Source organism: Callorhinchus milii, unplaced genomic scaffold, assembly GCF_018977255.1.
Source record: "Callorhinchus milii isolate IMCB2004 unplaced genomic scaffold, IMCB_Cmil_1.0 Scaffold16, whole genome shotgun sequence".
Lineage (NCBI taxonomy): Eukaryota > Metazoa > Chordata > Chondrichthyes > Chimaeriformes > Callorhinchidae > Callorhinchus > Callorhinchus milii.
The window spans coordinates 10,186,384-10,305,603 of record NW_024704757.1 but is presented as its reverse complement, the minus strand read 5'-3'; the positions used below and the strand labels follow the sequence as shown (position 1 = coordinate 10,305,603).

At 42.1% G+C, this 119,220-nt stretch overlaps 3 protein-coding genes, 1 long non-coding RNA gene and 1 pseudogene across 6 annotated transcripts; 3 read left to right on the top strand and 2 right to left on the bottom strand.

The window, feature by feature from the left end:
* Positions 1-857: 857 nt before the first annotated feature.
* On the top strand, positions 858-12,369 carry trap1 (TNF receptor-associated protein 1). 2 transcript variants are annotated; one of them, XM_007893610.2, is made up of 18 exons: positions 858-1,051; positions 1,802-1,966; positions 2,654-2,736; positions 3,206-3,346; positions 4,491-4,562; positions 4,984-5,144; positions 5,700-5,809; positions 7,074-7,147; positions 7,280-7,435; positions 7,930-8,050; positions 8,433-8,502; positions 8,668-8,815; positions 9,222-9,407; positions 10,019-10,157; positions 10,395-10,480; positions 11,029-11,174; positions 11,793-11,865; positions 12,094-12,369. In XM_007893610.2, exons 1-18 carry the CDS (start codon positions 895-897, stop codon positions 12,193-12,195), a joined length of 2,190 nt encoding a protein of 729 aa, XP_007891801.2. In that variant the 5' UTR covers positions 858-894; the 3' UTR covers positions 12,196-12,369. The 2 variants fall into 2 exon arrangements, with proteins under 2 accessions (XP_007891801.2, XP_007891800.2); XM_007893609.2 differs by having other exon boundaries at positions 1,799-1,966.
* A 5,575-nt stretch (positions 12,370-17,944) lies between these two features.
* atp6v0cb (ATPase H+ transporting V0 subunit cb) lies at positions 17,945-27,312 on the bottom strand. The gene is given in 3 exon segments (NM_001292941.1): positions 17,945-18,730; positions 22,686-22,869; positions 27,039-27,312. Coding segments are annotated over 3 exon segments (465 nt in total). The 5' UTR covers positions 27,115-27,312; the 3' UTR covers positions 17,945-18,525.
* Positions 27,313-48,146: 20,834 nt separating this feature from the next.
* tbc1d24 (TBC1 domain family, member 24) lies at positions 48,147-67,036 on the bottom strand. Of its 2 annotated transcripts, XM_007893605.2 has the most exons (7): positions 65,948-67,036; positions 63,579-63,581; positions 59,640-59,798; positions 57,868-57,931; positions 56,850-56,945; positions 54,615-54,840; positions 48,147-54,443 (listed from the first exon to the last, which is right to left on the bottom strand). In XM_007893605.2, the coding sequence occupies exons 1-7, from the start codon at positions 67,021-67,023 to the stop codon at positions 54,289-54,291; spliced, it is 1,779 nt and encodes a 592-aa protein (XP_007891796.2). In that variant the 5' UTR covers positions 67,024-67,036; the 3' UTR covers positions 48,147-54,288. The 2 variants fall into 2 exon arrangements, with proteins under 2 accessions (XP_007891796.2, XP_007891797.2); XM_007893606.2 differs by lacking the exon at positions 63,579-63,581.
* A 26,743-nt stretch (positions 67,037-93,779) lies between these two features.
* Positions 93,780-98,649, top strand: LOC103178721. Its single transcript, XR_487897.2, has 6 exons — positions 93,780-93,816; positions 94,016-94,127; positions 94,218-94,339; positions 94,920-95,037; positions 96,562-96,626; positions 98,456-98,649. It is a non-coding gene; the product is annotated as an uncharacterized LOC103178721 (long non-coding RNA).
* A 117-nt stretch (positions 98,650-98,766) lies between these two features.
* Positions 98,767-113,085, top strand: LOC103178854 (annotated as a pseudogene).
* The last annotated feature ends 6,135 nt before the right edge of the window (positions 113,086-119,220 follow it).

The following is a 119,220-nucleotide window of genomic DNA, read 5'->3' as shown; positions in this document are numbered from 1 at the left end:
AACGAGTCTCCCCCTCCTCCCCACCCCCCACCTCTCTCACTTCGTAGCTGTTCGTGTTAACGATGCTGTGCTCCAATGGGCTGCTGCTTATATTAGGGCTATGAACAACAAGTCATCCCACTTGGACGGCACAAACCCTTGAGGCCTTTTTTTATTTGAGATGACTTTCCTGGCGCGAAAGGCGCTAATTACCCCCCCCCCCACCCCCCCCCGCAAAAAAACAGTGCACGGACCATCAAACGGTGCCCAGCGGCTACATTCTCAAGAGGAGAGCAGCGCGTCAACAGTTTGGGGCGTAGGAGGCGCCGGGACACGCAACCGGTGGCGCTGTTGCCCATTACGCGGCACTTCGGCTGAAATGAGTCGAGAAAGGGCGGTTTTTTTAATATAGATTTATCTATTCTCCTGATTGACCTTCAATGTTTTCCCCGCGGAAGGGAGGTCATTGCCCACAGGGCTGGGGGGGGGGGCCTTACTGGTGGCCATCCCTTCCCCCCAACACAGCGAATAACTTTATAAAAGAAACTTATTCCAAATAACATGAAAATGTGACGTGTTTTTATATATATATATATAATATATAATATATATATATAATATATATCCGGCTGACTCTGGTACCGTCCCGGCCGTTTGATTGATTTGAGAGGCTCCGATCCGATGAAAATCAAAATTATTGTTAATGGTCATTATTAAATAAAATTATTTCTTTCGCGACTTTTATGAGCATTGTAGTTTGAGGCAGGCGCTGCGCGGGCCGCCTCCCCCCGGGGTGGGAGAGGTTAGTGCGCGCCGCCGGGGTGTGAAGGCCCCCCCGCTCCCCCGCCCCCCGCGCCGCGTCGCGCTGCGGTGATGTCACAGCGCCGCCGCGGGCGGGGAGACCAGACCGAGAACATGGCGCAGAACAGCCTGAGCCGCGGCCTCTCCCTCCTCCCGGGACCGGCTCGAGGCGGCCTGAGCCGCGGCCTCTCCCTCCTCCGTCACCGGTCTGTGGCTCTGCGCCCGGCGGCCGCCCGCGCTCAGGAGTCCGGGCAACTGAGAGCGGCTCCGGGTAAGTGCGTTGCATCGGATTTAATAATCATTTGCTCAGGTTCACTGCCCCCGAGTGTATCGGGGGTGTGTTTCATCTTCATCCGATTAACCCCCACCTTCATCCCACCGTCCAAGGCGTCCTCATCATCATCATCATCATAAAAATCGTGCCTTTGGTTTTGCTCCTCACCACGTTGTCAGTGTCTTGAAACGCTCCGCAGGTACTGCTGCGAAGTGTGATTGTGAGCCGCAGCTGAGGAGAGGCGGTGTACATTGGGGCTAAGATGCCTTTTGTAATAATGCCTCATATCGATGAAGCGCCTTGGGACGTCCTCCTGAGGTGGACGGCGCTTATGCGAATGTAATTTGTTTGTGTTGTTGTTGTTGAAGTGTCTCAAGGCGCCGTTTAGGCAAAACAGTAGGATACAGCGAGAAACTCTACTTGGGATAGCGTCGTTGGACCTTTTTTGTTCAGCTGAAGACCAGAGAGGCTTCATTAACATCTTATCAGAAGTAATGATCCCTCTGGCGGTGAGGGATCATTACGGTGCTGCCTGAACTACGTATCTGAGTCCCGACATAGGTCTTGAGTCCATAAACTTCTGACCTAGAGGCAAAAGCGCTACTGACGGCGACAATTGAGTTGAGGGAATGGAGGGAAACTGGATTTGAATGTAATCTAAAGATCAGACAAGCTGGGGCATTTCTGGTAGATGAAAATGCTTTATCATAAGTTCCTGAAATTCGGTGCTTTGCCCTCCCATAGCAGGAGCCATGATCGATCTCAGAAGATCTGCAGCTCTGTTTTCCATCCACCAGAGATGTATTCCAGCGATCGTCTCATTCACCCTGCGCTCGTACAGCACACAAACAGCAGAGAGCCAAGAGGAGGAGGCGTTGCATACCATCATCACCGACAGCGAGAGCGTACAAGGTAAACTTTCTTCATGTCCAAGTTTGACTACGCCAATGCCCTGCTCCCTGGACTCCCCAACCTTTTCTCTATACAGGCTGCAATCAATTGGAAACTCTGCAACTCTTGCCCTCACCCGTACTATACATCATGAGCCTATCCCATCCTTGCTTGGTTCCACTGGCTCCCTTCAACCAGCGGATTAAATTCAAGATCCGGCACGACGCAATAAACCGAATGGCCTTCTGTTCCATAAATTTCTACCTTCAAATCCCTCCACGGACTTGTCCCACTCAACCGCAGTGTACTCGTTCAACCCTACCGAAGATGCACTCCCTTCACTCAGCAAACACTGGCTTACTTCATGTTCCCCATCCAATGTTCCCATCCAATCCACCCCATCATCTCAGTAGGCAGACTCGCAGCCACTCAGCCCTGCTCTCTGGGACTCCATCCCACAGTCCCTCAGACTCACTCCCTCCCCTCATTCAAAGCCTGCCTCAAAATATATCTGTTTGATTGAGGTCATCTTTTCCTGTCCTCACCTTTGGTTCTCACTCCCTTCGTTCCCACTTCAGGTTTGGGTGCCTAACTAGCAGTGTCAGTGCTTTGAAACAGAATGAACCGAACATTGTGCTGCTGTATTATGTTGCTGCAGATGTGCTTTTGGGAGCTCTGGCTTTGTGATAACCATCTCCTCTTCTGTAGGATCTTCTTCAAGTCATGAATTTCAGGCAGAAACGAAAAAGCTTTTGAATATTGTGGCAAAGTCCCTGTACTCTGAAAAGGAGGTAAGTTGTTATGACAGCTTATTCCCATTTACCCCCCGCCCCAATAAAAGGCAAATGGGAAAAGCCTCGTCAGTACCGTGACTCCAAATTCTATGTCCTGCTCCTCTGAATGTTTGGACACTGCCTCTCACTCTCACTATGTTTTGGGGCCAACAGGATCTGGAAATGAATCCTGGTGAGACCACTCTGCCCTTTGCCTTTAGAAGTTGATAAAATGAGCAGGAGGTGATATTTTCGTGTGGTCTGAGGAGGGGAACCAAGTAGTAATGCAAGCCCCAGTTGTTGGTTGGATGGCTGATCAATTAGATTTGGATGTGAAAATGTCAAAATATTGACCTTAACACTGTGAGCCAAAGCCTTAACACATCATCAGATGGTTGGGATAAGTGCCATACTGCATCGTACCCATACAAGTGAAGGTTTGTTTTTCAGGAGCGTTTCACTGTACCTGCTCATTCATGTTTCCTAGGTGTTTATCCGTGAGCTCATATCCAATGGAAGTGATGCTCTCGAAAAGCTACGTCACAAACTGGTGACCGATGCCCGGGAGCAGCCTCCTCTGGAGTTTCACCTCAGGACCGATGCTGAGAAAGGAACCATAACCTTCCAGGTATGGCAAACCCTTTCACTGTAGCTGTTCACAGTAGCCCCTCAGCCTGGTCTGCCCTGCTTTGTGGTTGGTTATTTGTAGGTTATTTTCCTCGTTATGATGATGTGTGACATTAAAATGATGACATTAAATTCCTTAGGAATTCACAGGCAAATTTAAAGCAAGCTTCCAAAGACAATAGCTATCCTTATAACCAGCACAGCTTTGCAATTGTCAGTGCTCTTGGGGTTAGGATTCCCGCTCTTGATTGCTATCCTGTGACCTCTACTGAAAATGCTTGTGTGGCCACTTCAGGTAAGGACAGATTTTTGGCTGCATTCTGCTGCTCTGATCACGTTGAATACAGTGAGATCCTAACACTTCCCATTTGGTTGAGGTACTAGGGAACCTGGTGTCAGTGGATCCATATCTCTTAGCACTGCCTTAAAAGGGAATTAACGCGAGAAAGAAAAGAACGGTTACATTTAGCCATTTTATGGTCCAACTGCTGCAGCCAGAAGATGGTGCTGTAGATGGAGAATGAAACACTTAATTCTACTGCAATTCAACATGGCTCCATAGCAAGAGCTTTGGCATCTGCTGGCCACTCGGTATATCACACCTCAAAAAAACCATTTCGTCAATATCAACTGCAGTTTCAAAAGTTTGAAATTCCTAGAAACTGTAGAACGGGATCAGCTATGTTTGCTGTTTTTTTTTGAGTGGTAAATGTACACTTTCTTGTCTGTGCATTGCTCACGGAGATCTGTTTGGCTGGTTCAAGTTATATGAATAAAATACACCCAAATGATCCCGACTCCTCCATCTCCCATATCCCTGGACCAATTTTTATTATGCACATTAGTTATGTAATTTCCTCTTGAGTTTGCTGTTACAATCTGCCTCCATTGTCTTTCAGGATAGTCTATTCCACACATTCAAGTTACTGTATATAGTGTTCTGAGACCCTATCCCACCTGAAGAATGCTACATAAATGGTAGCTATTTTTGTACATCCTACACTTACACTGCTCTGTTTAAATCTGAACTGAATGTTCTCTTGTTGAAAAAATTGAAGTATACAAAGCAGCACAAGGGTTAGTTTCTAACTAACACTTCAGTCCAATTGAGGGATAGTTTCTAACTGTTGTTTCCTCCTTCGCAGGACACGGGGATAGGAATGAGTAAAGAGGAACTCATTCAGAATCTGGGGACAATCGCACACTCTGGCTCGAAGGTGGGAAAATCCTGGTTCATTTCTCTTTTTAAATTTTTTTTTCTCTCTTCCTGAAACTGCTAATTTGGGATAGAGTACATTTCCACAGATGATGGGACTTCCTCCCGACATAAAGGACGCTTTATAAATGCAATTTGTTGTTGTGGCTTTGTTTCAATGTGTGAACCTAGATAGTGAGTGTGGGACATTTATTCAGCTGTGTAGAGGGATAATCGGCATTTACACACAAACACTTTCCCACAGAGGTCACTGTGTGGTGATTAGTAGCAGGAACCCAGAGAGCTGAGGCCAACTGCTCCTGTTGAGGTGAGCTACCTCAGCATGGATTCGACCTTCCTGTATGTCTTGCTTTGTCAAGTGAATTCACTCAATGAGTATTCGGGAGAGCTTTTGCTGAAACTTTTTTTGTATTTTTGACCAGGCTTTCCTGGAGGCTTTGCAGAACCAGGTGGAGGCAGGCGGGAAGATCATCGGGCAGTTTGGGGTTGGATTTTACTCTGCATTTACAGTGGCTGATAAAGTGGAAGTGTTCACACAGGCTGCGGAGTCGGGCAGCACCGGTTACCGATGGGCCTCTGACGGGTGAGTCCAGAATTTGTGCAATAGGTACAATCTGATCAGGAGATGAGCAAGAGGCTGGGTAAATATAGGCGATATTCCCAACACCAAGGAGGTTAAGAGGTGACTGAGGTTTATGACATAATAGAAACAGTTGACAAGATAAATAAGGGACGATTCTTCCCTCTGGTGGGGGAATCGGGCAATCTGAAAATTACAGTTAAGCAGATTAAAAGTGAAAACAGGAAACATTCCTTCACACAAAGGACTGTGACAATGTGGAATAAAATGCATTGTCCCAGAAGTAATGTAGGCTCAAAATCAATTGACATGGTTGATTAGATAGTTACTTGGGAAGTGAGGGATTAGAAGAAAAACCGGGGGAAGTGGAATGGAAGATTGAGTTACCTTACAGTAAAGAATTGTGGAATGTGGACAGGGGAAATATAGTGATATGATGTACATCAGTATCCTTACTGAGGAATCCTGTTGGAAATGTTCATATTTTGGAACTGCATTGTTAGTTGAGCACTGTCTGTAGATCTGGGGGTTCCCAGTAACTCTCTTCCATGCTTCCAGCTCAGGGACATTTGAAATCACTGAAGCCACTGGTGTGAGACCGGGCACCAAGATTGTTGTCCATCTGAAGGATGATTGCAAAGAGTTTGCCAATGAGGATCGGGTTAAAGGTGAGAGGTCAGATCATAGCATAGAATCATAGAAATATACAGCATAGGAGGCCATTCGGCCCATCGTATCTGTGTCAGCTCTTTGAAAAGAGCTATCTAAATCAATCCCACTCCCCCGCGCTCTCCCCATAGCTTTGCAAACTTGTCCTCCCCAAATAATTATCTACTTCTCTCTTAATAGTTGTTATCAAATCGGTTTCCACCACCCTTTCAGGCAATGCGTTCCAGATCCGAACAATTTGCTTTCGGAAAAAAATTATTCTCACCTCCCCTCTGTTTCTTTTAACAACTATTTTAAGTCAGTGTCTTGGGTTACCAACCCACCCGACAGTGGAAATTCTTGTTGAACCTATCAATTCCCCTCATAATTTTGAAAACTTCTGTTAAGTCTCCTCTTAACCTTCTCTGCTCCAAGGAGAATAATCCTGGCTTCACCAGCCTCTCCTCATAACTGAAGTCCCTCATTCCTGGTACCATCCTGGTAAATCTCCTTTGCACCCTCTTCAATGCCTTGACATCCTTCCTAAAGTGGTGACCAGAACTGAACACAGTACTCCAGCTGAGGCCTAACTGGTGTTTTATAAAGGTTCATCATAACTTCCTGACTTTTGTATTCTATGCCCCTATTTATAAAGCCTAGTATCCCGTATGCTTTTTAATAGCTTTATCTACCTGTCCTGCCAACTTCAAAGATTTACTTATATGTACCCCCAGGTCTCTCTGTTCCTTCACTCCCTTTAAGATTGTACCATCAGCTTATATCGCCTCTCCTCATTCTTCCTCACAAAATGCATCACTTTGCATTTCTCCACTTTTAACTTCATCTGCCCCGTGTCTGCCCATGTTACCAGTCTGTCTATGTCCCCTTGCAGTCTGCTACTATCCTCCTCACTGTTTACTACCTTTCCTAGAAAGTCGAGAGATTTGCTGTTACTGATTTTATTAAAATTGTTTTAATTTTCTTTACACACATTGATAATTAACAGTGTCTCTTGGAGCTAATAAGGCTGTGACTGACCCCTCAGAGCCATTGCTGTTTTCACTGTGAAAGAACTTGAGAACAGTTTGTTTTTAAAATTCCCTCCTGAAGGTGATGACTCGTGCTGTCATTATGGTGGCTCAATATGGGGGGGGGGGGAGGAGTTGATGGAGCCAGGTCGTGGGAACTTGTTTAATGGGCAGGGTTTGGGGGAGGTGACTGCTCAACAGTTGCTTCAGTCTTTCTGTAAGAGACAATTACACTCAGCACTGGTCTGTGTTTCAGAGGTGGTGACCAAGTACAGCAACTTTGTCAGCTACCCCATCTATATGAACGGCCGTCGACTTAACACACTGCAGGTGAGTGGTTTCCTGTCCTGAGAACAGCAGCGGTGATGGAATAGCAGCCAGGCTGTTACACATAGATATGCATACATGTGTCAAAAAGATGTGCAGCACACGTCCCATTCAACATGCACTGTGACTTCTCAGGCTCTCTGGATGATGGATCCAAAGGAGATCAGCGAGTGGCAGCATGAGGAGTTTTACCGCTATGTAGCAAAGGCTTATGATAAACCACGCTACATCCTCCATTACAAGACCGATGCTCCCTTGAACATCCGCAGTATATTCTACGTTCCAGAAATGGTGAGTAGCACAATGCCAGAGTTGCGGCTTTATGCTGATCCTCTCAGTATTCTGCCACGGGACCACACGATTCGTCACTCGTGTCATGTAGAATCCAATCTTCCTCACACAACATTCACACGAGAGAATCTGGATGCTGATCTGATTCGGGATCCTGGCTGTTTTGTTTGTCCCCTTTCCCTCGCCTGTTGTTTCCTGAGGAGCTGAGACTAATTATAGCACCTCTATTCGCCACCTTAACTATTTCAGCAATGACTAAGGTCAGGAACACAAGACATCTCTGGTCTGTAAGTAAATTTAACAACTGATCCATTAGGGGAGCCCTTCCTCACTTGGTGAGAATGGATTACAGACATTATAGTTGGCAGAGAATTGATGGGGCTAATTTAAATTCAGGGATTCTAGTGAGTTTATAAACATTTGGTTTGGGAGAGCAGGCTTCAGTATGTATATTGTGCTACTGAATGGAATTTCTCTCTCTTGTGGCTGTGCAGAAGCCGAGTATGTTTGATGTGAGCCGAGAAATGGGGTCCAGCGTGGCCCTGTATAGCCGTAAAGTGCTGATCCAAACCAAGTCCAGCGATATCCTGCCCAAGTGGCTGCGATTCTTGCGGGGTGAGTACAGAGCTGTTACCTGTTCTTTGGAGCCAAGTAGGAATAGGTATGATTGTCTTTTTACCTTTATCCTCTTTCCTTCCCCCCGAGGCAGCTAGTTGAGCCCAGACCAGAAATGAAACCTGTGACCCTCCTGCTCTGTATGGTTCATATGCACTTGCAACAATCATAAAGCAAATAACAACTTGTATTTATGTAGAGGGGCAGCATCTCAGAGCAATTAACAGTGGCGGAGCCTCATGCCAAGCCGGGGAGGTGACCCTAAACATCACTTTATATAGTGGTATGTCCCACGGGGCTGTTGCAAGTGGTCTAAACTGTGGTGTGTGAAGATGCCGTTGTGTTCAGACAGAAAGACTGAATGACTCTGTCTTTGTTGCAGGTGTGGTTGACAGTGAAGACATACCTCTAAACCTCAGCAGAGAACTGCTTCAGGAGAGTTCGCTCATCAGGTATTCAATCTGGATACAGCTCATCAAGAGATGCCCGAATGGGAGAGTTGTAGAACAGAACTGTTGATTTCCCAGTTATTTTGTGTAAAACCCAGCAGAGCTCCTGGCTCAGATTCTGGTGGCTCCTGGGATGGAAGCTCACCCTCTGCTCTCTCTCTTTTTCAGGAAGCTTCAAGCTGTTCTCCAGCAGCGATTGATCAAATTTTTCCTTGAACAGAGTAAAAAAGAGCCTGAGAAATACAGCCAGTTCTACGAGGACTTTGGACTGTTCATCCGTGAAGGCATTGTAACCACGGTTGAGCAGGATGTCAAGGTGAGCCCCGGTGATGTACTATCTTATGCAGTATTCTGGCCTCGATAGGATTTAGAACCAGGCAGTGACTTTTAGGATTTCCTAATGTGATTTTATACCCAGAAGAATACTATATCATTGTTATTTGATAGTAATGTGCAGTGGAGAAGAGTTCTCTGTTCCCTGCACTGCTCGATGTCAATTACCGAGCTCCACATTCCATCCCCTGGCAGATGCTGACTTGAGCCAGGCAGTGGTAGAGGAGGTACAGATCAGTTGGTGCTGTCATGAGTGAGCCCGGGACTGAGAAATCTAACAAAATTTATTTGCAACGCTGGAGTTATTAGCAGTATATTGTGATTGGCAGATGCCCCTGGAACACCCTGGAAGTCCTGGGGTAACTAACAGTATGTATCTGGGTGTTCAGGAGGACATTGGTAAGCTGCTGAGGTTCGAGTCGTCCGAGATGCCCCAAGGCCAGGTGACAAGTTTAATGGAGTACGGCAGCCGGATGAAAGCAGGGACACGGAACATATACTACCTGTGTGCCCCAAACCGCCGCCTGGCAGAACACTCACCGTACTTCGAGGCAATGAAGAAAAAGGACATGGAGGTAAGAACGACCAATGAGATGCATCAAATAGACTGGGATGACATAGTGATTGCTTTCCACAAGGGGTCAGTGTTAGGGCTGCTCTGATTTGATGTATTCACAAATGATCTGGATTTAGGAATTGAGGGACCAATATTGTAATTTGCTGATGACACCGAATTCGAGGCGTCACAGATTGTGCTGAGAAATATGAAAGAAGAGAACATAGATTGACTAGTGTTTGCACATTGCTGACATGAGCTGTACAGTGCTGAAAAATATTGAAGTAGAAAGCATAGGGAAAGGATATGGATCTTAAATGATAATATTTAAAATGTAATAGAGAAGCAGAGGGACCTACCTCGGTGTGAAGGTATATGGGTCATCAAAGATGTCAGTGCAAATACATTTTAAAAAAAAGATTAAAAACAGTAAATTGAATCCTTGGGCTTATACCCAGAGGCATAGAATATACAAGGAGGTAATGTTGAAGATATTGGTTTTAGCTGCTATTGGAGTATTGCGTACCTCATTTTAAGAAGGATATAGAACCAATCACCAGTATTGTTATGAAGATGAGACTGGTAATACTCTGTTTCTTTGTTACTGGATTACGCTTTGTCTCTGTTTAGGTGCTGTTTTGCTTTGATCAGTTTGATGAACTGACATTGCTACACTTGCGGGAGTTTGACAAGAAGAAGCTGATCTCTGTGGAGACTGACATCGTGGTGGATCATTACAAGGAGGAGAAATACGAGGACAGCAAGCCAGGTATGGAGTGACAATCGGGGGCTTTTCTTTCTGGGCAGTTTAGTAGGTGCCGACAGCAAGGGGTTCTGTGACTGGCTCTTCCCCAAAGATCACTACCTGGTGCTGTGTGAGTGGAAAGAGGCAATAAATATGGGTGTTTTATTTAGATAAAGTTATAATTGGAGTTAGACTCGGCTCCATTAAGGCCAGTTTTTGGTACTTGCTCTGATTTTTGCCATATCCCATCTACTTTTGCAGCTTCTGAGCGGCTCTCTGAAGCAGACGCAGAGGGTCTCCTGGCTTGGATGAAGAATGCACTTGGGACACGAGTAACCAACATTAAGGTACGAGCCCTTGCAGTGTTCAATAATGCTGGCATGTACAAGCGACCACATCAGATATGAAGACATTCACTGTGAGAGCTGTTTAAAGAGAAATAGCTGCTGTGTCAGTGATCAGGAATCATGGTTGTTGGTTCGCCTTCTCACTTTTCGCCACTCCCACCCCCTCCATTGAGCCAGCTGTTGCCTTGTTGTCCATCCCCCCCACCCCTGCCACCATCTCTGCACAGCCGTTGTCCCAACCTAGTCTCATTATCGCTGAACAGTGTGTCTCAGGTTAAATGATGAGCAGGGTGAGGGGTTAATGTGTGACTTCTGGGTTCCTGTTGTCTTAGTCTTAATTGTAATTTTTTTATGAGTGTTTATAGTTGTATGGTTGGGAGGGGGTCAGAAAGCTTCTAAGGGCAAAGACTGGAATTGAGCCCTGATGCTTTACCGTCTCCTGGATCTCTGGTGGCTGCTCTGGACAGCAGCTGCTCTGTCTCAACCATTGTGTGTAGGACTCTTCTCACTGGATCCATTATTGAAAGGATCTCTCTCTTTTGTCTCAGTTGACACCACGACTGGACACACACCCAGCAATGATCACTGTGCTGGAAATGGGCGCTGCCCGGCACTTCCTACGCACCCAGCAACTGGCCAGGACCAGCGAGGAACGTGCTCAGATTCTGCAACCCACGCTGGAGATTAATGGCAGGTAAGCAGCTACCATCAGGCCAGGTGTCACAGCAAAGACCTAAGGATGAAAATAGATGGTTTCATAGAGGAGTAAACACTGACACAAAGATATGAACTGAATGGCTTCCTCCACAGTGTTATACATTTCTATAGAGCAGATGGGTGTGGGCTGTGAGAGAGCTGTCCACTAGCAATTTTAGTTTGGTACCAAAGCAAGATTGTGTTAAACTAATACATCAGCAACCCGTAACTAGCCTGACAATGTGACATCAAGTACATGATAGCTCACTATTCAGTACGTAATCAAAGCTGAAACAATACAACTGAATAATGTCATTTAGATATTTTGATTGTAGGGCCTATTTAATGAGGTTTTCATTCAATTTTCCATCTAAATTTTTACATTGATCTAATTAATATTAAATTGATTTCTTAAATCGCACAATTAACCAGACTGATCTATAGTGAATGCACAATCACAATTGAAGAAGACGGTCCCCAGGATAAGTCAGTGCCTTCAGTACACTGTGTCTTAAACAGTGTTGAATGTGTTGCAGGCTGTGGGACTGAGAGTTTTGACCGCGCACACATTTCGGGTGTGTTCATTGACCCTCCCCACTCTCTTGTGCTGTTTCAGTCACGCTCTGGTTAAGAAATTGAATGAATTACGTGACAAGAACCCAGAACTGGCTCAGCTGCTGCTCGATCAGGTGAGTGTAAAGATTGTCACATTAACTCCCCACTCCTTTTTGGAGCGTTGTATTATTACCATCCTGGCATCTTCCCTGCAGCCCCACAACCCACTTGATAAAATCACATTAAGAATGTGTGGGCACGCACATACCCAGACAGTGTACACTACTTGCTGTACTGCACAATTCCCCTTTAAGCGTTGCTCAGCAGGACAAGGTTGCAACAGATTTCTCTGTCACTTTCAGATCTACGATAATGCCATGATAGCCGCCGGCCTAAACGACGACCCAAGACCCATGGTGAGCCGACTGAATGACCTCCTGACCAGAGCCCTGGAAAACCATTAGCCGTCGGCAGAGGGTGCGACTTGTAATGTGGAGACCTGACAATGGACAGAGTGTGAGACTAAAACAAATCATACCCATCATTTGGAACTGTTCCTCCAGAATTGACCTGAATATTTGGAACTCCAGGCAACAGTACCACCAAAATAAATGTTATAAATCTATTTCCAACTAAAATTTCCCCAAATGTACCTTTGTTTACTGAGTTTAGTGATGCTAAGACTTGTGTCTCTGGCACCTGTTGGCAGTGATTGGGGAAGAGGTCTGCTCTTTGAGGCTTCAATCCCTTTAATTAATTTATAGTTTGACATTATTAAGTACATCAATTTAAATGCAAACCATTTGGGAGAAGGGAAATGAGTCCTGAATTCATCTATCAAATGAATGGAGTCGATATCCTAAACAGGCTTGTGCGAGTTTGTTGGATCGATGTATCCCATGGGCTTCAATCTTATTAACTGTACAAACACCTGGGTGAATCGAGGCATTCTTGGTGGCTGCAGTTACGGTGTTTAGTTTGATAGGAGTAAAGATGCATCTATTTATCAGTGGGTTTGACAGGAGAATCTACAATTTGGTTCAAAAGCAAGCAACAAATTAAACTAAATTGTCCTAATTTAACTGTTCTGCATATTGAAGCTACAATACAATCAATGCAATACAAATTTATATGGTGCTTTTCATGTTGGGAAGGTGTCACAAGGTGCTTAACTAACCTTGAGGTGACTCCTTCCTGCATTGCTGGGTTTGGTAACACCTTCCTGCGACATTCTGTAATTGTCCAGCAAACCCATGAGAGTTATGACATCATTGAGATAGATTAAGTGAGCATTTTTCGTCATTGTGTTCTATCTCAGCACTGGGGGGAACGACATCACAAGCATGGCTCGTCCCATCAATGCTTTTATGTTTTTCCACTGCCTGCCATGCTGTAATATGCATGTGCTGTGGCAATGCAGTATTGGTGGCACAGGAATTAGGTGAATTATTTCATTCACTGGTTTCCCTTGGTTACAGCTCAGGTGTTAGTCTGTTTTACCTTTTTCGAAAATTTGAAATGAGGTCCCCATTCCTGATTATTCAGTGCTGCGTGTCTGCCCGAAACGTGCTTGTGTGAGATAGGATTAGAGTTTCCTTGAGATTGCGCCCCTCTTCTCCCTCTTGTGCTACTCATGGGGACACACACGAAGACCAGGCAATCTGTTAAGGTAGCAACGGATCGCTGATGTTGGTGTCTTCAGGATGCAATGTGAGAACATTGGGGGAACTATAATCAGACCAAACAAATTATGTTGATGCACATACCTTTGACTGTATGAGACACAATTTCCACTATTGTAGTTAGTCCTTGAGCCGCTGTGAGTGAGAGACGATCTCAGGATGGGTCATCTTCTAGTTGACACATCTGAACTGATGTGAAGATTTAAACGAGGAGGACAGAATGCAAAGTGAGGAGGGGGAGAAACTGGTTAATTAAATGTTTTTCACATTTCACTATTTAGCTATTAGAAAGTCTGCCACATTCAGAAGGAAGCACTGGGCAAGTTCAGGCTGCCTCATAGTGTTAAGGATTTGCCTTGACCTCCATGTCTACCTTGGGTTAATAAGGGAGTTTCCTGGTTTTGCCAGACATGTCTCCTCAAGAATCGTGAACTGCTGCCATCCTACATACTCGGTGCCCGAAATTGGAAAAGTTTGCATTGCCAGCACTGACATCCATTTCCCACACAAACGCATTTCCCAAAGGAAAACCATGGATAACTGCTAAACCTGTGGAAAAGTGGATCTCAAGGGTGAGTTACAGGCTGAAATCCAAGATGAACTTGGGTGGTGTATCCTGAGTGGAGTCTGGAGTGGTTTCACTGTCTGCTGTTTATTTAGCATTTCAGCCTGTTCTCCCTTGTGCAAAGCTGATTGACCATTTCCTGCCTGCTTGACATGTACATTGAATTAAGTGCAAAGTAATCAATGCAAGGTTTGGCAATCACTTGTTTTCATCAAGGAAACAGGATGTCATTACTGGGAAACAGCATGCTTCCCATTTCAGGCATTATAATTAGTCAGCAAGCAGATATTGGCATGTGATTTCTTATTTCTTGAGACTTTGAAATGCTAAGACTAGTCAATTCAGTAATCTGCAATTTTAACTTTTTGCTCTACCTCAAACTGTTCTAATCTTAAACAGAAATAACCCCAATTTTCTCTGATTATTGCAGTATGTCAGGTGATAAGTTCCTGTACCTGACTATGCATTTGTAGAATGAGTGATGGACTAACATGTTGCTCTTTCAATATCCGGTTTACACAACACTGAAGATCTGGTGGACGGTAATTCAATTAACAAGATTGCAATGAATCTAATACACTGAAATATTAATGTGCTGCACCAGGTATTGTCATGGCAACATCAGCAGTGGGTTCGTATGTACTGTCACAATCAGACAGAAGGTGGTAGGAACTAGGCCAGCAAACTGTGAAAATGATTCGGCACAACTCGTCAGAAATGTTTTTGCTTGAGCACAGGTGGTAATAGACTTCCAGAACCTCAAAAGGCTGAACGTCCGGCTTCTGTTCTATGGGGAGAATCAGCAGCGTAACATGTGGGTATTCCAACTGAGCCCTATCCTATCGCACTGCTTTCCAGCAACGGGTTGGATAGTCACGAAGAGCTGAACCCTGTGCGATTTTTTTTCCCCTCCATTGGCAAAGGCCCTGAGGGCATTTGTAATCTGAACAACTGCCCCTGCTGATATCAAATAATTCAATCAGGGTATCGTGGAGTCCTGTAGCTCAGTGGTTAGAGCACTCACTTCACAAGCGAGAGACCTGGGCTCAATTCCAGGCAGGGCGAAATGTTGGGCACGTTTCCTTACTCCACATGCCTCGGTTTACCTAGCAGTAAGTAGGAACCCGGTTGTTAGTCGATCAGCAGATCGCTTTTCTAAGGATAATAATTCTTTCACAAAAATATTATAATCCTTGCATTTGATATAGCGCTTTTCACGTCATATCGACGTCTCAAAGTGCTTCATAGAATAGACTTTAAAGTGAATTGACCGTATATTTGTGGGCGAAACGCAGCAGCCACTTGCGCACAGCAGCGTCCCACAAACAGTCGTGGATTGAAAATGACCAATTTATTACTGTTTTGGAGGGATTATTATTAGGCGTGTGGAGTAAGGAAACTAGCCAAAGGTTTCGCCCTCTGCCTGGAATTGAATCCAGGTGTCTCGCTTGCAAGGCGAGTGCTCTTACCACTGAGCTTCAGGACTCCACGAATAATAATGTGGTCACTAAATCCATGACTGTTTGTCAGACACTGCTGTTCGTAATGGCTGCTGCATTTCACCCACAAATTTACAGTCAATTCCCTTTTTGAAGTATATTCTGTGAAGCGCTTTGAGACATCTAGAAGATGTGAAAAGCACTATATCAAATGCAAGGATTATTATATTGCAAAGCACAGAAATGGGCGATTTTGTCCATCATGTTGGCGGTGTTGGAGCCGTGACCTTCACTCCTGCCTGACACGGTTTCAGGGCCAGCTGGATGACCAAACTATCAATCTGGACCATAACAATCACCATAATGTTTCTAATTCCAGCTGGAAATTTGATTTTGAGCCAAATCACTTCTCAGTGATTGTGGAGAAGAATATTAGCATGAGGTGTGAAAATATCAGACAGACAAGACTTCTACATTCAGCAGGTAGCTGCAGACATCAAACCTCAGAATTTGGCAATGCATTGCAAAGCCACTTCCTCATAGTGAATTGATTAACAGTGTTGTGTTGACACCTACTCATGACTTTCCCTATGAGAACACTGCAGCACAGCAGTGACTCAGTATTGCAGAGCAGCAGTGACTCAGTCAGGTACCATAAAGGGTACCAAGGCCCTGGAGATAGTAAAGCTATGGCCTGCATCATATTCTCTTTGCTGTGTGTTATTCTAAATGTACATTTTTTTCCCCCCCAGTTATATTTCTAATTAGTTTCAGAGAGTGTACTGTTTAGCTTGTGCAGCATTTGAACATGTAGCTCAGTGGATAGAGCACTTGCCTTGCAAGCGAGAGACCTAGGTTGTTCCCAGCAGGGCAAATTTCCTTATTCCACATGCCTCTGTTTACCTAGCAGTAAGGAGGAACCCGGTTGTTAGTCGATTGGTGGATTGCTTTTCCAGGGTAATAAATCATTCCCCCAAAAAATATTTGGTTACTCAATCCACAACTGTCTGCAGCACCCTGCTGTGCACAATTGGCTGCTGCATTTCACCCCCAAAATATAGTCAATTCACTTTACAGCACTTTGAGACACCTCAAAGACATAAGGCACTATATCAAATGCAAGTATTATGTGCAGTGTGCCATCTAATATGCGTGTGTGTGTTCAGCCGGGGGTGGGGTAGCAGGAGAAAAAGACTGGTCTTGGGGGTAGTAATTCTTCCCACTAGTCTCCAGTTAACCCTGCAAACCAAGGTTGTAACATGTTGGTTGATCCTAGCTGAATCAACAGCAGGAAGCTTACCACACAATGTTTACAATGACAAGCTAAGTGGTTTTAACAGGTTAAGTTCCACCAATATCCCCAAAGCACACACTGGGGTTCCTGAACTCTTGCAAATATTTTCCTGGGATTAGGTAGGCAGAGTATGTTCCATGGGGTGGGGGGGGGGAAGAGAGTATGAACTCCATTCCAGACAAGGGAAAATTTCCATGCATTACGTAGAACTCTCAGTAGTTTGGTTTGGATATCTGAAGCATGGTGATGGTTTTCTGAGCAGCTGATCAAATAAAAATCTTAATGTGTGACATACCTGACATGACATAAAAATCTTCATGTGTGACAGGTGGGTGAAAACTGACAATTTGCAGCTGTTTATTTATTGATACGGTTTATTGTTCAGCACCAGTCTTAGATGACTTGTATTGAGGACAAAAAAACATGAAAAATAGGCAAGGAAGCATTTTTCCAAGTAAGAATTTGGTTGCATCTCAAGCATAAAAAGAGAGACTGGCAAGGAGGACACTGGAATAATCAAGCTGGTTGGGTGGGAAAGAAAAAAACAAAAGCATGGTTAAAGAGATCTGTATAGCTAAAGTGATAGATGCTTTGATTGTAAAACTCATGTCAGGGCATCTAAAAAACAGATTTTACTGTAACGTGACAACTATTTTTAGGCAAATGCTGCAGCCAATGTGCACCCAGCAATGCCCCACAAACAGCGATGAACCAAACGATTTTTTGTTCTATTGTTGGCTAGAGCACCAAGAAATTCCCTTACTTTTTCAAGCAGTATCATGGAATCAATGTCCACTTGACCAGACAGACAGGAGCTCAGTTTAATTCTCATCCAATTGACAGCACAAGTACATTGTCCTGACAAACGGCTTCAACCCACAACCTTTGATGCAAAGTCAAGACCTCTACCAGGGGACGCAACACATTCTATTCAGCAAGAAACTTGAGGGGCATTCTAGAATAGTGGAGGAACATTTTTCAGGGCCAGATGGATATCAGTGTTTGCTTCTTGTCAGATAATTCCTTGTTTAAGGATTCTTACAGTTGAAGTGATTTAAATGGCATTTAAGAATGCTAGACTTTCAGGTGAGGAAGAAGGGAATAGGAGGGTGGAGACTCACATGGAGTATAAACACAGCACAGACTGGTTGGGCCAATTGGCCCCTTTCAATGCTGTACATTTGCAAGTCAATTGAATGTTCTTGCGTACAAAAGTAGGCCACTCCAAAAAGTAAGTTGAGGAAATTTTATTTGGAAACATCAGAAATGTGAAACCCAACAGGGTGCACACTTATCCATACATTTGTACTACTGGAAACATTTACATGTGCCTCAAGATGTTAAAAACACAAATAGAATTCACTCCAATACCAGGACACAAGGACTATGATCAGATCCAATCTTTCACCAATTATTACATCCAAGGAGATCTGAGCAAATACAATTACTGACAGTGCAATAGTCTACTTAGATCATGGGGACTCCAGAAAGTTTGCTCCATTATAACAATGTATGAACATTTTAAATCTTTATAAATAAAATATCCAGTGAAAAGAAATGAACATTACAATTTCTAAATTTATATAGAGTGCTCCTCAATGGTAAAATGGATTGGAAATTGCACACAAGTTATTAGGAGCCACTGAACCACCTGGCTCTTAAAACCAGTACAATTGAATATCTAAACACAGGACAGACAATCACTAACATACATTGCGCATTTACAAGAGATTCACTACCAAAGTGATGCAACTGTACACATTCTGGAGTTAAGACCATTAGCATGACAGAGCTAAATTCTATATTTGCAAGATTTATTTTGTGGACAGTATCAGAGCAACAATCAGGCCATACAGCCCCAACACTTCAGCAAAAATGAGGATGAGGATCATCCCAACAAATAACCTTGGCTGCTGTGCTGTTCCTCGTACACCAGCATCACCCACAATTCCAATAGCAAAGCCAGCAGCGAGACCACTCAGACCCACACTCAAACCAGCACCCAGCTGAAGAAAACTCCTGAAATTTGAACAAAAAAACAAAAAAGATTACTTTCTCCAACATACAATATACAATAGAATTTACAAGACAGTATTCTCTGAAGTCCATTGGTGTTCAGGCTCAGGCATATGCTTCATATAATGCAGTTGTCCCCGAGATTACCAAAATGCAGTACAATTCTGGCATAGAGAGGCTGGCTTTTTATTCAAGCAACATCAGCGGCAACCTCAACCTGCAAATGGGATCAGCAATCTTTTTCACAAACCCATTAAACAGTGCAATTAGAAAGGTTACTCTGTACATCTCAATTTCACCCAAATTTGAATATTCTTTTGCTAGTGGCAGAAAGTAAGATAACTCAGCCATCTTAGGAGCATATGAACAGTGTAACTCTGCTATAGACATCTTCCTCATTTTCATTTCCATCTCTACATGCAAGTAGCAAAGGCATGAAATATTTAGACCCCATGGTTAGGTACTCCTGCTTCAAGAATCTTTAGCCTAGTCTACAGGATAAAGCACCAAGACTAAGTAGTAAGTAGCAAAAGGCAATTTTGTACGTGGTTCACCTCAGTTCAGAATTGAGGAACAGACATAGGTAATGCAAAATCACCATTAAAGAGAATGTGAGAAATGGCTTAATGTTATGATCAACTTTTGGCACAGTTAAATACTAAGCTGTTTGTAGCCTTGAAATAAGATCATTCAGAAAGCAAATGTAATTTTGGTGTTAAACTATTACCTGGTGCAGCGCCAACAGCCATGCACATTAGGAGGTCAAACATTGAGTTGGTATCTCACAATGGACTTGGTGCATCCAATCCCTCTCAAGTTGCTTATGCAAGGATTAAGATGGGCTACTCTTTACAGAAGAACACATTTATAAAGGGTTTATTATAATGCAGATTCACCTATAGCACCTTGGGATGTGGTCTGACATTTACTTTGCAAAAACGTCTAATGTGCGTGGCTCATTGTCACAAGCAAAAATGGCCAGGTCAGACACTGCTGCTATTTCCTGTACGCCGCACACCAACCAATACCAACTTTGTGCGTAGTGAATGCAGAAGAGTACTGATTGGTGATAGTGGTTAATATAGCATCACAACTTAAAACCCAATGAATTGGCCGGAAACAAATTGATGCTATTCCAAAACAAGTACTTATTACAGCAGTTCAATTCAGAATTATCGAAAGAGTTGGGAAAATTAGAAACATCTGAACTGCCAACCAGGATACAAAGGACAATTGCTTTGTGACTTGAGAAATCTTTCTCCGCTTCTGAAGGGTGTTCAAACAAACCAGCGGCTGATCCAGTTATAAAACTGGCGGCTTGCATCAGCAGCACACGTTTTTTTTAAAAAAAAGGTCACCAATTCACACTTCAGGTCATTGCTCGTGTGGTGCCTGTGTAAAGCCAAACTTGTACCATACTTTCAGTATACCACAGGTCTACGGTGCAACTGCATTATACCAAAACAAGTTAAGAGGTTGTCTGTTGGGCAAGGCCAGAATCATATTCATCAGATGGCTCTGTGGTAGACAGTAATGCACGTGTATTGAAATTGTAAAAAGAACCTTCAGGTGAACAAAGGCGCAGCCACTCCACAACATGCAATAGGGCCGCCAAGAGTTGTACTCAATGACAGCCAACATCTTGGAAACTTGTACAAGATACCAGAGTGGGTACTGACACCCACAAATCCGAAAGCTTGAGTCAGATCAGAATTGTATTAATAATGCTCATATGAGGGTGCTCAAGATCAAAAAAGACCGCCCTTCAGTGATCCCAAAAATATTTGGGGGTGGGGGAAGATTTACTGCAGGAAGGAGTTGAAAGCATCCAAGTAACCACTCCCCCCCCCCCCCCAATCCAAATAGTAGCAAACCACCACTCTTTAGGCAAGTGAAAAGCTGTCTAATCCCTTGAAACATGCTCTTTTCCAGCCAGGTGGCTCTGCCAGCATACATCACTTTAAACTCAAATCAGAGCTTGAAAAATGCCCATTAATTTGTTAAAATACAACCGCCCTGCTGTAAGGAAGCAGCAATCACTAATTAAAGTTAATTTTTCATCCTAGACTATTTTGGGGGAATGGAGGAAGAAAAGTAGCAAAATTTGCCATTTTCCAGCGAACTGCTCAGGGAATAGGTTGAACAGAATATTCACAAACCTGCAGCTATAATGTAGCTAGTCATATCATACCCACTTCCAGGCCATTGATCGGATTTTGCTTATTCAAGCAGTAGCTTAGCTTTCACAATTTCAGTAAGACAGCATTTTTTTCTTACTGGCAAATTGAACTAATCTAGTTTAATTTACACCTCATAAAACATAAGATACAAGAATTAAATGCTTCACCTCAACATCAGTTGAAGTATTTTTTTAAGAGAACCATCACATGGATAACTGCAACACTGACTCATCCAACACTTCATTCAAATAGGTTTCACATAGATATGTATAGCAATGGAGTTACAGCATTCATTCAACATTTGCATATCAGCATACTGCAATAAAATTAGAGATGGTGGAAGCAAAACACATTGCCCGAAGGACTCATCTGGTGGACTTTAATACCTAGAAAGCTAAAGTTTAAGTGAGCCACTTATAGTGAAGCAAAAACTGTAGAGGAAAAGCAGCCAAATGACTGTTTTCCCAGGAACAATATAAAAAAGGCAGGTACCCATTTACACCCAAGTTTATCAATAAACTGGTTGTGCACGTTTTCAATTCACATGCTTAAACGGCTATCATACTTTACCTTAAGTCCTAATTTTAATTTGTTTTAAGAATATAATCACTTGCCCTTCTGCATTCCTATGCAGTCGTAAGAGCTCACTTGTGTGGGTGGAGCTTAAATATAGAAAAACTCATTTTAAGTGGCGGTTGAATTAGATAGTAGATGCATTCAAGAGGAAACTAGACCTTTGTAATAAACACCTCCAAAAGGATTAGGGGAGATAATTCAAAGGAAACTTTGAATTCCATGGCTTTTGCTCATGTACTAGCCATATTTATAAATGGTGTTATGACTGCAAAGAATATCCAGCACTCAAAGAAAACCAGCACCAAGCAACAAACTTTCAAAAATATCCCAGTTAATGTGAGAATTAAATCAGTTAACACTGATTTAACTCAAATTCAAAATTGACACCAATAATTAAATTGCAGCAAGTTTATATTATTATATTTTGGATAATGGAATAGCCCAAACTCCCAGTTGAATACCTTAACAAAATGGGATATGAACATTCTCAGGAATGCTGTAGCTTTATAGTTCTATAGATTTAGACCAGCATTTTGACATCTCTTAGTACTAGGAAACATCTTAATTCTAGATACCAGCCAACCTGAACCCAAAAAAGCTGTAACCAGCTACTACTAATGTCTCCCATTCCTGTTTTATTTGGAAAGAAAGTTGGTCCATCCTGTATACACCCTATTCCTCGCTTCCCAACTGACACTATACAGGAAGAAAAGGCTTCAGTGCTAGGGAGCGAGGAAAAGAAACCCATGTGGTGACAGGCTGGATTAGATAGTAGTGTTCCCTTAAAGGGAAAATAGCACCTGCTGCATGGTATCTTGGTGAATAAATGCAAGACAGTGCAAATTACCGGAGCTACCTGTGGAATTGAACATCAGCACAAGTCAATGGTTTAAAGGAAAAAACATGGCAAATACCCCAAGTTAATAATCCTTGTATTTGATGTAATGTTTTATCGCGTTAAGAGGTTTCAAAGCACTTGACAGGATATACTGTAAAGCATATTGCCTATTTTGTGGGTGAAACATAGCAGCAAGTTGCACATAGCAATGTCCCACAAACAGCCATTCCTAGTCAGTTGCACATTTTTATAAAGCAAAAATCCTAACTAGTAACTGAGACAAAAAAATTAATTAGCATTGCTGATCATCAGTGCACACCATGCCCAAACTATATATCCAAAATTGTCTGTTAAAATTACTTACTTGAATAATGATATCTTGTCTGTGAGTGAATTGGCAATTAGTACTGCCACCACCAGTCCATAAATAGCAATGATACCTGCCATGACCACAGGAATAATTGACTTCATGATGAGCTCAGGCCTCATGACAGACATGGCAGCAATTCCTGTGCCACTCTTAGCAGTTCCATATGCAGCTCCCAGAGCTGAGGAGAAAGCATTCAAACATCAGAAATTCAATCACAACATCTTTATGTACACTATTCTGGAGCATTAGTATTCTTATAAAAGGTTCTTTTATCCAGAATAATTCAGTTACACATACGAAACATGAAACTGAGCAGCAAATTAAGTAATGGTTACACAATTTAAAACATAAGATTTCTTAGCGAATCTTATAGGTTATGTTTCTGGAAGGGAAATACAAAATGTTGCTTATTAGGCCTGCAGACATTTCTCAAATCTGACATCCAGCTCTCAGGAGCCAAAAGGTTTGACCACCCTGACAAGAGTAATGGGGAGGTTGCGGTTTGCAGGCCATGGTCTGTGACAGAGCACACAACATGCGCTAAATGTCTACTTCATATTCTGAATTTCTAAGATGCAGTTATCCAAAATTCACACCCAACTGTCAGTTTTACTATTGACCTGCTAAAAACTAAAGACGCACAAGTTCCTCAATTACACAATCTGTTACACTGAAAGAAAGCTATGATTTAATTATACAATATGTAACCAAGGCAAACCAGACTAAAGATTAGATTTCCCCATTACTATACTTGACTTGCATTATTAGTCTGGCTCAGGTAGCAGCACTCACACCATTGAATCATAAGATTGCAATATCCATATGAAAAGATCTGTCCTCGCCCATTCTCCAGTGAGGTACTGGTGCGCTGCATTGTCAGAAGTGTCATCTTTCAGATAAGACTATCTTCATGTGGACATAATAAAATGTCATGTCAGTTTAGTTTCTTCAGAACTCTGCAGCTCGTGTACTGTCCCGCACCAGGCTTCGCGACCACATCACTCCCATCCTCGCTCGCCTCCACTGGCTTCCCATCCCCAAGAGGATCGAATTTAAGATCCTCATCCTCGCCTACAAGGCCATTCACGGCCTCGCTCCCTCCTACCTATCCCCTTATTTACCTGCCAGTACCCTCCGTTCCTCTGGCTCCGGTCTGCTCCACATCCCCCGCCCCAACCATTGGTGGCCGGGCTTTCAGCCTCTCAGCCCCGAGGCTCTGGAACTCCATCCCCCAGTGCCTTCGCCGCCTCCTCCCTTTCCTCCTTCAAGGCCGGTCTCAAGATCTTTCTCTTCGACTGTGCCTTCAGCTCCCCTCTCAACTCTACCTCCCTCATCGCTCCCTCCCTTCCCTCCCCTCACCCTGACCATTTCCCCCCTGCTCGGGTCCTGACCCAACTATCCAGCGCCTTGGGACATCCTCCCAAGGTGAAAGGCGCTCTATAAATGAAAAATAAAATAAATGAAATCTTGTTGTTCTACTGTACTGCCCAACAATCAACCATTTTTACTTCATGCTGTAGTGTGGATCCTTGCAGCGGAACAAAATAGCAATTTCCTGTGAAACTCTGCGAGACATTTTGACAGTGCTACAAAAATGCAAGTTTGACAAACCTTGCAGTGTACATTTAATAATTGATCAGGGCTATTCATTTTCATAGCTACAAATTCTAGTATTCAAACACTGAACTTCATTTTTCTTTTTTCAGAATCTAGCTGACAGTAGGCAAGCAATCTGGGTACATACTAAGCAAGTGTGCTTCCCATCGAATAAGATGTGCCTGGCTGACAAGATTCAATCGCCATTTGGGGAGACAATGCATTAATCTATATTCTACCATTCCATGTCAACTGTTAATTCATTACACCATCTATAAATCAGATACCTACAATTTTAGGAGGAAGAAGTCAGCTAACCCCAGCACACATGCAGTTGGAGCGGAAAGTTCCAAGAATCTTAAATCATGTAAATATTCCCAGCATCCTGATTAAAATGGAAGACATGTAGGTAAAAATTGCAAAAACCTCACTCATCAGAATTACAAGCTTTATTTGTTGTACTTCTCTCTGCTTCATTTTTGTTTATTAAGTCAATCTCAATGAATTTCTTGCCTTTTCATATACACGTAAGACAACACCTGTTATCCAGCAAACATCAAGCCAAACTATTTGGGAATTAAAAAGGAAAACACTGATATTGATCAAGTTGACAGAATAATTTAGTCATATGAGTCACCAGTGATACCAAGAATGGAATATCAAGTTGAGTCAGGTCAGTGGCCTCCCAGGATAACCTAAAATGCTTGCCAGTTGTTTCAATTTATTTTATCTCATTTATTTTGGCTCATTTATCAGCCAAAGATCATTGGGTAATAATATCCACTCATCTACACTACATTAGATGAAGTGCATTAAACAGTGCACAATTATGATCTGCTTCCACAAATGTACATCTGCCAATTTATGCCATTTAGGCTGTTTAACATACCGTAATTAACTTCAGAAAGACAGGAAACCAGTAGCAACCAGCTGAATAAGGTCACAGGATAGANTTTTTTTTAACAATTTGGTCTTCACCATAAGAATTTGGCGTAAGTAACCTAAAATATTGTTCAATGCTTGTGAAAAGAACAGTATTTCATCGTAACCAGACTTTAAAAGCAGGCAAATACCATTACTATTAAATGCAAATTAATTTCTCAAACTACTTGCGTCACCCACTTTTATTGTAACATACAAATGGCATTCTGCAATTATTATCCCAACTCAAAAATGAAATAGTTTATATTGCAACATGGGACTTATTCTATTGGCTCAATAATTATCAAATTTACTAAAGAGGATTCTATATAAATCAGCTGCATTAAAACAAAACTAGGTCAGAATATTCTGACAGAATACTGCAGAATGACAGCCAGCTGGGGGTGAGGGGGTAAAAAAAAAAATCACAGGTTGAAAAGAAAAATGATCAATGCTTCATTTGGAAAAATACCAAATCTTAACCCAATTCCTTTATATAATAATTTAGACCTCCCTTGGAATTTACGCCATCTTAAGAAGAAAGCACCATTTCAAAATACACTACAAAAATTGATATGCCGCTGGTTCCACGGTTACCCTAAAGTATGGCTTTCGTCAAATCATTAAGCCTGGGGAGGGGGAAATGGGTGTGTGGAGGAGCGATTAAAACGTCCGGCTGCCGCATTCGATTTCCAAACGGTGAAGGAAATCTGATAAATCCGAATCAACGGTCAGTCGCATTCTCTCCATTTTGAGGGACTCGAATGAGATGTGGCTGCGTTGTGGAAAGCAAAGACTACCTTTGAAAAATCCGTTCTTGAAAATAAAGGCAGTCCACGCATTCGGGGGTGGGGGGGGGGGGGGGGGGGGGTGGGGGGAGGGGAACAGGGGGAGAAAGGGGAGAGGAGGGGGTTGGGGGGGGGGGGAGAGGGAACCTGATCGGCCGAGAACCCATTCTATTGCCTTACTAAATAAATGAACAAATGCCTGCACTACACCAGAGACGGTCAATTTTAGATCACACAACGTCATCCCCATCATATGATCAGCTCGAGACTGCCAGCCCGAAACTTGCCGAACTGCACACACACACACACACAGCCCTCCCCACCCCCTCCCTCCTCCAATATTCCGATCGCCTCTGCGCCACGAAACAGTGTCGGGAGATTCCCAGCTCAAGCCGAAGGCAAAGACGAATCGGATTCGGGGCCGATTGACGGAAACACCCGAAGCGGTATCTCATTCCTCTCACCCCCCCCCACTCCCCCACCCATCACCAACACCACCACCCGCGCGCGCAGCTCTCCAACCCGTCGCGTCGCAGTGGCTGTCCACCTCCGCAGAGGCCGCCATCCACCCGCTGCGGGACAAGTGAGCGATGCCTCGGGCTCTCTCGGGCGGGGGGACGCGGGGAGGAGAGAGAGGGAGGAGGAGGGGGGGGCGGGGGGGAGAGAGAGAGAGAGAAAAAGGGAAGACATCGAAATAAATTATACCCCCACAAAAAAAAAGCCAATCACCTTCACTCGCGGCCATTTTGCCTCATTAAATGTCAAACGTCCTTATAAACGAAAATTGAACCCCCCGCCGCCCGATTAAATGCTTTCGGTTTCTTACCCTGTCGACCCCGGAGGGAAGAGAGGGCGATAGCGAGAGAGAAAGAGACAGTGGTGGCGGGCGGGCGGGTGGGGGTGAGTAAGGGTGAGACATGTCAAGAGCAAACCCCACGGCCAGTCAGGAATTTTTTTTATTATTTTTTTTTAAAAATATATTATTTACCGGCTTCCGTGGCAAAGACAATTCGTTAACCAGAGAGACTTAGAAGAGACTCACCGCTGAAAACCATGGCAGCCGAGGCGCCCATCACCGCGAAAAAGGGCGAGTACTCGGGAGTCTCCGAAGTCGACATCTTGCCCGAGCTGTGAGCTCTGCTTAGGACACGCGTCTAAATAACTACCGGGAACGAACGGCTACGTGCGAAGTGTGCAATGTCGCTCGGTTCCCCTTTTTTTTCCTCTCTCCTTCCTCTCTCTCTATCTCTCTATCTCTTCCCCCCGCTGCTGCTGTCGCTGCTACTGCTGCTGCTTCTACCCGTTTTCCTACTGACGAAATTCACGCCGAGCGGGAGAGGGAGGGAGTGAGGGAGTGAGGGAGGGGCAGTCGGCAACGGCTGCACTCCAGCTGGATCCTGCACACAACTACACACAAAATGGCGGCTCGGAGCGGAGCACGTGACCGCACCCAGTGGCTGGAGGAGGGGGGAAGACTCTACCACCAGCAGCAGCGGCGGCGGTGGACACCGCTCAACCAATTGTCCTTTATTCCCTGTTTCCCCCCCACACCCCCCAACCAACCCCCGTATATTCGCAGCGATGTTGCGTGGATCTCGATCGCCTCTCGACCCCCGGCAGTGGCAGTCGGCTGAGCGTTTGGTGCAGTGGTAAACCCTCCTCGTCCTTGCCCCCTCCCCCCCTACCAACTTGGACTCCGCTGTGGCGGGCGGTCCCCGGGCATCAGCTGCGTCGTCATCAGAGGGAGGAGGAGAGGAGCGGTGGAGGGCGGAGACGCGGGTCCGCCGATGGGCGTTGCAACTCCTGTTAAATGTCAAGCCGCAGAGCTCCAGCCTTTACTGCCTTTTAAAATCTCTCTCTATATCTATATGTATATCTATATCATGTATATGTTGGGCTCAGTCTGCATTTGCTTGAATCCCTTTAAGCTGTCACACTCTCTGTCCGATGGTGCCCCCCACTCCCCCCCCCCCCCACCACCAGGAACCGTGGCAGTTCATTCACATATTTGCCATCTACACGCACGGTATAGGGTTATATAAAATGCACGATTTTGCATTTTATATGATGGGGGATACACACACCCTCGATGCAAGTCGCAGGCGTGACGGGGCGCCTTACAGTGCCCGAAGGCTAAAGGGTGTCATTCAATGCTAAGCTCATTTTTTTATATATAAATATATATATATATAACTCAGTGGACAATCAATCATTAACCTTATGACCTACAAACTACCACTGTGTTGATGGTTTTTTTTTTGGGGGGTGGGGGGTGGTAACTGGGCCTTGGAAATTGATCCTTCAGTGTTTCAAACCTGCAGGCGATTCAATGGTGCGTACACCGTGTCACGGATTGTTAGACCGCAGGGGAACGCTCGTGAATTCCTCTGTATTAGCTGTTTGCAATTAGCAGCTCGGTGTGTAGAGGTAGTCCAACTGAATAATAATAATAATAATAATAATGGCAGTGATGTGCTTCCTGACAAGGAGGGAAGTCAAGAGTGGGGGGAGGGTACCGTGAGGTGCTCTTCTTTGCTTAATTACCAGTTGCAGACGTAGAGGCTTCAGAGTCATAAGGTTGTGAGTTCAAGTGCAATGTCAGAACTTGAACGGACAGTCCAGACTGACATTCAAAGACTGAGTGCTGCATTGTCTAAAGTGTCTTTTTTGGATGAGATGTCAAAGCAAGGTCTCGCCTGCCTGTTCTTCAGGTGGATGCTAGAGATCCGATGGCTACAGTATATTGAAAAATGGTAGTTTCTCCCAATGTCCTGGTCAATAGCCTTCCTTTTTTGACATTGGGAATACTAGAGATGAGGTGACAAAGGAGTGTTTAGGCTGCATTTGGGTGAGGTCGTGATAATGATAGTAATAGAGACGGGCATGTTGTGGAGAAGGAGTAACACAGATTTGGTCAGAGCCCAGATGGAAGGCTTGAAGAAGAATTTGGGGTTGAACAAAACACCAAAGAGATGTTGCCTGCTGCGGTTTACTTGTTATATCTGTTTACATAACTGTCACTATATTTCAAAGTAATTCTTGATTAATTTGAGACGTCTCAACACATTGCAACAACAACAAAATTACACTTGTATAGCGCCTTTCACGGTGGGAGGACTTCCCAAGGCACTGAACAGACAGAGTTACGACCCGAGCTTGGGGTTGAAGTGGGGAGTCCTGCCTGAACACTTTCCTCTTTGACTGTGCTTATGGCCCCCCTCCCACTTCAAATGTAAATATTCTCATGCCAGCAATTTCCATAGTTTGTATATGTAAGTAACTGTCTGTTCAGGTATCCTATGACATTATTCAAAACGAAAATTGTGTTTCTCCAGATGTCCTGGCCAAATCCTCCAGATAAATTCACTTCAAGATTGTTTGCTATATGCAAATTGGCTGCCATGATTTTGCCTGTGAATATACAGTTGGTGTACACTTGACATCAATGTGAAGCTCTTTGAGAAGTTTCAATGTTATAGCAGCTATATCAATTGCAAGGATTCCTATATTATTATCATCCTCTAAGTACTATTTTATTCCATTTCAGCCACCAGTATTACATGTGTCAACCTGGCTCAATTGGCAGCAGTCTTACCTTTTGAGTCAGAAGGTTGTGGGTACAAGTCCTATGTCGGGACTTAGAACCCATATGCTGTTCACAGCCATTCACTCCTTGGCACCTTCCGACATCTTCAACCTCCTCACACCCCAATCCACCACTTGGCGCCTCCACTTGACTGGCACCGGCCTCCTGCTCATCCCTCGCACCCACCGCCCCACCATCGGAGATCGCGCTTTCAGCCACTACGTCCCAAAACTCTGGAACAGAGTCCCTCAATCTCTCTGCCTTGCCCCCTCTCTTTCCTCTTTCAAGTCCCGCCTGAAAACTTTTCACTTTGACCGTGCTTGTGGCCACCGCCCACTTCCCCCGGCTCGGAATCAAGCTCCGTCACTATTAAGCGCTCTAAGATGCTACCCTGCGTGGAGAGCGCTATATAAGTGCAAGTTGTTGTTGCTGATACTACAATGCAGTGCTCGAGTGTGCTGCATTGTCAGACATGCCTTCAGGTGAGACATTAAACCAAGGTCCTGTTCACTTGGGTGTTAAAAATCCCAAAGGTCTTTTTATTCGAAAAGAGAGGGAGTTTCTCCTGATGTCCTGGCCAACAATAAAATAAAATTGGTCATTCACTCCTTGGTTGTTTGTGGGACATTGCTGTATACAAATTCACTGCCACAGTCACACCACTTTACAATATATTTTGTGAAGTGCTTTGAGATAACAACAAAATAACATTTATAGAGCGCCTTTCACTTCGGGAGGACATCCCAAGACGCTGGACAGTCAGGGGCATCTCAAAGACGTGATAAGGCGTTATATCAATTGCAAGGAATATTTATTGTTTATATTATATTATTGTGATCAGCTTGAGTGGGAATGTGACTTGGTGGTTCTTACAAATTCCCAATAAATTTATTCCAGCAATATTCTGGTTGGTCTCTCATCCTCCGATTATGATTGACAAGTTGATTGAATAATAAAACATAAGACAGAAGATTGATCCTCACTGTAGCTTGCAAAATGCTTGGGCATATTCATTGTGAAGAAATCAAGTGAATTCTCTGAGAATGAGATATGAGACTGGAGATTGACAAGGATGTATTGTGAGATCATGGGGAATTCGACTCCCTCAGCCTTCCACTGTAGTTAAATAACAGAAGTTTAAACTACATCTTTAAGTCCCACAATCTTGACACTTTAACACCCTCGAGGACCAAAATTCGTATTGATTTAGCTTTAAGAACGTGATCTTAAAATTTATAATTATGCAGCGTTTTGGAAAATTCTTTTGAATTATTAGAAATCTTGTTTGCTTGTTAATAATCTTTGCATTTGTATCTTTACATCAAAATGTCAACACCTCCACAAGTACGTAACTGCTGTTAAGTGTGGCTAAAACAGCAGTCAATTTGTGCGTTGTGGGTTTCCCAAAGAGCCATAAAGTGGATTTAATTGGAAGATTGAAGAGAAACTACTTTCTCTAGTGCTATAGAGCAGAGTAAGCCTCATGGTTAAAACTAATTAACTTTTCCTTAATTCCATATAGCGAACACACCAAATGGAGCATCAATGGCTTTAGGGTCAGCATTTGGAGGGTGACAGTAATTTCATGGGTTTATTGATTTGGGATGAATTTGCCTTCCAGCTCCAACATAGAGCTGCAGCTCTAATCCAGACCAGGCTGATGCTGATACTGATGCTCGGATACCCTGAATGTTCAGCAGAGACTAAATTAGTGTCAGAAAGACCTTCAAATTGGTGGTGAGCAGAAACCCTTGGCTCATACTTCCTCCACCACATCCAATTTTCTCACTGATTCTCCTGAAGCCACTGCTCCACGGAATCATTAATGTCAGCAGTCTGTGTCACAAAAAACTCAGCTGGTTGAATGTTTTCAAGGCAACCAGGCCAGATGGTGAAAGGGAGACTGTTGAAGTTATGCTTCCGGTTGTGAGGCAGCACTGAGGGATGTTCACAGAGATTTCTATATTCCAGGAACATAGTAACATGAGTAGGCCATTCAGCCCTCTCAAGCCTGTTCTATCATTCAATTCCAATAAACCGCCTTTGCCCCATATCCCGATACCCTTACCTAACAAAAATCTATCTATCTCAGTCTTGAATGGATCCAGCATCCACAGCCTTTTGGGGGAGATAATTCCGGATTTCCACTACCTTTTGCGAGAACAAATGCTTCCTGATTTCATTCCTAAATGGCCTCGTCTAATTTTAAGATTATGCTCCGTTGTTCTGGATTCCCCCAACCCTACCTCTGCTGCTCTCCAGTCAGTGTTACGGTTACATCTTTCTGGGGCAACGCTTTCCCAAGTTTTACAACTGCAGTTCCAGCCTGGATGGCAGTTTTACTTAGTGAACTATTGTCGAAAGGAATTTATAAAACAATATCCCTAGGAATTAGTTCAAGTTCCTCCCATAGCTGTCAACATGATTTGCGAGACAACTGAATTTGCCAATATCTGTTTCCACTATGTCAAAGCCGAATTGCAAAACTTCGGAAAGCCCAGAGATAGACCTATTACAATTATGATTGCAGAAATTCCATTGAAAATGGAAAAGATTTTGAGCTGGTATCAATTACCCATGTACTAAAACATTCTTATCAGCTATTGAAACAATTACTGGGATATTCTATTCTGTTACAAAGTAGAGAAGGGAACACATTGTAGGTGAAATGTGTTCAGTGTCTCACTGGTGTTACCCTTGAAGCTAATGGTTCATTAATTGCCCATGGTGATGGTGACTTACATAAAAAAGATAAAGGGAGTAATAATCCCTCAATCCATGATTGTTTGTGGGGATACTGCTGTGCACAATAAGCCCCCGCGTTTCGCCCACAAAATATACAGCAAATTCACATTACAATGTATTCTGTGAAGCGCTTTGAGACATCTCGAAAACATGATAAGGCTCTATATCAAATGCAAGGATTATTATTATTATTATGAGTTTGGACCTATGAGCTTGTTCCTACAAGGAACAAGGCTCGATGCCAACTCTCAAGGGTTGGGGCTAGAACTGGTCCTCGTACCCGGGGATAGGAAGCAAAAATCAGATATGATAGGATAGTATTCCACATCCCAAGCACCCTTTGCGAATATTATTTGCCAGTCACGCAGACAGTGGTTTTATAAATATTAGTTCTCGTGAGTCTTTAATTGGTGATCTGTGCGTGATGGACTGTCGTGAGTGGATCACAAGATATCTCACTCCGAATGCTGCTTTTGTTTTTCCTCTCAATTTTCTCCCATCCGCCACCTCTCGTAAAGATGCTGACTCATGCTGGATACTCTTCCAGTGCCTCACCTCAGTGGCCATTCTTCATGTGTGAGTTTAGACACTGATTGCCAGCCAGGGTATGTATGGGGGAAAGATCGAGAAAGGGGGGAGGAGAGAGCAGGTTGTGAAATTCGAAGATAAATCTAATCCTGATTCAACGTGGCCTGATTTACTAATAGCCTTGTGCTGAACATATTTACTCTTCCAAAGATTGTTCTTGAAACTATCACTTAAACACTCTCTTGCTGGTAATGTTGAAGACTCTTAATGTAGTTGTTTCACTTTGTGGTTGTAGTACAATGTTTATTTGGCAGTCTTAGAGCTGCCTTCAGCCACTACGCCCCGAGGCTCTGAAACTGCCTTCCTCACTCCCTTCGTCTCGCTCCCTCCCTTCCCATTTTCAGGTCTCTGCTGAAGACCTTTCTTTTCGACCGCGCCTTTGGTCACCTGCCTCCCCCTCCCCCTGGCTCGGTCCCGGGATCCATTACTATAAAGCGCTCTGAGATGCCGTCCGGCGTGGAGGGCGCTATGTAAATCCAAGTTGTGGTTGTTGTTGCAAGTGTCAACCTGCCTCAGTTTGATAGCGCTCTAGCATTTCTATCAGAAAGTTGTGGGATCATGTCAGGATTCAAACTCACAGTCCAGGCTCACATTTTGATGCAGTATTGAGGGAACTCTGCAGTATATCAGAGGTGCTGCCTTTTTACTGAGATGGTAAACTGAGGTTACATCTCTGCCCGTTCAAAAATGGACACTAAAAATCTCATGGCACTATTTGAAAAGAGAAAGAGATTTACTGCCAACAATCCTCCAGATTAATTTCCTTTCACCTAATGGCTATCTGGGGGACCTACAAAAATAATATGAATCGTGTTGAGACATTTAAACATTAAAAATATTTATAAAATTACAAGTTACTCCTATTTCCTTCATTTACCTACAGCTCAAGGTTGAGTGATCAGAACTATTGACCTCCCCTTTAACTCTTTTTTTCAAATGATCAAATGAGCTAAAGGGCCTTTTATTCATTCATATCTCTTGTCATCTCCTGTGATCACTGAAGGAATCAGCAAAGGATATAAAAGCAGCAAAGGATATAAAAGCTAGATAGAAATATAATAGCCAGCACATTGGCTCTTTTTTTTAAGCTTGAAGAATCTGAATTGTCGTGTGCTTTCTACGTTGCTATGCACAGAAGCATTAGAGGGTAATGTGTGAGGAATGTAAACCAGCCCTTCTATACAGTGCAAGCTGACATTTTCCTATTTGAAGCTGCAGCTGATTGTGTCAGAGCTGCTGAGTGAGGTGTGTTGTCAGCAAGCCAACTCGATGCAGCATTGCAGTGCTCCTGCCCAGCCATCCTCACCATACTTCGCTCGGGATCTCTGCACCTCCCCGGGTAAGGGTTGCTTACGCATTATGTCTTGACACCCTGGGTCTTCGTGCTGCCCCCTTGCCCTGGATATTGTCACAATCAGGGCAGAGGAGTATGTCTTTCCTCCCAGTGCCTGTGATGGATTTGCTGTGCTGAATCAGTGTGACGTCTGCCTGCCTGCCACTCTCACTCCTCCTCCACAGATGTCCTTTCAGGTCAGAGTGACAGCAAAGAAACTTGTGCTGTTTTACAATGTGAGCCAAGCAGGCCCTGAAATGCTTTTATTAATACCGATCTGAAAGGAATCATGTCCAAGAAATGTTAAAGAGCAATGATTCAGAATGAGCTGTGCAGCATATAGCAGCAATCATTAGCCTTTTGATCAGCTAATATGATGCAGGATATTTTTAATAGTGTTTAATCCTTTTAGATTTCATGGTTATTTATTCCATGTTCCACGGTACTAGAAGCGCTTGGGGAGTCTGAATAAACAAGTAATTTATCAAGGAACTGACTGCACTCAGGTGTTCAGGCTTTGTCTGAGCTTGGAAGCACGGGAATCGTTTAGTGACGTGTTTTGTTTAATAAATGTAATTTTTCAGTCACAAGAACAGAACCATACAAACTGGGAGAGGAGGCCCCTGTTTCGATATATGGTCTGTGGATTAGAATAGAGAAACACAGTCAGTTAGGTTTCTCCCTAATCCCTATCTGATGACCCTCCTGCTAGAAGATGCACGGGTGTACGTCAGATAAGGGCAGAACCATACTTAGCTGAGAATGCCTCCACGGTCAGATAATCTGCCAACACCCACTGCCAAGACTTACAGATAAAGATTGACCACTTGGGATAGGTTCTGTGGAAGTCCCCAAGTGGAACATAGAGAGGAGTCAAATGCAATTCCCCGCAAAGCGCTTTGAGACATTTTGACGTTATAAAATGCAAGAATTATTATTTTGTTGTGTTGTTGGCTATAATAATATATTATACAATCATCAATTGGGCTGAGTTAATTATATTAATAGGTTGCTGGAGAATTGATCAAACATTAATTGGCCATGTTCTGCTTTAAGTAATGGAGCCAAAGAGGCTTTGTGAAAACAATCACTGACTATTGACAAATCTCAAGTAGGGTAGACAATAAATATCTTGAAAATGTTTTATTGCCAGTCCTCTGGGGGAGTGCAGATTCCAGGGCCTGGAAGGCCACAGAGGCAGATTGATTAGGATTTTTAAAAGAGCGATAGATGCTTGGGAAATAAGGGTATTAAATTATAGCAAATGGGGAAAAAAGTGGAGAAAAATTAACATTTGTAATAAAATGGCTAAATGGGCTCTTTTTGACAGTAATTACAGTGAAGCTCCTTGAGACTTTCGACATATAACAAAGAATTATAAAAATGCAATTTTTTTCTTTCTGCTATTCCTAAGTTCCTTTTGCCTGTGTGAATCTTTGTTAACAACAACAACTTGTATTTATATAGCGCCCTTCATGCCGGATGGCATCTCGGAGTACTTTGGGGGCAATGTAGAGGAAGCATTTGTCACAGGCAGAAGAAGTATGTTTTACAGTGAGAGAGGGACGTTTGGCCTCTTAGATAGTAGTTAGCTTCTCAGGTTGAAGATGTTTCTTGGCTTCCCACTCAGTTAGTCAATGGAGTGTCATTGGGCAGTGAAAGCAAGAAAAATAAATCAAATGTGGATAAGAAGGAAGCACAGAAATTTACAAAAAAAAGTAACCTTGCGCCCAATCCTAACTGGATATACGATTGCAATCCCAATACCGTGCCTAAACTCTAATCCTACTATAGTGCTCTGTGGATAAAGCATCACATGATGAGGTATACAATCAGACAGGTCAGCTCCGAGGTTTGATCAATGCTGCCTGAGTTAGCTGATCGCAGATGAGGCAGCAGCAAGGGAACAAAAGAAAATCAGTCATGGATCCTGCTACTGATCGCTGTGCTGAGACCACCGACGTCCGCTTCCCCTGCAGTAAAATGTAATGTGGAGTCCAATAAGAACAGGGCCTCTGTGGTTGACACCGCTTGTCGATGTGCATGTCAAAGCTCAAGCATAAAGAAAGGCTGCACGGGATGGGTATTGGAGGATGCAACCCAAAAAGCAGCCAACCCGCACCCCAAACAGTGGTCAATGTCTTTAAGGAGAGGAAGAGTGAAAATTAGTGGAGAAAAATTAGCAAGATAAAATGGATGTGAAATTGTTAACAGTTGCTGCTGAGCTGTGCCGAACAAATGATTGTGTGAAACTACAACTGCAAATGGCTGGGTGAAATTATTTCTGATGTCAGCAGTCAACCTCAGGAGCACAGTTTCAGAAGGAAGCAACAGATCCAGTTTATGAAGACCCCCTTCCCCTCCCTGCTATCCCAGCAACAAAAGGAGCCCAGACATCACCACCTCACAACTAGGTCCCAGCACAGCTACACTCACCACAGTTGATGTAGCGTTGGATGAGGGGTGTGGATGGGGGTAGGAGAGGGGAAACGACAGATGGTGAGGGAGAGGGAATGAACAGCTTATCCAATGAAGTAGTTAATGGATGCAGCATTCACTGCTGTTCCACATAGTCACTGTTCTGTGGAGGTCGGGGAATCTAACCTCAAGTCCTGTAAATTTTACACCTATGCCCTCCATGTACATTCTTAGGACTTGATGTAAAATTGGTGCTCATAATGCGGAGTCCCATAGCTCAGTGGTTAGAGAAATCGCCTTGCAAGCGAGAGACCTGGGTTTGATTCCCAGCAGGGTGAAATGTTGGACAAATTTCCTTACTCTACACACCACTGTTTACCGAGCAGTAAGTAGGAACCTGGTTGTTAGTCGATTGGCGGATCACTTTTCCGAGGATAATAATCCCTCAAAAAACAATAATAATTTGTTCACTCAATCCACAACTGTTTGTGGGACACTGCTGGGTGCAATTGGTTGCCGCGTTCACCCACAAATATACAATCAATTCACTTTACAGTATATTCTGTAAGTGCTTTGAGACGTCTAGAAGATGTGACAGGCAAGGATTATTATTATTATTATCTACGCCTGAATGATATGGAGCAATAAGTAATGTTTTACCCTTCATGTAACTGGAGGATGCTTCACTGGTTTGAAAGAACAAATAATAGCTCTTCTGATAGTTATCTTGAGCCGTAACTGCTCTCTACAAATTTTATGTTTCACTTCGTGAAATTAGAGAAGCATATCACACTACTCCAGGGGTATTTTGCAGCCAACTCTTAACGGTAGTCGCTGTGCAGTTTCATGGTTTAGAAGCACTGAAGCCTGTATCTGTTTACGGGAAGTCAGGCTACCCACATTCATTTAAGATCATTGTGACTACAAAGCATAAGCTAGCATTAGCATCTTATTATCTCAAAAACACATTACAGTGGTTATCGCCAATTGTAGAGAACGTTGTCGTTGGCAAATGCAGCAGGTTTTTTGTGACAGCAAATTTCCACAAATAGCTGTGAAGTGAATGACCGATTAACCTGGAACATGGGGAGAAACAACCTTCTCTTTCCCATTTGTATCATGGGATCTTTGCCATCCACCCGAACAGAGAGGTGGGGCCCTGGTTAAATGTCTCATTTATATACGACGCCTCCCAACAAAGCAGCACTCCCCAATACAGCACAGGAGTGTCAGCCTGGACTATTCACCAATTGGGGGTTCAACCCACAACCTCTAGCTCAGATGAGAATGATGGTATAACAGTATATTGTTAGCTGTTCACATACTGGCGTTTGACCTGAATAAAATATGAGGGTAAAATATTCAACCTGTCATTGCTTTGTTCACAAGCAGTCTTTGTTTTTGATTTCTTTTCAGCTGTTACACCTTATTTGGGGAGGGAGTAGCTTCTCAGCTTTGTGTTCTGAATGGGGTAATTTGTCACCCTGTGCACTTGTAGCTCCAGCGAGATTTCAATCTGATCCATTAATATTAATGCAAAAGAACTGACTGTTGCCTTACGGTGCCCCCAGCACTGCCTGTAAATCAGGCCTCAGTGAATTCAATGGAGAATCAAAGGTCAAACTCACTTTACAGCACTTCCTAAAACAAAAAACAGAAGTCGCTGGGAACACCCAGCAGGTCAGGCAGCATCTATGGTGAAAGGAAATGAGTCAATGTTTCAGGTCCCTGACCCTTTGTCAAATCTGGGACATGTTGGGAGGGAGAGGCTTTTAACAAGAGCCTGGACAAGAGGAGCAAAAATGCAGTCCAGATATGAGGAGATAATCTATGCCCCGAGATGGAAATGGTGAAGTTGGGGAAGGGAAGAGTCGGAGATAGACCATGTCAATGTTATGGAAGGGTGGAAGGTGGAAGCCAAATTGGTGAATTTTTCCAACTCACTGCGAGAGCAAGAAGCAGCCCCAACACAGTCCTCAATGTATCTGAGGATCAGGTCAGGGAGCGGACCCGAGTAGGCCCGGAACAAAGAGGGGAGTGGAGAAACGGACACAGCCGATGTCACAATGGCAGTTCTCAATGAACAGGTCCAGGGGGCGTAGGGGGCCTGGTGGCAGGGTCCAAGAGGAATGGGATTCCTGAAGACAGGAGAAGGGGTCCGATGTGTGGGGGGAGGCCTCCTGGCCAAAAAAGTGTGCAGGGAGGTGGAGAAGAGCTCAGCATCATAGCAGGATCAAAATTCATTGAGGTGGGGGCATAACGGGGATGAAGGTGAGGCCTTTACTGAGGACGGATCGTTTTGGATCAGAGAGTGGGAGGTCAGAGGAGATAGAGATAGATGCAAAGAGAGGGATTGGGGGAAAGGATGGGGTCAGAGGAAGGCAAAGGGGACGAGGGGTCAGGAGAGGGGTTGGCATCCACAAGTCATTGCAGTTTGTGATCCTTGCCATCTAAAAGGAAGAAAAACAGATTTTTGTTAAAGCGCCGAATGAGGCGAAAGATAAAATAGAATTGAGGATGAGGGCAGTTCTGAGATAAAGCGTGTTGGTTCTGCTGAAAGATTGAGAGTATGCATGTGTCGGTGCATGCTGGAGAAAGTAGATCTCATGAGGCGGCAAGAGCAGTGATCAGAAGAGAGCTGAATTTCACGGAGGTATCCGTGATCGTGGGTGGATTGATAGCAGGAAGGGTGGAACTTAAGACGGAAATCATATGGAATTAGTTGCAGTTTAAGACAGTTACTGAGCAAAGAGATGTGGCTGTGAAAATGGGTTTTAGTGAACACATCATCAAATACAAGTAGTGAAACAGATAGTGAAGATGGTGAGCAGGGTAAAAGGGAAGAACGAAAGTCATGTTGAAGGGAAGAGCAGAACTTCTTCAAGGTAGGCATTCCGAGAAGAGAAATGGCATTTCACGGGCATAGATTATCAACAGATATCTTTTCAAGACAACCAACACCCTCAATTACCTGGACTACACCTCCTCCCACCTCACCTCCTGTAAAGACTCCATTCCGTTCTCCCAGTTCCTTCAGCTCTGCAGCATCTGCTCTGACGATGCCACCTTTCACACCAGAGCAGCTGAAATGTCTTCCTTTTTCCTCGACCGAGGATTCCCATCCACTGTGGTAGGCAGGACCTACGCATCCGCCCTATTTCCCACACCTCTACCCTAACCCCTTCCCCCTCGTCCCAGAACCATGATAGGGTCCCCCTAGTCCTTACCTGCCACCCCACCAGTCTCAACATCCAACAAATAATTCTCCGCCTTTCCATCACCTCCAGCGTCATCCAATACTAAACATATCTTTCCCTCCCCTCTCAGCATTCCGAAGGGATTGTTCCTTCCCTGACTCCCTGGTTCATTCCTCCATCACCACTAACATTTGCTCTCCTCCCTCCGGCAACTTCCCATGCCAACGCAGGAGATGCAATACCTGTCCTTTCACCTCCTCCCATACCACTGTCCAGGGCCCCAAACACAGATTTCAAGTGAGACAGCGATTTAACCAATGTAGTTTACTGCATTTGCTGCTCACAATGTGGTCTCCTCTACATTGGGGAGACTAAATGCAGATTGGGTGACCGATTTGACGAACACCTCCGTTCTCTCCGCAATCACAACCCTTAGCTTCTGGTTTCTTGCCACTTCAGCTCTCCTTCACACGCTGACCTCTCCATCCATGCTCTCCTACGCTGTTCCAATGAGCCACAGCACAAGTTCGAGGAACAGCACCTCATCTATCTGCTAGGGACCTTGCAACCCTCTGGCCTCAATATTAATTTCAACAATTTCAGACCATTATCACATCATCTGTGTCCCAGACACACCTTTTCTCTCTCTGGTCTGCCTGTTTTGTTGCAATGTCCCCTCCCCCCCCATTTGTTTTGCATTATTAACACCTCTTTTCCCCTGTTTTGTTGCAAATCCCTTTCGTTTTGCATCATTAACACCTCTTTAACCCATAATCCCCTATCCTCTACCCCATTTTCTCCTTTGTCTTCCTTGCCCTGCCTCCTCCTTCTCTGTTAACCCTTAAAAGCCTCTCCCTCCCAATATGCCCCAGTTCTGACAAAGGGTCATGGACCCAAAACGTTGACTCACTTTCCTTTCTCCATAGATGCTGCCTGACCTGCTGAGTGTTGTTCCCAGCGACTTCTGTCTTTGTTTCAGATTTCCAGCATCAGCAGTATTTTGTGTTTTGGTTACAGCGCTTCCTGTTTTGAACGGACTCACTCTCTGCTTTGATTGTAAAAAAAACACAACAAAATGTCTTGCTATTAGTGGCCCAGAGGGTTGACTGCCACAGAGAGTTGACTTGATTTTGACATTCCATTGCCAAACCCATCACCTTGGAGTCAGCTCAGGTACAAGTAGCTCTCACTTACCTCCCCAAGGAGAACAGAAGAATATTCCCTCAGTTCTGTACTGGAGTGTCGGCTTAGATTGGAGATCATCTCATATGGGGTTCAAACCCACAACCTTCTAACTCAGAGGCGAGTAAGTCAAACTGATAAGATACAATTGATACAATTCTACAACAGTTTGATTGAAACTGACGTAGACATGTGCCATCAGCCGACATGCGTTATTTTTGGAATAGTTCCTGAAGAGCAATGGAGACATTCATTCATATAAATGTAAAATCACAACAAGCTGCTTGTTATTAATACGCAATATTCTCAAGCTCACTTCCCTTCCAATTGCTGCATTTCACCTACCCCACCCAAATACAGTCACTCCACTTTACAGTATATCCTATGAATTGCTTTGAAACAACTCAACAATTATTCTTAAATTTCTAATTGTTTTTCATAAGAGCACAGAGAGATTTGGATGAAGAATGCCCTTTGGCCCATTTGATCCTCCCAGGATACCATCTTTCCATTATGGGATCAAGCTCATTTTAAATGAGTCCAGAGTCCTGGTCTCAACCACCCTTCCTGGTAACCTGTTTCTGGCATTAATTACCCTCTGGATAATTAAATACTTCCATATGTCCTGAAATTACCCTCTGCAACTGATAGCATCACCATCCATGGATGCACCCTCCACCTTGCTAAGACAATCTGGAACCTTGGCGTCTTGTTTGACCCTCAATTATCCTTTCTACTCCACATCTGTGCTATGACCCTCTCTGCCTTCGCCCACCTCCCCAACATCGCCCGGCTCCGCCACTGTCTCACACCACAGGCTGCCAAAACCCTCATACATGCTTTCATTACCTCAAGGCTTGACTATGCAAATTCCCTGCTTGTCGGCCTTCCCAACTCCTCCCTCCATAGGCTGCAGATCATCCAGAACTCTGCAGCCCGTATCCTCTCCCGCCCTAGGCTCCGCGACCCTATCGCCCCCATCCTTGCCCAACTCCACTGGCTTCCCATCACACAGAGGATACAGTTCAAGATACTGGTCCTCACTTTCAAAGCCCTTCATGGCCTCACTCCTCCCTACCTCTGCAACCTCCTAACCCCCTGTCAACCTGCCCGCTCCCTCCGCCCAGCGTACTCCGGCCTGCTTCACGTCCCCCGCCTCGCTCACCCCACCATTGGCGGGTGGGCCTTCTGCCACTCTGTCCCCACCCTCTGGAACTCCATCTCGCAGTCCCTCCCCTCGCCCCCTCCCTTACCTCCTTCAAGACTCATCTCAAGACCCTCCTCTTCAACCGTGCTTTCGATCACCCTACTTCCCCCCCCCCCCCGCCCTCCCCGATCCCAACCCCCAGCTCGGGTCCGAAATTCTGTCTGTCCTTCCCAACTCTGGGACGTCTTCCCGACATGAAAGGTGCTATATAAATATAATTTTCTTGTTGTTACAGCTTCAGTAAGTTTTATTCTTTCCATGGAATACATGCGTTTCCTATTCTTCCTTACATCTGATGTAGTATCTTTTCATGTCAGGAACACATCTCAAAGCACTTCACAGAATATACTGTAAGATGGAGTGACTGTGTACTTTGTGAGGCAACTGTATGCAGTACATTTCATTTATCTAAGTTGAACTGTTTGTTAGTCATTTCTCCTGTAAAATACAGGGATCCCCATAATAGATTTTTCCCATCTGGTTGCATCATTTGCTATACACAGGCCGATTCCAAATGAAATGGGATCATTCCTCCCAGGTGCTACTCTGTTGGGGGAAGAGTTGACAGATTGGTAAATTGGATTCAATGGAATGTAATTAGGGTTAAGCACTGACACATTGTTCTGGATTAGCTGAGTCTAGTAATTAAAGTTGAGAGTGAGAGTGCTGTTTAGAAGTAGATATTACATGTTATGGGATGTGAATGACCTGATGCTGTGTGGATCTGCATGTCTAATTCAACTCTTTATGATCTTTTCAAATGTAATTTTGTTGTTGTATTCAATTCAGAAATAAATCTTTCACAACAAACTCTTCAGAAGAAATATTTCCAAATGCTGCAAAAGCACACTATGAAGAAATTTCAGGCCTTGTTCCCATAAGGAACAAGTTTAATGGTTCGGTTCCTCATTCTCCATGGCTGGGAGCTGAGGGTTCCTGGTTGAGTTTGGCAAGTTTGCTTGAAACACATTTCGTAATCGAAAATTCGGTTTCTGTTCCTCGATGTGGGACACAGTGTAGTGTGGACTGATTCGGACCCTGTCCTAAGCCGCCCACTTCAACAAAAATCAGTGACCAGGAACGGAAACCTTGGCTGATTTTTCCCTTCCTACGTGCAGAGTCACTGAGACCAATTTGGCGGGTGCGGGGGTTGAGGTGCAAACTATATGCATTGAAAAGCACTCAAAAGTGTCTGTCCTGGGCTGGGCGGGTAGCAGATATTCCTTCTCCTGCAAGTTGTGACGCAATGCACCAGGCACAGAGTGGTACCGCCCATTATGCACCTCTCCTCCCTTCTGTATTCCCTGCTTGCTTCCCATACAAACATCCACAGCATTTACTGTAAACTCATTTCAACATAATAACTTCACAATACTGCTTTGGTCAAAACAGAGAGAAATGTTCACACACTGTAAACAAGTCACACATCTCAGCTGAGGCACAGAGTCTGAAGCAAAATATTACAGCACTTCATTGGAGTATCAACCTGGACCGTGAGTTCAAAGAGAAAGAAAGGGAGAGAAAAATCAGTTAATATTTTCTTGATTTAAAAAGTTTACGATGAACTGATGGAAGCTGTTGCATATTCTTTCTCTTTAAATTTGCAGACATTGTGACTGAAATTTTTCAGACTTCTCTACCCAGAGTGAGAAACATTTAACCTATTGAAGCTGCTTGGAGTAGACTGTCGTGAAAATCTGAAACAGCTACAGGCCACGATGTCCTTTCATTTGCCTACATCTTGTGGAAATAGGAATCACCAAAGGAGGCCCGAAACTCTGTTCAGTCTAAACCAGTAAGACCATTTTATCTTAAAATTTAAGATTGTGCAGAATTGTTAAAAATTCTTAAATTGAGTCTGAATTTTGATATTGTTCGATACAGTCCACAAAGTCAATCAGTAACAAATTTAATCCTCCAGTTTTTTGTTAAACCTCTGGGACGCATATGTAATCCGAATGATAAGCAAATCACATGCTCACAGGCGATCTCTGAGCCCTGTGGCAATTCACAGATATATGGCCATGTGATATGTTTCTTTGTTCTTTGCACCAGAATCGCTTACATTTGTTGCTAGCAACCTGAGAGTGAAGGATCTATTTGCAGTTACGCTGCGTAAAATGTTGTGGACTTCTCTGATTGCCTTTCACATGGACAGAAAAATGCGAATATGACATATTTATATAAATTTTCACTGAATTCATCAGATTTTTTTGGCCTAACATTTTATCCCTCTCCCCCACCACCCCATTTTTCTGATGTAAAGAATAGTCCCAAATAATGCTCAGATTTTTAATTGTTAAATAAAAATGATTTGAATGGCCTATGCCTATTGGTGGTAGGTGGGTTAAGGTGCAATCATCGATGACCAGCTTGAGAGGCAACTGCTTAAGGTGCATCCCTGACCTGAGGTTCCTGTGAAAAGGAGATTTGCAACACTCGGCACTTTGCAGTCAGTTTTGCATGATGACTGATTGTCAACCCTGCCTGTGCCATGCCAGCAGCACTGGCTCTGTCTGGATGAAGTAGGAGCCTGAGGCAGCGCTGGACAGTTTGAGCAGGAGATTGTGTGCTGCGGATGAATCAAGGGCATTAAGGACAGAGACCAGAGCACACATCGCTGGAGGAAGTGATGGAGAAATCTCAAGGGACAGAAGAGCAGGGAGGGGGAGAAAACCATGGCTTTAGTGAGCAAATCCTGCTTTTGAGATAGGGATTTGAAAAGGCGATGGACCAATGGTTTCTGTAACACAGAGCTGTTATCTGGGCAATTAAGTCCCTCTGGTGCAGTAGCTTACGTCAGGCAATTGCAGGGGAACATACCTTAACGCTTTCGTTACTGCACTGTGATCATATCCGTCTAGTTAAGAACCAGAACAATTAGGACTATTCCTTCTGCTATACGTCTTACTGTCTCAAGCCGAGTGATAACCTGATAACCTTTAACAGACCTTTGTGGACAATTCATCTTAAGCATGGTGCTGGATTTCCATGTGTGTCAGACACTAGATTGAGCAAAAAAAAAACCCTGATGCAATAAACTATTTTTAAATCTCCCTGCTTTACCCAAATTTTTTTTTTTTTTCTCTTTCCGTTTGTCGGTCTGGCTGAGTTGGATTAGAAGATTGCGGGTTTGACAGCAACGTGGTGATAGGGTGCAGTGCTTGTTCCCTCTCTGAGATATTACAGCATCCAACAAAGCCCAATGCTCCCTCTCGTGAGCTATCTGGAAACTGCAGGCTTTTCGGACCTGTGGTTAAAATAATAATCAATATAATCCTTGCATTTGATATAGTGCTTTTCATGTTTTCTAGATGTCTCAAAGCCCAACATTTGACCCACCCTTACAAAGAGGAAGCGGATACTGGAATGCGGAGCTTGCTCGCACTTGGTCACTAAGCTCAGGCCGGGTTTGCCCAGCCAGAGAAGTGATCTGGTCGCCTGACTTGGCAACCGGCTGAGTTGGGATTTCCCTCCTCTGTCAATTAGGCTGCCCACGTTGAGTGTCTGAGTTCACAATGGCCAAGATACTGCAGGGCGGCTGACACCCCCAGCAGGCTGTGGGTGTTTAGACCCTGTCAGGGTAATTCTAACTCCTGGTGTCTGTGTGTTTATTCTGCACTGTCACCTGTCTTCACCGTGGTGATCTCCCTTCATAAAAGATCAGTTAGAATGGCTGAGGCAGTGTATAAGTATTCCCATACCTGGCAACACTGTCTTGAGTAAGAGTTTTGGGGTACATTGCATGTCAGTCAGAGTGACCTCCTCATCACATATGACATGATTTATCGAATTAGAAATGTTTTGGTTGAATTTATGCATTGTTTGGACAATAGTCTTGATTTCCTTGAATTCGCTGCAATATGGAGTCTTAGCCCCACAGTGCCTCTCTGTGCTGTTGCAAAAGCAGCTTGCCAATGTTTCTTTCCCCAAACTAAAATAAACATATTTTAATTTAGATTTATACTGCTCCTTTGTGCTAAAGCAAATGTCTTGAAGGGCTTCACAGTGTGAGATTATTTGCAATCATAGCCAGGTCTCCACTTTCCAGCAGAGGTCAATTATTCGCAACGAGGAGCAGGAGTCCTGGCTGAATTTCCCTCTCCTTAGCTCAGGAACTCTGGGAAAATATGATCCAGTTTTAAATCTAGTTCTTCTGAATCTTTAAAGTGCATTGGGTTATTTATTTTAAAACCTGGCTTTTATAAGTAGCTTTAGTGATTGAGACTGAATGAAAGACTATGAGCAGCTGCCTCTCTGACACAGCAATGAGCCTCAGGCAGTCAGCAATTATTTATGGATCTCTACCAGATACAGGCCTGCAATTCTCAAAGCGACTGCATCACACAGGACCCGCAAATACTGATCAATAAAGCGGAATGGATTACTAACTGAACATCTGCTCGTTCGTATCCTTTCGCAAGACACCCCAACTACAATCTGATACCCAGACTTTCAGAGTAATTTGTTCCATTTATATTATTGAGACTGATGCATGTCCTCCTCAGAGGACAAACCCTCCATCCTGTTCATTCTTCCAACAGTTGTCTTTTTCATGACCATCGACTGGAGAATATTACCCTCTGCAGGATAAAAGTGAAATTGCACTCAAGATTCGTTCTCATTTCCTCCAAGAGGCCTGAAATCTTACCCAGTCCCTGCCTGTGGGACCATTATGTTTTGGATTTTTACTCCAACCAAATCTCAAGATTCTGAATGCTTCCCACATATGAGGAGGGTTCTTTCACAACTAGTTTAAGACTTACGGTTTCTATTCGTGCTTAATTTCTGGTCTCTCTTGCCTATTATAAATTGCAACCTTATCCTATTAATAAGGACTCTGATCTATTTTGATAGAGTATCATGGAATCTTTAACATCCATCTGAACAGAACAGGCAATGACAACCAAGTTTAACATCTTATTCAAAAGAGAGTCCTCAATGGCAATACCCTGTTCCCCAGTACTGCACTGGAGTGTCAGCCAAGACTGTTTTCTTGATGCTATTTGTCATTGTTCCTTTGAATTTTCCATTCAAGCACCGAATACTTGGTCAAATGGCCTAATTTTATTCCCGTCGAGCTATTTTATTAGATGATGCTCCTCCTATCCCATTTCCCCAACTTTTTCTATACACATTAATACGCTTACATCCCCATTATCTATTGCCTTTTAAAAATCATTTCTGTATTTTATGATGTTCCACATTCTCATAATCCTGATAATGTTTGCTTGGTTCACTTTGTCTCAGCTCTAATTTTAAAATTGTGTCCCACATACTCTTCTCCTCCCCACTCACAGTGTTGGAAATCAACAACAACAAAATGACATTTGTAAAGCGCTTTTCACGTCGGGAGGACATCCCAAGGCGCTGGGTTCCTCGCATCACCTCCTACTCAACACATTCGTTCTTAGTTTCTCAAAATTGTGAAACTCCACATCTCTCCGTCTTCACGTCCTTCTAAAATCTAAAGACTTAAATCCAAGCTTGGCATCACCAAACCAGCACTTGCTTTGTCTCACCTCTTTCTATACAAATGTCATTTTGTTGTTGGTGTTGTTTCTCTGGTGTTTATACAGTTCCACTTTGAATGAATGTATTGATCCAGCCTCAATTGCCACTTATAATTATATTCTAACAACAACATTTCATTTATAGAGCGCTTTTCACGTCGAGAGGACGTCCCAAGGCGCTGGTGATCCCTAACAGATCCCTCAGTGAAGGAATTCCTTCTAACCCCGATTCTTTTAATGATAATCCTTGAATGATTTGCGACAGTAACCGCATAAGTCACTTTTTGAGAGAAGCAAGTCATACTGTAAAAGATGAAGGACAGGTTACATGGGATAATAATTTCAGTAAATTAGAAGACATGAAATCAGACCACAGCTATGTTTTTTTAATTAGCCATTTATTTATTTTTAAACAAGTTCTGAATTGCGCGCACTTTATTGCACTTTTAACAAGGTTATCAAACAGGTTTATTCATTTGCTTTATAGATATGAAACTGTATCTAACATACTTAAGTAGACTGTGGCCATTTGAGGCATCTGTCCATTTGTTCTAGTGCCTGAAATGCTCACTGGGTGGGTAGGTTAACAAAGTTGATCTGAGGAACACAACTAGAGTGGAGCAATAAGTCTGAGCATTAAATTGTTGCGCAAGATACAATCTAATACAGCAAGGTCACAAATATTTTATGATTTACTAAAACAATCTAATTTACGTAATGACTACTGAAAAACAACTTTTAACTTGGTAGCCAAGTGCAGCATGTGGCAGCCAAAAGTGGAGTTGCATTGAATCAAAGCCGCTCATGCTCTATTTATACACTCATTTGTGGATAGGAGAAATTCCAATTTCTGTCATGTTTTGTTAACCGACTACTTCTCCCAGACTTGCAGAGTACATGAAACTAGACCCACCCAGCTCCCCACCCACCACCCACCCACCAGAGTGTGGCACACACAGATAACAGCTGCTTTTGGATGCCTTTAGCCACTTAGCTACCTTGGGTGCAATAATATTTAAGATCAGATAATTGCACAGAGTTTGGACAGCTATGTTACCCGACTATACACTCAGATGGCAGACAATTTGGTTACTAAACTATTACCTTCTACTATCAATATAAACCAAGTAGGTCACTTAAACAAGAAAAATATGGCCTGAAATCCACAGAATTGCATCACAGAAAACTGAAATTATAACACTAACTGGTGAAGTGAAGAGCGCAGGTGTGGTGCACCAATTAAAAATGGAACATTCCAATAATACAAAGAAAAATCAAATCTGTTTCATATCTAACAAACCACACCTTTTAACCCCTAGTGAAGTCATGATATGGTAGCTCAATCACATAATCACTAAAGACTACTAAAGTTTCAATCTTTCACAAATACTAGAAGACAAAAATATCCAATGGTCTTAAATACTGCTCTGTTTCTACACAACATGTAATTAGCAAGTCCACACAAGACGAAAGGACTTTTGTACCAGCAAGATTACGCTCACAATAAATGGTGGTTTTGTACCTGAACACTTCAAATACACAAGGATCAATGATATTCGTGGAATCAATGATATGCTGTAGATATTAACAACATGGCTTGATAGCAAAACAATTTGATCAGCAGTCAATGCTCCAGCACTGTAACTGTTGTAAGATTCTGTTCCTGGGTTTGATGGCAGAGAGCCATTTGTAAATAATAATCCTTTCATTTAAATAGACTGTAATTGTCCCATCACCAATGCACAGTCACATAGGCTTATTTTTGACAGGAAGGTTTTGAAACAGTTTGTCAAAAAAAAATTGCACTCTTTTGTATATAATATATAAAACAAAGTTACTTGCAAAGGCAGACACTAGCTCCGTTTCCCTGGAGTTTCCTCTAAAAATCCAGAGGAAGCTCCAGGGCATCTTGGAATCATCTTAATTAATAAAACCCTGAGCAAAAAAAAACCCTGTCACTCTTTAACCCTGAAATTAGCTAAAACTTCAGACTACCCTTTATTGAATGGATTGTGCAAAAAAATATAGTTTACAAATCAATGTTGTGCACCAATAGGCCTTGCAATGGCAGTTTTAGACCGAAGATCTCTGGATTACTCTGTGCCTAATCGTGCTTGGAATTAGGTAAGCAGGATGAGTCTCTCCAGGGAGAGTGCACATTCCATTATAGACGAGGAAATTTCTATGTTTAAGTGTAATCCATACGTGGAACTCTCTCTGGTTTGAATACTCAATGTATCAGACACCCAACTGACCAAACACAAATTCACAATAATTCAACAGTAAACAGCTGTCCAAATATCACTTCAATCAGAGGAACTGGAAACATAGTAAACTGATACAATTCAGGTCTCAGAATTATTTTGAGAATGGGAGAATTGTATCCTTGAATTGCAATGAAAAAATAAAACTATTCTCATGCCTTAATGTATGTATAAAAGCCTGCAACACCCACAGGTCTTTAAGTTGTCAACTCATTTGTGCCATGTACATTTTGCAGAAAATACAGTTGTGAACTTAAATTAACATTTAGCATATTTTGGTATTTTTAAATAATAAGATTCTAAGTAAGGAAATGCTGCTGCATCAATATTTTGTAAACAACCCATTGGCTACTTGTCCCAGAATTTCATCAGTGACCTGAATGATATTTACTCCAATACTGTAATGGCTTTGTGAACCCCCGATATTTCTACAAAACTATGAAAGATATACCTTTTCTGAATGTTGAAGATGCCTCACTCTGAAAAGGGTTAAGTGAGCTGGTAGAGGGAAATGAATGATGCATTGAGTGAACATAATACCTTATAAAACACGCACTGAGGTATGCCTTACAAATCAAACTGGAACATTGCCAAGCTATTACTGAGATAACACCTTTCATTTTCTCTCTTCCCACCTGGATGGGATATGTTTAACTACCTGGCCTTCTTCACAAAGCCCAGATATAAAACAGTGAGTTTTACAGAAGATATACTGTAGAGGCTTATTTTGTTAAAGATGCATTCAATTTGAACAAAGCAATACTAAAAATGAAAGGTACAATGCATCATGTGGGAGGGATAATAAAGGCAATTCCACTCTCCTAATGCGGGAAGCCTAGTGCACCTGCTCAAAACATTATCATTGGAATTAAAATGTCTCCAAGATCATTACCCTCAAAAGTTGTGATTTTGTGCCTACAATTATGGAGTTATTTTAAAAAAACTAATTAACAAAAAGATCAAAGCTGTAAATTGCCTTTCTAGGAATTAAAGTAACAAAGTAAGATACCCTACCTGCTTCCTATAAATAAAGTGGAGCCGATTTCAAAAAATGGTCAGCTCTGAAGTAATTAGAATTGCCTTATTTGACAAATATTGAAAATAAAGGCCATGGTGGTGGAAGCTGAGGATGGACTTTTGACCAAACACTCTTGACAGAGGACATTTGATATTTACTCAGTAAATTTGCTTAACTCTGTGCTGAGGTCAGAAATCAACTGGGTTTTGCAGAAAGTCACAGGGGAATATGGGGAATTAGGTGGTTCCAGAATGTAGTGTGTACATGTCGTGAGAAACATTTAAGAGTGCATTTAGTTACTTTGGTGATTTTCATCTTATAGATTTGTTGATCACTTGGTGCTGAACTTTGTGATAACCATCTCCTTTTTAACTAGCTAAAACTAAATGGAAATGTGTTTTGGGAGGCTCCTTTCCCGAGATTGGGATTTGAATCATCAGGGGTGTGATTTTGAGGCTTGTGTAAATAAAAATGCTGTTTATTAGTACAAGCCTTCAACACTTGCTTTAGTCTTTTCAGTCCAACTCAAGGGCAATCATTTGATCTTTGCTGCTCTTGTTGGATGAATGTTTCTAAGGCCATGGAGTGCTACAACCGCAGAAGATCCTTTGATTGTAATTCTGATCTAGCTACATTACTATTTAAGAGAGCAGTACAATAACACGGTCAAAATATTCAGACTCAAGTGTGAAGGTACTCTCCTCTATATTTGTCCAACCTCTTCCACTAAAACTCTTAATCACCAAAGACTGCACAAAAGAAACCAGTGTCATGAAATTTGCTGCCTCTAATCTCTCTGCACCCACATTCAATTTAAAAATATGCTCAATGGCTAAATAGCTCAGGATCCCCCCCACTCTCCCCTCAATATTCAGAAATATGATCACAGTCAATAGGAAGGTTCCCCTCCGCATTTCTCAACCGTAAATTTTAAGCAATTCAGGATAGTGACTGAGCAAATATATTCAAGACTATTAACATCTCGTGAAAGTGAAAGCAGAAGTATGGAGTACAGTGTCCTTTGGGCATTTTTACCACAGTTTACCAATTGTATCTTTATTTTGTTTGCTTTCGAGCCCTCACAAAATAAAGCATTACAGCCACTTCCACAGCAGTGCTGGAATGTAGGCTGCACAGCACCTGGCTCTGAATTCCCAGCAATGACGGAGTATGGATCTGATTGAACCCGTCATCGAACTGGATACTGAAATCATACAAAAGACGCAAAGTAAGCTTGAAATTAAGTCCAAAGATTCCACACTGCCTGCACTTTGAAAGAACCAGTTTACATTTCTGCTCAGATGCTTTGTACTACAGGCTATGTTGTCTTTCATTTTTAAAGCAGTTTCCTTCCATCAGCCACGTAAACAATGTTGATTCTTTGGAGCTCAGACTAATCAACTTGGAAATGAAAGAAATTGATTTTTTTAAAAAAAAAACAAGCAGTGCATCTTCTATACAGTTTATACTTATCATGGATTCACTCACAATGAAAAAAAAGTGTCATCGGTGACATAAACCTAGAACGTTAACAAAGTAAACTTTAAGTGCAGTCTGCTTCTGAGTTAACCCGTAGGGACCTCTCCCCCATGCACAGCAAAAAGGTACAATCTGGTGGTCCAATAACTTAGTTTGAAATGGATACATTTAAAAAAAAGATCGTCAGGTTATACGATTCCAGATTAAGCATAAAACAGTGAAATTCAATCCCCAAAGTCCCTTGATTTAATGCTTTGACCGCGAACACGTTGTTTTCAGTTGTACGTTGTCTCGATCACATCCATAGCGAGTGTCAGTATTATTATGTGTCCATCATGCACAAAGTAGCTCCCTTGCAAGTAGTTCAAAAACACAAGTGCTTTACTTCTTTACGACACATAGGGTCTAAGATTGCACTTACAGTGGGAAGTGATATTTCTTGCCTCATTTGAATGAATTCCCTCAAAATGATGTTACTTTGTCACTTTCCTGCCATATTTGAACAAAGGAAACATGGGATTAAGCTTTGGGGGGGGTGGGGGGGAGGCTTTGCAGACCACCTACTCCTGGTATGCGCTAGGTATTGTAAACATAAGAGTAATCTCTTACACCACTGCTTCAAAACAAAGTGGAAAGTCTACCCCACCCCTTTTGAGATATGACAAGTACATTACCACAAAAAAATCCATAAATAATTTAATATTTTAGACTTGGTTGATCAAGATATTTTGTGCTGTAACCAAATCTCTCCATTGTTGTCACAGAAAGAATAGACACATTCAGAATGCAAAGAAAAGCATTCCAAGGCCCAAAACCAAGGTCTTAGCCTTAAAATGTGAGATTCTCCAAAATGTTGGAGAATTCCTCAATTCAGTTTTATTTTGGAAGCTGTTTATCTGCAGTTCTTTTTGAGTTAACAGTCTTAAGGTTAAGACAATGAGAAATATTGAGAGTTTGATGTCTTCTGAAGATGACTTGTCACCCCCAAATTGCGTACATCATTTAACTCTCACTCATTCTCAATACCCGTCTTAACAGGCTACTTTTGCTTTGAGGGCAGTTCAGGTCAAGTGCTTCAATATCTCACTAAATTGCGCTCCATGATCAACCAGCCAGCTAACAAAATCCAGATTGTGCTTGTAACTGGTCAAGAAACAATGTCCAGATAGTCCTCCCCACTGCTCCCCACTATACATCAAGTTCCCACAGCTATGGGAAGACATTAACAAACCCAATACACTGTTAAACAACCATGCTATTTGCACCCATGATCACTTACCTAAGAACAGGGATGACAAAACATAATTAATATTGTACAATATATTAACCCAGAACAATGCATTAATTTCTTTCTCTCACTGCTGTGATAATAAAAATACTTAAAAGCTCAATTCTGTTAGCTTTTGCCATCGGCAGTCTAGCTCCCAGTAATATAATACGGGGATCTTTGTGATAATTGGTTATGTTGTGACATCCATATTGATAGCTAGGGCTCTGTCTTTTAGAACAAAGGAGTGCATACAGGATCCATTACAATTGGTTATATGACCTGTGCATCTGGAAACTGAGCATACTCATGGCACATTCTTGTCAGATCCAGTTGTCACCTCCTCCTCCCAACCCCAGCATAATAGTAATGCAACAAAATCCAGATTGACAGGAATCCAAATAATGGCATACACCTCCAGATCGTGATCCAACCCGGGAAGGGAGGGAGCAGTTACTTGACTGTGACTTAACGGAAAGTAGCCCAAGTCTTTTGTCAATTATATGTGGTTTCCTGGAAACCCCACACTTCCAGAACAGCTATCTTGAATGTTTCCGAACACAAAGGAAGGTTGTCAAAGGTGCTGCAACGTGCCGTCCTGCCATGGTTCAGGTCTCCATCAATATACAATGCGTGGCCACCGCCTCCACCTGGCAGAAAGAGAGCAGCATTGTTAAGCTGGCAATATGCTCCAAAATCTGCACCTGCAAATAGTCTTGCCACTCCACCACATGCTCCTTGGCACACAAACACTCAAAAATACCTGAAAACATCTGTAAAAGCAAAATATAGAGCAGCAGGACTTGAAGGTCTTTGCTCACCAATTATAATAGATTCGTGATTCCCAGCCATGAACATCGAAGCACTCTTAGACGACAAGTTGAAGTGGCGTGTGGCGAGGAAGGGTGATAATCTGTCTGAAGGATCTTCGGATGAGGTCAGGAACCCAGGCTCTTGGGTTGACTCTATGTCAGGCACTCTTGAAGAAGATTCCAGCTCTGGATGCTTAATGATAACCCACTCATATCGTTCCATTTCAGGCTGCAGCTGCACAATTAGTCAAAGGTTCACTCTTTATACATCATCTTTTGGGTCAAAAATGTTCCTAGCACCATCAGACTGGCTGCTTTACATCATATTGGTGAGATTCTATCATCATTATTCCTGCTAACATAGCAGAGAAGGTGCATAAACAGATAGAGGTGTTTAAGATACTGAAAAGACCAACAAGGTTAAGTAGGGGAAAATATTTCCTTTGGTTGGGGAAAATTGGCAAAAATAGGGGATAGGCGAGGAGACATTTCTTCTCTCAGAAAGTTGTTAGGGTTTGGAATTCCTTCTAAGTCACTGGAGAAAGGATTCTTCTCACTTGACTCTTGTTAACCCTGAAAGCCAAAGCTGTAACAGGTAGAATGGTCCAAGTTGCACAATCAATATAATTTGCATTATATAGTGCCATTCACGTCAGGAGGACAAGCAATATGGTGTTAACTGGTTAAACTCCAGCAGTACCCCAACATACAGTTCGTGGTTCGTAAATTTTGGGTCTCATCAACCAAGGCCTAATACTTTTCGGAATTATATAAGCAGGGTACATCACTCCAGGGAGATAGTGTACATTCCAATCCGGGGACATTTCACCAATGCACTCAGATCCTGCATGTGTCAGACATGTGGCTAACAAAAAGTCCAGGAATTCATCAGTACAGAACTACCCAAATACAACGCCCATCAGTAGCAACTGAGGCTGGGTCAACAGAATCATTAAGATAAATACTCAAGCAGTAAAAATATTAAGGCATATGGGGATAGAGCTGAAAATGGAATTAATACATAAAACATTTTTTAAAATCCGGTTCTAGTGCCTGACATAATGGGAAAATGATTCCCTTTTGTGAAGAAACTTTCTATGTTTCTGTGTGGGTTTGCTGTTTCATGCATTTAAACTAGTCTTCAAAGACTAGATCCATATCTGAAAAGATCACTTTGAAAACCAGGTGTGTGTATGTTTGTGTGCGGTTTAACAATCTGAAAGGGGAAAGTGAAGTTAGTTACTCATTTTATATTTTGCTCTAACTGCAGAACAGTTAATATTTATTTATATGGACAGTATTACAGTGCTATATCTGGAGATAACCTGGTAACTGCACTGCTTTTCATAAATATGTGTTGCAGTTAGAAAAATAATGTTTTTAATATGGTCAATTTCTAGATTTTAGGTATATATTTATAGGTATAGTCCCTTACATATTGCTCTCTGATAAAACAGACAGGTTTGCACTGTATGGCCATATGGTTTCACAGCCCTCTCCACTAAAAGTTATTCAGTTCATAAAACAATATAATCAATTTGAGATCTTTTCATTAATCTTCAATTACATTTCCCTTAAAGTAGTTAACAATATAACTGTGAATTGTGGGAGCACTATAATTCACTTCCATGCTGTGGACAAGCAAGGCAGGGGGTAATATTTTAGTAATATTTAATCTGTAAAGGTGTGAGATCAACAAGAATCTTGAGGATCATTCAGACCAATCCATGGCTGTAGTATGGAAATGTTAAGCACATCTGCACCTTATGTCCTACGCAATGCCTGAGGTAGCAGATGTAATTTGTATTGGATTAAGAAAAATAAATGGGTGTACAAAATGTAGTGTGCCCATTAGGAGATGATGGAGAGGAAAAGGATTTGGGTATGATTACTGCTAAATCACTGAAGGTTTTAAAGTACAGTTTCTGCAAACCCAAGTTAATCAGAAAATAAGGGTTAAGCGAGGGAACATTAGTTTAAAATCCTACTATTGATCACTATCCCCAGTAGTAACTGCATCTAGATTCTGGGTGAAGGTAGGATTAGGTTTAATTGGAATGATTCTCAATGATCAATCAGTCCGCTGGCACCCGCTGTCTAAGATTGGGTGGGTAAGTGCTAGTTGTTGTAACATTCAGTGATTTGATACACAGTAAATAGCAAAATTTGATTTACCACAAATTCCTAGTTTTTTTAAAAATAAGTAATGGGTGCTTGGGGAAACATGAGATGAAGGATACCTACCCTGAATACAAAGCATTCTCCAGTGCCAAAGTAACTCAGCTGGTTTGTACCTCGTCTGCGCTCTTTCCAGTCTGTTGATAGGTAGGTACCACACACCTGTTACATTGACAACAAGGTGTTAACCTCAACAACATTAGATCAGAGCATTCAACAAATAACACTTCCAAACTTTTAAGTCTGGGTACCCATCCCAAACTGTAATATCTCGTTATATCACATGTTTAAAGCACCTTTACACACACTGAAATCTGCAGGACTTTAGATAATATTAGGTGCTATCAAGAAAGCAGAAAGTGCTTTATTATTTTTGGGGGTAATTAAAAGGTATCATCCAGTTCACTTGCCCCATCATGTGGTTTCAAAATGTTAGCACTTAAACCCAATTTCTAATAGATTTTTTTTCTTATAAATTTAAAACAAATTTTAAACTTTTAGAAGGCCCCTCTCCCCCTGCTAGACTGTTCTCAGCACATACTGCACAAAGTAGCTTGTGGGAAAGAACGCTCAAATTAATAGAAGCATCATGAGTAACTGGGCAATTTTATCAGGGCTATTTTAGAGCCTGGATTCTGTTGCTTTCTGTCAGTTACAGTTTGGGATATTTACATTAAGTTGTAAGAGTAATCACACATCCTTAAACAAGAGTTCGGGTTATATAAACTTTCTTGATCTCTTTTCCATCTAAGTGAAAACGACAGGGTACTTCTAGAGTGATGGATAATGCAATAGGATACTGAACTTTATTTAATTTGCTGTATCCTACTCATTACCAAGAGAATTTATTTTACAATGCGTCATGTACAATTTTTTTTACATACATTAAATAAACAAAACAAATATATGAATCATATACGACAATATTATTGGAACACAGTTCCAAGGCATATATATTCTATTGTGTATTTTGTATGCCTTACACAGAAAAATAAGAAATCTCATAAAGGGAGGATTTATTTTAAGATAAAAGGGGGATGAATTTATTACGCAATTTAAAAATACATCCAATTTAAAAACCTACCTCTCTTTCAGTAGTTTTGATAAGGATGATGGTTGGTTCATTGCCCTCACAGTGAGAATAAAACCTGGGAAAGTTAGATAGAACATTTCAATTTTAAAGGAAACATTTGCACCACACTTACGTTTAACAGTGAGTTATGCAATGATGGTTAACATTCCTCATTTTGTCCTCCCAGAGTTAACATTAAGCACATTGGATATATTGTAGCAGGGATGTCTCAACTTCCTGGCCTCCAAGAAAGACTTACAAAATAGCACCACATTACGGCCAATTTTGTATTCACACCTTGTACTCAGACTAGCGAAACAGGATTCAAAGTTGATTAATTCTGCTAAACTCAGTAGGTTTATTGTAGTTAAAAGGTGTAATAGCACACTATGGAAATACTAACAGTAAGGCAGCATACATGAGGGAGAAAGGAATAGGTGGGTAAAGGAGAGGGTAATAGGAGGAGTGGGGGTTCACGTAAAGTATGAAGACCGATTTCTGTTCCATAGCATTCTATATAACTCTGTATGTAACTATTAAAGACATTTCTTCGTATATTGTAAAACTAAAAAAGGAACAGTATGAAATACTATAAAAAGGAAACTTAGTTGAGACATTGGAGGCTTGTTTTTACTGGTTTTGTCTGCTTCTTTTTAAAAAAAAGTCATTCACTTGTGTCAAGTCATTCATGGTGTTTGTGCAATTTGGCCGCTGTGTTTGCCGACAAACACAGAAACATCTAATTACACTTCACAGAAAACTGAAGTGCTTTGAGTAGTTTTGAAGTAATAAGGTGCAATAGACTTGGAAAGATTATGAATTATGTTTAAGGATGTTAAACTATGAAGGAAGAGTGTAAGTATATATGGGAAGGATATATTTAGATCTACAGAACCTCTTTTCTTTAACCAGCTATAACTTAGTGCCAAGCACCAGCAGGTGGCAGCTGTAATACAACAACCTGAAAACTGTGCTGCTTCAGAGGGACTTACTGTATTCTGTCTCTGTAAGGGACCACCAAACTCATTACTAAAATGTTTCTTAATTCAACTGAAGACATTTGATATGACAAAAATTGTTGAATGATTCTGTCCACCGGGGATAGTTTTTGAATCATACATGTTGGAATACCACATTCAACAATTTTCTATGAGTATCCTCAAACTGTACTGCGTCGTATGAACACTGCAACACATGAGAAAGAAAGTGCTATGCAGTTAAATTAGTTCGTTCAGTGGTTCGGTTGTTAAAAGGTAATGGCTTTTGTAAATCTGTAGCCTAAAGACCAGGAAGATCCCACACTCAGTCCTTCAACTGTGCAGAGTTAGAAAATCTAATCCAGGGAAGTAGTAAGAGCACAGCAATTTATTTCAGCATCAAGGGAGAAAGGAAAAAGAGCCAAGGTCCCTGCTCCTGATCACTATCCAGTGACTTTTGATAAAACGTGACCACCTTTGGACTTGACTGTGATGCTCTATTGTCAAAGAGTGTTGGCTATTTCAGTTGAGGAACTGCCACTTGAGTTAAGGTACTGACGGAACATATGGAACTCTATCCTGTGAGTCAATGGCTTGAAGAGAGGAAATTGAAGGCTGTTAAAATTACCAATTGTCATAAAACATTATTTGCACCAAACAACAGAATAAGTATATATAGGTTTACAGTTGCAAGGGTAATATCAGGACAGATACCAGGAAGTGTTTCTTTATGCAGAGGGCAATTAATGATTGGAATAGACTGCCAAGAAGGGTAGTTGAGGCCAGAATGCTGGATTCACACTCTACCTGGCCAGACTACAGCCATGCTCTGAAGTGGTGAAAAGCAATATTGGTTGACAAAGAGCAAATCGTTCTGGGATCCAGGACCAAATCTCTCTCATCTCCTTTGCGCTGACGATGTCTGATTTGAAGTTTTCCGCATCAATTGCAAGATGGACATTTTGCCTGTGAGAAATACACAAAGGGTTGTTTAGAAAACAAACCATATTAGGATTGGATCTGAATCTTCTGTTAATCTTTACAAGAAAATCTCTACAACAAGAGACTTATTACAATTTGGCTGATGACTGTGCCCTGCTTGCCCACAACTCTTTTGATAGCTTAAGTGGAATAATGCAATGGACATTCCAACAGGAACAATATATGGGCAATCCCCATTGGTACACTTGTATTGTTTTGCTTATTTGAGCCCTAAGTTTACTCATATGGTTATTTCAGACATTCTGCAAACAGCTTGGCAGTCCAAATTTAACTCCTTAGTTTGAACTTTTTTTTTTGGAATAAGGCTTCTGCAATACTGGTCATGATGCAGGTCATGTAAATGAAACGTAAGGAATAAGCCAATTCCTCAAACCTATAATCTGTATACGTCAGCAACTTGAGCAGATACTTTTTCATTCAGCCTCAAGTCCACGGTATCTACATATTTCGAGAAAAGTGTGAAGAAAGGAGGTAGTGGTTTATTGGAAAATAACTCCACTCAGATCCTCAAGCCAGGTTACCTGGTCAGTGTGTCAAGTTGATTTGATGTTTAATTCTAATTGAATTATATTTATATGACATGTTTTGTTTCAGTCTATTGAGTTTGAAAGTGCCATATTCTTGTAACCATATTACATAATTATCCTATCTTTGTATGAACGTGTTGAGACAGGTGGCTGGAGTTAGTGGAATAGCATCAGCACATAAGAAGACTGTAGAAATATCTTCTTTGGAAATGGGAAAAGGCGGAAATTACAGGCAGCAAAATGTATCAGAACCTCAGAAGAAAGTGGAACATAAAGGAGGAAGAATATGTAAGATAAAAAAGAGATATAATAATAATCCTTGCATTTGATATAGCCCCTTATCATGTCTTCAAGATGTCTCAAAGTGCTTCACAGAATATACTTTAAAGTGAATTGACTGTATATTTTGTGGGTGAAATGTGGCAGCCAAATGCGCACAAACAGTCCCACAAATAGTCGTGGATTGAGTGACCAATTTATTATTATTTTATAAGGATATGGCTGGTAGTTTATTTTTTTTTGGCGGAAGGCAGAACGAAAAAGTGGATATAAATTAAGAGAGTACTGACAAGATCATAAAAGGAATGAAAACAAACAATGTACACCAACAGCTGTTTTAGTCCCACCAGACATGAAGCCCAAGAGTCTTAGCTTTCACAAATTTAAAATAAGAGATTGATACGTAGGATATATTTATTTTAAATAAGTAAAATGCAGCTCGATATGTGGTGCTGTATTAAACGCATACAAGTTTGTTGCACTCTGGAGCCTAAAATCTTAATGCTGAGCAACCCACTTGTTTTTGGGTGAATCGGTGTTCAACTGTACAAAAGGAGGATAAGCCAGAGGTTTAACTCAACTTGCTTACCAATAGTCAAGTACTCCAAGAAAGTATAGTCATAACTTTACTTTATTTTGTGTCTTCTCTGGACCGAAAGCTGCATTACTACGTTTTAAAAATAAATACCAATTTTCTCCTTGTTATCAGGAGGAACTTTGGTGCTGGGGAATTAAACATCCTTTTACTTAAGGCACCTAATGCCAACATCGACTGCATTCATCTAGGTGTGCAGAGTGCTGTGCCCCAACAAGAAGTAAAACACATTCATAGGTTTAAGAAGGACTTTCAGCCCAAAGTCAATAATTCTGCCAATAAAATATTGAGCCATTGATACTGCAAAAGATTATACTAATAATATTATTAGTTTTCATTTTATATTGTAAGTAAACTTAATAGATTTATTCCATGTGTGTGGTAAAATCCATCTTTCAAAGAGAATTTAATAGAATGGCACATGACCAGTATGCAGGATAAATAATGCAGGGTTATTGTTAATGTTTTTGGCACCCTCTCAGCAAAGGGCTGATAACTAAAATTAGGTTTCAATTTCACAGAGAATAAGAATCTTACTGGCACGAACTGTTGCTAGGCCAAGACGACCCAACTGAAATATACAAATATTCATCAGAATATTCATCAGAATCAGAAAATCCCTTCATCAGAACCGTTCTGATGAGGGGAACATTGCTTTATTCTTATAATAATTCAAATTTTGATAAGACTTTTGTGTATTTCTTTTTATTAAGAATTTATTGTTATGTGATCAATGAGCTCAACGGGTTTAGAGTTTTATCCATAATACTTTTCATTTTAATTTAGGTGATCTTATCAGATTGTGGTTGTGACCGAGAGTAGTGCAATGAGTAAAATGCAGTAGCATGACGTGCTCTCCACACAATGGTCACGTGGGTCTAGTTCAAACACCTTGGCCCAGCAGCCATGGCATCTTACCAAGCCACAAGACGTGTGTTGGCTTTTATAGCGCTTGTTTGGGGAGGGGAGAAAGGATGGTTGAGCAAATTTGTTCAATGGTCTTGGTCACAATAATTTATTCTCATGTTGGAACTGTTGCATTGAGCCCACAGAAATGCCTCAGTTAATATTCTGAAAACAGTGTAAAATTTGTCTCTGTTAGTCTAGAGTCTTGAGTCATTGGCACTGTACAAATTTACCCGTGACAAATAGCTTGGAAAGCGTCTCTGTGACTGTGAGTTAATGGCAGCATTGTGCACTTTTTTTATTTGCCAATAATCAATGAGATGGAAATGTAACCTTTGACAAATTGCCAACACAGTGGTTGGAGCTGTAATGTATCACAATCAAATTTAAACAATAAGAGTTTGAAGGTGATGCAGAAATTCTTATGAAGAAATTTGATTACTATATTCAAAAAGAGATGTAGTTTAAGAATGCTCCATATTCTAGTAGTCCAAATCAAACAAAAATGATACAAAGAGTCGAGACTAAATTGTGTAGATTAAAAGCACTTGCATTTTTATCACATAGAAACGTCTCAAGTGCTTGACCGACCGTTAAATGCAATGACAGTGTTTGTAAGCAAACACAGCATCTATTTTGAACACAACCATGATACTAGTGCATCTGCTAGCCCCTTCTATCTACGTACACACTTATTTGTTTGTAGATTTCAAGCTGAATATCACACCATCTGTGGATTTGCATCAAGCTCAACAAGCGCTCCCACCAAACTGCAATAATCAGGCAACCTGCGGTGCACGGACAGATACAGCAGTGAGACTGTTGCACTTAGGGCTTCAGCTGATCTGCAAACCCAATTGAAATTCTTTGTGATCTTCGTCTTAAGACCACGGTTTTAAAATGTAAGATTGATCAGAGTTTGGGATTTTTTAAAAAAAACATGGAAAACTAGAATTTTGTTCAAGGTTTTGCACAATCTTAAATTTTAAGACAATGTTCGTAAGGTTACGAACGAGAATACTAATGAGAAATTTGGGGCATCATACCAGTTGATTTAGGGATGCAGCATCTTATTATCTTTTTAACATCATTGGGGAAGATTTTTTTTAATATAAAAGTGTCACTGTTAGCAAAACCACCACCAACTCCAACTGGAAGGACCCCCAAAAAGGAGTGACTAACACGTAATAAAGAACTTAAATTGGAAAGCAAGATGCTTGTTGGCCAAAATGTTGTTTCACATTTCCAATTTTGTTTCATTATTGCTGTGATACTTACTTTTAAAAAATGTGTACAAGTAAGAAACTGGTTGTGGATGTATATCAGGGTGGCTGAGGGAGGGGAGGATGCAAGTGAGCCATACTCCCAAGATAAAGCTATGGTTCAACCCACACGGATACACCGAGGTTTGTGAAAAAAATTCTTTCTGTAGCCTACCTTCTGTAAATCGGACGTGGAGGACGCAGTTAACACAGGAGCAAAGTTGGATGTCACAAAGAACACATATAGAAGAAAAAGAAAGTAGTCAGTGTAGCTCCCACATCCCAGAGAAAAAGAGCAGTTTTCTACTGAGAAAATACAAGAATGTTAGTCACGGTATTTTATAAGAACCTAGAAACAAAATCATTGGTAACAGACGGCACCTGCACAACCAAACTTCTGAAAATGTATCACCTCAAATTTATAGCCATCGTTAAACCTCTTAAATTCTGACAAGTAATGATTTTGTGTTAAATTCAACAGCATTAAAGGGACTGGTTAGTGCAGTGAGTTAGAAAATTGCCTTTTATCTTTGGAATGCAGTCCGAGTTTCGAATCCCAGCCTGAGGGGATGAAGGACTTTGCCTGCCTGCTGTTGGCTGGATGGCTTTTATAAGAATTAGTCAAAACATTTTTAATTCAGTCAGTTTCCAGTAAGTTTAATCCATAATAGAAAACTACTCACAAATGAGCACTAATTCCCAGTTTATTACTCTGAAAGGAAGGAGGACTAGTACAGAAGTGGGTGCTCCACACATAAATAATAATAATCCTTATATTTGGTATTACACCTTTCATATTGGAAATACATCCCAAAGCATTTCACAGATATACTGTAAAGTGGAATGAGTGTTTTGTAGGTGAATGTGGCAGCCAATTTTCACAATGCAATATCCCACGAACAGCTATGAACTGAATGACCAATTTTATTTGGGGGATTGTTAGCCAGGACATTGGTAGAAACTCCCTTCTCTTTTTGAATAATGGCAAGGGATCTTTAAACATACACCGAACAGGCAGATGGGGCCTCAGTTTAACGTCTCATTCAAAGGACTGATAGAAGGATTAAGGCACCTTTTTTTACTCTTCAGATTGCTTTGTCTTCGGAGTGCTCAATTCTGTACAAACTGAATATGTGTACTGCTCCCCAGCAGACATTACCAAAAGAACAATCATTAAAAAAGGCATTCAAGCAGCTTTATAATCTTATTTAATTTGACAGTTTTTCAAGGAAACAACCCTGTCAAGTCAAGTGCATGTTCCTTGGTCCCTGTTGGTCAGGTTATCTCTCTTACCCCACTCCTAATGTTAGGGTCTTAGTCCAGTCTCTCCTAGTCCTTCTCCCAATTTCAGTGCCAGATTGATTTCCCCATTTTGATCCATGATTTCAAACGTGTTTCCTCTCCCCACCGTTTGCCATCTGTTCAGTTTTGGATGAACAGTTCAGTAATTTCTTAAAGGCAAACTAGAAATCACAATTTCATAATAGAAGTGGATTTGTTCACTCATCAATACCCGTTTGTTTTTAAGGCTGTGTCTACAGGCATTTGAAGTCTTAAAGCAGGAAAGACTGGAACTAATCTTAGTCCGCTTATGTCTTTTTAATGTCTCAAAACATATCTCTTTGCCCGAGCCCACCCTCTTGGCTGCCACCCCCAGCTCAAGTGCCCATCCAGCACTGTGAAACACTTTGAGACTTCGCTGTGATATGAAAGGTGCTGTATAAATGTAAATTGGATTGTACTGTAAGAATATGTACAGAGCTGCTCAGCATGAACTGGAATTGGTAACTCCTAGCGAATTAGCTGCACACAGAACCAGTGTTAGTGGAAACTAAGAGAAACATATCTATGATGATTAGCAGACACGTGCGCGCGCACACACACACACACACCACGCACGCACACACAGGGTTACTAGTCAATCATTCAAACACAAAGTACATCAACATATTCATAGTCCGATGCTCCTTTTTTTAAATAGGAGTCTCATCCCATACTGAAACCCATTGAACCATGGACACTTAACATAAACAGAAGTCAAGAGTGCCATTGGGTAGAAAGTCACCTCAGAATAAAAAAGCAATTCACAATCCTGATAACTCCAGGGAGAGAAGGGAAAATAAAGTAGAAAACAATCAGGATGGCAAACTCCAGTGGAGATCACTTGGTGGACGCTTTACTTGTGAATGAAACTACAACTTCTGGATCAAGCAAAGGCATTGAGGCATTGGAAATTGAAATAAATCAGAATGGACCATTTTCCAAAATAAAAAGGAAAGCTGATGTTTACAGACAACATCAAGGAAAATACAGTATTTATTCACATTTACAGGGCATACCCCATTATAAATATTAGGTTATCAGGATTCCAAGTACAGTATTGCATTAAATAGCTGAGATATTAGTCTGAGATTCCCCCTCCCGATGCAAGTACACTGGGAGAAAATTGTCTGAAAGGTGTTGAGATAATACAACATTTACAAAGAACTGAATTAGAAAAATATGATAAAATATTCTAGTGCCACAATAAGCCAGGGAAAATACCTCTTTTGTTTTACTGTGATGCCTTTCTGCTGAAGGGCTTTTTCATTGGCACCTTGGAGTAGGCGAATCTCTTTCCTGGAGAGCAGGCGGATAGAAAACGCTTTCTCCAGTAGTTTCTCGACTGGGATGTGTGTAGCAATGCTCTGAACGAAACTCCGGATATCAGCTTGAACATTATGGGATAGCTCTGGCTGCCCCATTCTGATTTTCCTGAAGAACTTGAGAATAGCCAGTGCCACTCTGTAGAGCACTTTATATCCTTCAACAAAAAAGATATCCAAGACACGAGCAGCATATTCAAATGGCAAGTCCCCAAAAATCCATTGCAGCCAATCAGAATAAACTTCCAGGACATCCCCGGAAATGCTCACTATTAGTTTGTGAGCACCTTGGCAGTATTTGTTAGCAAGATCTCCGAATGTCATGCAGGAAGATTCGTAAGCCAGAAAGGTTTGGTCTATGAAATGTTTTGTAGGATCGTTACAGGCTAAGATCCGACATATCTTCTCAAAACAGTCGGCTTCATCCTCACTATAGTGCAGGAGCAGTGCCACGCTTGCTGGCAGCACAGGACAGAAAGAGATGTCCGGGAACTGGTTGGAAATGCATACCATAATTTTCCCAACAGCACCAATTCCATTTGAATTCAGACAATAAGTTGGGATAGGGCTGCCATCAACAAATTCTGGTAGAGACAATGTAGAAATATTCCTCTGCCCAATAAGTTTGCCAACAATATCCTTGTACACCTCTGCATCAGGGGTCACAGTTCTGCATGGAATTGATTTAATGAGCTGCTTGTAAACATTTGCTCTCAGAGAATGATTCTTTGCCCAGTAGCCCTGTCTGGCATACTGCTTCAAAACACTAAAGTCCGTGCAAGAAAACACCTTAGGGGCTTCATCACCCAGGTGAACCATCTTGTCCCAATCTACAAATTGTCCAAACTCTGGATCAGACATGTTGATAGGGACTGGGAATCCTATACTGAAACACTTTGTCTTCAAGGGCCACACATGTTTCACTGCTGTTGACGAAAAAAAAACATCAATTAGCTGGTACCTTATACACATCATAGCTTTAATTGCCATGGGAAGACATTACTGTAGCAGGAATACAGATTCAGTATTCAAATACGAGTGGACAAAATTCCTATTCAAGAGGGGAGCAGCAAACAGATACGTGCTCAACCCAAGGTTCCTATCTCCCATTTAGACTTAAAAGTCCATCCAGATATACAATGCAATCCAGTGTATAATGCAATTATTTTGTTGTAATTAGAAGCCAGGTCAGGTTGCGTTTTATATTGAAAACAATAATGGTACATCTCAGTGACAGTCAAACTGCACACAAATCTAATTTTGTAGTTCAGATTACAAATGAATTGATCTTTGTTATCATGCTTTATACAATACTGGAACAACCTTACAAAGCTGTCTTGAAAAAAAATGGAAGGGAAGAGAAACAAAAAGAACTATTCTGTTGAAAAGCTGAAACCACAAAAAATACTGTGTTAGTCTACTAATACACAATCACATCACCTCAAAATAAATCTTGTATGCTAAATACAAAAGTATTTTGGAAAAGATGGTGAATTTTTTTTAAAAAATGGTTTGCCCTACTGCATATGCTGAGAACCCACCCAGTAGCTGTTTTCTCTTTAGTTAAAGGAAACTATAATCAAAATGGTTCTCTTAGTTCTTGCACTATAGGAGAGCCTTATTAAAACACATTTGAACATGCGCACTTAGTATAGCCAGACACATGAGTTGAGGACCCAAGATGAACAAATTATGGTCTAACTTAATTGAACACGCTGTACCTGTCCCGAAAGAAAGCTATGCTGTTCTAATGTAGGTCAACCCTTCTCAGTCATATATTAAAAAAGCAAACTAATTTGCCGGGAATACGGCCTTCTGAAAGGTATACAATGGAGTGCAGACCCAGGCGGATATTATCTGCAATTTATTGGGTAACACTGTGAAATAAAAAACAAAGATGCCAAAGCATAGTACAATGTTCGCATCAAAAAATAATTTGATTGACAATCAAATGACTCCTTTGTGTTAAGCTTTTATTTGTAATTGCTAATGCATGCCGACCTCCCACTTTCAAAATATCAATCCTGGATAAACATTCTAGAGTATCTGGAAACCAACATGTGACGGGGCAGATTGTCATGGCAATCATTTGGTATATATTTACAGCACTATTATGTCACAAGGTCCTGGAACGAGTTGTTGCTTCTCAGCTTCGCTCCTTCCTCTCTCGCCACTCCCTTCACGAATCCCTCCAATCGGGTTTCCGTGCCGCCCACAGCACGGAAACAGCCCTGGTCAAAGTGACAAATGATATTCCGTCCATTTGCGACCAGGGCTCCCTCTGCCTCCTCATCCTCTTAGACCTCTCTGCTGCCTTTGACACTGTCCACCACTCTATCCTCATCCACCGCCTCTCCTCCCGCCTCAGCTTTCACAGCTCTGTCCTTGACTGGTTCAGATCGTACCTCTCACACCGCCTCCACTTCATCTCCGCAAATAGCTTCTCCTCCAGGCCCCGCACTGTCTGGTGCGCTGTTCCTCGGGGCTCTGTCCTTGGTCCCCTCCTCTTCAATATCTATATGCACCCTCTTGGTGACATCATCCACAGACATGGGGTCAACTTCCACATGTATGCGGATGACACCCAACCCTATCTCTCTGCCTCCACCCTTGACTCCACGACCACTGCTGTCCAATGTCTGTCGGACATCAAGTCCTGAATGAGAGCTAATTTTCATCAGTTGGAGTCAACAAGACCGAGGCTCTCCTGATTGTCTCCCGTCAGCGCCTCCTCACCTCAGGTGCTGACAGCATCACCATCCATGGATGCACCCTCCACCTTGCTAAGACAATCTGGAACCTTGGCGTCTTGTTTGACCCTCAATTATCCTTTCTACCCCACACTCGCATCATGACCCGCTCTGCCTTCCCTCACCTCCGCAATGTCGCCCAGCTCCGACACTGTCTCACACTGTAGGCCACTGAAACCCTCATATATGCTTTCATTACATCGAGGCTTGACTATGCAAACTCATTGCTTGTCGGCCTCCCCAACTCCTCCCTCCATAGGCTGCAGATCATTCAGAACTCTGCAGCCCGTGTCCTCTCCCTCACTAGGTTCCGCGACCATATCACTCCCATCTTTGCCCGACTCCACTGGCTTCCCATCACACAAAGCATACTGTTCAAGATCCTGGTCCTCACCTTCAAAGCCCTCCATGGTTTTGCTCCTCCTTACCTCTGCGATCTCCTAACCCCCTAGCATCCTGCTCATCCTCTCCGCTCAGTGGACTCCGGCCTGCTTCACATCCCCCGCCTTGCTCACCCCACTATTGGATGGCAGGCCTTCTGCCACTCTGCCCTAACCCTCTGGAACTCCATCCCACAGTCCCTCCGCCTCGCCCCCTCCCTTGCCACCTTCAAGACCCATCTTAAGACCCTCCTCTTCGACCGCGCTTTTGATTTCCCTGCCTCCCCCCTGCCCTCCACCCTCCCCGACCCCAGCTCGCGTACAAAACTCTGTCCAACACCTTGGTATGTTCTCCCGACCTGAAAGGGCTATACAAATGTAATTTTGTTGTTGTTTTTGTCGTCATTGAGAATTGAACTGTAAGCAGACATTATGCTTTGATACAGGGCAATCTTTGTATAACATGGTCCCCTGGATCCAATATCTCAGAGGCTGCATTGTAAGTGAAGCACGAATTACAGTTGACTTTCTGAGAGTCAGGTCACTGCTGACATTACTTCTTGCGTGCTGCACATGTGCAATATGCAGAGGAAGTGCTGCTTAATCACTTCTTTCATGAAGCAGTCAGTCACGCTGAAACCAGATAATATAATTGTGACATTTTTAATTGTAAGTCATATCAGTCTGCAACGTTACTGCAGAGACTGTCTAAATTAAGATTATCCCACTTGTAAAGTGGAAGAAACCAGAAATACTTAGGTGCTCCCAACTGATGTCCAGATAATAGTGTCAAACAAAATGGAATAAATAAATTCAAGTGACAGTCAAAGCCAAGATGATTCTGATTGCAAACTAAAAACTAGCTACATTCTTCACCCTGAATTTCCAAGCTAAGTGACATTTGTTGCGGTTGACTTTTGAGGAAATCAAATAGCCTGTTATTTGACTGATTTTCAAGTACCCGATAACTAAAACTTAAACCGCACTTTCTGGATTCAAACTGTGAATCAAGCAACACACCCGTGTCTGGACTCTCGTTTTAAACCTTAGGATTGCTCATTTTCAATATACCTTCTTGCTGCCTGGTACTCTGAAAGGCGAAATCACTCACACCTGTAGCACGAGACTAAATGAGCTGAATAACTTGAATGTAGCACTGCTCATCATATCATAATACAAATACGTTATTGCATGGTTTGGAAATTCTGACCTTATACTACAACCTGCCACACAGCTAATCTAGCTCATAAAACCAATTACAGTGCAATATGTCACTGTTAAACCACAAATGTTCATACTATACCTCCTTGAAAGGTCAGGCTGAAAAGCCAAAGAATGATTTACAAAAGGTTAAAATAGCAACACGAAACAATTGGATGCATAGAGTGCAACAATAAAATAGCAACTCAGTCATGTGTAACCAGACTTGATTAAGTGACTGAATAAGAACACTGGTTGATTAATTCCTGGTGTAGTGCCAGGCAGAACCCACAGAACAAAACCTGTACACATAGGTAGTAAATGTCTAGTTAAGGTACAGTATTGTATGATTAAATTACAAGATTGGAATTCTTCTTACAGATGAAAGCAAATTATTACACCATTAATATTCATTTGGGACATGGAATTAAAAGAACAAAGCAGAAACAACAAAAAGGCAATGCTTCACTGAAATATTTGGTAATTACAAAACACCTGGTGCGGTTTCCATGGTGGTGAACTTATATAACAGAAACAAAGAAGTTAAGATAAATCACTAGTAAGGATCATCAAAATAGCAGTAACACACAAAGATGTATAGACCGGATTCCTTGTTATGAATCAAATTGCTGGTGAATCAAAAAACCACCAGAATAAGGAAGATTATGCCACCAATAATAACATTAACATACAACAGCAGTATATAGGAATACAGCCATAGAATCCTGTTTGGTCTCATAGAAACAATGGAGCCCATGGATCTTGTCGAGGGTGAGCATAATCAGTGTGTGCGGGACAGAAATTAAGGCGCACATTTCTAGAATATTTGATCCTTCAGGAGGATGAAGCTAAGAAATTGAAATATCCTTAGCACTAGAAAAAATTATTCTTGAGGTAACAAGAGCTCTTGTTATTATTATTCACTGAAATATTTTTATATTTATATTTGACATCAAGGCTTCAATTTTAAATGAACTTTGCTTATTGAATTAGAGCATTGCACAGCAGCACTGCAGCAGTGGGGGTGCGATTAAGCTATAAACAGTAATATTCCAGATGTGGCCCAAACCATTCTTGTTATTGAATCTGATATGGTTGAAACTCATTTCAAAACTGGTGAACCACTCGTTTGTAAAACGGTTATGACCGTCAACAAAATTTAAGGCACAAATTAAATGCGTACGCTCACATCTTGACACCTTACCACATGTGTCTGTGCTGAAAGACTCATAGCAGGCAGGAATATTTAAAAATGATTAGACAGCTAAATTTTAAACTCAGCCGTACAAGAGATATTTTTGTCTAATACAGGAATGTGCCAATTGTCTATTAAAATCTCGCAATGGAAAAATAGTTTTTGTCCTCAACTTAGACAGCCAGTAAAGGCTCAGTACACTCACAGTTTTGGGTCATTAAGATTCTCTATTACATCCAACCAAACTTTTAAAGAAATGCACGTTTGTTGAACAGTGCAGTGTAGCTAAAGTTCATTTAATGTGCCTTTAAATTACATTTAAGATATTGAATCCGTACTTAAATGTGTTCTTGATCCTAAATGGCTTATAATAGGAGATGAAGAAAAGAACAAATTGAATAAGAGCACAGACTGGACATGCATAGCAGACTGTTCAGCACGTAAAAGACAAATACATGGCTTTATCATTCAAATGCTGTTTCATCACCTCAACATTTCCATCATATTTTAGAATCCCAGCATTTGCAGTTTTATGAAAAACATGACTGTAAATGCTTCCGATATTACTAATTTTGATACAAATATAGGGAACGTAACATTTCCTCATCCCTCTCACCTAAGCGGATAGGTTAACCGTTTCTGCTTACTCAGCACAATCTCTGTGCCCAGCACGGCTCTTGTTAATAGTGGAAGGCCAAACACTTGTAGCACGTGACACTGGCAAACTATTATACCTGGACTCTAAAACGTGTCAGAAGAATACAATAGTGTAGCTCACCGCCAATTCTTTGAATAAATCGTCAGGGCACACTTTAAACCATCAGCTGGGACATGCCAGTGTAACAAACCATTTCCCTCATGAAGAGGTTTCTGCAAATACGCAACTAAATGTACATTTTAAAAACTGTGACCCCCCAATGGAATTTGCCAACATAAAAAATACAATAACTAAGTTATTTATCTTAAGGTTTTCCCAGCTGTGAATGCTCCTTCAGTCCTTTGAGCAGAAAAGAAACAATTGATTGGTAGCAGTGTTTTTTTTTAAAAACAATCAATGAACCATCAAGCAATCAGTTACAACCTGGACAAATAATTTCAATGTCACTGGGATTTAACCCAGCAACAGTTTTATGACCGCTCTTCGGTATGAGAAAGTTAAAGGTTATAGGGTCAACAAGGCAACAACAACAAAATTACATTTGTATTGGGCCTTTCACGTCGGGAGGATGTCCCAAGTTGTTGGACAGTCAGAGTTTTGGACCCGAGCTGGGTGTCGGGGTCGGGGAGGGTGGACGGCGGGGGGGAAGCAGGGTGATCGAAAGCATGGTCGAAGAGACGGATCATGAAGGAGGCAAGGGAGGGGGTGAGACGGAAGGACTGCGGGATGGAGTTCCAGAGGGTGGGGGAAGAGTGGCAGAAGGCCCGCCTGCCAATGGTGGGGCGGGTGAGGCGGGGGCGTGAAGCAGGCCAGAGCCCGTTGAGAGAAAAAAAAAAACCACAAGAAAAACCTCCAGAGTACTCCTGCCACTGCGTTTTATTTAAATTCCAGCTTGGGTAATACATCGTACTAAAGTTAATGTAGGAATATTTTACAATCAGTTATCCAAATTGCTACAAATAACACGGATCAATTTTCTGACACTTGAATCAATTGACCCTTCAAATTATGCCATCGACTAACTGAAGAAAGCCATATCAAGAAACCTGATATTCCAACCTTATTCTCATTTTTCTCTGCTCTTCACATTTGCTATCAAACAGTTTACACCACAATACAAAAGTTAGCTCAGTTATAATTCAAATCATCGGAATTGGACAACCTGCCACTAATACAGATTAACAATTAAAAAGCTAAATAGCGTAGTAAGAACCATTAGTAACAATATAATTCCACAAGATAGAATACTAGATATAGCGGTGGGCAGAGTATGACCTGATGTTGATTCTCAATTTACAACCTTCCTCATTTTTATTGATATGACTATATTCCTCTGAACTTTATGCTCTTATTTCACATACTGTCAAATCAATATCAAATCAACATTTAATGATCTTTATTTTTGCATTCTCAGAGTAATGAGATGAAGACTTTTCACTCATTCTTTTTTTTCGCCTGGAACTCCTTACCTCCTGTACTCTTCCATTCCTCCCAAACTTGGCATCACCTAACCACTACCTTTTGTATTCTCAGAACTTCTCTGCAGGATTATCAAAGAAAACACAGCCAGCTTGATTTGCACTTGGGATTTGAAGTATGTAACATGAGACTGAACAGATTCCTAACTTATTGATCTGAGATCAAAACAGGAATGAACAATTTATAGATCATCCTTACATTACTCATGGTCAGTACAGTAATTTAAAAGACTCAATCAGTAGAAAAATGATATCTGCTTATCAACTTTAAAAACAGGAATCTCTCCTAAACACATGAAGAGTATACCTGAAAAATATTGTGTCCTACCTGAACAAATATTGTGTTACGAAATATCATTCAAAGAGGCTATCCTGTTGGCAATATTATTTCCATGAAACTGTCAGGAAGAAAGTAGAGCAAGAAAAAAACAGGCCTGCCATTTTGTTTCTACGCCAGTTCAGAGCTACAACCGCATGATCCAACTTCCACACCACCTGACTACATTTGAATTTAATAGAATTGCAAACAGAATACAAACCCTTTACTGCATGACAGTGGCTCCCTGTTAACGTACAGGCAAAATCATTTAGAAAGAACTGATGGTGTGGCTCTAATTCAATAAGCAAAGTTCATTTAAGACAACAAATTGTGTAAGCAGCACAGGGCATCTCCAGTTTCCGAACATTATAATAATAATAATAATAATAATCCTTGCATTTGATATAGCGCTTTTCACGTCGGGAGGACGTCCCAAAGCGCTTCACAGAATAGACTGTAAAGTGAATTGACTGTATATTTGTGGGCGAACGCGGCAGCCAATTGCGCACAGCAATGTCCCACAAACAGTCGTAGATTGAAAATGACCAATTTATTATTGTTTTATTTTGGAGGGATCATTATTACCCAAACTGTCACAATAAAATCAATACAGCAAAGAAAACCATTAGACTTCAGAGGGTGGAGATACTGTCAAATCTGACCATCACAGATAAAAGTGTAAATAAATACCTCAAACCATTTCCTCAAAGCATAAGTCCATATAATTCTCAAGTACAGATATACTGCTTTCTCAGCAGAAAACAGTTTTGTTTGAAGGTTTTATTTCAGGTCATGGTGAAGTGAGAGTTGGAAGAAAAACATCCAGCACTCAGTCATCATATTCAACATGCCAACAGTGAATATATGAACCCACGATATGGAACCGACATTCATCAAATATAGAAAAGGGTAATCATTTACGAATTATTGCATGTTACAGATTCATGATTGCTATTTGGACATCATTGAGACTACCTTGTAAACAGACTACATCCCCTGCGATATTAAAGTTCGGTTCTTTTTTATCACCCATCAGCAGAATCAAGACATTAGATTAAATGCAACCCTACTGCATTGCATGGAAATAATTTTACTGTTGTTCAGTCAAGAAATCATGCCATTTGATAACTGAGGTGTCTGAATGATCACCTTCACATGAGCTCTCACAGAGCAGCCCCTATCATGCTCCACACCCATGACACATTATAATAATAATAATAATCCTTGCATTTGATATAGCGCTTTTCACGTCGGGAGGACGTCCCAAAGCGCTTCACAGAACTCACTGTAAAGTGAACTGACTGTATATTTGTTGGCGAACGCGGCAGCCAATTGTGCACAGCAATGTCCCACAAACAGTCGTGGATTGAAAACGACCAATTTATTATAGTTTTTGGTTTTAGAGGGATTAATATTAGGCTCTGTGTGGAGTAAGGAAACTTGCCCAAGGTTTCGCCCTCTGCCTGGAATTGAACTCAGGTCTCTCGCTTGCAAAGCGAGTGCTCGAACCACTGAGCTACAGGACTTACCCTCCCTCACCCACCCTACTCCTCCAACACAGGTGTGAGGCCTGGCTCGGTTGGTAGCACTCTCACCTTTTGATCGTGGGTTCGAACCCCATCACGTTTCTGAACTCACACTTTTTGAACTGACACTCCGACAGAGCGCTGGGAGAGCACTGCCGCGTCGGAGGTCCTGAACCTTGGAGGAGGTGTTCAATCAACGTCCTCTCTCTCTCTCCCTCTCTCTCTCTCTGCCTGTTCGGACCGTTGAAGCGACCGCGGACCACTTTGAAAAGGGAACGGGAGCTTTTCCCGGTGCTGGCCCCCCAAAAACCTCCCCCGGGTACAAACTGACCGGTGGGTGCTCGGGGTGCGTCGGCGCGGTGCGTCGGCGCCCGCGCTTTGCAGCGGACGCCACGGGAAAGCGCCTCGAGACGTCTCCCTGACTGACCGGGTGTCAGACGCGAGGATTGATTTGCAACGCCGTACGAAGGAGAAGAAGAAGAAGAAAAAAAAAATTAATAATTTTAAACAGCACAGTTTTTTTTGGGGGGGCAGTTACATTTTAAGATTCACCACACGGCGCCACAACAACAACAACAACAACAACAACGACGACAACGACGACTTGCATTTGCACAAGCGCCCCCGCGCTTCATGTGACCGGGGTGGGGGGTGCGGGGGGTTGCGGGGGGGGGGGGGGTCGTCGGTCACGGGCTACAGCACAGCACAGACCCCCTCGCCCTCCGCCGCCTCTCCCCTTCCTCCCTCGGACACTTCACACACCGGAGGAGCCGGTAACCCCCGGGGCCTGACGTCCCGCTCCTGTCACTCACCGCCGAGGCCGAGTGTCCCCTCCTGTCACTCGGGGCCCGGTGTCCTGTCACTCGGGGGCCCGGTGTCCCGTCACTCGGGGCCCGGTGTCCCGTCACTCGGGGCCCGGTGTCCTGTCACTCGGGGCCCGGTGTCCCGTCACTCGGGGTGCGGTGTCCTGTCACTCGGGGGCCCGGTGTCCTGTCACTCGGGGTGCGGTGTCCTGTCACTCGGGGCCCGGTGTCCTGTCACTCGGGGCCCGGTGTCCTGTCACTCGGGGCCCGGTGTCCTGTCACTCGGGGCTTTGTAACGGTTGTGGGCCGGGGGTGTGGGCCGGGGGGAGGGGGTGTGGGGAACGAAGCTACTCCGCATGCGCACTCGGGGGGGGGGGGGGGCGCGACTAGACTGCAGTGCGCAAGCGCAGAGGTCATTGATCGATTCAGTTGGAGATCCACAGACTTAACCCCCACATTCCCTCTGTACCCCCACATTCCCTATACCCCCACATTCCCTCTGTACCCCCACATTCCCTATACCCCCACATTCCCTCTGTACCCCCACATTCCCTATACCCCCCCACATTCCCTCTGTACCCCCACATTCCCTATACCCCCCACATTCCCTCTGTACCCCACATTCCCTATACACCCACATTCCCTCTGTACCCCACATTCCCTATACCCCCCCACATTCCCTCTGTACCCCACATTCCCTATACCCCCCCACATTCCCTATACCCCCCCACATTCCCTATACCCCCCACATTCCCTCTGTACCCCCCACATTCCCTATACCCCCCACATTCCCTCTGTACCCCCACATTCCCTATACCCCCCCACATTCCCTATACCCCCCACATTCCCTCTGTACCCCACATTCCCTATACCCCCACATTCCCTATACCCCCCACATTCCCTATACCCCCACATTCCCTCTGTACCCCCACATTCCCTATACCCCCACATTCCCTATACACCCACATTCCCTCTGTACCCCCACATTCCCTATACCCCCACATTCCCTATACACCCCACATTCCCTATACCCCACCACATTCCCTCTGTACCCCCACATTCCCTATACCCCCCACATTCCCTCTGTACCCCCACATTCCCTATACCCCCCCACATTCCCTATACCCCCCCACATTCCCTCTGTACCCCCACATTCCCTATACCCCCACATTCCCTATACCCCCCCACATTCGCTCTGTACCCCCACATTCCCTATACCCCCACATTCCCTCTGTACCCCCACATTCCCTATACCCCCCCACATTCCCTATACCCCCCACATTCCCTATACCCCCCCCACATTCCCTCTGTACCCCCACATTCCCTATACCCCCACATTCCCTCTGTACCCCCACATTCCCTATACCCCCCACATTCCCTCTGTACCCCCACATTCCCTATACCCCCACATTCCCTATACCCCCCCACATTCCCTCTGTACCCCCACATTCCCTATACCCCCCCACATTCCCTATACCCCCACATTCCCTATACCCCCCCACATTCCCTATACCCCCTCACATTCCCTATACCCCCCACATTCCCTAAAACCCCCCCACATTCCCACCCCCCCGACACACATTCCCTATATCCCCCCAACCCGCATTCCTTATATCCCCCACACACGCTTTTACACCCCACCCCCAACCACACACACTATTCACCTCCCCTACACACATAAATCGACACCCCCCCCTGCACACATACACTCTAACACAACCCCCCACCCCCCTCCCCCCCCCACACACACATTGTGAACACACACACTCTATACAATTAAGTATAGAATACTATTAAGTACTGTACTTCTAACTACAATCATTGTTTCACAAGTTTCCGTTGTTGGTCAGTGCACTGTATAAAAAAAATGGGGGTAACAGGACTTTCTAAACACCTTAATCTATTATCTCTATCTTGCAATATTATGTGCCACCCACCTACTCCCTACACACGCCAATTATCATCACCCCAACTTCCCCCCCACGCACAATACACCACTGTTTCCCTCCCTTTCCACAACACTCTATACACAAAACTTACTCAACAACTCCATCCAGTCCGACGTTTAGGTTTTTAAATTAGCTCAGTAATGTGGGAGGAGGAGGAGGAGGAGGCGGCGGCGGCGGTGGAGAAGATTGAAAGTGGTTGGAGTTTACAGATTGGAAGAGGTCCAGCTACTCAAAGCACCTTGTGGAGAATTTTAGCTCTTGTGTGTTTCCTCTTCTGAAGTGATACCTTCCACTTTTGTGGAATAGCACCACCCGGTCTTTTTTTTATACTCCAATGAGATCTTATTATATTCACACAGTCAGCAGTCAGTGTGCTTTGTCCTCACGGGAGCTAAGTAACGATTTACCCTCTTCATACAGCCTTTGAAATAGGTTTATTTCTTTTATAGTTTTACCCTCTTTGGTTCTCCCCCTTCTTCACTCCTCCGCAAAGACACATGCTTGGGAACTTTGGCATAATCCTCCTATGTCTTGCCTATGACCATTCCTCATGTATTATTCTGGACAGTGAAAAATGTTGGATTATTACCTTGTGGGGGTCATCACACGAGAGACCAACTCTGTCTTTATACACATGCATTCTTCAACAGTGCCTCACTTGATAGTGTATCAGGTGTACGTGACAAGTGCTGAATTTTGTAGAAATGTAATCTCAGCAAAGATTGTGGTAGGATTTTTTAAAAAAACAGCCGTTGCCCTTCTGGGCTATCGAGAGGATTTTAGGCCAGGATATTGGGAGAAACACCCTTCTCTTTTTGAATACTGCCATAAGATCTTTAATATTCACCCAAGAAGGTAAATAGGATTCAGGTTTAACATCTCATCTGAAGGATGGCATGCACCCCTGATAATCAACAGATAATGTTACTGACAGTTTTTAGTCAGGTCCCCAAATGATGTCATTAATACTCACCGTTCAAACCAAAATGTTCGAGAAACAAACAAAAGAATGAGAATGTGCATCACAATTCTATGTGTCAGTTCAGTGTTAATGGGGTGCACTGGAGGTAGTCATTGTTCCTTAATATGTCAAACTAAATAAGGTTAGAGAAAGAGTTGCTTTTCATTTGTAGAATTTCTGAAAACTTGTTTGTCATAAAAGATTGTAGTTTTAATTTATAATTAATTATAGATTACAATTAAAAGAATTATATTAGTATGTATAATAAATATATTAATTAAAAATGATTATACGGTATAATTATAATAATTCGGGAGAGTTAAGCAGGGTATCTTTGGGGCTCTTTGGATGTGCTTGGCAAGGAAATATCTGAATCAAGTTGATCCGCTCTGGGGGTTACAATAATAATAATCCTTTGTGCATTTCTTTTCGGAAGGATAGCTCAAAACTCTTCCCAGGATATACTGTAAAGTGTAGTGACTGTGTACTTCTAGGTGAATACGGTAGCCAATTTAGGCACAGTAGTGTGTTCAATTTTATCTGGAGGGTTTTTGGCTGGGTCAAGGTCCAATTCCTGAGCAAGAGAGTCCACAGTCCTCTACAGTGCCAGCCAGCCTGGCTCGCAGAATTTGGAGGAGCAGACTAGTAACTGGGGCCTGGGATTCTTCCCACTCAGCTCCTGTTAATCCAGAGCCCAAATGGTCCTAGTTGGAGAAGCAGTGGGAAGCTGTCTGGACAGTGTTCGCAATGACAAATTGCGTGTTGTTCGTTGGTTAAACTCCAGCAGTAACCCCAATGCACACTCTCTGGAGTCCCCCAAGCTTTGATCCTTGTCAAACTGTGATTAAACTTTCCAGGATTAGGTAATCAGGGGTCTCTCTGGGGGGAGTGGGGGGTGGTGGGGGTGGGGTGGGTGCATTCCATACCAGACAAATGAAAAACATTTACAAATGATACATTCAGAAGATTGGTTTGGAGATTCTTAAGCACTGTGATGGGTTTCCTTCTGTATCAGATACAGGGCTGACTGAACATGAGATTTATTTGGAATGAAGATAATAAGAACAATAATAATAACAACAGTTATTATTCTAAATAATTATTTTTTAGTTATTAAAAAAAAGCAAAAATGGTGTTAAATAATAATAAGCGTATAATAATCCTTGCATTTGATGAAGTGCCTAATCAAGTCATTGAGACATCGCAAAGGGCTTCACAGAATATATTGTAAAGCGAATTAACTGTATTTTGTGGGTGATTATACATACATATATATATATATAGAAAGGCTGCAGAATGCTGGAAATCTGAAATAAAAATAGAAAGGATTGGGAGCACACAGCAGGTCAGGCAGCATCTATGGAGAGAGGAAAGTGAGTTCAAGTTTCAGGTCTATGACCTTTCGTCATATACTATATATGTCTAATATATTTTGTGTGTGTTACTGAATGCATATTTCTAGCTGAATGTTTGGAATGAGTTAAACTACCTCAACCCACTCGCATGCGGTTGTGTTTGAACCGAGGATGAGCCTTGCTCGTGCTTTCACCAAGACTAACCATTGCACTGGGAGCGCAGGGGCTGAACACGCCGACCAACAGAGGCTGATCGGGTGGCAGCGCTCACCTGAAGCTGAGCAGCGAGGAGCAGGTAAGAATAAAGGCACCGCCACGTGCAACACAAACCCCCGCAAGTCTCTTAGTACTTTTCATTTAGTTTTATATAAATAAAGAGAGATATTTGCACATTTGCAGCAATGGTTATAGTGAAGTACAATGTCGGAGGGAGAGTATCTGTGGAATGAAATCAACTCACGATGCTTAAAAAGGGGCTGTCAGAAAATACCATGAAAAATACTGCAGTGTGTTTTGGTTCCCCAGCTGGAGGAAGGTGATGGTGTGTGAATTTAGCAGCCACTTTTGTTTCTTTTAAAACAAAGCAATACTTACACAGTGAAATGTGATTTGTAAACATCAGATAAAATAGCAGGTCAGCAACAGGCAATGCACGAAATGGTTTCATTTACCCGATCCCCTAAACGATAAGAATTGAGATTAAGCACAACGATTTACATTTATATAGTGCCCTTTGTGCAGGGTCATGTTTCTGAGCATTTCAAATTAATTTTAGAATTTAATTTAAAAATTGTCTTAAAATTATAGCTAATTGTTAAATGGTGAGTGTTTAGATATTCTGATAGAAATCATATTTTCAGCTAATTCACTTTAGGAAAAATCGTCCACATATATACAGTTATCACGTTGAAACGTGTCTCAAAACTGTTAATTATTGACAAGTGTAATGACTGTACTTGTTAATAAATATCAGCAACTGACTTTAGGACTGGCATATTGTACTTTGAGGAATTGCATTGATGGCTCACCGGAGTGATGTCAGATATGAAAGGATTTAATTATAATTCAATTATAATTCAATTATAACCATAATAAGGCGTTATATCAAATGAAAATATTATTATTAATGAGAGTATTAGTAAAGTTGGGTTATATTCCCTTGACTTGAGAAGTTTAAAGGGTTATCTGATTTAGTTGTTTAAAACAATTGCCTACAAAGCCACTACACTTTAGAATAAATCCTGTAAGCTGCTTTGAGATCTATTGGTGACTTGATAAGACGCTACATCAAATGCAAGGATTTAAATTGACAAGATAGATAGGGAATCCAGAACAAGGGAACATCATCTTAAAATTTGGAGCTAAGCTTTTGAAAGTGAAACCAGAAAACATATTTTACACAAAGGGTGGTAAAACTGCGGGATACACTACCCCATGAGGCTGTAGGTGCAGAATCAGTTAAGGTGTTTGAGAAGTAAATGTAAAGGAGAGATGGCAGGTTAAAATCACAAAGAGCTGTTATGAAGTAACGAAATGGCAGAGCATATATGCTGGTCCAAATAACTACTTCTGTCCCTATAAACTATTTATGTGATTTCGCTTACATTCTCCACATATGCTGTTTGTTGAGTCGGGAATCATACTGACACTATTAATTGATCCCAAAAGCTAGTGGGTCTCTGGATAAAGAAAAAGACAGCTGCTGCTATCTTACCTAGTGAAACTGGCCAATTATTCCACCATATTGTCAAGTCATCTAATTATATTGCGGAAATGTAGAATATTGGAATATTTTATTCCTATTGAATTGATGATTGTTATCATAGGCCTCACTTTTGTTACAATGTGCATCTTGTTTTGCCCACTGGCTTTCACTCCACTCAGGAAACAATTAACAAAGAAAATGACTATCTGCGTGTTTTGAATCGAGTTAATTCGGAGAGAAGCGTGAATGTAAGAGTTGGATTCATCACTAAGGAGACTGGAGGACATGCCAGCCAGTGCAGTAAACCAAGTGCTGGGGTGCTATTGTGTGGGATGATAAATATTTAGATCGTAGAACTATTTTCTTGAGAGTTTTTGAAAGTAGAGAAAGTTCACTTTGGTCATACATTTTGACCACTTGAGAATAATCTTTTGTTTTGTTTTGTTCTTTCTTTCCGTTCTTCTGTGCGAGAGCCATTTGTCGTGGGCATTGTGAAAATAAATTAAAATTCAGAGGAGAGCTGAAGGCCCCTCACGTAAAACAACAGGTTGCTAAGGGTTTCAGAGAGAAAGCTGGGCAGCTAACAAGAAAGCTATATGCTATTCCTGCCACCATGGTGTGTTTATAAGATAAAGTTGTGTTCTGTGGTTTGGGTTTTTCCCCTTTCTAAGTTTGTTTTAGCAGTGAGTTGGACTTCTCTGCATCTTCTATCCTCTGGAGTGTAATAGGACCAGGGTTGTTTTGTACAATTAATATTAATTTTTTCTTTCTCTCCTCTTTCCCTCCAACCCCGCCCCAACACCCCCCCGGAGAAGGTGGAATGATTCTTGATGGTTGACAGCAAAACTGAAGCTTTGTTGCAGTGAATTCCTCCTCCATTAGCATTTTCCGCATCAGGAGACACAGAGTATAGGTGAGAAATATTTCATCCTTTGTAAAGCATTTTGAATGTACCATTACCAAGAAAAGCATGGGTGAGTGGGGCTCATCCCCGCAAAAACAACTGACGCTGGGTTGATTTCGCGACTTTCAGAAGAACCAGCTAAGTATAAGCTTGAGGTCAGAACCAGAGGATAAAAGGGATAGGTGTAGACACAGCTGAAAAAATAAATTTGGGCCATCAAATCTTTAGCATTGTTTTTCTCTCCACAATGAATCACCTCACCTAATTCCAACAACAACAACAAAATTACATTTGTATAGTGCCTTTCACGTTGGGAGGACGTCCCAAGGTGCTGGACAGACAGAGTTTCGGACCCGAGATTGTGATCGCGGAGGGTGGAGGGCAGAGGGGGTAAGCAGGGAGATTGAAAGTGTGGTCAAAGAGGAAGGTCTTGAGATGGGTTTTGAAGGTAGCAAGGGAAGGGGCGAGGCGGAGGGACTGCGGGATGGAGTTCCTGAGGGTGGGGGCAGAGTGGCGGAAGGCCCACCTGCCAATAGTGGGGTGAGCAAGGCGGGAGACGTGAAGCAGGCTGGAGCTCACTGAGCGGAGGGAGCGAGCAGGATGGTAAGGGGTTAGGAGTCACAGAGGTAGGGGGAGCAAGACCATGGAGGGCTTTAAAGGTGAGGCCCAGGATCTCGAACTGCATCTGCTGTGTGTTGGGAAGCCAGTGCTCGCTCTCCATACCATTCAAACAATAAGTTCAAACATCTATCTAACTCCATTTAAAAAGAGTCTATAGACTCTGCTTCAACTATTTTTTATTGCGGAGAATTTCATATTCCAGCCATTCTCTGTGTGAAGACATTTTTTCTTCCTCCCACAAACCCCCTCATTCTATTTGTGATTATCTTAAATTTGTGCTGTCGTAAACCAGTGGAAATAATGAAACATTATCACAACCCTTCATAATCTTGAAGATCTACATCAGATCACCCCTTAATCTTCTCAGCTCTAGTGAAAAAGTCCCGAACTTCATGACCGAAACCATTCATCCCTGTTAGCATTCCAATGAATCAACGCTGCACCTTTTCCTTTGCTGTTATATACTTCCTGTAATCGGGTCTCCAAAACTATACGCAAATATGACTCACCCAAGATCTTCTTTAGGTTCAATGCAATCTCATTACTTTCATTTCTATTCCTCTGGATATTAAATCAAGGATTCAATTTGCCCTTTTATGACCTTATTTAACTGTACTATCACTGTTAATGACCTGTGTTGACTCTGCTCTTTTTACGCCATTTAAAACCTTACCATTTAAGATGTGTTTGCTTTCCCTGTTCATCATGATTTTGACCTAGAGCATTGTTGCAATGAATTCTTCTGGGTGGTCTGATAAAAGGATTGGGTATGTGTTGGGTATATACTTTTTAACTTGGCTCAGTTAGTTGTAGTCTCACCTCCAGGTTGAAAGGTTGTGGGTTAAGCCTTACATCGGGACTTTAGACTCCGTCTCGGCTGACATTCCAGTGTAGTTACTTATGAAATGTGTTTCAGTACAAAGTGCGATAGAAATGCAAGCTCTTTCTTCTTGACAGGGGTTTCGGGAAAAGAATTGGGGAGTAGGATTGGAAATGGCTCCAGCGCAGAAACACTGAGTGAATAATCTGGACATCATCGGCAAACTTTAGAATATTCTGTGACAAGTCTTCAATATTGCTGTTTACAGTGCCCCCCAGTGGCCAATCAGTAATTAGCTGAACCTATAATAATAATAATAATCCTTGCATTTGATATAGCGCTTTTCACGTCGGGAGGACGTCCCAAAGCGCTTCACAGAACACACTGTAAAGTGAATTCACTGTATATTTGTGGGCGAACGCGACAGCCAATTGCGCACAGCGATGTCCCACAAACAGTCGTAGATTGAAAATGACCAATTTATTATTGTTTTTTGTTTTTTGGAGGGATTATTATTAGGCTCTGTGTGGAGTAAGGAAACTTGCCCAAGGTTTCGCCCTCTGCCTGGAATTGAACTCAGGTCTCTCGCTTGCAAAGCGAGTGCTCTAACCACTGAGCTACAGGACTCCACAATGAACGTAGGCTTAATTTTGTATTTATTCTTTGTTTTGAGCTAGAACTTCCCATTTATAGGAAACTTCTTTCAATTTATTTGGGGCAAGAGAATTTTAAAAGAAGACCAGCTGGAGAGAATGAGGCGAGAGCTAAAGAGAAGGAAAGGATTGAACCAGTGTGCTTTAGAGGGCATAGGTTCAGAGCGAGGAGGGCAAATTTAGGATGGAAGCCAGGAAATATTTCTGTACACAGAGGAAAATGAGTAGCTGGAATGGATTGTTGGGAAGAGTGATTGAGGCCAAGACACTGGACTTTCTTAAGAAACAGTTTAGTGCTATTATGGGAACATATGAAATACACACTAGAGTTTACAATATATTCTTTGAAATGTTTTAAGAATTCCTCTCAATGTGAAAGGCGCTACACCATATGTAAGAATTATTATAAGATGGGAGGATAATAATTATTATAATCCTTTCATTTAGTATAGCGCCCTTCACACTGGGAGGTTGTCCCAAAGCCTTCATAGGATATCTTGTAAAGTGCAGTGACTGTGTTTTGTGGGCGAAGATGAGATCAAATGGGTTAAAATCAGTCTCGCAATCTTAAGCAAAGGAAATAACAGAATAGAAAGCGTGTCCACTAAGAAATACTTTGCTTGCTTCTAGCCTCTTTCTCCACATTGTAAATTTTCTTTTGCCATTTTATTACTGTGATTTATCCTTCCTGCCCTTCTAACCCTTCCTTGCCCCTGCTGAGCTCGAAACACTGCCCTGCACTCTCTTCATTCTTTCTGCATCCTCATTTTGCTCAAATTAAGATTTATAATGATGTTTCTTTCTTAAACTCAGTCTTTTCCTAGCGCTTAAGTCCGTTGAACTCCTTGCTTCCCTCATGGGCTTACCCAACTACTACATTTTGGTGCATCTTGTCCTTTTTTATCCCCACTCTGTTCTGAGCCCTGGGTCTGAGGATGGATCATTTCAACCTCTTTAGGCATGAGTGGGGTGTGATGTGTATCGGCGCAGTGGTGGGAATGGAATAAGGTGGGAAAGCTGAGTGGAAGTGTGTAGTGGAGCAAGGGTCAGTTTGATGGTGTAATTCCTTTCCTCAGGCTGTGCCTTACATTGGGTATCGTGCTGTCTACAGCCCTGCTGCTGCTTTAAGCACTCTAGGTGCACCGCAATGCGAAGTTGCAGCAGACACCGAAAAGTAGAGCCATAGGCGGTAAAACAGCCAAATGTTTAAAACTTTGCACTCCAAATTTTCTTTTCTCTCTGTATTGCCAACCAACTACATTGTTCTGCTGGCTTTCGTCTGGCTTAGTCTCATTGAGATCAGTCACTGTGTGAGTCTCCTGGGTTTGTCAGAAGCGTGGGTCAGTGTAGACGGAGCTTATTAATAATAATAATTATTATTTATTTACAATCCATCAGTGTCAAATGAATACGAGTAATATCTGAGAATAGTTTTGGTAATCTTCATCTTATTTAACCTTGACCAACATCTCAGTCAATCACCTTGACTAATACCAAAGAGGACTTGGTTAGAGATTGCAGAGGGACATCCTCACCCCTAACCTTGAAGATAAAGTGTCACTGCCTCTGGATGAAGAGATAGTTGGACATTTATATTTGTGTTTTGAGCAGACTAAATTTCTTATACATTTTTTAGACAAAAGGGCTCCCTGTCTCTTGTGATAATTTACAAAACAAGCAAAGGTGACCTGATGGGAGAGCTTTTTATTCGTACATTTCCAGAGAATTTTCTCCCACATGTTCACTTCTTGGAGTTCCAATGTCACTGCCAGTCAACCTTGAAGGTTGAAGATTGTAGCCGTAGAACTGACAATATCCAGTGCAAATTCCATTGAATTTGGACCAGATCATCCTCTGTGGCTGAACATCCATTCCAGATGTTTGGATTTGGTGGATGTTTTTCCAAATGATGAACACAATATCATTCCTCCAGGGACACAGTCAGGAAGGTACCTGAATCGATGGTAGTTAATGAATTTGCTCCCACATAGAGGATATTAATGAGCAGCTTCCCATGCATCTGAAACTGCTTAGCTTAATCAGGTAATAATTTATTCCAACCTTTCGGCAGCTCGTGTGTACGCTTCTGCCAATCACAACATCTATAGGTTTGTGTTGGCACACTAGCAAGCGTAATTATGAAAGAATGCAAGTTTCCACCTTCCTGTGAAACCCAACTGACCCGAAGTTAAACTGGATCAATAGCGCCTATACATATGGTGCCCATGTTGTCCTGTAGTTACTTATTCTTAGTACTTAATTTCGACTGGAATCAGTGCTTCATTGGTTCAAGGCTACTTTGTTATGGGAACACCACAAATCTCAGCTTCCTATTTGCTTTCTCTTGTTTGTCTTTCTATCGCTTGATTTTTCTCAGCTTGACCAGGATTCCTCAGCTGCTGATTCCCTGCATTGAGGTGAGAGGCAGCAGTAGGTGCCCTCCCACAGGGTATAAAGGAAACTTGGGAGGATTGTTGTACCAAATGTTTCCTAATGAACTCACATCTAACTTATATTAGGGCTTTCGAGCCGTGCCCGAGAGACATCTACCAACGTGCAGTTTAAGTTGTTCTCCCTCCAAAATAATCCCTCCAAAACCAAAGACAATGATAAATTGGTCATTTTCAATCCACGACTGTTTGTGGGACATTGCTGTGCGCCATTGGCTGCCGCGTTCACCCACAAATATACAGTCAATTCACTTTACAGTGTGTTCTGTGAAGCGCTTTGGGACGTCCTCCCGACGTGAAAAGCGCTATATCAAATGCAAGGATTATTATTATTATTATTATTACCCTGAGCCCAGGTGCTAGGTTTCAAGCTTAGCAACAGGAGAATTCTCGCAGTGGGACCACCCATCGTTCAACTCGTAGATGGCGTGAGCCAGGGAGAAAAATATATTTTTCAATATATAAAAAGGAAGTATCATCCTCACAGATCATGACACCCAATTAAGTCTTGAAAGTGTTCACTGATGTTTTAATCCCTCATTGATTATGATCAAATCTACGCTGGCCTCAGGTCAGATGATGAGACGTGTGAGTTCCAAACTCTCAGACATGAAGGCAGCTAGACGTTGAACATATTTTGGCACTAACTACAACTCGTAATTAAGAAAATGGGAATGAAAAGTCCAAAATACAACACATCTTCCCCACAAAGAGGCCTTTGAAGAGAACAAAATACACAGCAGCCAACTAATGGCTAACAGCATGTAAACAGTGGAGGAGGGCGTACAGCACAAGGCAATAGTCCAGAGCAAATGAACTCAGCACTCAAGCATTTCAGCAACATGGAGCTCCTTGGCATGACAGCAAATTATACATTAGGCTTTTAATCCTATTATAATTACACTTAATAACTTCCTCATTATTCCTTCATATAAACCCACAGTGTATTATGCATATTTATATCATTATTAATAGTCAAAGAATTCAGTGAATGAACTTTCTATTTTCAGCGTCCCATCCTATAAATTTCCACTGAACACTAATTTCAAATGCAAGGGTTAGTATTTCCTCCCTTCGACATCCGTAAACTCCATAGAATAGTTCAACAAACCTGTTCAGAGCTTTATTCAACTCAAACATCTAGGAAGACTCTTCTAGCCTAGCACCTCTCTTGAACTTCAGGATAAGGGAAAGGATATTTCTATCAGTTAAATAATCATCTGCTTTCAATTTCTTACTCGGTCCATTGTCACCCTTCGTGTTTTTCGTTATTTTGTCAATACAGTACTATTGTCGCATTACTTTATCTTCACTCTATTGACATCTCGACTCATTGCACCATCTCCTCATCTAACTTATTCTTTCTCAGGATCCCAAGAATGTAGAACTCCTGATATCTATGTGTTTGTCCTTCTTTGTACAACCTGAAGGCTTTTAAAACATGAACTTGACTTCACCTGACAAATACTAGTTATTCATCTCATCTTTTCTCCTTTTCTCTTCCAGCATGATGTATCCCAGACTATAAAGTTCTAGGAAGGAAAACTAGTGGGAACAGGATGGCAAAAAGGCAAAGGCAAATTTTGAGGCAGACATGTTTGGGAAATGTCAGAAAGACATTATTAAGACCAATCATTTGACATCAAACCATTGATCAGGATAGGACTTGGCCATTGTGGTAGAACAGAATAGAGGGAGGTCCTTTTATAAGGTCATGAAGATTAGAGTTCGAGGTGAGAAGCAAACCATCTTGTGTAATCATGGTGATGGGCAGATCTGGCTGACTAAAAACAAATGGGCAGAAGGGCCTTCTTCATCCAAATCAATCTTTGATCTTGTGTAATTTTGTGAAGTGGGGTTAGGATTGGAGGTCAGGAACAGGCGTTAGTCCAGAGAACTTTCAGGCGTTCTTTCCAGCACAGACGGGATGGGCCAAATGTCCTCCTTTGTGCCTCAAATATCTGCGGTTCTATGGATGTGTGTTTTTTACAGTTCTGCTTCTGTACCACCAGATGGTGCTGACACACTATAAGAATATTATAATATCTACTGTAACTGAAGGGGAACTACAAAAACTTATCAAATCACGTCATCAGTTGTTATTACTCCTCTGAGGACTACAGGATTTCAGCATCAAAAACAAAGATCGTATATTTTTAAAACTAACTTTCAGTATTAAATTATCAGTGCAGTTGTTTCAGTGGAGCTTTTAAAAAATGTACTTTATTCTGCTTATTCATGCAATCTTCAACACATTTGATTAACTGAAGTTCAAGCAATTCTTTTTTGAAGCATTTAAATATGCCTCTTTGCCCCATGTGCATACTCTGCTTAAAGCTCTATCCTTGACTCTCTGCTTGGTTTGAGAAGGATGAAAATGCCAACAAGGCTATGCATCACCTCACTTGCCTGAATTAAAGAATAACTAGTCCAACGAGAAATGGGATCCAGCTATGGTATAGGTTTAGATTAAGTTTGCATTCTCTGTGGACAAGCAGTCAGGAAACTGAATAGTGACCATGCGTGGGACCTGTGAAGTTCTTCCTTTTCTAGACTAGTTGGTTACTCCCCCTTCCAGTGCTTGCAATAAAACTATAGTTAAAAGTCCTTAAATCCTCATAAACATACTTAAATAATCATTGAATGTTACAGCACAGAAAGGCCATTTGACTCAACAAGTCTGTGCTAGTGTTTTTCTCTGCATAAGCCACCTGCTCTAATCATAGAATTATATAGCATAGAAGGAGGCCATTCGGCTCATTGTGTCTGTGCTGGTTCTTTTAAAAGAACTATCCAATTCAATCCCACTACCCCGCGCTCTCCCCATAGCCCTGCAAACTTGTCCTCCCCAAATAATTATCTACTCTCTTAAAAGTTGTTACTGAAGTGGCTTCCACCACCCTTTTAGGCAATTCATTCCAGATCCGAACAACTCGCTCTGTGAAAAACTGTCTTCTCACCTCCCCTCTGTTTCTTTTGACAACTATTTTAAATCAATGTCCTCTGGTTACGGACCCACCCACCAGTGGAAATAGTTTCTCCTTGTTCACCCTATCGAATCCCCTCATAATTTTGAAAACTTCTATTAAGTCTCCTCTTTACCTTCTCTGCTCCAAGGAGAATAACCCCAGCTTCTCTCGCCTCTCCTGATAACTGAAGTACCATCATTCCTGGTACCATCCTGGTAAATCTCCTTAGCACCCTCTCCAATGCCTTGACATCCTTCCTAAAGTGTGGGGCCCAGAACTGAACACAGTACTCCAGCTGAGGTGTAACCAGTGTTTTATAAAGTTTCATCATAACTTCCTGACTTTTGTATTTTATGCCCCTATTTATAAAGTCTAGTATCCCATAAGCTTTATAACAGCTTTATCTACCTGTCCTGCCACCTTCAAAGATTTACTTTATGAACCCCCAGGTCTCTCTGTGACTTAACCCACTTTAAGATTGTACCATCAGCTTATATCACCTCTCCTCATTCTTCCTACCAAAATGGATCACTTTGCATTTCTCCACATTAAACTTCATCTGCCACGTGTCTGCCCAATTTACCAATCTGTCTATCTCGTCTTGCAGTCTGCTACTATCCTCCTCGCTGTTTACTACTTTTCCTAATCCCACTCTTTTGTGTGTTTGTGTTTCACACAATATTCCTACTTTTCAAACATCTGTCTGATTCCCTTTTAAAATAATTTAGAGAATTCCACATTTCAAGTGAAGAATTCTAGCCTCCACTTTAATTCTTTGAATTTATTAAATGTCCCATTCAACTGCCAAATAAAAGATTTGGGATCAAAATTGAGGGACATGGGATTGTTGGAGAAGTAGAAACGATTAAAGGATGTTATGATTAAGGTGTTCAAGATAATGAAAGGGTTTGAGAGAATGAATGGCGAGTAATTATTTCCATAGGTAAGTGATTCGAGGACAAGAAGGCATGAATTTAAGATTCTATGTAGGAATCAAGGGGGGAACATAGGAAAACCGTATTCTCCTGGAAGCTTGTCAGAGTGTGGGATGAATTGCCTGAGGTGGCATTTAGATACAAAATAAATAATATTACAGCAGACATATTCTCAGTACCATGGAATCATAGTTATGGGATAAAGGGATCCATTTGGAGCACTTCTGAAGTATTTAAATGTCAAAGTAGTTGAGTATTGTAAATAAAACACAGAAAAAGAACATTTCGCCTTTCAAGTCTGCACTGGGGTCTTTCTCCATTTGAGCCACCTAGTCTAATCCCACTCTGTTGGATTCTCTCGTACCCTTTAATATTCCTACTCTTCTATTTAATTCCTCCTGTGTGACAATGCTCATCAGTGACTCTGCTCGTAGAATCTGTCTGGACATATGGATTCTTGGTGGAAACGAAAAGCAATCTTAACTGCCAAAATTGCCATGTGTATGCTTAGCCTGGAAGTCTTTGCTTACGGGAAACTGAATACTTTCTATGGGACTGAGGGATTAGTAACATTAGGTAATGTAATGTAAACTAACGTTTACTGAGGTAACCTGAAACCAACTGACTGGGTTGTCAGAAATAAACCTTTGATACTTGTATTGGAAAAAATTGGTGTTCCAGTATATCAGACTTTATTGTCAATCTAGTGCCTTTTTATCTTTTTATCCTCAGCCCCTCACTATATATTTTCTTAGAAATCGTGCACAAAAGCGGCAGGCATCAGTGGGAAAACATATTCAGGAGTGAAGAAGGCAACCGAGTTAAATTTGATCCCACATCTTTAGCGTTTTCTGATGGGGAGCTGAAGTTGGCTCCCAGGAATAGTCATCTGGTAGCTGTTTATAGAACTGGGACCAAAACCTGAGGTTTTCCTCATTCACCTCCCAGCAATTTCCCCAAAGTATTTGGAAATAAGTTGTGCTTGATTTAGTGGTGGAGTAAATCTCCACTAACAAGCACTCCCACCGGTAGTTAGTGTAATGGAGTTTTGAGGGCCAGTTTGGTGAGTCCTTCTGCTATTGACCTGATTATGTTACCTTTGAAATCAATCTTGTTTGAGACAATCCAGGCTCTGACTTGCATTGATTTGACACCCTTAGCAACTTCAGGGGCCAGAAACAAAGTGGACTGGATCGATTTGCTTGATCTTCTGCCAATTCACTTCTGCGTTCTGGGAAAGAATGTACAAGTCCAAATGTGTTTCGGGTTCTTCTGCAGGGCCTCTGTTGCAAATGTTCCTCTGGGTGCCCCTGGGTGTGTAGCTCAACACTTGTTCAAACTCATTTGATGTTTCCTTGTTGCTTGTGGGATGTTAGTGCTGTAGATTATGGTCGCCTATATTAACAGCATTCACTTCATATCTCAGCTGTGAAGCACTTTGAGAACATTTCTTTACTTGAAAGGTTCTGTATAAATGAAACCGTGTTATGAAATTCTCAGGATTATAGGTCAGCTGCAAATGTGTAGCTTGTGTTAATACAGATCTGTGCATACATGTGCAGGTGAATGTAGCTGATGGAAGCAGTGGGAGAGATTGCCTCCAGCCAGGGTGCTCTGCTGCTGGGGACATTGTGAAGCTGATATATAACGTTGCACTCCTGAACTGTACAATGAGATTGTTTAATCCAAGTCTTTGACAGTCACCATGTTACACCGCATGTGTCTGTAACAATCAGCATTACACCATGTATGTCTGCCTATAACAGTCAATGTGTTATACGATGGATGGGTGTCTTAACAGTTCAGTTTAATACCTTGGGTTTGTCTTTAACAGTCAATGTTATTTAAACATCTGCGCAGTATAAGGTCATTGGGATGATGTTAGTAAATTGTAATCTTGGAACAGGTGTTGGGTTGAGTGACTACGATTTGCCAATAATTTTGGAACCCAATGATCATCCAATGGACTGAGATGGTGTAAAATTATGGATTTCATTCTTAGAACAAACATGGTCATTGAGAGGTGCTGTGGCAGAAGGTTACAATCAAAGTAATTTACCTCTGGTCCATCTCCATGTGACATGAAGATTCAGTAGACCTCGCTACTACTTCCTGACTCTCGCGCAGGGGTGGAGATGTAAGTGGAAGATTTATTTGTTTTCACTCCTCTTTCGTCCAGTAGTATTGTGGGGTTAGGTGTGGGCTATTCTACCAGTATCTGTGGGAATCAGTGCAAGCCACAAAATTGTGACCCGCTGTAATGTGCACACTGAAATGATTAATGTCTCTTTCAAAATATTTTAATGATCTACGATGTTCAACACATTGAATTGCAGATGAGATCCAGTACACCCTAAAGAAGCTGATGATGAGCTTGGATTCTTTAAACGCTCCAAATTTAAAGGACAAACTTGAGCAACTGGAGTGACTAACAAGCGCACTGAGCAGGTAACGTAACCGTGTGATTTATTGTGGCAACGGCTGTGATTCAGATCTGCAAAGGAAATGTAAGAAAAGCTCTGCCTTCATTTTCTAAAGTATGCACATCAGTCAAGACACCACCATTCAGTCGATGGCCAGGATTCTGTCTGAGATGTTGAAGAAGATGGACGGTTTCTTGCAGCGGGATTTGGAGCGCGGTCAACCTCAACTGGAGAAAGGTACTGGAGTAACTGGTGAAATGTTCATTTTTCTCTCTGCCTTCAGCATTTCAGCAGCTGTACCTCACGTAGTATGTGTTTATTGTGCAATGAAGAGGAATTACAGAATAATGACAGCATATTGAAACTCACCATTACATTAGAGGTCCCAGGTTCAATTCTTGTCTGTGCTGCGTTACTGATTTCAACCGGGGTATCAGTTCTCTGTTCGGTGGGGACAGAATTGAGCTGTGATTCTCTGCCAACAACCCAATCCCCCTCAGTGAGTACACATGAGAAATTGGGACAAGGTTCCAGCAGGCAAGCAGAAACAATGGAACCATGACCCCAGTGAAAGCAAAAATGTTGTTGGGCTTCAACTCCCACCTGGGTTCTTGTACCTCAAAATAGGTTATTTTTCACCTGTAAAGAGAGTTGACTCAGTTGCCTCTGGGGAACATAACAATTGAGTCTGGTTTTACCTCACCCGACATCCACATACACCCCACACCAAGTAACCTTGCACTCACACCTTATAACGGGTTGACATTGGAAGTCGGGAATGGGAATCCTGGCTGTATATTTTTTTCCCTTTTCAAAGTAGGGCACTGAAGCGAACTCAGCACAGAGCGTAACTGGAACCCGGGGCCTTGCTGTTCTGTACGGCTCAGCTACACATCCGTCTACTCATCAGTGCCAACTGAGTCATCGCGGAGGGGGTGAGGGAATATCTAGTTTTGTTTTTTACATTTGTACCTCAAGTTGGCAACGTTGCATGACCTGCTTGTTTCTTTGTTGCATTCAATGAATCCCTAGTTGTCTGTGATGGTAACTAGGAGGATGAACTCCACTGGTATATTCTGAAGCAGCTTCCTCTGTGACTGCACGGTAAACCCAGCAGTGCCACACACACTGAGGTTTAATGTTCACCAGCTGCCCTCGGTCGTTAAACGTTTAAATGCATGAGTTCCGAAACCCACTAAGGATTAACCTGGAAAAAGGCCCTTTCAGTTCCTCTACACTTCAGCGCCAGACCATACAGGAACAGCCCTGTTCAAACTCTGCATGCTCTGAACCCCAGGACACACTGACATTTAGAATCAACAACAGCCACCAGAATAGTGCACATTAATAAAAATCTGTTTTGATTTGTAATTTTATGTGCGCTTCCCCCATCGCTGCAGCTGCTTCTCTGAGTTTAGTCAGCAGCGCTCTCGGAGTCCTGCGCTGGTTACAATCTGCACCCAATCTGATGTGCCTGCGACGGATTAACAGGCAGAACAAATCCTCACGCTCCATTTTCTTGATACTTTGCAGCTAAGAGTTTTGAGAAGGTGCTGATAATAAATGTGTGATATTGGTGGAGGATTTAAAATGATAAATAAAATTAACATTAGGCGTGGGGTATAACGGCACTTTAATGTGTATAAATTGTGGTTTGTGATAAATCCCCAAACGTTATACTATATTCCCCCCACGCTGTACAAAACCAAGTCAAGTAGTCGCAGACAGCAGTGGTTCGGAGTCTGGGTGTGTGTCTGTCTGGGTCAGCCTAGCTCATTGGTAGCAGTCTTGGGTTTAGACCTTGCAAGTTCAACCTCCCCGTTAACACTCAAAGTTAAGGTTGTCGCTCCAGTGCAATACTGAGGGGGGAACGCTTGCTTGTTAGAGATGACCAACAATCCTGCAGACTAGGTGTTCATTCACTTCATTGTTGGTTGTGGAATTTTGCCTGCACATGAAAGGTATATTGACAACAATGGCCTACAATCAATGGTGCAACTGGGATTGCTTAATAAGACAGTTGTTTGGATCTGCAATGCATTGCCTGAAAGGGAGGTGGGAACTGATTCGATAACAACATTCAAGAGAGAAGTAGATAGATATTTGGGGAGGACAAAGTTGCACGGCTATGGGGACAGTGGGATTAATTTGGACAGTTCTTTCAAAAAGCTGGCATGGACACGATAGGCCAATTGGCTTAATTCTATGATTCTATGACAATTCAGAAATGGCTCGACAGGATACCGTATGCACAAAATGTTCACCTCCTGCAGAAGCTACGGATTTTGGGAACTTTAAAATATCCTAAGAAAAGTACAACATGGCACTATTATTGGTCTGGTTGAACCATTACTCAAAACCACTTAGTTCTACCTCTGCGAAGTGATCTAAACTGCAATAAGAATTTATGTACATACGCAGGTATTGATTGAAATCTTTTTTTTCCCTGTTATGCTTAGACCAGCAGAGACCAGTATATTGTGAAATTCCCAATGACTCAGCCTTTCCTTACTGCAAAGCAGAGGTATGTGATGTGTGTCCCCACTTCTAATTATTATTTTACAGGGTTCTGTAAGCATGGATTGCTGGTCAGCCACCAGGAATGGGAAATGCAGCTGATTTCTCTCCACCCTAACCTCACTGACTGAGATCAGCTAAGTCAGTGCAGGCTAGTGTTCAAACTTGCAAACTGGTATTTTCTTGAATTAGTTCCTTTAACTAATGTGTTATCTAATCAAGGACAGACTCATCTTCTGTAACAACTCTTCATAGAGTAATGAGTTGGAGGAACTTTCAATAGTCCCAAGGAATTGGGTGCCATTAACTTGTGCTATGGTTGGTGCCACAAGTGCTGCGTATGTCTCTCTCTGTCGCTCTCTGTGTGTGTGTGTGTGTGTGTCTCTGTATCTGTGATTTATACCCAACCCTAACCTAAAACGTGGATACACATGGTGGCTATTTGTATCTTAAGAGCTAACACGACTTGCCAAAATAAAGATTAAATTAGTGAAACCTCAACGAGCTGCCAGGCACGTGAGGGTGACTCACAAATAGTAATTTTTTTGTATGCCTTCCTTTGCGTATTTATTTAATAAATATTATGAATTTTTGGGCTCCCAGGACAGGACCCTCTGGGGATTGCTAAATGTAGTTGTCCATTAGAACTCTTGCCATGGATAATTCTCCCTGTTTCCTATTAGGATGCACATTAATAATGCAGTTCGCAGCTGTCCTTTTTGTCCCCCTGAGTTTTTACTTTAGTAATGAGTTTCTTGGTAAGATTTGTTCTGAAACACTGCATAAAGGATAGCAACTAAAGTTTATGATTATCTACTAACTATGCTCCTCCAAATAATGCTACTGCATTGCTTTGGCTCATAGCCCCCATGTTAGCCTGGGTCCACTTCTTTTGTTCTCATCAGTTGCTGTTGAGCTTCATCCTTTATAATAATTTCAGCAGAGAGACAATCTTATACATGTTTTATTTATACATAACTATATATATAATGGCTATTCTGATTTATTCTTTTCACATTTAAAGCTCCCATGTGAAACATGAGGATTGTCTGTCAGTCACTATACCATAAATCTTGCTGGTAATCTCTGATGGCAAAAGGAGTAACATAATCCAGTCACACAGTACCAGTTTCAGGCAGGACTGGACCATCTGTCCATTCAGCGACTCATCCAACTTCTCGAAGATTCCTCGGACTGGTGTATTGCATCACTAATAATCCTTTTTAATTTCAGGAATATCAGTTCTAGGTCCTTTTCGAAACCCTTTATCATTTCTTGTTCCACTACCAATTGTTTAGGTATTGGTATTTTGGTAGATTATTCCACATACCCAGCACCTTTTTGATTGCATTAGAGTCTAGATTTTATATATAATAAGAATAATATATAATAAGGAGGTATTGTTAAATTTGTATATGATATAGGTTGGGATGCATTTGGAGTATTACAAGCCCTTTTTGGATGTTCTTTTACAGCAAGCACATTACAGCCATGGAAAGGTTGCATGTGGTGATTCATGCAGATGCTGCCAGAGACTGGAGGTTAAGTTGTGTGGCAGGAGGTGGAAAGCTGAGACTGTGAAGTAGATAAGTTTTAAAAGTGGATCTAATGGAGGCTCTCACATTATGAATGAAAAATTGCACTGTATAAGTGAGTGCAAGTGTTCTCAGCCTCCGCAGCCTGACCTCAGTGTGATAGTCAGTTTCTTTCAAGTAACTCTTAACTTACACTGAACGTTGGCGATGATGACCTGTTACTGGGGGCTTGGCAAGTCTGAGATAATGGTGTATCTTTGTTTCTCTCTTTTGGTGTCTCTACCTGACGGGTGATGAGCAGTGGATGTGTGCCCACTGGCAGTCGGATCCTTGTTACAGTTTTTACGGTGTGGATGGCAGCACCTGCTCCATCCTCATTTACCTCAGTGAGATGGAGCACTTCTGTCCTATGTTGGTCTGGAGCAACAGCACCGCAGGGTCTGCCCGACCAAAGGGAGAGGAAAAACCCGTGGTAAGTGAGCCACCTTGAGCCTGAAATCCAAACGCCCTGATCAACCTCCAACACCCAGCCCCCACACACCCAGCATCTCCAAGCCCACCACACCATCCTCAGTCTGTACACTCACCACATCTCCCACAGCCCCAGGGATGATGCCCTCCTGTGCACCCCCACCCCTACAGCCACAGTAACATGTTACTTTTATGTGTCATACAAACTGTTGTAAATCTTGCTTTTTACTCGTGCTTACGGTCACCTCTCACCTGCCTCTTCCCCGGGCTCGGGGTCAGACTCCACCATTATCAAGCACTCCAGGACACTACCACGTTGCAAGTTGTTGTTGTAAATTTACCCTGAATGTGTGCCCTCTTGTCCCACTGCGCTGGTGTATCTGAAAACGAACTTCCTGAATCTCTGGTTTTAATGAATTTTAGTTGTTGTGGCACTATTCTACTTTAGCAAATCACTATTCACTTAATGGAAATTGCCCATATTAGTGAGGAAGAAAACAAACTTAGGCATTGTTGTTGAATTCGGAATCATTTGGGACCATAGAAATCTACAACACAGGAAGAGGCCCTTCAACCCATTCTATTAATGTTGGTGTTTGCTCCTCCAATTAAGCCATCTATCCTAATCTCAATTCTCTGCTCTTTCATGATACTGCAATAATAATATAATAAACACCCTTGCATTTGATATAGCGCCTTATCACGTCTTCGAAACATCTCAAAGTGCTTCACAGAATATACTGTAAAGTGAATTGACTGTATATTTGTGGGTGAAATGCAGCAGCCAATTGCGCACAGCGGTGTCCCCACAAACAGTCGTGGATTGAAATGACTAATTTTTTTTGTTTGAGGGATTATCAGGCATGTGGAGTAAGGAAACTTGCCCAAGGTTTTACCCTGCTGGGAATCGAATCCAAGTCTCTTGCTTGCAAAGCGAGTGCTCTAACCACTGAGCTGCAGGACTCCACAACATCAAAAGAAGGTAAAGTGCAATACAATTAAAGGAGTGTTAGCCTAACATGAGTCCAGAAAACATTTCTTCACACAATGAGTTATGGGAATGTAGAATGTACTGCCTCAGAAGTCCATAGATACAGAATTCATTGAGGTTTCTAGAGGAACATGGAGAGTTGCTTAGGGAATAAAGGTATTAGAAATATTGGGAAAAGATGGGGAAGTGTGATTACAAAGATAAAGAGCTACCATGAAACAATGATATGACAGAGAAGGTTGAAGAAGCCAATGGTTTCTCCTGTTACTACATTTTATATTAAGATAAAATGCCTATATTTCGTGTGTGTGTATATATATATATGATCATATGTTTTTCTTTGGAAATTTATATTTGGTGAACATTGTAAAGGTTTGTTTGTAAAGAACATTGCAGACTATAACCAGGAATTTAAATATAAAAAATAGAGAAGACAATATGCAACAAGACTCCCTGTTCCTTGGTATCCGAGGACTCTGCAGGTGTGAATATTGGTTGTGGACTCAAATAACTGTGATGTCTTTCTCCCCTCTTTGCCACCTCTCCCACTTTAGCATCCTGCTCGTATTTCCTGTCGGAGTTCATACATGAAAGGTGGACATTTAGGGAAAGTAATGGAGATTACCCATTCCTTGTTGAATACATCCCGGATGATCACCACAACTTATGATAGAATTATATAGCACAGAAGGAGGCCATTCGGCCCATTGTGTCTGTGGCGGTTTTGAAAATTCTATCCAAGTCAATCCCACTCCCCACTCTCTCCCCATAACCCTGCAAACATGTCCTCCCCAAATAATTATCCACTTCCTTCTTAAAAATTGTTGTTGAATCGGCTTCCACCACCCTTTCAGGCAATGCATTCCACATCTGAACAACTGGCTGTGTAAAAAAATTTCTCCTCACCTCCCCTCTGTTTCTTTTAACAACTATTTTAAATCGGTGTCCTCGGGTTACCGACCCACCCCCCAGTGGAAATAGTTTCTCCTTCTTCACCCTATCGAATCCCCTCATAACTTTGAAAACTTCTATTAAGTCTCCTCTTAACCTTCTCTGCTCCAAGGAGAATAATCCTGGCTTCTCCAGCCTCTCCTCATTCCTTGTACCATCCTGGTAAATCTCCTTTGCACCCTCTCCAAAGCTCAGAACTGAACACAGTCTCTAGCTGAGGCCTAACCAGTGTTTTATAAAGGTTCATCATAACTTCCTGACTTTTGTATTCTATGCCCCTATTTATAAAGCCTAGTGTCCCATATGTTATTTTTATTTATCTACCTGTCCTGCCATCTTCAAAGACTTGTATGAACTCCCAGGTCTTTTTGTTCCTTCACCCACTTTAAGATTGTACCATCCGCTAATATTGCCTCTCCTCATTCTTCCTCCCAAAATACATCACTTTGTATTTCTCCACAGATCAAAAACAGCAGTGGTCCCAATACTAACCTCTCGGGGACACCACTACACACTTTCCTCCAGTCAGAAAAATAACCGTTCACCACCATTCTCTGCTTTCTGTCTCCCAGCCAGTTCTGTATCTATGCTGCCACTGGCCCTTTAATACCATGAGCTTCCATTTTGCTTACAAGTCTCTTATGTGACACTTTATCAAAAGCCTTTTGAAAATCCATATAAACTACATCAACTGCATCCACCCTCTCTGTAACTTCATCAAAAAACTATTAGATTTGTTAGACATGATTTGCCTTTAACAAATCCGTGTTGGCTGTCCTTTATTAACCCATATTTTTCTAAGTGAAAATTTATTTTGGTCCGGATTATAGTCTTTAGAAGTTTCCCCACTACTGACGTTAGGCTGACTGGTCTGTAGTTCCTGGGTTTATCTTTCAGCCCCTTTTTGTACAGGGGAATAACATTTGCAACCCTCCAGTCCTCTGGCACCACCCCGGTGTCCAAGGAGGGTTGAAAGGTTGTGACCACAGCCTCCATTATTTCCACCCTAACTTCCCTCAGTAACCTAGGATGCATCCCGTCCAGACCGCGTGACTTATCTACCTTGAGCACCGACAACCTTTTTAGTACCTCCTCATGGTTTATTCTTATCTTATCCAATTTCTCTCCCCTCTCCTCCAACACATTGGCTGCATCCTCTTCTTCTTTAAGAAGACAGATGCAAAGTACTCATTCAGTACATGAGCCATAAGAAGATTTCTTCTTTGATCCCTAATTGGACCCACCCTACCTTTGACTAACCTTTTATTCTTTATATGCTTATAAAGATACCTTAAGGTTCCCTTTTATGTTACCTGCTAATTTTTTCTCATACAATCTCTTTGCCCCTCTTATTTCCTTTTTCAGTTCTCCTCTGTACTTTCTATATTCTATTTGATTATCTTCTGTATTTTGGACCTGACATTTATCATAAGCCTACTTTTTCTGTTTTATTTTAATCCCAATTTCCTTGTTCACCCAGAGAAGTTTGGATATCCTACCTTTCCCCTTTGTGGGATTGTATTTGTTCTGTCCCCGAACTATCTCCTCCTTGAAGGCTTCCCATTGTTCATTAGCTGTTTTACCTGCCAATCTTTCTTTCCAGTCCACCTTGGCTAGATCCCTTTTTAATTCACTGAAATTAGTCTTCTTTCAGTTGAATATCTTTACCTTTGATTGTTCCTTGTCCCTCCTCTCCTACTGGAACCTGCTCCACTTGCCCCACTTCATTCCCTAGAACTAGATCCAGTACTCCTTCCTCGTTGGGCTGGAAACATAGTGATCCAGAAAGATATCCTGCACACATTTCAGGAATCCTTCCCCCTCCTTGCCCTTTATCCTGTTATTTTGCCAGCCTATGTTAGGATAATTGAAGTCCCCCATTATCACTACTCTTTTGGTTTTGCATCTTTCTGAAACTTCTTCTGGAAGTTTTTAGGGTGTTGTTTTGTGTTGGGTCGGAGGTAACATGTGAGCTGCTCAAACATCTGTGTGAGAGAAATAATTATTAACCAGTTAAGCATCAAAGGAGAATAATTTGATTCCACAACAACAATTTGCATTTATATTGCACCCTTCACACAGGGTAGCATCCCGGAGCGCTTCCAAGATTCAGCAGAAGAGCTTTGTAACTCAGCCAGAGCACAACCACCAATAGATGGAAGTAACCTCCTCATAGGGCATCACTGATGGTGACTGAGCTCAGTAAATTTGTTTTGCTTTCATTCTAGATCCTATTGTACCCTGGTGTGATGAGCGAGACAGCCGGCGAGATGATCAATTCTTTGGTGGGCCGAGAGGGACCCCTTGGAGAGCTGGTCCAATGGGCTGACATCACAGCAGCACTTTATTTCCTGGGACACAATGTGAAGATAGCGTTCTCTCTCAAGGAGCTCCAGAGGTAAAGAGTCTGGGTTCTGGCGCATCACCAGCATGCTGCAGTTACAGTATTCATGTCACCAATGGTCCTTTCAGTTCAGATGAAAAAGGCCTCTGGATCTCCTCCTTCCACAATGCCAGCCTTACAACATTCCAAAACTTCTGATTGGGATACGTATCAAGCTGGAACAGAGTTCTCATGGGTCTCCACAATGTGTTTCCAGTTGCTATTGTAAGTTGGAGTTTTTGAAGCAGTTTTTATTTGTAACTTAGTTATTAATGATTCCTATCAACATACGTTGCAATATAGTCCCATTGTAGCACAGGCTGCCTTTCTGCATTGCAATGTAAGAAACTAGAAGGATGCTCCAGGATAGAGTCATGGGAAACCTACATGACCAGCCAGTGTAGTGCAGGGCAGCACCAGACTTGAGAGGGTGAGATAAATTATAGTGAGTAGGTGAAACCAAGCTTAACCAAAGCTGTCAATTGTCGAAGGAAGGGAAAGAGAAACAGAAATGAAGAGTTTCACCACCTTAAAGTCCTGGAAAAGGAGGTGTGAGAGCAGGAGGCCACGATGATTTTAAAAACTGGTACGATGCAAGAAAGGGGACAAACATGTGGGATAGTGTTTGGAATTTGGGAGGAAGATGAAAACAAAATTTGGAAGAGCGATAGCATTGTGGTCTTGATAAAAGAAAGAGGTTATGATGGGGGGAGAGAGAGAAGTTGGAGGGCAGAGTTGAGAGAGGGGTCATGTCTCAGACAGTAAGCTTTTTCTGGGATTCTGTCCAGGAGCATGTGTGATGTGCTGGAAGAGCCTCCACAGATATGGGAGCAACGTTCACATCTTTGACAGATTTGGCCTTTATAAAGAGTTGAGAGTTGCAGAGGGAAAAATAAGTCTTTGGCATGAGAAAGGGAAACCAAGCTTCTTGGAGGGAACTTAAACTTTGCAATATTTTCTCCGAAACCAATGACAAAGTGGCCAGCCTTCTCCTGCCCAGGGCCAGAAGCTTGTCAGCATTTCTAAAGCTGAAATGTCAAAGTGAAATATTTTGGCATTGAGCCTCCACACCTACCCCCCTTTCTGCACATTGAAGCCTTGTTATTCGGAGAAACTGGAGGTCAGTGAAACAATCTTTACATTTCATCTTGGTTGTATTATAGTTATTTAGACCCACATTGGGTCTTGGAACTTTTATAGTTTAAGCTGATACTCTGATCTATTAGCTTAGACTATATGAGTTCCAACACCCAATGTACTGCATAGGGATGTGCTTCATATTGTGCGTGTCCTTTGGATGAAACTTTAAATTGAAGCCCCGTCTGCATGTTCAGCTGGACGTTAAAGATCCCATGGCATTATTCAAAAAGAGATGGGAGTTTCTCCCAATGTCCTGGACAACAATCCTCCAAATAAAACTGATCATTCACTTCATGGCTGTTTGTGAGATATTGCTATGTGCAAATTGGCTGTTGCATTTCACCTACAAAATACAGTTACTCCACCTTTACAGTATATTCTGGGCAGCACTTGAAGACATACTCCTGATTCCAGTAGCGCTATATCAAATACAAGGCTTGTTTTTATTGTTATTTACAGATCCATGTGAGTGAATGTGTAAAATATTAATGTTATCCTTTTACTTCAGACGATTACAAGCCCCTTGTGTTTTTTCCTTCTGTTTTATAATAACTGAACTCCTTAGCTTTATTACTTTCTGTAATCCACCTGGAGGTAGGACTATCCTTCATAGGTTAGGAATTCCCTTTTGCGAATCCATTGCCCGACAGCTTTCAGGATCAGTTTGCTTCTATTTCAACTTTATTGCTGCAGTCCTGGGTGCATCACCAGGCGAAAGCCCTGCCACTTGCAGTTCCTTCTTCTGAGTTGGCACATGCAGAAGTGCTTCATGCAGGTACGTTGAACCTGTGGTGTGAAGAGGTTGGGGGGGGGGGGTGGGATGTGGGAAACAGGAAGGTCTCGGATGTCGTGCTGACTCCCCTTTGTCACTCTTGTCCTTTTCCCTTTTGTCCTGCCCAAAAGTTTCCCTCTCCTTGGTGAATGAGTTTTCTTTGGCTTGTCCTACCGCTCTTGCTGCTGCTTGGCAGAGGTGACAACGGAGGTGAGATTCTGAAAGGAAACAGTGCACATGATTGGTACCTGGAGACATCTGTAGGTTTCTTTATGAGAAGGGAAATAACAGAAAAGTTTGCCTGTACCTGCCTGATTGGACAGGAAGTTCCAGGCTAAGCTGAGGTGGCAATGAAGTTGTTTGGACTGGTAGTTCCTGGGGGCCACCACATGCTCACGCATTGCATTTTGGTTGGCTTGGGAAGCTGAGGTGATTGATAGCAAAGTTTGAATGGTAAGGATTCCCCAGGCGTAGTTTCTATTTGTTATTTCACGTGTAGAGGTTATGCCAGGTTGGCCTTTGTTTTTAAGCGCGATTACGAAACGGGTAAAATAACATTGCACCATCGGATCCAAAATGATGGTCCCAAGCACAGAATAAAACAGTCACTTTCTGTGCCAAACTACACGTGGAGCAGGCATTTTTTTCTTTAATATATAAAGATATTTCATTCCTGTCGTTGCTGATGGATTGGCAGGAGTGAGAACTCTGAAGTATGCTTGGCGTAAAAACAAGCAAAGAGAAAACTTCAAAAGATGTGAAACACTGAATGGGACAGGGCTGGACCGTAAATCACTTGTGGTGCACACTCTCCGAGCTCACTAACGGGACGCCACTCAGGAAACGTTGAGGTGTGAATGTTTTTTAATCGTGGATTCTTCTATTTCTGGAAATCACGGCAATCGAGAAATTTCTTTTCATGTGTTTCTTCTTTTGGAGGAAGAAATGGCAATGTGTTGGAGAATAGATAACATAGTCGTGTGTTAGCAGACAATGATGCACTGTCTTCACAAGATTCTATTAAAAATATTACTTGCATTTGTTCTAGTGTCTCATTACAACCAACGCGTCAGAGTGCTAGACACAAAATAGATTAAGCTGACGTGCAATGACTGAAGTGCAATGACCAGGTAAATCCCAGGATAAAGATCTATCAGAGTACATTAGTCCTCAAGTCTCAGCTCCAGTTAAATCAAATGATTCTCATTCTATCTACTTGCTCACAATTTTGCTTACAAAATACACTGTCACTACACACCACAATAATCGTATGAATCCTTTGAGAAGTTTGTGGGATATTTCCATGTGCAAATTGCATTTGCTTACAAAAACAGTCAGTACTCATGCTAGTAGTTACTGTAAACCACATTTAGACATTCTAGGTGTTGTTTAGCAAATGGAAGGATTTTATTTATATAACATTAATAGCATGCAGCTTTTGTGGTAAGATTTGAAGGACAGCAATGTTCTCTGGGACCTGATGGCTTTAGAGATGGATTGCAGCCTGACTTATATAATTCTTCTCTTTCGTTTTAGTCTGATTGGAGCATCGCCAGGCAAGGGCAACTACCCTGTCCTTGTTCCGTTGCCGTTTGACCTGGTGTACACAGACTATCATAGCTTGGGACATCTCCATGGGAACATGGGTCTCTTCTATGGGGAATACAAGTAGGTCTCCTGCATTATCTCCTGCTGGTTCCAAGTGCGGCTGGAGTTCCATTCACACATCAGAATTCTGGCCTCTCTTCTGATTTGTATATAGAAACCATATACACACACCACACACATACATATTTGTACTTATTCAACAGAAAAGGATTTGTGTCTGGGTGCAAACTTATTGGGCGAATAGACTAATCCATGGGAAGCAATATTTTAAGTTCACGTGTAATCGCCTTTTTCTACTTTTCACTACCCTTTTTTTAAAAAAAACCCAAAAGAACACTACCATAAAATCCCACATGTACCTTGTGTTTGACTCTGGATGAATATCTGCAAGTGGATGGCTGCAGTTCTGCATCGACTGACAGTTCCAATGATTGGCAGCTCAATGTGATTTTTAAAAAAAAATCTGATGTGCTGTTTTGCACCTTCCCATCATTTTACTTCAGCAACAAGCTTTTGTACAAGGAAAAGCAACTGCATATTTTTTCACTTGTTAAGACTTCAAACCTTGTGTCTTCCTTTACTAAATCTTTCCCAGTGAAGATCAGAGGTCCAAATTTTCACCACGTCTTAATCTCAAGAACATTGTTATAATAATTTTAAATCAAGCAGAATTTTCGAAAATTCTTAAATTCAGTCGTACTTTGGAAGCTGGTTTTCCGCAGGCCTTTTATTTTAAAAAAAATCCAAATTATCACTGAATTTTCAAAATTCTATATTTTTGTTGAATTATAAGACTAAGGTCCTGAGCCTGAGAAATTTCAGACCACTGAATTTCAGATCACTCAGTCCTTCTTGTGGGGAGGTTTCCAGTTTTTGATAGAAGTTTGGGAGGAGTGGGTATTGGATTTTATTTAATGGGAAGCTGAGGGGAAGGGTCAAAGAAGGGAGTGCACGCAGCATTTTATAATTTGTTTTAAGGCTAATTGTTGGGACATTGTGGGGATAGCTTTACCTAATTTAGGAGTCCTTGGCAGGAAAGTTCAATCATTTGCTTTGATCAGCACAAATATTAAATTATAGGAAGTGAGAACATATTTGTTCCAGTCAAACAGTGACCGCAATGATTTCAGTGTAACTGGCTGTAACTGATCCTTAATTAACACAGAATGGTTTGAATCCCTTCCACTCTGTGGAGGTTCTGTGTAAAGGCATTGTTCTGTGTTTACACAGTGAGCCGTGAGCTATTTAAGAGATATATTGAGCAGGTGTTCTTGGTTTCAGGTGCCATTTCCGGATTATTGATTCATTTGGTACAGAACCGTGTTTTCAATCACAGAAATTATGCAAATTTACACAGCTTCAGACCCATCTGGGGCAGTTGGAACTTGCAGCCACAGCAGTATATGACCATGTTCCGTGAGTACCACAAGGACATGTCCTCGCCACTCTTTCTTGTCTGTGTCTTCCTCCCTTTTTTCCATCTCTATATTTCTTTTCCTTTCTCTGTCTGTTTCTCTCTTCCTCCTCCTTTCCCCGTGTGTATGTGTCCCTTTCTCTCTCGCTTCCCTTCTCCATTACAATCGCTCGCCCCCTCTGCCTGTCTCTCGCATAGGTTATCGTGAGATATGCTGACTTTTCTCTGCTGTAAGGAATTGGTTACAGGAAACCCGCAAGCTTTAGCTGTCCATCATTTGTTGAGCAGTGGAAATGAATAACTAGCAATGAGCAAGGGTGATGTGGAAACCCCACTGGTGGGATAATTTTCAGGAAGCAATGAGATAACATCTGCTTTTTCTGCCCTGTAAGTTTATATCCAATGAATCATTACAACTCTCTAATAAATTTAAAGAAATAAAATGTTAAGGAAATCCAATGTCATTTCAGAAAACCCAAGTCCGTGTAGGTGTTGAGTGTTGCTCAAGAGAAATGGGCACAGGCTCACTGCTAGACTTCCAAGAAAACTTAACTCAGAGGACTGGAGCATTGGATGATAGACTTTTCTGAGCTCTGCTCTAAACACAAGAGAGGTTTTGTATTATACCCACAGGGGAGAAAGAAAGTAGGTGTATATCCTACTCTACAGCAATGTTTTACTTTTCCTCGCTAAGCTGACTTAGCACTCAGTCGCAAAGATCACAAGACAGGGTCAGGTGAAAAAGGTCCTTCGGCCTAATGATTCTCATCGCTCTAGAATTTCAGCCCCAATTATTTTTCCATTACAGCAACCAGTTGCTTCCTACATGCTTAGGGTCATTCATTAAATATAAGTGATGTGGCTTAAGATTGTGGGGGTCTAAAAGCACATTTTCAGATGCCATTCATTAATTACTGAGTGACCGGGGGGTGGTGGGCACTGAGAGAAGTTTGTGTTGGAGAACTGTTTCCGTGGGTCAGTACAATGTACCTATTTGGCAACCTAGCTGTCAATCTCTGTCTGTCTGTCCGTCTCTCTCTCTCTCTCTCTCTCTCTTTCACTCCCTTTCAGCCCATATGATTTCATCCTTCCAGATTGCTCAACCTTCCATCGTCCCATTACATCTTAAAGTTCTCTTCCTGTGGGTTTTTCTCTCTCGTCCCAGTCTCTTGTTTCTCTCTCTCTCCCCCTCTCCCCCCACCCCCCCCCCACACTATTATCCCATTAAATACAAAGGTCGTTACATACTGTTCACATTGGCCACGCTTTTGACAAGATCACACAGGAAATGTTCTGATGACCTTTGAGCTCATTTGGTCTCATCCAGAATAACCACCAACTCTTCTCCCATTGGCAGCATCAAGCAATTTCTTAACCGAGTTCTAGTGCCTTGGTTTCCGGCACCTACTTGATAACCAGATGTTAACCAGCTGTTAATTACCCTAAAAAAGTACGTATTGATGTCTATCCCAAAATTGTCCTTTACAACACTGTCCTACATCCCCTTGTCTTGCTGTCTTGGCTTATCTGAAGTATTGTTCAGTGTTTACTTTCTATTTAGCGCTTTCCATACCTTTAAAGATCTCCTCCAGGATGTCGCTTCATGAGGCCTGAAATTATCTGGGGCTTGAAATTCCATTCAGTCTTTGCCTGTAACACTTTTGTCTTAGAATTGTAGAAAATGTGGACATTCAATGTTTTTTTCAAAACAAGGTTCTTTTTGAAGAATCGTGGAAAACCAGTCTTTTTATTAAGACACAATTTTTCAGATTTCAGCATGGTTTTACATTTTTGAGACAAAATTGTATTATAGGTTAGGACTAAGAAGAATTTGATGCCTCTAATTATTCCTCATAGAATTCCTAATATTGGGGATCAGCTGGGAGTGGGGGGTGGGGGTTGAAGAAAGAAAAATACATCTCTGTCTCTAACATAAGCAAACACAATTTCAGTAAACAACAAATTGCGATATGAAAATGGTTTTGCTTTAAGATTTTCTGATTTTCTTTTATTGGGTGACTGAATCCTCAAGGCTTTGCTACAGGAACCCGGTGTTAACCGCACTAAGACTATCTTGCTATGCCAAGAGTTTACCGCCGGGAACATTTGTACATTTATGTCCTGGCCACAAAAGCAACACGCTTTTGGTGGTTTAAACCTGAGACCTGTGTTTGCACAGTACACTCGGGCTCACATTTCGGTGTTGTGCAATATTCCATACAGTCGACCCCGCACAAAAACAAAAACAGCTTGCCAAGGAAATATTATGCTTGGATCAGGAAGGATTGTGCTTGGATCAGGAGTTCTTTGCAATAAGAATGAAAAGGAATGGTGCTTTGGAATCTGATGTCCAATTATGCCTGGATCATATGGGCATTTATCTAGACCCTGCCATATGCAGCACCATATTCCAACAGTGCCTCTGGGTTTATTGACCAAGCCTAGAATGGCTTGAGCAGCCATATTCAAACCTCATCACACTCCATCTCTCTCTCTCTCTCTCTCTCTCTCTCTCTCAACCTTTCTTGTCTTTCTATTTTATTGATACTACTCTGGATCATGGCTCCTCTGGAATTTCCTCTTTTAATCCCCCAAGCTCCAAATGTACAAAGCCACCCACACTTCTTCCTCTTTGCATCCATTGGGTGTTGAAATCAAAACTCATTGCACTGATTACTCCTACTCTAGCTCATTTTTTTCTCCCCATCTCTCTGGCTTCTCTTCCTAGTATCTGATGGCCTTTAAACCCTGAACTTGGTTTCAAGTAAACACACCTTGGTTTAGTTTGCTTCTCTTTATCAGTCCTGGTGGTGTCCTGCACTCTAGGCATTTGGCCCTTCATCAAGGCTTATCAACAAAAAGACATTTCATTATAATTATATGGTAGAAAGTATAAAAGACAAGAGTTTCTCCAAGGTGGAGCACACTCAAACTTTGAAGAATAATGTAATGGTTGAGACAATGATGAACCCAGTATTGGAACGAACAGCCTGGTTTGTTATTAATAAGGCCTGTAGGGTCTATTCATAGTTCGAATTAAGATGGAAAGTTGAAGATTGAACTTTCGTAATGGATTTTGGTGTTGCGTAAGGATAGGCAGCAAGCTTACAGGAGTACTGCTAGCTAGTTTTACATTAGCTCAGTTAGTAGTTGACTTGCGTTTGGGTCTAAACAAATAGGAAATATGTTTTTAACGGATGCCCATTTGCTTACTGCAGCTCACACACCAGACAACTCCTTCATGGGTTTCGTCTCTGAGGAGTTGTATGAAGCTAAGAAGAGAGAAACCAGAGCCCAAAAAATCCAGAACCTGACAGGCTTGTGTCTCTGGTGAAATTAGATATGGCTGCTATTAACCTGACTGGTAGCAGTGCTGTCCAATAGTCAAGAGCCTCTGGCAGGGCCAAGGGTAGTCTGATGGGAGGTTGTATTTTCATTACCTTTGAAGTCAGCAGTGCCAGCATCAGTATATACCCACCGCCGGAGACGAACATTGCCATATTTTCTGTCCAGTGAGATGAGTCGCTTTGTTGCTGGTTGGTTTGCTCTAGATCTCCAGGATTGCTCAATAGCCATGAAACAAAATTCAGAGCATAGTTTTCAAGCTGTCACATAGAGTTTAAACTGAAGTTCTGTTTGCTAGATAAACAGAGCCGTGTGGAGTAAGGAAACTTGCTTAAAGTTTCACCCTGTCCAGGAATCAAACTGGGTCCTCTTGCTTGTGAGGCGAGTGCTCTAACCAATACTCTACAGGACAGCACAGAGTGTTGCCAACTGTATAGAATGGGCAAAGGTGCCACTTAATACCTCTAATCAAACTGACTCGGGTGCTGTAAGTACTTTGCTGTATTTTTACTGATTGATCTATTTGAATGCAAGAAGAATTTGTATTTGGCTCTTTTGAAGGTTTGTCCATAGTGGTTTATAAACCTCTTCACTCTTCTGACAAGTCCTATAAGGTAAAGATCATTACCTTGAGACTATCAGCAAGGTAACGGAAATTCACGGGACAGTGTACAAAGACCCCGAGAGAGTAACTAGGATACCAAGTTTTGTCATAAACCACAGTGTCCTCTCACAGGACAATTTGCAGCAACTACTCAAGAAAGCAAAGGTAATTTCACAGTTTAAAATAAAAACAATCATGAATTAATGAAAGAAAATCCATGATAAAAGGCCTTTCAGTTTACCCAGCCTCTTTTTTCTAACAGACTATATTTTAACACTGTAAAGGACTAATTCTGGGCCAAAGATTCTTATGTTCTTACAAATCATAATCTCAAATTTACCTGAACATATTTAATCTTGAGCCAGATAAAGAGTCTTTGATGACATTTCAAAGAGAGAAACTTGTGAAGTCTCTTTTTGATGGTCAAAGACAATTGAGGGGTAGACATGAACATGTTAATTTATCACTCACCTATGCCCAGTCTCTGTTTCCCTAGTCAACTGGCCTTGCTTTGTGTTTGTTCCATAGTTATAGAGTTAGATTAAGCACTATTTCTTACAAAAACTGTCAGTACACTTGACAATTATCCGCAAAGCGTTTGTGAGATGTTTGACATGAGGCGCTATATCAGATGCAAGGATTATAAGTCGCTACCAGCTGTTAGTTTGTTACTAGTTACTGAATCCGCTGGTAGTTTGTCTTGCTGGTCACTGGTAGCTTGTGGTAGTTTATTTTGCTGGTTATTGGATTTGAGCAGTTGCTGATGTCTCCCCTGATCAATCATTGGCCAATTTTTTGTTTCATCTTTGGGAATGAGAAATCCACATTTGAATCAGACACTTCTTTTTTAAAAAAAAGATAGAAGGCGGAATCTTCAACAGTATTGGAAATAAATCTTGGAAAATATTAGTCAGACAAAGATCATTGAAGTATTTATTCACTGCAGAACTAGAGACTGTATCAGCAGTATCTGCTAGAATGGAATTGGCTACAGCTGCTAGTCAATATTTTTATAACAGATGACTGTTCCTTTTGATGTTCTGCTTTTTTATGAGTTTCCAGTTGGCACGGGCCAGAGGTTGTCCATCACTATCAACCAAATTCTTTAAGTAGCAACGAGATTTTCCAACCTCCACAGAGAATACTATCAGCCGGCAAGACACACTGTCTCCTCAGTGCAAACCCGTCCATGAGGTTGCGGCTGAATGATGGGTTTGCGTGCAAACCGATGGCAGGTACACCTGGCTTGTAATCACTGTAACAAGCAGAAACATCTCTCTTATCATTTTTACCTTGATTCTTTCATTGAAAGAACATGTTTATAGTGTTTCATAATGGAAAGTTTCTACTACCTGTAGGGTTTGCATTATCAAGTGTAGTGATTATTTTTTTGGAGGCAAATATAGTAGCCATATTCTGCACAGTAGCATTGCACAAACAACCGTGAGATTGATTTAATCTGAAGGATTCAAATCCACTTGAGGATAGGCAGATGGAATCTTGGTTTAATGTCTTTATCAGAAGGAAGGCACCTCCAACAATACAGCACTCTCCACTACTGCACTGAATTGTCCACCAAACTGCTAAGCTCACAAGCTGATATGGGTTTTGGGCCCACAATCTTCTACTTGTCCTCAGGTAGACATTGTAGATCTAATGACCTTATTGGAAAAGAGAAGAGAGTTTCTCCTGGTCCCTTGGATGGTAAAAACTCATTGCAGTATAGGTACACAAGACTATAAAAGATTGCAAAAGTCCTTGGCTTTCTGTAATAAAATAATAATAATCCTTGCATTTGATACAGCGCCTTATCACGTCTTCGAGACATCTCAAAGTGTTTCACAGGATATACTGTAAAGTGTGTGTTTTGTGGGCATAACATGGCAGCCAATTGTGTTTTGATTCCCTTGTGCTGTGAGTTCCCTGTTTCAGCCCGGCTTTTCAAGGAAAGTCATCTCACTGATGTGCCTCCACTTTGAGATGTTTGAATGACGTGATAAGGCTCTATATCAACTGTAAGGTTTATTATTATTACTGTCACCACTGGAGAGGTTCTTCCTCCAGTTCTGCCTTTGCCCTCTCTGCAGAGAGGTATTTCCATTGTGCCTCACTGGGTCTAAGATGTAAAGGAACTCAGTTGCTTAGGGTACAAAACAAGTTTGTTTTTGAGGGTATGTTGCCTCGGTTTCCTTTCTTGGGTTATACACCTTCTATGTACCGGCTGCTCTTAAGCTGATCAACAGAGATCAGCTTAAGAGCAGCTGGTAGGCATAGCTTAATTTTCTCATCCAGAGCACGGGTACAGAGGCCAAATGTAACCACTACAATCACCTCAACTCAATCAATAGAGACTGTGGATAAAACCTGGGACCTTCTAGGCCTGTATGGGTCACTTCCACAGATGGCAAAGGCTCTACCAATAGAGCCTGGAGGGAATTTAGTGTTTAACTGTTGTTTGACTTTCCCTGCCAAGTCTCATCCTTCAGCTAGAACATGGGCCAAGGTCTGCTCCTCCCCAGCTAGATTCAGAAGTGGGTACGTTCATTTGCCTGTGTGTCTGTACATGTATGTGTGTGTGTGTGTGCGCCTGCCTGCGTGTGTGCATGTATGAAGCATGACTACACTTGCAAGACTTTCCAGTGCTTTGGAAATGGCCAGTGTAATGTGAGGACAGATATTGCCAGTGTGCTACCTGCAGACGTGAGCTTTATATTAAAACTAACTTGATTGACTGGCTTTCACCGGCATTGTGTGATTGGGTTCATTCTGGAGTTGAATTCTTGACTGGGTGACTCCTGACCAACCTTTCAAGTTGCAAGTGCTCTTGCTTTAGAGGACTGAAAGGGCAGAAAGAAGGAGAAGCTTTTGATGGTTAGCAGTAAACAAATGTGTTGCAACTGCTGTTTAGGTGGAGCCCCACACTCCATATGAGTTCACCTGCGAGGGAATGCTGGAGCACATCTTGGCTTACATCACTCATCAGGTATGTGTGGAGAATACCTGAGCACAGTCTGTACAGAAATTACATTCATTATTGAAGAAGTGGGGAAAGACTTCTCAAGCGCTCTGGGATGCTACCCTGTGTGAGGGGTGCTGTATAAATGCAAGTTGTTGTTGTAAACAACTCATTGGCGACCGCTCTTAAGAGCGAATAGTCCAATATAGATTTTTTTTTAGTGTCCAATACTGCCTGTTCTGGGAGATATTTATTTATCTTACTCAGCTGCAACAACTTGCACTGTATAGTGTCTTTCACATTTGATAACGTCTCAAAGCTCTTTACGAAGACAATGGGGTTTAATAATAATAATCCTTGCATTTGATATAGCGCTTTTCACGTCGGGAGGACGTCCCAACGCGCTTCACAGAACACACTGTAAAGTGAATTGACTGTATATTTGTGGGCGAACGCGGCAGCCAATTGCGCACAGCAATGTCCCACAAACAGTCGTGGATTGAAAATTACCAATTTATTATTATTGTTTTTGGTTTTTGGAGGGATTATTATTAGGCGTGTGGAGTAAGGAAACTTGCCCAAGGTTTCGCCCTGCCTGGAATTGAACTCAGGTCTCTCGCTTGCAAAGCGAGTGCCCTAACTGTGTAAAGGGGATAGAGAATTTGAGGGAGTTGACTAAAGGCAAATCAAAGAATGAATGATTTTCATTCCCCTGTATCACTGGATCACATCTGAATGAGGTTAGGTGTCTGCGAATAGACATGGATTTTGAGGGTGTCTGAGTTAGTTGGGGGCGAAGGGAGGTTGGGATTCTCTTTTATCACTGTCGATGGATTTGGCTGAAGAACATGGATTTTAAATTGCAAATCTCATAAAAAGGATTATGGTGGAAGTTTATCACAGTTTGTACAGGACATAAATTCTTTGTACGTTGTGTTGGAAGCATTGTATCTCCTCCCTCACACAGCTTGTTCTGATCTCAAATCCCCCTCCACGACACAACTTCATGCCTCTGAAAATCACAACACAACGCTGAAGGTTTTATCAACTGAATTGAGTTTCCTCCTTTGAAGGGAGCTACTGCTCAGTGGAATGCAGTTTGCCGACACATGCTGCGTGGTGGGGTGGGGGGGGGGGGCGGTGGAGGAAGAGTGTCGATGGTGGGGGAGAGGGAAGAGGGCCGGGGAGTGGGGGAGTGAGTGCTGGGGGGTGGGGAGCGGGAGTGAGGGAGGCAGTGGAGGGAATGAGTGGAGGGAGTGTGGAGGAAAGAGGACCCAGCAGGGAAAGTTCAGGATGAGATCTCTTCAGATCATTTGTGCTGATCTATTGTCTTGAACCCCATTGGCAATTTCTTTACTACTTTGGTGTAATATTTTTATGTAGAGTGGGGTCTAATGAATGAAGAAGAATGATTCTGTAAACAGTGAATATTATCCTTTAAAGCTCTAGGCACAGGGGTATCCTAGCTTTTGTGTCCCTCTTACTGAGTTACAGTCACTATGCCTGTTCATCATGTTAAAAATCCCATGATGATACTTGAAGGAAGAGAAAAGTGTGTTTTTCCCAGTGCTTTGGCCAACAATCCTCTAGATTAATGGTTTATTCACCCCATAGTTGTTTTGAGGACTCTCCTGAATGCAAAATGGTTGCCACTTTCGCCTGCAACATGGTCACTACACTAAACAGTAATTGCTGTCAAATTCTTTGAGAAGTTTTGATGTGATTAGACGCTAATTAAAAAGTAATCCAAGTTATATCAGTGCTCCTGCTGCTAATCGTTGAGCAATTGATTTATATCTGAAAGCTAATACTTCAATTTGGGATGAACATTTGAAAGCCATTCAAAACATTGATGGGGTGCACCAAGCAGAGGATAAACAAAAGGGGGAGTTTGAGGCTGTTTATTAAAAGTATGATCAAAGAGATTAGAGATCTGAAGGTGGGGAAGAAAGCCCAAACCGAACAGATTTTATGAAAGTCCCAGAGAACAGGCACAGTAGCTGAAAGCTTGGCTACCATAATGCATAATGGAATGGATGCATTGAGGAATGAGCAGTAGATTGAAGTCAGAAGAGTGGACTGGAGGCTAACGCAGAGCCTTTCTTGTTTGTGTGTGACTTATATTCTTGTAGTTGGATTTTCTAGACTATCTGTTTTCAGATTTTGCTGCAAATAAGAATTCATAAGATTTGATCCAGGGTTTTAAAATGGGTAGTAAGCACATCAACAGCAGAAGTGGCAAGTAAGCAGGAGCACTGTTACTATTTTGGAGGTGACGTCAGGACAGTTTCAAGGCTGCACAGAGCTTGTTCACTTAAATGTTAGCAGTCGCCACTGGGGTGGCTGTAGAAAGCCAACAGTCCCGCAGGGCAGACACAGAGCAGCCAAAGCTGGAGCAGCTCTGTGATGCAATGAAGACTAGGTACTCAAACACAAGAGGCTGCAGCCAAAGCATTTATCAACCAACGACTTAAAATGCTGCCAAGAACAATCCTCTCCCCATGACTGTTATCAATAATATTTCATAATGAAAGCAAAAGAGATTTATTTTTTTTTAAAAAGTAATGTTTTGGACTTTGGAGTAAATTGCCTCCTGGAACTCAGCTCTTGTGTTGAATAAACAGCAATATTGCAAAATCAGAGCAAAGAAGATTCAGGAATGAGATTGTTCTTGTGTTGTTTTCTGATGTTTCTCTGAATTTTTTCCAAGACTTACAACTTTTTTTTAAACTTTATTAAACGCTATATCACGGGCTTCTCCATTAGCCAGTCAGTCAAGGATTGAGGAAAGGACCTACATTGTACAGCTGGGCCCGAAAAAATTCAGGAAGGTGCTGGGTCAAACTCTGGTCAGGGCAGAGTTAGCTGATCTGATTTTTCCAAGGCTAGAGAGCTTATTTAGTTGTTCTTCGTAGCTCATCCCTTGAATATTTGAAACCAGCTAAGTCAGAATCCAGCAATTTTTTTGAAAGAGAAATGTGCAGATGCTTGAAGAGGAGAAATATTAAATAAGCATGCGGAATGAGCAGGAGAGCGGTATTAGACGTATAGATACATTGTAGAGGAAGCTGGGCCTTCACATGAGGGAGAAGGGATAAAAAGGGTATGGGAGGGAGTAAAAGAACTCGAGACTCTGGTGGAGTGTAAACTGGTTGGGCCAAGTGGCCTGTTTCCGTGCTGTAGAGTCGGTGGCTCATGTGGAGAAAATACCAGGGTAAACTTGATGGGCCAATTAGTGCTGTAACATTGTATAATTCTATAACTTGCTTTCTTCTGAATTGTTGTAGGATTGGGGCATCCAATCATTTTGGGGCAACCAGAAATGTAGATTGTTCACTTGCCGTGTTTTATCGTTTGCTTCTTATAAGTAATACCTTTTCTGTATTGAACTTATTGTGCCAGTCATCAGTCCAGATCAGGTGTAGCATGGATTAGATTCAGAGTAAACTGCCAATACTGGATTACCAGATTGTGTCTCTCACACAACCTCAGAAGCATGTGTTCAACCTCAGAAGAGTGCTCTACCTCATTAGTATATTACCACATTTTCTATTTCCAATGGCATGTGAGATTGCCAATTTGTTCTGTGATGACCTACACCTACTAGGAAATGGATTGAAACTGCTTTGGATTCTTATCCCAACAGACTGAGGATATTGTCATCAGTCTGGGCTGACATTAATCTTTGTTTCACTTCATTAAAGGAAGATGAAGTGAGGCAAAGGAAAGAACAGAGACCAGGACAGGAGTTCTCAGCCTCACACTGACAGAGAGTATCCATGGCTTGGCCCATCACCTGCCTGCTGTCTGGCCTATCAAACACCAAAAAAAGCTAACAGGAGTGGGTACAGCTAGTACTGATAGTAAAATTTAATGCACATCTGCATTGACTCAAAGCTGCCAATTGAAAAAATTGGCTTCCTCCAAGACAGGTGGGGAGTTGGATCAAATCATTCAGACACCTGAAATCGCTTAACGCCATAGAACAGGCGACTGGACCTGACTGGTCACTTAGATCCGCACATAGCCAAAGTAAGTTGAAAGCGGAAAGCAGAACTATCACTCACTTCAAGTGTCACAAAAAGGAAATGGCATTTACGTGATTCTGACGTGTGAAAAATGTTCCCTGTGGTGAGCTGCCTTTCTCCTGGGAGCCTGAGAAACTGAACAAAAGTGTAACTGAACCACTTTAATGGGGGCAATTACGTGCTGGGTGCATTACAGATTCTTTGAAACACTGTCCCTCAGGAAGGTAGCCAGGTTTCAAAATGAGCACTGATATAGTAATTGCAGCATTGAGCTTAACCCTTTAGCGGCTTTGTTTTCTGCCTATGTTTTAAATGGGGTCTGTTCAGTAGTGATGTGCCTGATAATTGGATGGTGGAAGTGTCAGGTGTCCTACTCCCTTCCTCCCCACAACCTTCCTCGAAC

Excerpts from the sequence above, each read along its gene's own strand:
- trap1 (XM_007893609.2), top strand. The coding sequence starts at position 895 with ATGGCGCAGAACAGCCTGAGCCGCGGCCTCTCCCTCCTCCCGGGACCG. Across the intron at positions 7,436-7,929 it reads TATTCTACGTTCCAGAAATG|AAGCCGAGTATGTTTGATGT; the intron begins GTGAGTAGCACA and ends GTGGCTGTGCAG. Across the intron at positions 9,408-10,018 it reads TGAAGAAAAAGGACATGGAG|GTGCTGTTTTGCTTTGATCA; the intron begins GTAAGAACGACC and ends GTCTCTGTTTAG.
- tbc1d24 (XM_007893605.2), bottom strand. The coding sequence starts at position 67,023 with ATGATGTGTATAAGGTACCAGCTAATTGATGTTTTTTTTTCGTCAACA. Across the intron at positions 54,841-56,849 it reads GAGAATGCTTTGTATTCAGG|CTGCAGCCTGAAATGGAACG; the intron begins GTAGGTATCCTT and ends CTAATTGTGCAG. Across the intron at positions 54,444-54,614 it reads TCACGAATCTATTATAATTG|GTGGAGGCGGTGGCCACGCA; the intron begins GTGAGCAAAGAC and ends TCTTTCTGCCAG.